The 143882-nt window shown below is 36.3% G+C and overlaps 13 protein-coding genes, 3 long non-coding RNA genes and 1 pseudogene across 17 annotated transcripts; 12 read left to right on the forward strand and 5 right to left on the reverse strand.

The window, feature by feature from the left end:
• Positions 1-28531: 28531 nt before the first annotated feature.
• On the forward strand, positions 28532-28913 carry LOC116127167. The gene is made up of 3 exons (XR_004127583.1): positions 28532-28583; positions 28676-28747; positions 28833-28913. It is a non-coding gene; the product is annotated as an uncharacterized LOC116127167 (long non-coding RNA).
• Positions 28914-37024: 8111 nt separating this feature from the next.
• On the forward strand, positions 37025-41403 carry LOC116127165 (putative leucine-rich repeat receptor-like protein kinase At2g19210). The gene is made up of 13 exons (XM_031412822.1): positions 37025-37265; positions 37366-37909; positions 37980-38449; positions 38658-38796; positions 38898-38969; positions 39066-39137; positions 39227-39307; positions 39539-39705; positions 39789-39991; positions 40060-40186; positions 40284-40346; positions 40446-40635; positions 40824-41403. The coding sequence occupies exons 1-13, from the start codon at positions 37181-37183 to the stop codon at positions 41233-41235; spliced, it is 2625 nt and encodes an 874-aa protein (XP_031268682.1). The 5' UTR covers positions 37025-37180; the 3' UTR covers positions 41236-41403.
• Positions 41404-43807: 2404 nt separating this feature from the next.
• Positions 43808-47908, forward strand: LOC116127100 (annotated as a pseudogene).
• A 1397-nt stretch (positions 47909-49305) lies between these two features.
• LOC116127169 lies at positions 49306-50722 on the forward strand. Its single transcript, XR_004127584.1, has 3 exons — positions 49306-49548; positions 49628-50158; positions 50272-50722. It is a non-coding gene; the product is annotated as an uncharacterized LOC116127169 (long non-coding RNA).
• A 7027-nt stretch (positions 50723-57749) lies between these two features.
• On the reverse strand, positions 57750-59799 carry LOC116127101 (transcription factor bHLH87). The gene is given in 11 exon segments (XM_031412770.1): positions 57750-57829; positions 57832-57909; positions 57912-58061; positions 58064-58409; positions 58412-58473; positions 58476-58576; positions 58630-58672; positions 58675-58701; positions 58847-59066; positions 59161-59288; positions 59483-59799. Coding segments are annotated over 9 exon segments (1056 nt in total). The 5' UTR covers positions 59016-59066; positions 59161-59288; positions 59483-59799.
• A 5045-nt stretch (positions 59800-64844) lies between these two features.
• Positions 64845-69710, forward strand: LOC116127092 (mediator of RNA polymerase II transcription subunit 6). Its single transcript, XM_031412764.1, has 5 exons — positions 64845-65146; positions 66679-66853; positions 67253-67322; positions 68714-68823; positions 69314-69710. The coding sequence occupies exons 1-5, from the start codon at positions 64911-64913 to the stop codon at positions 69473-69475; spliced, it is 753 nt and encodes a 250-aa protein (XP_031268624.1). The 5' UTR covers positions 64845-64910; the 3' UTR covers positions 69476-69710.
• Positions 69711-77744: 8034 nt separating this feature from the next.
• LOC116127088 (protein HEADING DATE 3B-like) lies at positions 77745-81764 on the forward strand. The gene is made up of 4 exons (XM_031412760.1): positions 77745-78399; positions 78806-79788; positions 80428-80479; positions 80588-81764. The coding sequence occupies exons 1-4, from the start codon at positions 78175-78177 to the stop codon at positions 81596-81598; spliced, it is 2271 nt and encodes a 756-aa protein (XP_031268620.1). The 5' UTR covers positions 77745-78174; the 3' UTR covers positions 81599-81764.
• A 574-nt stretch (positions 81765-82338) lies between these two features.
• Positions 82339-87319, reverse strand: LOC116127090 (uncharacterized RNA methyltransferase BT_0643). The gene is made up of 10 exons (XM_031412762.1): positions 86946-87319; positions 86052-86294; positions 85663-85821; positions 84786-84895; positions 84499-84607; positions 83834-83989; positions 83613-83728; positions 83320-83486; positions 82912-83042; positions 82339-82836 (listed from the first exon to the last, which is right to left on the reverse strand). The coding sequence occupies exons 1-10, from the start codon at positions 87297-87299 to the stop codon at positions 82729-82731; spliced, it is 1653 nt and encodes a 550-aa protein (XP_031268622.1). The 5' UTR covers positions 87300-87319; the 3' UTR covers positions 82339-82728.
• A 161-nt stretch (positions 87320-87480) lies between these two features.
• Positions 87481-89250, forward strand: LOC116127160 (40S ribosomal protein S30). Its single transcript, XM_031412818.1, has 3 exons — positions 87481-87602; positions 87697-87834; positions 88961-89250. The coding sequence occupies exons 1-3, from the start codon at positions 87599-87601 to the stop codon at positions 89005-89007; spliced, it is 189 nt and encodes a 62-aa protein (XP_031268678.1). The 5' UTR covers positions 87481-87598; the 3' UTR covers positions 89008-89250.
• Positions 89251-91694: 2444 nt separating this feature from the next.
• LOC116127103 (glycosyltransferase BC10) lies at positions 91695-93430 on the forward strand. Its single transcript, XM_031412771.1, has 2 exons — positions 91695-92207; positions 92496-93430. Exons 1-2 carry the CDS (start codon positions 91695-91697, stop codon positions 93132-93134), a joined length of 1152 nt encoding a protein of 383 aa, XP_031268631.1. The 3' UTR covers positions 93135-93430.
• Positions 93431-93754: 324 nt separating this feature from the next.
• LOC116127080 (IAA-amino acid hydrolase ILR1-like 4) lies at positions 93755-98329 on the reverse strand. Its single transcript, XM_031412751.1, has 5 exons — positions 97819-98329; positions 97149-97274; positions 96000-96314; positions 94900-95028; positions 93755-94469 (listed from the first exon to the last, which is right to left on the reverse strand). Exons 1-5 carry the CDS (start codon positions 98182-98184, stop codon positions 94062-94064), a joined length of 1344 nt encoding a protein of 447 aa, XP_031268611.1. The 5' UTR covers positions 98185-98329; the 3' UTR covers positions 93755-94061.
• Positions 98330-102012: 3683 nt separating this feature from the next.
• On the forward strand, positions 102013-105137 carry LOC116127104 (putative disease resistance protein RGA3). The gene is made up of 5 exons (XM_031412772.1): positions 102013-103239; positions 103324-103422; positions 104668-104749; positions 104865-104956; positions 105057-105137. The coding sequence occupies exons 1-5, from the start codon at positions 102013-102015 to the stop codon at positions 105135-105137; spliced, it is 1581 nt and encodes a 526-aa protein (XP_031268632.1).
• A 10228-nt stretch (positions 105138-115365) lies between these two features.
• On the forward strand, positions 115366-120477 carry LOC116127089 (tetracycline resistance protein, class A-like). The gene is made up of 14 exons (XM_031412761.1): positions 115366-115539; positions 116543-116654; positions 117733-117845; positions 117935-118060; positions 118152-118360; positions 118441-118516; positions 118603-118689; positions 118769-118849; positions 119069-119101; positions 119202-119255; positions 119342-119383; positions 119586-119664; positions 119751-119821; positions 119949-120477. The coding sequence occupies exons 1-14, from the start codon at positions 115375-115377 to the stop codon at positions 120036-120038; spliced, it is 1338 nt and encodes a 445-aa protein (XP_031268621.1). The 5' UTR covers positions 115366-115374; the 3' UTR covers positions 120039-120477.
• A 639-nt stretch (positions 120478-121116) lies between these two features.
• LOC116127091 (F-box protein At3g07870-like) lies at positions 121117-123542 on the reverse strand. The gene is made up of 2 exons (XM_031412763.1): positions 123388-123542; positions 121117-122622 (listed from the first exon to the last, which is right to left on the reverse strand). The coding sequence occupies exons 1-2, from the start codon at positions 123394-123396 to the stop codon at positions 121519-121521; spliced, it is 1113 nt and encodes a 370-aa protein (XP_031268623.1). The 5' UTR covers positions 123397-123542; the 3' UTR covers positions 121117-121518.
• A 7319-nt stretch (positions 123543-130861) lies between these two features.
• On the forward strand, positions 130862-131982 carry LOC116127105 (UDP-glycosyltransferase 92A1-like). The gene is made up of 2 exons (XM_031412773.1): positions 130862-131199; positions 131253-131982. Exons 1-2 carry the CDS (start codon positions 130862-130864, stop codon positions 131980-131982), a joined length of 1068 nt encoding a protein of 355 aa, XP_031268633.1.
• Positions 131983-132703: 721 nt separating this feature from the next.
• Positions 132704-136722, reverse strand: LOC116127083 (DDB1- and CUL4-associated factor 8). 2 transcript variants are annotated; one of them, XM_031412754.1, is made up of 5 exons: positions 136489-136718; positions 135834-136085; positions 135289-135432; positions 134114-134860; positions 132704-133072 (listed from the first exon to the last, which is right to left on the reverse strand). In XM_031412754.1, the coding sequence occupies exons 1-5, from the start codon at positions 136609-136611 to the stop codon at positions 132857-132859; spliced, it is 1482 nt and encodes a 493-aa protein (XP_031268614.1). In that variant the 5' UTR covers positions 136612-136718; the 3' UTR covers positions 132704-132856. The 2 variants fall into 2 exon arrangements, with proteins under 2 accessions (XP_031268614.1, XP_031268613.1); XM_031412753.1 differs by having other exon boundaries at positions 132936-133484; positions 136489-136722.
• Positions 136723-139840: 3118 nt separating this feature from the next.
• Positions 139841-141664, forward strand: LOC116127162. Its single transcript, XR_004127582.1, has 4 exons — positions 139841-140039; positions 140182-140253; positions 141184-141220; positions 141330-141664. It is a non-coding gene; the product is annotated as an uncharacterized LOC116127162 (long non-coding RNA).
• Positions 141665-143882: the final 2218 nt, after the last annotated feature.

A 143882-nucleotide genomic window follows, 5' to 3' on the forward strand; every position in this document is an offset into this window, starting at 1 on the left:
TATTATCACAGATTCGATCAAGACTATCAAGGTTTTGCAGTTGCAAATTATGGAAATCCAGGGCACCAATCCTATGTCAATCATACTAGAGCAAATCAACAAGTTTTGCGCACTATGCAACATACTTACTCAACTTCTCCAAATGAAACTCCTCAAGCCATTTATGCTGGAACTACTATACTAGTTTAGTACTACAATAATCATGCTAGACAGTTTCATGATTACTCAGCTATTGGAGCTCCAGCAATGCATCAACTTGATCCTAGTCCAACCTTCACCATGCAAGCTTCCCATCAATTTTCACAAAGCCCTTCTGGTTCTTCCACCAAACCAGATATTATCTTGCCTACAGGACATGCTGGTCACACACTTGCTACACCACAAATAGTGAAGGATCAGTCCTAGTACATGGACTCAGGAGCTTCCAAACATATGACTGCAGACACAAATACTATGTTGATGACATCAGGATACTCAGGGGGTTCTAAGGTGCAAGTTAGGAATGGTGAGTCCTTGCTAATAACTCACACAGGTATGGTAATGCTGCCTTCCTTTGATTGTCATAGGATTTTACATCTTAGGAATATTCTGTGTGTGCCTAAAATTGCAAAAAAATTATTAAGCATTTCTCAAATCACAAAAGATAATAATGTGAGTGTTGAATTCTATTCCGACCATTGTTTAGTAAAGGATAGAGGCAGCAAAGCTATACTGCTACAAGGGACTGTCAAGGATGGTCTTTATCGGCTAGATATTCCATTCGCTGCTGCTTGTTCTACAGTTGCTTCTGTTAATTCTACTATTGCTTCAAATAAGTCCACATCATTGATTTCATTCACCACCAGTGATCTCTTCAAGTTCATATAGAATGTTTAATAAGTTGTTAGCTGATTCACAATGCTTGAACAGTACTGTGGACAATAGTGTTTCTATTTGTAAAATAACATCTGCACTATCAAGTACATTCTCACTTTGGCATGCTAGATTAGGACACCCTAGCTAGTACCAAAGCACTTCATTATGTACTAAATAAGGTGAATGTGAAATTTGCTCTTGATGTTAATAAAAATACTGTATGTGAAGCTTGTGCCTATGGAAAATTGTCGTAATGCGACTTTCCCTCTTCTAATTAAAGAGCACATGGCCCTTTAGACTTGGTGTACTTTGATTTGTAGGGTCTTGCCCCTGTATTGTCCACTGAAGGGTTTAGATATTACATTATTTTTGTTGATAATTATAGCCAATACACATGGATATACCCTCTGAAATTGAAATCTGAAGCATATGGAGTGTTTGTCCAATTTCATAAGTTTGTAGAAAATCAATTGAGTACTCGTCTTAAGTGTTTGCAAACTGATTAGAGAGGAGAGTTTAGAGTTTTCTCCAAATACCTACAAGAGCATGGAATCATGTTTAGGCATCCTTGCCCTTACTTACATCAACAAAATGGTAGAGTGGAGAGAAGGCATAGTTCAATTACTAAATTTAGTCTTTCTCTATTGGCTCATGCTTCTATACTTTTGAAGTTTTGGTGGTCAACCTTCATGACAGGAACATATTTATTAAACAAACTGCCTTCTTCAATCTTAGAAAATTCCTCTCCTTTTCAGTTGTTGTTTAATCAAGAACCTCAATATAATGAGTTAAGGGTATTTGGGTGTGGTTGTTTTTGTTGGAGTAGGTGCCCTAGAGCCAATCAATTATTGTGGAATTGACTCTTTGTAATAATGTTCATTAATCAATAAAAGGCATTTTATTCTATATCGCGTAAATCATTATTATTGCAATATGTATTGATATATGTCCTTAGAATGGTAGAACCGTGATGAAGGTATCAAGTGTTTCAAATCTTGATAGTGAGAGCCCTATGAGCACATATAGTGGTCATTCTAGAAACGTTCGTAGCCCCAGTATTATTCTGAAGTAAAGGCACAGATAATACGGTAAGGCTATCATAGTGTTGAACGACCCTGTCGAAAGGCAGTGACTGATCTCACTTGTCAATGTTGTGTGGTGACAACCTGATGCAACACATGGGTGCTTGCTGTAGGCGATTACACCGCAGCAAGTTCACTGAACTGACCGACTAGAGGATTCCATATGGATGGTAACCCCAGTGTCTATGGAGCAAATCCTCTAACGAATGGTGGTGCATGTGATCCGTAGACTTGAGATCATCGGAGCGCCTTGTGCACTGATTGGTGTAGTTTGACACTAGCCTAACGCAGTTCTTTTCAGAGCTGTCAATACGGTGGTGATTGGCTGCATCAAGGAGTGTATCAAGACTATGGTGGATTGACAGAGAATTCATCACTCCCGGGTATAGGAGAAAGTTATCTCATGGTGCAATTCAGTATATGGCAATGACACTAAAACTGTGGCCACAGTGGGATTGAGTTGTTGCTCTATCCAGTTTATAATACGGGTCATTGGTCCAGAAACTGAATAAATAATATCAAGAGTAATCGAAGGTTGACACTATTTCTATGCCTTCATCTCGTCGAGATAACGGATGATGAAAGGATCGAATTGTACGGTAACCATATCGTTGATAGGTAGCTACTTTGTTGAATCCAAATCTATCGGGTGGCCATGATGTCTTGCTAGGGGCCAATCTTGGTCTGTGTACAGTGAGACGATTAATTGGTGTTAATCGCAATACTATACACTGCCGATATGATGAGGAGCCTATGGGTCACACACATAGAAGATAATTTAAGATCCAAGAAGAAAGAAGGGCGTTTTCGTCTTTTAAGGTGAAAGGGTATTTTGGTAATTTCACAGTGCAATTAAATTTGCTGAGGTCGTAGCCTTTATTTAATTTGTTAGAAAAATTAAATAAGTGAAATTACGTTTAAATGTGTGTTCGCACATATTTAAATATATTATCATTATTGTTAAATGTTAATATATATTTAAATATATATTAATTGATTTTAATTGAGATAATGATGGAAAATAAAATAAATCAAATTGGGAGTGTTTGGCAACATGGGGCGTTTGGGTTGGAGCCTAAGCCTATTCCATATGGGATTACGGAAACTTAATTAACTATAAAAGGAAAAGTGTGTGTTAATTAATTGAAGGAATTGATTTCTTTTGAAATTAAAACACACACAGCCCCTCTCTTTCTCTCCCACGGCAGCAACACCTTTTTGGCCTAAAAATCAATTCAATTGATTTGCTTTCTTCTTAATCTTGAAGTCAAAGAGGATCTAGCAAATCTCTCTTTGGTTCTTTTGAGATTGTCTTCGTGTAGACTACGTGGGTTCGATCCTACACTTGGATCAGTAGCAAAAAATTCATTGACAAATTTGGAGGAGCCTCCAACGTGCGTTTGTTTTCTTTAAACTCAGATTTATATTCTGCGGATTTTATTTTAATATGAATTGTAAAATTATACCCTTGATCTTGGCTCATGTAAACGATCTCTATATTATATTTGTTTTGTTTCCGCTGCGTATACGGGACCGTTTACTAACAGTTTTCCCTATCTCAGACCCTATCACAAGCACAAGCTTTCTTTCCACACTGAAAAATGTGTTTTCCTTGGCTATAACTTAACTCACAAAGGGTATAAGTGCATATCTTCATCCGATAGAATTTATATAGTCAAACAAGTTAGATTTTGTGAAGATAAGTTCTCTTTCAAATATGGTTTTCAACAGTAGCCTAACTGCTCTATGTCAGAAGTTTATCCATCACAGTCTCAAGAAACTTGTTCCTGGGTTATGCCTTCTTCATCTGTATCTCTTGTTCTCACTCCCCAAAATGGCAACCCTTATTTACAAAGCACTAATTTCTCACAGACTCACTCTGTCCCAGATATGGTTCAGCCTAAGGATAACACTGAGTCTGTAGAAACTCACTCTGACATTGCTGATACTTCAGCTCAGCTTCACCAACACATTCAATCTGAAGTCAAACCATCTTTTTCAACACCTAATGTTGACTGTTTAACTCAGCCTAACTAGCATCCTCCACTCATGGTTGATCAATTGCCAGTAGTACATCCTGAGTTGACTAAACCGAATACAAACTCTGAATCAGTCTCTACTTCACACCTGCCTTCTTCTCCTGGTATTCAACCGGAAGTGGTCCTGTTGTTAGCTCCTAGTATTCGACCTATTTATAGTTCCAACTCAACTCATAATGCTCACCCCATGCTTACATGATCAAAAACAGATTGCTTTAAAGTCAATCATAGATATTTTCCCCCAGCTCAAACCTTACTCTCCACTCATGTGATTCTTCAAGAGACAAAATGAAAAATGCTATGGAAGTAGAGTAGCAAGCTTTGCAAAATAATAAAACTTGGGAGATGGTACCTTATGAACATGGTATGCATGTGGTTGGTTGTAAATGGGTATTCAAAACCAAGCTCAATTCTAATGGAACTCTTCAAAAATACAAAGCTAGGTTAGTTGCCAAGGGTTTTCAACAAACCCCTAGCTTGGATTATTTTGATACCTTCTCTCTGGTTGTTAAAGCAACTACAATACGCATAATTTTGTCGTTAGTTGTTCAAAGAAATTGGCAAGTTCAACAACTTGATGTTAACAACGCTTTCTTAAATGGAAAGCTTACGGAGAAGGTTTACATGATGCCACCTGATGGTTTTTCAGATTATGCTAGTCCACAACAGGTTTGTAAGTTGAATAAGGCCCTGTATGGTTTTAACCAGGCCCGCTTGATAAGTTGAAAGGGGCACTTTTGGCATGGGGTTTCCTGAATTCCAGTTCTAATATCAGTCTCTTTTACTTCAAAAAAGGTGAGGATGTGATCTATATTTAAGTCTATGTAGATGATATTTTGGTGACCGATAATAATTCTCAACTTATTGCTCAAGTGGTTAGAGATCCTAATGATCAATTTGCTCTCAAAATTATGGGAGAAGTTAGCTATTTTTTGGGGTTTGAAGTTTGTAGGAATAATGCTAGTCTGTTACTTACACAAACAAAGTATGCTCAAGAGCTTTTAGATAAAGCTAATATGGGAGAGTGTAAACCATGTCTCACCCCTATGACTATTGGGACAAAATTGGTTAAAGAGGTTGAAAATTTATTTGAGCATCCAACACTCTATCACAGTATCATTGGCGGATTGCAATACCTTACAGTGTCCAGGCCCGATATTGCATTTATAGTCAACAAACTCAGGCAATTCCTTCAGAGTCCCTCGGCTATACATTGGACAGCTTGTAAAAGAGTGTTACAATATACTAAGGGCACTCTTCAGTATGGCCTTCTGTTTAAGAAACACTTCAATCTTGAAACCTATGCTAATGCTGATTAGGCTAGCGATGTTAATGATCATCGATCAACTAGTGGTTATGTAGTATTCCTTGGGGACAACCTGGTTCAATGGAGCTCAAAGAAGCAAAAAATGGTTTCTTTATCATCTACAGAAGCTGAGTATAGAGCCTTAAGTCAAGCTGCAACTGAAGTGATTTAGGTTCAACATCTTTTTAAGGAACTTAGGATTGAAGTTAAAAAGACTCCTATCATTTGGTGTGATAACATGAATGCTGGAGCCTTATCCTCAAATCCTGTCTTTCATGCTCGAACAAAGCATATAGAGATAGATGTACATTACGTTAGAGAGCTAGTTGCAGAGAAAGACTTGTTTCAGGAGAGAGAAAGCACATACATCATTTTTTGCTCTAGGATTTTTCGTTTTCAGCCATTCAACTCGGTAAATCCTTGCTCTTTTGCTTCTTTTCTTGGTTTTTTGTTATTTTTCATCAAAAAAGTGGGGAGTGAATTGTTTGGGGGCTTGTTTTGAGGGATTTCAGTTTATTTTTGAGTTTGGGTTTTGTGTTTTTGAAAAAAGGTGGTTCTGTGGAGTTTTAGGCTATTTTTTTGGAGGTGAGGTGGTTTTCCGATCCATTCTGGGAGAGGGATGAAGATAAAGAGTTTACTTTGGTTTTGGAGAAGATAAAGAGTGGTGGTGACGGGGATGAGCAGAGCTATCACGGAGTAGGGATGTCGGCAAAGAACCTGTCATGCCGGATTGAACCGATGGAGCTTACAAAGCTCAGGTATCTATACAAGATACCAACTTACATCGAGATGAGGGTGCCGACTAGGCATGAGACGGTGGATTGGTCCATGCTAGGTTGGATCAGTATCTATAAGCAGACTTTAGTAGAGGGGATACGTTTCCCCATTCCCCGATTGGTGCATGAGGTATTGACCCACTACGGTATCGCCCCAAGCCAATTGATGCCGAACGTGTGGCAATTGCTCATGTCTATCAAATGCCTATGTGCATGGCTCGATATTAGAATTCAGGGCTATGGATCTACTCTATTCATATTATCTGAAAGAGCATGATAAAAAGATAGGCCGATACCACTTTATGCTTCGGCATGGTCGGAGGAACTGGTAACCGAACTGAAGACCTATGACACAAAATGGAAGGATGGTTACTTTTTTGTTATGGACAAGTTGGTTTTCGAGGAAGGTGGGGCCAAGGGCATTCCTTTCTTTAGGCAAACGATAGATGAGGAAATTTAATTTTAGCTAAGTGTTAGAGTACTGAGTCTCAATGTTTCTTCTTTTGCAGATTTGAACTAAAACAAATCATTATCGGGACTTTGAGCCGAAAAGAAGAGCCAAGCAATCCTCGCTTTGTCAGAGGAGGAAAGAAATTATTGCTAAGTGTTGGACGAGGTGAACCTGCGCAGGAGTCCCTTGTCAAGCCACGTCACTAAGGTGCAACAAGGTATCTTGGTTCTGCTAAAAAACATGTTGTTGTACGTCTTACTAGTTCGGTACAACAACTTCGTCGCCTTTGGTAGATTTATATGTCATCCACTAACCATTGAGGAATTTTGCCTTGTAGAAGAGAGGATGTTGAGCGAATTCAAGGTTCCAACAATTAAGGAGATAAGGGAGAAGAATTAAACCAAATCGGCTAGGAAGCCGAAGAGGACCGAGCCAGGTGGAGGCTCCTCTACACCAATTGAGACGAATTCGGGCCATGTCTCTCCACCTGCTCAAAAGGTGATACTGGTCTCTATCGTCTGATGCCTCGACCTACTCTGATACATCCTTTGTTGGGGCCGTCTTGGAGTCATTTCCTCTTTCAGAAGATGAGCGCTAACTAGGGTGGCTTGGCATAACATAGGCAACCAAATGGATGATGGCTTGGTTCTTTCAGGTAATTGATCTTGTTTTCTCCCTTGTTGCTTACCTTTTCACTTAGCTTGTAATTTGTCACTTTTTCGTGATTGAGAGCTTTTTCCAGAGGCGCCCATCTTTAGAAGCTAGTTGCTTCGCAAGAGAGAAGGAACAAGAAGTTGAAGCAGCGTAACAAAGAGCTTACTGATACCACTTCTAAGCTGGAGAGTAGGCTTAGAGTTGGGCAAGAAAGAGAGAAGGAGCTGGAGAAAGACCATGTGGACCTTACTCAACAGTTGTAGAAAGCTCGAGCCGATGGGAGATTGAGACAACTTTCCTCCTTGATAGGCTGGAGACCATTGAAGCGATCTTAAAGACTCACTTAGAGCTCATGGAGGAATATAAGGTGGGGAAGCAAGGCAAATGGGAGCTGGATGAGGATATCGCAGAGTATAAAACTTTCCTTGTGGAGCAGAGGCTTGGACCTAAGCCGGATAGTCACAAAGTGGACTTGGTGCATATGAAACTCGAGATGGGGAGTCGGGCGATGGATTGAAGGAGCCAACTGAAGGAATTGTCATGTGTGATAGTCAATTAGCTGGGGACATTGTCGAGTTGAGCAGCTTGGTTATTGAAGATGTTTAGACTTTAACAATTTACTTAGTTTTTTTGTAAGTGCTAAGCGCACACTTCGTTTGTAAGTGCTGAGGGCACTGAACCTTGTGAAACTTAGCCCTTATGGCTTTTTATGATAGAAGTTCGGCTCCCTTTTTTTTTCTTTGTTATGATAAAATTTGCTAAGTGTTGTAGATCTTTGAATGTTTGAATGATTTTGAGAAGGGAATGTCCCTTATGGCCCTTGGGGCGGTTATATCAAATGCATTTAAAACATCTTTCTTGATTGAATGATACTTCTATTAATTGAATGGTGAGTGACAAAACTAAACTAAAGAAAAATCATCTAATTAAATTTAGGGGAAGTGGACAAGCCCACCTTGTCCCTTGTTGTAAAGAATCACTAGATGTTGATGGCGACCACGTTGAGTTGATTAGTTTCAGAAGTGGTAGGCTTTTGGATAGGTGGCGTTCCAACTCTTGGTGATGTTCTTGCCCTCTGGTGTTTGCAGCTGGTACACTTATTTCCCAACAACCTCGATGATTTTGTATGAGGCTTCTTATATGGGGCCGAGCTTGCCAGCTCCCAGTACTCTTGTGTTCTGGAACACTTGGTGTAAGACCCAATCGCCAACTTTGAAGACTCTGGCTTGGATATTCTTGTTATAATGTTGAGCCATCTTTTGCTCATATATGACATTGCGGATTAATGTTTGATCTCTTAGTTCGTCGGCGGTGTTAAGATTGTGGCAAAGTTGTTGCTCGTTGGTGTCTTCATTCATCTATTGGATTTGAGCCAAGGGAATCACTACTCCTGATGGGATGATAGCTTCTGAGCCATAGGCTAAGGAAAAGGGGGTTTCTCCTATAGACGACTGTGCCGTGGTGTGATAGGACCATAGTACCCTAAGGAGCTCATCCGCCCAAAGACCCTTTACTTTTTGTAATCTTTTCTTCAATGTCTGGAGAATGGTTTTGTTTGAGGACTCGACTTGTTCATTTGCTTGGGGGTAGCATTGCGTGGAGAAGCTTAACTTGATTCCCCACATTTTGTAGAAGTCTCAGAAGCCCGAATTGATAAATTAAGAGTAGTTGTCTATGACTATTTCCTTTGGCAGGCCAAACTGACAGATCACAATCTTCCACACAAATCTCTTTACTTCGCAATCTCTGACTTGAGCAAAGGCTTCTACTTCTATCCATTTGGTGAAGTAGTTGATGACCACGAGCATGTACACCCTTTGACCTGATGCGGTTGGTAAGTTTCCAATGATATGCATCCTCCACTTTATGAATGGCCAAGGTATGAGGATGGAGCTGAGTCATTCTAGAGGTAGATGTGACACTATGGCAAAGCGTCGACAATTGTCACACTTCTTGGCGTACTTGGTTGCATTGGTGCGCATGGTGGGCCAATAATAGCTGACTGTCAATGCTCTGTTGGCGAGGCTTCGTCCCCCAGCATGATTGCCATACTCACCTTTGTGGAGTTTCACGAGCATGTACTTAGCTTCCTTAGGGGTGATACACTTGAGGTATGGTCCTGAGAACGATCTCTTGAGTAGGTAGCTTTCATGTATGGTGAACCGTGCTACATTAGCTTTAAGTCGCTGCGCCTCATTCTTGTCTTTGGGGAGTTCATTTTTCTCCGAGTAATGTAGGATGACGATCATCCATGACTTGCCCAAGCTAACTAGAGCAACTTCAACCGAGCCGGAGGCAATTACTGATGTCTATAGGTGTACCAATGAGATCGTTGCTAGTTGACCATTCTTCAGAGTCGAACCGAAGTTCACGAGGGCGTCTACATAGGAGTTTTCGGTCCTTGGAACCTGGGTGATTTTGAATTCTTCAAAAAGTGATTGGAGCTATTTGGCTAAGTTTAGATGTGAGGTCATCTTGGCATCCTGTGCCTAATAAGAGCCTTGGAGTTGGTTCACAACCAGTATGAGTCGGATTACACTTTTATCTTTTTAATCCCTATTCCTTTAGCAAGTGAGAGCCCAACGATCATCGCTTTGTATTCGGCCTTATTGTTGGTTGCTTTAAAGCCACACCAGACAGCTTGTTGCAAAGTGTCTCCTTTTGGGGAGATAAGTACCAAATCCAATCCACTACCATTGACATTGCTTGAGTCATCCACTACTAGGATCCACTTGGAAGGTGCATGATTAGTCAAACATATAAGCTCTCTTTTCACCTAAACTAAAGTGCTAGGTGTGAAATCGGAAATGAAGTCAGCTAGCACTTGAGATTTGATCACAATACGGGGTTGGAAGAAGATATTGAACTGACTCAGATGAGCCGATCCGAGTGATCTGACTTGTGGAGTATCTTTTTCAATGGGTAGGAGGTCAAGCCTGTGATCGGGTGACATTGAAGGTATGGCCGCAGCTTCCGTGCAGCTGTGAATAATTGTACCAAGTCTTAATGTCAAGTAAGGACTTGCTAGTGTAGTAGACTGGTAGTTGCTTTCTTTCTTCCTCTCGGATCAGCATGGCCGATGTGGCAAATTCTAACACTACTAGATAAGTGAAGAGTCGTTCCCTTGTCTTCAGCTTGGAGAGCAGCAGAGGCAATGTTAAGTATCACTTCAGTTGAACCAATGCCTCTTCACATGCTTCAGTCTATTCAAACTTCTTTGACTTCCTGAGGGCGATGAAGAAGAGATGACATTTTTCCACCGACTTAGAGATGAATCGACTCAGGGCAGCTATCCTCTTTGTGAGATGTTATACCTCTTTTATGCTGGTTAGAGATGAGATGCCTAGGACACCCCTAATTTGATTTGGATTGGCCTCGATGCCACGTTGTGTCACCATATACCCTAGAAACTTGCCTGAAGATACACCGAACGAGCACTTGGCCAGATTTAACTTCATATTGTATTTTCGCAGCACCTTGAAGGCTTGTCAAAGGTGGTTGAGGTGCTACTTGGCGATTAGTGACTTTACCAGCATATCATCGATGTAAACCTCCATAGAATAGCTTAGCAGGTTGGAGAACAGTTTGTTCACGAGTCGTTGGTAGGTGGCTCCAACATTCTTCAGGCCAAACGACATCACTTTGTAGTAGTAGATGCCTCGTTCAATGATGAAGGCGATCTTTTCTTGGTCGTCTGAGTGCATCAACATTCGATTGTAGCTAGAGAAGGTGTCTATAAAGTTTGAGTAGTTCATGTCTAGCGATAGCATCCACTAGCATGTCTATGTGGGGTAGTGGGAAGGAATCCTTGGGATAAGCCTTGTTCAGTTCAGTGAAATCAATACAAACTCTCCACTTCTTGTTCTTCTTCTTCACTACCACCACATTCGCCAACCAGTCTGGGTAATGGACCTCTTGAATTGAGTCGTTGCTAAGTAGTTTCTCCACCTCCTCATTAATCACCTTGTTTCTCTCTTGGGTGAACCTTCTTCTCTTTTGTTTCATAGGAGGGTAGTCTGGGTCAGCATTTAGTCTGTGCATTATAGCTTCGGGGTTGATCCCCGGTCATGTCGAAGTGAGACCAATCAAAGCAATCTTGGTTCTCCTTCAGAAATACGATGAGTTTTCTTCATATATCAAGTAAGAGTTGAGCTCCTACTTGTGTCTTTCGGTCTAGATACTCTGGGCGCATTATCCAACTCCTTTATACTTGGTTGGTACAGCTCTACTCTTCCAGTTAGAGGTGACTATAATTGCTACATGGTGCCACGGTTTGTCTTGAAGGCATTTTGATAACAATCTCTAGAAGCCTTCTGATCTCCCTTAATCTCTTTGATGGCCAACTTGGTAGGGAACCTGATAGTCTAGTAGAAAGTTGAGGGAATAGTCTGCATGCTGTGAATCCACGACCAACTGAGGATCACATTATAGGGGGAAGGGGCATCTAATATCATGAAAGTGGTTTGATGGTTGATCCCTTCAACATAGACTAGCAGGGCAATCTCCCCGATGGTGTACGTTTGCTCCGTGCTTAATCTTACGAGGAGAGTTGGGCGATGGTTGATGCTAGACTCATCTAATCCCATCACCTTGAATGCTTCAAGGAACATGATGTTTGTTGAGGAGTTGGGGTTTATTAGGATTCTTCTAACAATGATGTTGGCAATCTGGATAGTGATTACGAGTGCATGAATTTTATGGTTAGGTTTGTAGCTCTCAACTGTGTCAGCCTCGAGTGTTAGAACTGTGGGTTAGCTGCGGCTCGAGCATGGCACTTTGCTGAGGAGTACCTTACCTTACTAACTTCTAATCCGCTAGAGATAACACTGCACATTCCATTTGTTGGGGGGGGGGGGGGGGGGGGGGGGGGGGGGGGGGGGGGCTTTTGGTGGATGAGTGATTTGGCGATCTCTATTTGTCACCGTGCTCTTCTCTTTGTCTGTCAAGAATTTGTAGAGATGTCCCCTTTTCAGCAACTTGGTAACTTCGAGGCGAAGTGCAATACAATCAACAATATTGTGGCTATGGTCTCCAAGAAATTCACAACATTTGGTGGTGTCCCGCTTAAATTCAGGGTGTTTCAATTTGGCTGGCCACCTGACCACGTTTACCATCTCCTTCATCACGACTACCACCTTTATCGGCTTGATGTTAAGTTTGTAATTGAAAGAATCAGCATGCATGAAGAGTGGTGGAGATGGAGAATGAAAGCATGAAAGCATGGATTCTAAAAAACGGTTTTCAAACAAAACTTGGAAAAGAGATTATACCTACTCCTTTGCTTTGGATTGATGAAGATCAGCCTCAAAGTAATGAGACCTCCACACTTTAACACCACCTTGGGAGGTTTAGAGAGTGGTCGTGGCTTTTAGAGAGAGTTTTGGTTTTGCTTTGAGTGAACAATGTGTGTTATGAACAAAAATGCAACCTTTTGCATTTATATATACTTGGGCAATTTTGCAATTATTTATTTTTCACTTCAAAGCCCAATAAAATCTTATTTTATAAAGGGACCCATGAATTTATTATGCTCCCTTTGAATAATCAATATTATTCAAGGGCCCATGTAAACTAAACTAGTTTACAATGACAACCCATAAAGTTACCCTTTACATTAAAAGGTTATTTTTGTTCATCTCATTAATCTTAACACTTTAAGATATAATAATTAATATAATTAATTATTGCTTGACCATTTTAATCCTTAAAATGTCACAAATAGTTTTCTATGTAACTATTACCTAGAAATCCCGTTATTACCCTCGGAAGGTGCTAGCCCTCTTTGGATTCATTTCTCTCTCCATCCTTCTCTAACTTCTCAAGGCTATTGTGTGACCATGTAGGTCCACCGTGGATTAGCCGTGGGCCAGTTCTAGATGAATCCGAAAACCTGTCCAGAGGCCCAACACTATGGTAACATCTAGCAATGTGCCAAGTCCCTAAACCACAAGAAGAAATACTTCATCGAACCCATTTCAGATCATACTACCATGCAGGTAAAGTCCCTCCATTGAGATATCCTAATCAGTATGGATTCATGGAACGTCAAAATCCTAAACTCGATCTTCTACCGAATTGTCGATCAATATTCCGAAACTTGTCACACAAACTTACTTTTGTATGCTATAATAATACTCTGGCCAAAGATTCAGTTTCTGACATTTATCGATGTTCATCTAGGAACTCAATCCGGATGGAGTCACGGTACTCCGATCCTATATTTCCAAGTCAATGGATCCCCTCTTGACCATCGTTTGTTTCCACATAGAACAACGCATGACCAAATAGGCTTTATTGTACGAAACATGATTAGTCTCGTACTTATACACCGTATGAACCATACGCATCCATATCGGATCCACTACAAAGGACTACATCGTGCACTGATACCAAACGATAAATCATTGACTACATCTTTTCCAAGTGATTTGTCGTTATTCGGTCACGTTCGAAAAACAGTTCACCAACCGTTAATCCATACCAATGCCCCAGTGACATGACTATCATCGTCATCCGTACTTATATCAACTCATGATATCTTTCGGAAGCATCCGGTATGCCTACTGTACAATATAGTTGCCCAAATTTATATTGCTTCCGTAGGGAACCCTTTTCGATAATTCATTTACCTATTAAATGAATCATCTGGACAATTCATATACATACTTTATCTTAAATGCATGACTGAATAAAGGACGCAATTTACATATATGAATTGAAGAACTCTTTCTTCTATTATTTATGATATATATAGATACAAGACAAAATGCTCTGAAACCGACGACACGAATGGTTTCTAGGGCATACACTAATATACACTAACAGTAATTAGGTAGCTTGTACTTGGGTGGTGTGTTGGGATCGCCGTGCCAAGCCGAGCCGAGCTAGAGGGCGATCTAGTTGGCGTCTATTGTCTCGTACAAAAACTCTCCTTACTGGATAGGGCTTTGTTGGTCTAGTGTCATGACATTTTTCAGGGTGCCAAGAGCGACGATCATCGTAGGCGTTTTGCTTGGCTCTATGAGCTTCATCTTCTTCCCACCTTATCTCAATCCAAGCACGGGCCAATACATTTTCTATGGTATTGCAATTAAACTTGGTGAGTTCCTTGTACAACTCTCCGTTTGGGAGTAGACCTGAAGGCATCAACTGTGGTCACGGTTGAAGCGTCCCACATAGTCTCGAAATGGTATGTGGTCGCTTGGTTGTAGTATGGCATTCAGACCTTTTCCTGAAAGCATCAACTGCGATCGCTTGGTTGTAGTACGGGATTAAGACCTTTTTGCGGTTAAAGCGTCCCACATAGTCTCGAAGTGGTATTGCAATTAAACTTGGTGAGTTCCTTGTATAGCTCCTAGTCTGGGAGTAGACTTTTCTTGAAGGCATCAATTGTTGTCTCTTGGTCGTAGTATGGGATTGAGACCTTTTCGCGGTTGAAGCATCCCACATAGTCTTGGAGGGGCTCATTGCAGTGCTACCGGATCCAGTAAAGGTCATTGGATAATTTCTCTAGTTTTTTGCTACTAGCAAATTGCTCCACAAAGGTATCTATGAGCTGGGTGAAGGAGGCAATTGAGTGATTGGGGAGGTTGGTGTACCACTAGAGTGTAGGTCCTATTAGGTTGGAGCCAAAGCTTTTGCACATGCATGCCTCTCAGAGATCTCTTGGTATGGCGGCGGCAAACATTCTTTGCTTATAGGAGGCTATATGGCCATTTGGGTCGGTGGTATCATCGTACAACTTTATGTTGGGGAAGGTGAATTTGCGGGGCATATCTAAAAGGGCTATGGCATCCACGAATGACAACTCAGCATAGCTCTGGGGTTGGTTCTTTTTGAAGGGTACTGACATTCTTGGGATGCTTAGATCATAGCTTCCATTTCAGCTAGCCGTTTGGTTAATGTTTGCTCAAGGGTGATTGGTGCAGGGGTGTTGAGGTTCTGGAGGAACTGAGAGAATACCCTTGGGTTGATGTGAATGGTCGTGCTGACCGGTATGGTCTAGGGAGTTGTGCCAGCTAGTGATTGCATAGGGTGTGTTTGTTGGAGTGTAAATGGAGTGTTTAATTGTTGGGATGGCATGGTTTGGGCGAGTGTTTCAGCGGTTGGATTAGAGAGGTGGACATTTTCTTTTTAGGTCGGCTCGGCCACAGCTGTGGTAGTGTTTGTGTAATATAATCTCTAGCTAGAAATTCTAAGGGGATTTATGATAAAAGCCAATAAATATTTACCTAATTTCTAATATATATGTGTGTGTGTGTGTGTGTGTGTGTGTGTGTGTGTGAGTATTTTATGAAACTATATAAATATATGTAATAAATAAAATTAGATTAAATATAATAAATCATTATAAATATTTGTAATATATATATTATACATAATATGTTAATGCTATGAAACAAAAGTTATACATTCGACATTATATATTATACATTATATATAGTATACATTTGACATTATACATTATACACAATATATGGTATAAATTTGACATTATGCATTATACATTGTATATTATATATGGTATATACTATATAAGTATAATGTATATAACATATATATCTTATACATTATAATTTATATATAATATGCTATTATCTATAATCTTATGTTAATACATAATATATATGTAATATATTATTTGTTGTTTTGATTGATTATAATGAATCAATAAATCACTATAGTTATTATTTTTTTTTTTTTGTCCCTCATTGAATCATTATTTCAATTATATTACCTAATTGTCTTATTATATTGTGATAGCTATTTATTTAGAATTTATTATAATATATATGGTAGTTATTTATTTAAAATTTATTATAATATATATGTATAATGTATCATATATAATACATTATATTATATATTAAAGAGACATTATATATGTATACTTATTACTTAATACAATAATACATAATATTATACTGTTAATATATAATATATTTATATATATGTATAATGTATTATAATTATCATTTTGATATTTGTATTCATTATAATCATTAATCAGNATTCTTATCACCGCCAGCAAAAGAATCCTGATCGTCACCGTGCGAAAGGGTCCCACACTTCGCGGGGTGGTTCTTACCACCGCGAAGGTCATGAAAATACCCCGCACCTTTCATCGCAATCACACGCCTCTAGCCAGCGTGTGTTAAGAGTGGTTGGAACCGCCGACTGAGGTGAAGAGGAACCCGACCTCTGGACATTCCTCAATCGTAACCGCGAATATCGAACTCGCATGGGTGAAAGCAACCAGCAAGTGGTTCCATTGCCGCAAATTGAGGAGCTGCAGCGAGCTCTAGACAGACTAAGGGCTCAACAAAATGAGCAGGGGCATGTCGCATCTGTGTCCCTCTTCTCTCCCAAAGTGTTAGCCGCTCCACTCTCACCAGGATTCAGGATGCCCGACATGCGAGTGTTTGATGGAAATTTCGATCCGCAAGATCATTTATATGAATTTAACAAACTGATGGAGCTTCACCAGATCTCAGATTTAGCAAAATGCCACTGTTTGGTAGTGACGTTGACCTCCCATGCCAAACGGTGGTTCAGGTCACTCCCAGCGGGATCAATTAGTTTGTCGCCTCAGATGAGCGCAACGTTCCTGAGGCATTTTCAAGCGAATCGAAAGTTTTCGATGCCTTTGAACTACCTCAGCAATATAAGGTAAGAAAGAGATGAATCCCTCCAGTCCTACATTGACCGTTTCCATAGAGAACTCAACAAGGTGGCTCATGCTCCCGAAAAGTCTGTTCGGACTCTCATCATAGCCAAAGTTCATCCACAAACCAACCTGTGGAAAGAATTACAGGCTGAGGACGATGTTTCCCTCACAGAATTCTATAACCTTACGGAGAAGTACCTCCGGATAGAAAATTTATTAGCGGCACTCCGCTTTCACGACCCTAGCGCTTCGGGCAGTACATCTAGTTGGGGCGAAAGTAGAAGAGCTGATCGCAGAGGGGACGCTGACGATCAACGAAAAGGGAAGAAACCTCGCTATGAGCACAAAAAGTCTTATGCTTCTGTTCCTCTTCCCGATCACGACAGAAACCAATATACTCCACTAAATGCGTCTGTATCGACCATTCTTGATAAATCCGAGGAAGCCAGTCTGCTCGGGGAGCCTGAGCCCGTGAAAACTCCTACGACAGCCAGAAATAATAAAAATACTATTGCTTGCATCGGGACAATGAGCATCACACCGATGAGTGTCGAGCTCTAAAACAAGCAATCGAAGAGCTCATCAAGAAAGGGCACTTCAAGGAGTATATTGACGACTCCGCTCTCGCGCAAGAGAAGAGCCAAGAGGAGCAAGGGAAAAAGCGTCGTGATCACAAAGGGTATAGTAGTGTTAACATAATCTTTGGAGGACCGCACCTCGCGGGAAACAAGCGAGATTCGCAAGAAAGATATGCTCGTGAAGCTCATCATGACCCAATCAGGGTGATGAACACGTCGCAGCGACCACAAAAGGTTCACAAGGAGGAGCCAATCACCTTCTACGAGAAGGAGACAGCCCGTTTGCATTATCCTCACGACGACGCCCTTGTGATCACGCCCCTCATAGGGCACCATAACATCCACAGAATGCTAGTGGACAACGGAAGCACTGTGAACATTATGTTCCAAACCGCTTTCGAAAGAATGAACTTGGACAAGGCTGACCTGAAGCCTGCCTCGATCCCTCTTTACGGCTTTACAGGGGACCACCTGATCCTAAAAGGAACGATCCAATTTCCAGTCATGCTGGGTGACTGTGACGAAGTGACTAAGGTTACTGAATTCTTGGTCGTGGATTGCCCATCTGCCTTCAATGGAATCTTGGGGCGACCTCTACTGAGAAGCTTCAAGGCAGTCACTTCCATATACCATCTCAAGATTAAGTTCCCCACCCCAAAGGGGATAGGGGAAGTAAGCAGATCGCAAAGCGCATCTCGCAACTGCTACATAAAAGTTGTGCAGATGGGGTGTAAAGGGAAAGGCATTTCGCGAGGTATTCCCAAACAGGCTATGGCGATCAGCCAGATCGAGCCACAGCCTGGCCCAGCAGAGGATAATATGGATCCTCGAATTCAAGAAAGCCCTTCCAACGGCCCAGTTGGGGATTTTTCCGAAGTGTCGGTCGACCTGAAGGAGCCGAGCCGAGCCGAGCCGAGTGTTAAGGATTGGGAGCAGTCTCAACCCCCAGCTCGCCTCCAAGCTGATCAGCTTCTTGAAAGAAAATATCAATGTGTTCGCCTGGTCGCACGCAGATATGGTCGGGATTAGCCCGGACATCATTTGCCATACGTTAAACATCGACAGTGAAGCCAAGCCAGTTTGCTAGAAAAGAAGAGTAATAGATCCGGAGTGATATGCCTATTAGAGTCATGAAAGTGACTCCATTTTGGTGATAAAAATACCCCATGTGTGATTAAATTGAAGTATATTGAGACAATTAAAGAATTTATGAATTTATTTACGAAAATAGCTTCCTAATATTTTTCTTATGAATTTAACATGTTTGGAATGATTTTGGAAAGTATATGAGTTGATATTAGGTTGTGGTTTATGGATTAAGGGTGATTTTGTCTCATTTATGCTGTTTAGGGGGTAAAATGTCATGTTTCAAGGGGTTGATTCTATCATGTTTCAATCATGCAGGGACCAAATGAAAATTTGCCAAATTTTGTATAAAACTCCAATGCAAGTTCACAGAAACGGTGGCTGCCGCCCACCAAAACTCTTCACCTTCTCCGATCAAGCTCTAACGACCCTCCATCTTTATTTTCGACGACGTTTCGGCTTCCCCTTACTCCGGTCACCATCACTCCGTCATCACCACCGTGATACATGCCTTTCACCGCAACGCTTCATCTTCCCACCGCAATGCTTCACATTCTCTGCTAGTTTTGGCTATTTTTCGGCGACGGTTGGACTCCCCAGGACTTGATCTCACTTCCCCATGATCGGATCTAGCATTTCCAAGCTTCAGCCGCCGCGAAAACCACCGGAATCCGTGATTTTGCCGTCGCGGCTCTTCATCTTCCAGCCCAAATCCTGCTCATTTCCAGCGACTTCTCACCTCCCAAGGACCTGATCTGAACTCCCCATCACCAGAGCTTTCTATCGGTACCTTCGGATCCCATTTCCGCCATCGTTTTCTGGAAGACCTGCCGAAAAATTAACCTTTTTCGGCGAACTGCGGCTGTTCGTATTCCGGGCTATCCGTTGGTCATTTTTGCCCCTTCTTTGCATCATATCGCTGTCGGTTACCTCCTCTCTGCCATGGTCAGCTTTGTTTCCACCGTTTCGGCCTTCGTCATCACCACCATGAGCGGCTAAGTTCCCGGTTGTCTGTTACGGCATAGGCGAGATCGGGATTGACTCCACGACTCTCCTCATCAGCTCTCAACTAGTTGGATGAGCCCGATTATAGGACATTTGGTAGTATTGTGCTTCGGATTATATTTGTTTTAATTTCATGATTGATTTCGATACTTTAATATGATTTGAGCATAACTTGTGATGAATATTGTTGTCCATTATGATTTAATGTTTTCATAGAACTTGCTGAATGATAAACGCTGGTTTGAAATAATTAAATGATGAATATTGCTTTTCATTACTTCGCATCGATTGTAATTGAGTTGTGTTCGGATTTAATTTAATTTCTACTATTGTTGCGTTTATTGTGAAGTTGATTGATTGGATATTACGTGTTGACAAATTGTATTTGTTAATCGCGTACCAACTAGTGGTATTGCCTTGTAGTGTTTATCGGCGTTCAATGATATTCTTTAACCAATCGAACTTGAGTGATCGGGTGAGACAGGATAGATTATACCTAGAGTGTCGGGAAGCCATTTCATTGATTTACCTTGCCTTGTAGGTTTAGGGGATCGTAGAGGGTGGAGGAGAATTGTGTGAGTCGGTCTTGAGTCAAACCGAACCCGTAGCGACAACGCTTTTAATATTGTGTTTTAATTAGCAATTTATTTAATGCTTTTAATTTCCTACAAGTAATTAGTTTCCTTAGTTTTAATCAATCATTTTGCCAATTTCTCTTTCATTAACTCAAATATACATTAGGTCGTTAATCTTGCTCTCTGTGGATTCGACCCTGCTTACCGCTAACTATGGTATTTAGGTTTAATTTTGTGATTGTGACGACTGGTCTAACAATACCGCCTTAAAATTAGAGGTGGATAACCTCCTCCGAAATGGGTCCATCCGAGAGGCACTGTACCCAACCCGGTTCTAGTAAAGAAGCCCAATGGCAAGTGGTGAACCTGTGTCAACTTCAGCGACCTCAACAAGGCCTGTCCTAAAGACAGATTCCTTCTGCCAAGAATTGACCAGCTCGTGGATGCAACCTTAAGGCACGAGCTGCTAAGTTTTATGGATGCGTACTAGGGATATAATCAAATTCTGATGTACGGGCTAGACAAATAGCATACATCTTTTATTACAGATCGGGGGATGTATTGCTACAAAGTTATGCCCTTCGGCCTCAAAAATGCTGGCGTGACCTACCAGCGATTGGTTAACCAGATGTTCTTCGACTAGATCGAAAAAACAATGGAAGTCTATGTGAATGACATGCTGGTCAAATCTCATGTCGCTTCAGATCACATAGCACATCTTGCTGAAATGTTCGATATCCTTCGATTGTACAGAATGAAACTGAATCCTCTCAAGTGTTTGTTCGGAGTATCGTCAGGTAAATTCCTAGGATACATGGTTAACCAGCAAGGAATAGAAATCAACCCTGAGAAAATTCAAGCTCTGCTCGATATGGAAAGCTCGACTAGCAAAAAATAGGTCATGAGTCTTAATGGGCGAATAGCGGCACTAAGTCGCTTCATATCGAGGCTAACGGATCGCTGCTTACCATTCTTCAATGTTCTAAAGGCCAACAAGAAGTTCGAGTGGGCTTCCGAGTGCAAACAGGCATTCAAAAGTATAAAAGAACACCTCAGGAAACCACCTCTCCTGTCCAAGCCTTTTCCGCAAGATATCCTGCTCCTGTATCTGTCCGTCTCTCAGTTCACGATCAGTGCAGCCCTAATTCGAGAAGAGGAAAAGGTACAATGGCCAGTATACTATGTGAGCAAGCGTCTAACGAATGCCGAGATGCAGTATCCGGAAATGGAGCGATTAGCCTATGCCCTACTGATCGCTTCTAGAAAGTTGTGACCTTACTTCCACGCCTATACTATCCATATGATGACTAATTACCCGCTCACGCAAGTCCTCCAGAAGCCAGAGGCATCGAGTAAATTGCTTAATTGAGTCAGTTCGATCTGAAGTACAAGCCAAGATCGACTATCAAAGGGCAGGCAGTTACTGACTTCATCTTAGAATTCTCCTATCTTCCAAGTGAATCAGAGCAACAGCCCAGCGAAGCCATCCAGGAAACTGCTCAGAATCTGTTGACCTAGAGCCTTTACGTCGACAGATCATCGAACAGAAAAAGGGCTGGTGCAGGTCTTCTCCTTCTGAGCCTATAAAGGGCTCGCATTCACGACGTTCTTCTATTTGGATTCAAAGCGACCAACAATGAGGCCGAGTATGAAGCTCTGCTCGCTGGATTGCGGTTGGCCAAAGAAATGGGTACAACCGCAATCAGCGTCCACAACGACTCCATGCTGCTCGTTAACCAGATTTTAGAGGAATACCAAGCCAAGAAAGAAAACATGGTCCATTATCTGAAAGAAGCTAAGGCCACACTCGAGCCGTTCAAGCAGTTCAAAATCACTCAGATTCCTAGAGATGGCAACTCTGTGGCAGATGCCCTGGCAAGAATAGCCTCATCGTTAGACTCAGAAGCACCGGATAGCATTTCTGTTTGATTCGTCGAGGCCCCAAGTATCAGCCCAATCGAACAGGCCATGAATGTAACACAATCAGATTCCTGGATGACTCGCATTTTCCAATACCTCAAGGATAGGATCTTGCCTGACAATAAGGTCGAGGCAAGGGTTTTGTGAACACGATCTGCTTGTTACACCCTTATCGAGGACCAGTTGTATAGGAGAGGATTTAGTGCCCCTCTCCTTCGATGTGTAACCAGCGAAGAAGCAAACTACATCATGAGGGAAATTCATGAAGGTATCTACGGTAATCACACCGCCGCACAATCTCTTGTAAACAAGGTTGTTCGTCAAGGGTACTATTGGCCCCAAATTCAAGATGACGCCTACAATTTTGTCAAGAGGTGTGATAAGTGTCAGCGGTTCGCAAGCATACTGCGAGCTTTCTCCCACGAACTGATAACTATGATTAGCCCTTAGCCTTTTTCCATGTGGGGGATCGATCTCATCGGCCCCATGCTAGTTGGGAAAGGGGGAGTCAAATATGTCGTGGTCACGGTAAATTACTTCACCAAATAGGTAGAAGCCGAACTGCTAACCGCGATCATGACCAGAAAGCTCAAAGACTTCGTTTTCAAGAATATTGTGTGCCGCTTTGGAATTCCTCATACCCTCATCTCGGATAATGGGAAACAGTTCGACAATGAGGAATTCAAACAGTTTTGCGACGAGCTGGGTATCCATAAAACATTTGCCTCAGTCGCAAGATGGCAAGCAAATGGCCAAGTTGAAGCTGTCAACAAAACCATCAAGCACGCTCTGAAGGCCAAACTTGGCGCAGCCAAAGGAAATTGGGCCGATGACCTCCCGAAGTCCTATGGGCGTACAGAACAACTCCAAGAACCTCCACCTCAGAAACACCTTTTTTGCTAGCATACGGATGTGAAGCGATAATCCTTGTAGAGGTAGGAACTGGTTCACTTCGGAGGGACTTGTACAACGATGCCAACAACGAAACCCTTATAAAAGCAAGCCTAGACCTTGTTGAAGAACATCGCAACAAGGCTTCGCTAAGGATAGTAGCCTATCAACAACGCGCGAAGAAGTTCTTCGATTCAAAGGTCAGACCAAGAGACTTCCAGGTCGGCGACCTTGTGTTAAAGGAAGTTCTTCTCGGTACCAGGGAACCAAGCGCGGGAGTTTTAAGACCGAACTGGGAAGGTCCATACCGCATTAACAAAGTAATTAGACCGGGGACTTATCATCTCAAAAGGCTGAACGGTTCCAAAGTACCCCGAGCTTCGAATGCTGAGCACCTTCGACCATACTATCAGTAATTTCGAACTCAGTTTTCCTTGTAAATTAATTTCTGATTTTTGTAAGTCATTTCCTTGTAAAGTGTTATTTTTTGCGTTTGTAACAATCTTCGCATGTGATCTTTTTCGTGTAAATATATTATGTTATCACACTTGTTCAATAAATGTAAGCAATTAGGAATTACTCATGTATAATAAAGCGAACAGAAATTGTAAAAGTCAAAATGTATTTCATTAATGAGGAGTACAGTAGGCAAAATGGCATGACTAAAAGCCCTAATCTGGCTCCTAAAGGAACGACCTCATCATCCTAGGGCTGGTCGGCTAAGGGTTTATCCGAGGCATGTCCCGAACCTCCTGCTTGGGAGGTCGCCGCTTCATTGTCCTCCTACGCCATAGACATAAGTGTATCCCGCCAGTCCTTCGGGAGGTCGGACATATCAAGTCACGGATTCTTTGGTCGCAAGGCATAGATAGACTCGATCGCCCATTCGACAGCCTCCTCCTCAACCTCCGCTGCCTGATTCTACATCTCCTCTGTCAAGGAAGAAACTTTTCCCTAACTTGCCTGAAGTTCAGCTTCGAGAGCTTGCCTTTGCTTCTCGGAAGCGTCTTTTTCTTGTTCTGTTCGCAAGGCCCGTAAAGAGGTCGCTTTGAGCTCCTGGTCCTTCTCCCTGGCCTCCTTGGAGAGTCTGGCTATGGTCCTTTATAGCTCATTTATTTCCTCTCCATGCTTCTCGAGCTGCGCTTTTTGGCAATCCACCATGTGAAAAGCCGCGTCCCTTTCATTTAGGTACTAGTTCGCTGACTCAGAAGAGAGGTTTCTCTCTATTTCGGTAGCTTCCAGGCTTCGCTTGAGTGTTGCATTCTCTTCCTTCAGAGCAACCTCCCCCTTTGCGGCTCCTAGTTGAACCTTCTCGAAAGACATTCACATGGAAAGAAGGACTGCAAACAAAGAAAGATAGAGTTAGCTAATCAAAGGGAGCAAAAGGTAGTCCTCACCGAGGACAGTTCGTTCACCTTGCTTAAGTGTTAGACCAATGTGGACATTAGGTCCACGTCGCTAGAATTTGTGAACTGCTCAAATGATTCCGAGAGTCCGCATTCCAATAAAGTATAGACCACTGGCTGCAGGTACTTCGGCAGGTTCCCCAATGAGTCTAACACTAGAGTATCCTTCTTCGTGCCTTCAGCAGTGGTCGTGTCGTCCATCGGTTCCTTACCCGACCTTCTTCCGATGTCCTTCTGCGACCTCTTGGGCTGCTCGCCCTCAGACTCGGTCTCTGACTCTTCGACCTAAATCTGCCTCCTCTTCTTTCGTTGAGCCATTGTCTTCATCCTGGGGCGAGCAGGCGACGGCTGGGAGACCTTCGTGGTCCGCATTGGCGCGTCTTCTAATGGCTGTGGCTGAGAAGTTCTGACAGGTCGCGCCAGTTAGCCTGATGTTGCGCCTTCAGCCGAGGGGATAGTCAGAGCAGCATCGGTCGCCTTGGCTTTTTTCGACCGAGGAAAATTGAGCAGCCTTCTTCGCGGCTGCTCTGACTCCTTCGGAGGCATGGTCGTTGCATGCAAAGCATCGTCAGCAAAGGTATTCCACCTCACGACCAGAAAAGAATCAGTTAGCAGGACTTACTCGATGGGGGCTCTAACGATGTGTTTGTGTTGAAGAAACCGTATTTTCTCAAATTTACGGTCGTCACGAGTTTCTTCGTGTCGCGCTTGTCCTCGGGTAGGGAACTGAAGTGCACGATCCTACTTCTATCGAAGAGCAACCCTCAGTCAATCGTCTTGTTAACTGTCAGAAAGGAATCAGGTCATTAGAAATAGCACACTTCAAATGTAATAAGTTTGTCATTAAAAAAAAAAAAAAAAAAAAAAAAAAAAAAAAACAAAGAGAAAGAGGCCCACTCGATTCCTGGAAGCGACAATGGCCATTATAGCGAAAGAAGAAAAACTTCGTTTCGTAGGCCCCCGTGTTGCTAGGATGACTGTGTATTCCCTTGGCGATAGTAGGTCGTCTGGACAAGTAATAAGAATCCTTGTCCTTGCTCTTTTTCAAAAAATATGAGCAGTCGATCTCCATCGCTGTCAGCTCACCTAGCCCGTTCTCCTGGCATGCGATGTACATTGCTACGGCAATGACATACGCGTTCAGAGTCAGCTGCATCGACGCGACCTCGAAGTGGTCCAAAAACGACTTGATAAAAGGGTGGAAGGGGATCAGTCCCCCACCCTTGATGATCTCCTTGGAGATCGCGGCCAAGCTACTTGACGGGTATCATGATGAGTGTTTCAGGTCATGGAAAACGTCCACCTCGATACCATACTATTTTATTACCCTCTCAAGCTCGTCCTCGGTAAGTACCGAGAAGACCTCGAGAGAGATACTTGGAGCACCCTGCAGGGACAAGCCGGTTCCCTACTCGGATCTAGTTGTTGAGGGGTCCATTTTGCCAGTCTGCAAAAGAGACAAGCAGAAGGGTCATTTAGCCGCCGTACGCTATTTCGTACGATGACGTGGGAGGAAACAAACTCCCCAAATCCCAAAGAAAACCCTAATAGCACGATTCGAGCCACCATTCATGGCTCGAACCCAACGTAAACGTCTCGTCTCCGATGGGTTACCGGAAGACTGACGCCATTTAACCATGAAAATAATGAAACAACGACCGAGAAGTTCTTACCTCTCGGAGTATGAGAACAGCTTCTGCTTGACATGCCGGAAAAATGCAGGTTTGGAAGACAAAGGTTCCAGGCTTGCGAAAATCTTTTGCTCTATGTGAAAAAAGCTCTGGTGACATTGCCTGAGAACGATTCGAGGTTTTTATAGCATGTCAATCGGCATTTGGATTTCTCAAAATCGAAACGGTGTTTGGGCGACAAAGATTTCTTATCGTTGATCACGGCCACGTGTCGCTCATCAGCGGGGAAGAGTGAGCGTCACGACTGGATAAATTCAAACCTTCATCTTTCCCGTTGAAAAGGTCAAACGACGGCCATATCTCTCTCAGAGCATTAATTGCATCTCAAATCCACATTTAATGCTCTGATAAGGGGTGTCGTTCCAACATATAACGCATTTAATGTTCTGATAAAGCGCATTGTGTCAGTATACAACACATTTAATGTGTTTGGCTGGCACTAATACACACAGGGCACATCTGTCAGCGTAGAGATTGCTTCATTAAATGCACCCATATCAAAAGAACAACAGGTGACGTCTGACGAAATCAGGTCGCTCGCAAACAATGAACATGCGAGGTCGTGTTCACAAAAGTGTCATCCCAACCTACTTTCAAACAGGCCAGAATTTCTAGAATTTCCAGGAATCATCCCGCTGCGACATGACTTGTAGTTTCCAAGGTTCAATCCTCGAACCTTAAAAACTAGAGGACTTCTGTTATGCCTAAAAAATAAGGGCTGACGTAAGAACCAGCCAGCCTGCAAGAGTCAGATCATGGGTACAACCACAGCCTGCTTCCGTCAGAATAGTGGGTACGCGTCAGGCCAGCCAGAAGCTGTGGTGATCTCATATGTTCAATCCCTGCTCTAAATTGCGCAAATCACTCTAGAAGGTGGGCAATGTGACATAAAGAAGGATTTGCATGGATAATCCCACCAACTTACATATTTAGTGATCATTGCCTCAATGCATCCCACTATAAATTGGGAGCTCCTCTCTCATTAAAGGGGATTCGCACATTTTACACTTGATTAACTACTCTCTCTCTCTCCNATTTTGAATCATCTCAATCGGAGCTCAGATGAGAGAGTTATGCCCAAAATACGAAACAATGTCAAAACTGTCCGAATTCACTTAATTAGTTCCGTTTTGCAATTAACGCTCCCATTTGCTTCCTAAGTCAAAATAGAATAAAAATCAGTACATTTTAGGCAGAAAATAGGTATAAAAGACTAGGCATTAAGGGGGGTAAATTTGACATTTTGCATTCTCATCACTTCCCTGGAGGATCAAGAAATTGTTACACCGTAAAACCTGAAGGTCATGACCATTCTAAGTTTTTGATCCGAGCAAGATTCATGTATGGAAATTATGATGGCCAAAGTATCCTGCCAAGTTTTAATCTATTTCTTGAATCCGATGTATGGGATTCAGTGGAATTCAAAGACGCCTCTACAACCGTTACTAAGGATATCATCCATATCCCTCAGAACAATTATATATATGTCTGTCTTCTAAACACGGGTTCTGGAACACCTTTCATTTCAGCATTAGAGGTAAGGCCATTGATAAATTCTAGTTATGGATCACCTTCCATATCAGGATCACTGGTACTCTATGGGAGGTTTGATGTTGGTTCAACAACCAACCGAACAATCTGGTAATGATTAGTAATTTTTACATCTTCTGAATTATATATGTTGGTCTTAATTGGTGACTGAATAAAATTATGTTTCAATAAATATAGGTGCAAGGATGATGTTTGCGATCGAATATGGTTGCCAATCAACTTTCCCTTCTGGACAATAATAAGCACAACGAAAACTGATCTTCTTGAGAACAAGTTCGATGATGACCAAATACCAACTTCAATCATGAGCACTGCCGTCACGCCTGTGAATGCTAGCGATCCGTTGAAATTTTTTTGGGAGGCCAATGAAACTAGATTGTATCATCTATTTCTGCACATTGCTGAAATTGAAGAATTACAAGACAACCAGACTAGAGAATTTAACATCTCTGCAAATGGAAAGGTTTTGTATTGGGAATTTCATCCCTTCTCCTTCTATACAAGATCAGCATATAACTTGTTTCCCTTCAGTGGAACAAGAATTGACATTTCAATGAACAAAACTGAGAATTCAACTCTGCCGCCTATTTTAAACGCCCTTGAGATATACTGGTTAAAAGAATTCTCACAATTGGTAACGGAGGAACAAGATGGTATGTTTTCTTTCCTTTTCTCTCCTGGGTTACAATCAATCACTATAGTTTTTTATTTAATCCTTACCAAAATTAATCTGTGTGTAAATATTAGTTGATGCTATTATGAATATCAAGACAAAGTACGGAGTGAAAATATCAAATTGGCAAGCAGATCCATGTATCCCTAAACTTTTCATCTGGGAAGGTCTTGACTGCAGCTATGATTCTGGACTCCCAAAGATCATATCCCTGTATGTATACACATTTAAATCAAAAGGCATCCTATTTCTTGACCTTGATCGAATATTGTTAACAAAAATTATTGATTGTGTCGCTCAAGCAGAAATTTATCTTCGAGTGGATTGTCCGGGGAGATAAGTCCTTATATACTCGGTCTCACATCGATTCAATCTTTGTAAGCGTCTCAGTCTCACATAAACTTGTAAGTTTGCAAATCTGTGAGTGATAAAAATCCAGTCACCTTAACATTTTCCATCACCATTCCAGGGACTTATCAAACAATAGTTTGACAGGATCAGTGCCTGAGTTTTTTACACAGCTACAATACTTGAGAGTGCTGTAAGTTACTGGACATATGACAGTAAGAAAGGCTAGCTTGTCATAGTTAATTATATAAAAGAGCATCACATTTTAACTGTTGCAGGAACTTGAAAGGAAACAATCTCGAAGGCTCAATTCCAGCTGGACTAAAAGAAAAAGTAGACAAGGGTTTGCTGTTATTAAGGTTTATTTTCAGTCCCAAAAAAAATGTTGAGGACTTAGTGCACAGCTGGTTTCTTATCATTTTGTTGATTAGTGTGGATGGAAATCAAATCCGTTCCTCCGGGTTCATGCAAAGAGCAAAACAAGTTAACATTGTGCCTGTGGTGGCATCAGTTGTTTCCGTTTTGGTAGTTTTAGCTGCAATATTGGCAATTTGTGGATCACAGAAGGAGAAAAGGTACCAAAAGTAACAATTCCTTAACATACAAAAAAAAAAAAATTATAGGATTCACTAGAAGTAAATATGACAGTTGTTTCTACTTTGCGTTTTAGATGAAATACCTATTTACTTACTGTGTATGTAGATGATAGGTACTAATAGTAAATCAAAGCCTGATCTGTGAGTTAAAGAGAAACTGAATGCAGAATTTGAAATGAAAGAACTAGGGGATGCTAGGAAGATTTTAGGCATGCAAATTGATAGAAACAGGAGTAAATGCAAACTGAAAATTCACCAGTGTTCATATCTGCATAAGTTAGTAGAACATTTGGAATGTCAGGGTCAAAACTGTCTCAATGCCTTTAGCAAACCACTTCACATTAAGCAAGGCCCAATGCCCAAATACTGATACTGAGTCAATTAGAATGGGGACCATTCTATGCTAATGTGATTGGATCCTTGATGTATGCTATGATTAGCACTAGGCCTGACCTATCATTTGTGATATCATTGTTGAGTAGATTCATGTTCAATCCTGGTATGGAACATTGGACAACCCTGAAGTGGATACTCAAATATGTTAGTGGGTCTTTAAATGTGGGACGGAATACTATAAAAGATCTGCCTCACTTGAGTTGGATGGTTTGTAGACTCTGATTTTGCAGGTGACAGGGACATTAGAAAGTCAACCACTGCATATTACTTTACCTGGGGGGCAAATGCATCAGCTGGAAGTCCAATTACAGCTATAGTTGCCATATCAACAACGAGGCTGAATATGTGGTTGTAGCGATGTATTTAAAGAGGCAATATGGCTCAAAGGGATCCTGAGTGAAGCAAAACTGACTGAACTGAGACCAACCATTTTTTCAGACAGGCAAAGTGCAATATATTTAGTAAGAATCCAATGTACCATGAGCGAACCAAACACATAGATGTGCTATCACTTTGTGAGAGATCTGATCACTAGAGGGGAGATAATACTCAATAAGGTTCCTACTGAGCACAATCCAGCAGACATGGGTATGAAGATTGTTACAATTGCGAAGTTCAAGCATTGCTTGAACCTACTGTCCATTCAGTAAGCAACAGTAACAAGAGAACAATGAAGGACTCACTAAAGGCAAGCTGCACTAGCACAGGGGCTGTTTTTCAACCCATCAAGGTGGAGATTGTTGGATGATGGCTTGAAACGCTGTCGTATTTGCACTTAAATGGAACGACGTCGCTTTGATCTAAACGACAGAAACAATCCTAATCATTGATGAAAAGAAGATCCAACGGCTGAAATTCAACCCTAATGTCAACCATATAAAAGCAGAATTATCTTGGCAGTTTATGCATTCGATTCATTTTTCATTTTATACAAGTCTCTCTCTTTTTCGTTAAACACCATCTTTGAGCCTTTAGGGTTTTCAATTTGGATTGAGTGGATCCTGTAACTTGTTTATTGAGTGACTGGGTCAGGTCATTCTGGGTGTATTGTATACGCTGTATTTAGGGATTCGAAGGGTGTAATCTCTAGGGTGAGTTACGGGTTGAAGAAGGGGGTTTTTGAGGGATTTGTGTTGCTGTGTGTGTAAACTGTAATCTTGACAGTATTAGTGCAGCGAGCTCGTGTGATTCTCGAGTTCAACGTGGACGTAGCTTGCTCAAATATAGAACAAGCGAACCACGGTAAATCTGGTTGTTCTTGTGTGTGTTTGGTGTGATTCTTGTTCTTGTGTGTGTTTGGTGTGATTCTTGTTCTTGATCTATTGCTATTTTGGTTGATTCTTTCTGTGAGTAGTTATAACAGTTTTAATGTTTACATGTGCAGGGTTTTAGATCTTCTTCCAGTTCGGTTATTGTGTACTTCAAGGAAGAAATAAAATTGAAAGAAACTGTACTCCTATTTTGCTTAATGCCTCAAATCATGTTTATTTTCTGTGATATCTAGTATATATGGGCGTCAGTGGATCTTTTCTATTTATTAAATCGTAAGATTAATAGTAGTATATAGCTGACACACAGATAAATGAAAGCACATATGATATTGGTTTAATCATACCATCAACTAGGAAACAAAAAATACGTATCGAACAGAACTGAAACTTTTATGTCAAGAAACAGAGAAGACAACAGAGGATGGTTCTGAAATCTGAATTTTTTTTTATTTTTTATTTTTTCCATCTTGAACACCATAATCAGTGTCTAATAGATGAATTTACAGTCAACGAGATCCTTTCTTGGTCATGAGTTTCAGTTTCATACAATCAAAGTGAACTCAAGCTCCACTATCCAACTTAAAACAACTGAAGTTGAAACTAATAACTATGAAACAGAACAGAGTACTCTGTGCTTAATGCCTGATAAAATACAAAACAAAGCAGAACAGACTACTCTGTGGTTACCGTTAAAAATCAACTCTGCCTCTCTCCAGTGGTATGGCGGTGGGCAATGTCCAGAATATTCTTCCTTGCTCACCACGCTCTTCATTCTTTAAGGCAAAGAAAATCTTATTGACATGGAGCAAAGATTTTCAGTGCAAGTGGGAGATCTCTCTGGACAGATCTAGAGTTGGTTCTTCAACGACTTAAGCAACTATAAATAGCCCCACACGGTTCTACTTTGAGCAAGTGGAAAACACAAGTGTCTAAGTGCTTGTGTATGGCGAGTGCAAGTGAGTCTAGTGTGTCTTCAAGTGTCTTGTTTATTGTGTGTAATAATACAAAGTTATTATTAATTACACGTGCTCAAATCTAACAGTTACATCGATAAATATTAATATACCTTACTTGGCTTCATTATAAACATTCAAATGTTTATATAATTGAAACAGAACTTGTAGCTAGATTAATGTTGCTATCACCAAATAATTGCATGTTTATTCATGTTCCACCAATTTTTTGGGTTGTTCCAATGACTTTAATCATCAACAGCTTGTTGGAAGTCACATTATACTTATACTGGTGTCCCTTTCACCTCATGAGTCATTTACCGGGGTTTATCTTCGTACAAATTGTCCACAACACTTCATGGAACTGAACGAGTCTTTAGCAATTGAGGTAGCTGGAAAGAAAATGAACAAGGATGCTGAATCAAAAGATTCTGTGTTATCGATGAACTTGAATCTCGATACTGAATTTTCTCCCATACTAAGGTAGTACTTTCACAAAAGATATCCCACTTCACTATGCATAATTCTCATGTACTTGGAAGAAAAACAAAGAGATGAAGCAGCCATGTTCTATTTTGTGTAACATACATTAGCATAAGAAAACAGGGCTGCTGCAGTTTTTGAAGCTGAGCAGAGAAGAATGCTGCATTATTTGGGTTTTGACATTTAACTTTTTCACTGATCACCAGCATTAGTTCGCCTTGAAATGCATACAAGGGCCATTTTCGTAACTGCACAATATACATATTCACAAGCAGGGATGCATGTATGAATACGTACGTACTTAAATTCTGTACACATGAAATAAATAACTATAGATATGTGTTTTTCTTCTCCAAGAATCTATATATGCAGTATGCTACCTAAAGGAAGTAAAAAAGTTCTAAACTCTAATGAAGCAAGAAAATGTTTCCTAACAATGGTATCACTAGTTTTTTATGAAGTAATTAGCCCACTTATCAAAATATAAAGATCTAAAATCTTTTCGTGGCTAATCTACGACAAGAAGGTATGATGGTCATAAAGAAAAATAAAAAATGGAGTAATATAAAATTGGCTTGGTATGACGATGCTTACATTACTGTTGAAATGCGCCAAAGTATGCTATTTACTCTCAACAAATTGCAGTGAGGTATAATATATGGCTTAAAAGTTCAACTGAAATTACCATGCATATTTTTTTCTCAGTCGACTCTTTGTTTCCAATTAGTGACATCAGCTGCTAAACTTTTCATCCTCTTAAATAAAATTTGATTAGTTTGGGGAACATTGAAAGAAGGAAACAAGGTTTGGACCATCCTCTTGCATCCTTTAATGGAGATTTTAACATGTTCATTCCCCATCTATCTGCAAACTGATTTTCAAAGGATAAAATATTTATTTAGCTTGTTGCAACAATACCATCAGTAAGAAAACAGAAAGACATATAGAACAGGACTGAAACTTTCTGTAGAGAAACAGAGAAGACAACAGAGGATGGTTCTCAAATCTGATTTTTCTTCCAAACACCAGAGTCAGTGTTTATAAACAGTACTGCAGCCAAGGAGAGGTTTCTTGCTCAATATTTTCAGTTCCAATCAATCTAAATAACCTAACACAAAATTATCTAACCTAAAACAACTGAACTGAAACTGAAACTGAAACTTAGAAAATACTTTGTACTTACAGCCTGACAAAATACAAACAGGACAAAACAAAACAGAGTACTCTGTTCTGGCAAACTATAAAGAATAATTACCTCTCTCATAACTTGCTCTTCTTGAGTTCATTCAACATTCCACCAACTTTTTTTTGTTTTCTCCATTGACTAGATAGTCAAAAGTTTGTAGTGAGTAAAATTATCCTGGCGTCCCTTTCACCTTAACGAGTCATTTTCTAGGGTTTTTCCTGAGAATAATTCATTTATAACACTTTGTTGGAACTTTCAACTTCTATATATTGTACTATAAGGTTGGATGTAATGTAATTACCTTGTAAATTATATATCTTTGCAAGTGGGCATGAATTGAATTAGTGATCAAAAGGACTAATTAACTGGACGTTAAGAAACTATTCACATCAGATTTTACTCATACTGGTATGAATTTCATACAAGAATTTTCTCACAATATGCCTAGTGGTGTCTCTGGGGCCTTCAATCAGTCCCCTGATACAGAATTTATATTCTTCAAAAATAACACCTATTTTGTTACTTCAATATTGTGTTATCACTTATGAATAAAAGTTTAAAAAAAATAAATAAATAAACATAAACTTGACTGGAGCTGATTACTTTGATTGTATTTAATGCCAATTGTTTTTTTATCAAATTGTTACGGACAAATTTCTTTCTGTTTCACATGATAGTGTTTGAAACTGAACAAGAGTTGTTGAAGATCAAGTCATGTTCACATGATAGTGTGAGAGGATTGATTTATATTTGTGAGCAATATAAAATAAACTCTTCCGTAACGTATGGGTTAAGGGAACCGTTGATTGAATAGTTTCCAACCAATGAAGTCGACCTCTAGTCAAAGTGATCAATGAAAAACCGTGGACTTAAAAGTCTTCTGCAGGACTTTCCCGTGTAACACAAGGTGACAATTGACTTTTCTTTCATATGAGCTATGCTCTTTTTCCACATTTATGTTAAACGAAAAATTGAGTAATTGACTGCCTTGTAAAATATACTATTCATTTATGGTTGTTCACATGACATGGCACTATAAATTTTACGATTATATCTGCTTTCTTCGACTTGAAGAAATCAAAGTAGCAAGGGCGATGTTCAACACAACAGTTCCTTCAACAGTTCAGAAGTAGACATGACTGAGACCGATGAATAAAAAAAAGTAGCACAAGCCTTTTTTCTTTGTCTATGTTTAAAAGTAATGAACTTAATTGCATTGAATTTGAAACCTACGATTGGCGTATCTCCATGGCCATCAACTAGGAAACAGAAAGTACAAAATGGAACAAAACTGAAAACTTTCCGTAGAGAAACAGATAAGACAACAGAGATGGTTCTCTAATATTAATTTTCTTTTGTCTTCGAACACCGCAATCTGTTTTTATAATGCATGTAATGAGATAATTCTCTCATCAGTTCTATACAAACCAAATAAGCTCACTCAACATTATCCAACTTAAAACAACTGAAGTTAAAACTGATCTACAGAAGAGGACAGAGAGAGTAGTCTGTACTTAAGCTTATTAAAATACAAACAGGACAAAGAACACAATACTCTGTGTTACAAAAGTCCTTCTGTAGTTGGAATGCTAATATTAACATACCTCCCCTCTAAAGTGCTTCTTTAAAATAAAGGCATTTCAAGCTGCTGGAAGTTTCTTTTTGAAAGTGACTCATGTTTTTTTTTTTTTTTTTTTTTTTTTTTTTTGGTCTAAGCTTATAAACATTTATGATCTTGTTTAGTTATTCAAGTTCCACCAACTTTTTTGTTTTTTTCCATTGACTTTAATAGTCAATAGCTTGATCAAAAAGACTCAGTGATTAGAGCTTGTAGAGCGGGAATAAAGAAGAAATAAAGAAAAAAGAAAATTCTCTTATGTAATGTATGGTCTTGATTACTTTACCAAAGTGATCAATGAAAAAGTCTATGAATTAAAAGTCTACTGTAGGAGTCTCCCATGCAAGTCAAAGTTGGCACTCGACTTTCCTTTCATATGATTTATGGTCTTTTTCTCACATTTATCATACAATTGAGTAATAAAGTCATATTATGATCTCAAACACTTAACACTTACATGGAAGATACTATATAAATTGTATGATAATATCTGCCTTCTTCTTGTAGAAGAAACCAAACTGAAACTGAAACTTACAAAATTCAAATACAAACAGGACAAAGTAAAATAGAGTACTCTGTTTTACAGCACTACTTTCTGCAGTTACACACTGCTTCTTTGAATTAAAGCCTTCTTTAAGCTGCTGGAACTTTCTTTTTGGCATTAATATTTTCTTTTCCTATGCTTATAAAAGTCCAAATAACTTACAGTTTCACCAGGCAAACCATCAAAAAATAGCTACCTTCCCTACACAACTTGCTCCTCATGAGTTATTCAAAGTTCCACCAACTTTTTGGTTTTTCTATTGACTTGATATTCAATAAATTTTTGTGGCTCACATTATACTGGTGTCCCTTTCATCTTCATGAGTCATTTTCTTGGACTACTCTTCACAAATTCATTTATAACACTTTGTCAAAAATTTCTACATCTATTGTCTAGGTTGGATACTTTAATATGCATGCACCAATATTTCAAGGGTGAAACGTTCAACCTTTGAATTTTATAAACATAATGAATAATTTTACATATAATTTCTTTTAAATATTAATGTTCTCCATTTACTTTAACATAAGCTATCAATAACCAAGGGCAACTGTAACATCCTACATCGCTTGGGAAGGAAATGTGAACGCGTGAGCTACTCAATTGTCAAGACGTGTTTTGGGTTGCAAAACCAAAAGCAAAACTGTCATAGATTGTGTCTAAAGCGGACAATATTTGTGGTAGTGGCTCGAGCTATTACAGGAATTCAAATTCTACCTTGGACTAGTGTTGGTTGAGCTATTATAGGAACTCAAATGAGTGGAGCTTTTGACACCCTACTAATGGACGAAGGAAGCTCCACTTCCTAGCAAATTTTATAATGACAAATTTGTCCTTGTATCAAATTATTAATATTATAACTTTAAGTTTTATTCTTTAGAAGTAATTTTGACACCCCATTATTATCTCATAAACCCTAATTTTTTTTATGACAATGAATAATAAAGATTGGATTTGAGATATGAGATTGTTTGTAGTCATATATAAATTTATTTATTTATTTATTTATTTATTTGGTCAAAATAAATTCTACATTGGACTAGTGCTGGCCTTTTCATAAATGCTTATCACATAGATGGTTTTGTCTTTAAATTAGCATACCCTTTTCAAATTCTTTGCATGTGGCTATGACTAAGAATTATTGATCGAAAAAACAAATTGACTAAGAATTATTGATCAAAAGAACAAATTGACTAAGAATTATTGATCAAAAAAACAAATTGACTTGACCTTCCAGAATTAGCATACCCTTTTTTTATCATATTGTATTCTTGAAAAATTCTTTCATTATGAATCTGGATACAGGTTTAATCACCTAATTGGATCTCAAGCATGAAAGTCTGCCTTAAAGTATTGTTAACAGAACCACCCTGATACTTTCTAACCAAATTAATGAATCAGACATCGACTAGAGTGATCAATGTACATAAAACCCCTTGACTTAAAAGTCTTCTGTGGGAGTCTCCCATAAAGTGGGTCAAAACAAGAATTAAATTTTAAATATACTTGGTTGTTCACATGGTATATCACTATATTTATGAAGATTATGTGTCTTCATCTAAAATAAGCTAAAGTAGCAATGGAGATTTTTAAACATTTCATCTTTGAATTCCTCTGCATAGTTGCTCTCACAACGCAGCTGGTTCATGTTCAGAGTCAATCAGGTTTTTATAACTCAATTTTAAGCATTCATTTCTATTTCTATTCACTAACTATATGCATTTATACTAACATTTTCGCTCTGTCCAACCATATTTTTCCCAGGCTTTATTAGCTTAGACTGTGGAATAACAGAAACATCTGGATATACTGACAAGTTGACAGGCATAAATTACACTTCCGATGCAGCTTTAATAGAGACAGGTGTTAGCAAAACTATATCACCAGAATACAACCATAAGACCCTGGAACAACAATTCCTGAAAGTTAGAAGCTTCCCCGAAGGAATGAAAAATTGCTACACTTTAGAACCTGAACCAGGCAACGTTAAGTTTCTGATTAGAGCAAGATTCATGTATGGAAATTATGATGGCCGCGGGAAAGTGCCAAGCTTTGATCTCATTCTTGAAGCTGATATCTGGGATTCAGTGCAAATGGAAGATGCATCCACTATAGTTACCAAGGAGATCATTCATATCCCCCAAAAAAGTTATGTATATGTCTGTCTTGTAAACACAGGCTCCGGAACACCTTTCATTTCAGCATTAGAATTAAGGCCCGTGACTAATTCCACTTACCAAACTCAATCAGGATCACTACTACTCTCCTGGCGATGGGATGTTGGTGCAACAGACAAGGGAACATTCAGGTAATTTGTTTTATATCATCAAAATTTGGTAATTAGAATCTTGATTTCTAAGTAAGGCTCTATGAAACAGGTACAGAGATGACCCTTTTGATCGCATATGGACGCCCTACAACAAACACAGCTGGGTACCAATAAGTAACTCGCGGTCTGTCGATTCCAGTGCAACCAGTTACAGGCCACCATCTACTGTCATGAGGACTGCAGTTATACCAGAAAATGGAAGCAGTCCCCTGCAGTTCAGTTGGGAGCGCCCAAATACCACATCCGGATTTTATGCCTACTTCTATTTTGCTGAAGTTCAAGAGCATCTAGCCAACCAGACCAGAGAACAGACCATCTATTTAAATGGAGATCTCTGGATCAAGCCTAATGTTTTCTACTTATCTACAACAATAATTTACTGCAATTCGCCCATAGGAACAGAAAATATTGATTTCTCAATCATCAAAACTGGGAATTCAACCCTACCACCCATCTTTAACGCTTTTGAGGTATATGAGGTAAAGGAATTCCCACAATTGCTGACAGACCAACAGGATGGTATGTTCTTCCAGACCATTTCTTTTTTTTTTTTTTTTTTTTTTTTTTTTTTTTTTTTTTTTTTTTTTTTTTTTTTTTTTTTTTTTTTTTTTTTTTTTTATATCAGTTGTGGAGGATATTGTCCAGCTGTTTCTTCATTATTTATTTTTACCATAGTCCCCCATGTTTAAATTCTTATTGTTTATATATGCGTATGGGCAACTACTAGTCAATGCTATCATAAAAATCAAGTCAATGTATGGAGTGAATACAAGTTGGCAAGGAGATCCATGTAGCCCTAAAAATTATTTGTGGCAAGGTCTTAATTGCAGCTACGATGACTATAGTGCCCCAAGGATCATATCCCTGTGAGTCTTCACCTTTAAACTAGCATCCTAGTTTTAATTTTGTTAACTTTGATCCATGCCACACTTCCATTTTTTAACAAAATTATTTGTCATGCAACCAGGAACTTATCATCTAGTGGAATATCCGGTGAGATATCTCCTTATATATCCAGTCTCGCATTAATACAATATCTGTAAGCATCTCTGTCTTGAATCAACTCGTAAGTACTCCAATTATTGATGATGGCAACCATTCCAAGTCAGCTTAATATTCTCAACCACTATTTCAGGGACTTATCGAATAACAACTTGATTGGACCCGTGCCTGAATTTCTGTCACAACTACCATTCCTGACGGTGCTGTAAGTTTTCTTCATCAGGATTATGATGGATAAGCACAGATACTTCATTGAAAAGAAAATTAGGGATCATCTTTACTGTTCTCTTGCAGAAACCTGAGTGGAAATAAACTCGAAGGTTCAGTTCCAGCTGTACTAGTGGAAAGAAAGCACAATGGTTTGCTATCACTAAGGTTTGATTTACATTCAAAGCTATAGCTAGATCGTTATGATCAAAATTCTCAAAGAGTATTACCCGAATTTTCTATTCCCGACACCAAAAAATCATCCATATAGACCATATTCCGTTAAATAATAGATCTACGGACTATTTGTAGCTATCAACACTAAATATTATTATTCAAGTGTTACATTGATAGTTCTCATTTTTTCAAGTGCTATATTAATAATTCTCATTTTTCTAGTGTGGAAGGAAATCCAGATCTTTGTCCTGAAGCTTCTTGCAAAGGCAGAGAGAAAAATAAGCTTACTGTTCCGGTAGCAGTTGTTCCAATAGTAGCAGTAGTAGTCTCAATATGTATCATCCTAACTGCAATCTCTATTTTGTGGAACTTCAAAACAAGAAGACAAGGTACAAAACACCGCAGATGAAATTATTAAAATTTTTAGAACATCAACTCAACTTATGTTATTGAATTTTATATTCTTTTCCAGTTGGGAAGAAGAATGAATCATTGGAATCGAAAACTCGACGGTATAAATACTCTAATTTAGTGAGATTTACCAATAACTTTGAAAGGACTATTGGGAAAGGAGGATTTGGAACAGTTTACCACGGATACTTGGATGACACTCAAGTAGCTGTGAAGATGCTCTCTCAATCATCAGTTCAAGGATATAAGCAGTTTAAAGCTGAGGTAATTTGCTTCAGAAAATTTCAACTTCCGTATATTAGACTGACTAAAATATGTCAGTTGCTTTACAGATTGAACTTCTTATGAGAGTTCACCATAAAAATTTGACGACACTTATTGGATACTGTGACGAGAGCACAAATATGGGATTAATCTATGAGTTTATGGCTAATGGAAACTTACAATCACATCTCCTAGGTTGGTTTTGCTCATTGGATAGGATCTTTATGAAGTTTAAGATGCTTCTATTGACTTCAGAAAAAAAGTCTTCATACAATTTTTTTTATGGATACAGAAAATGATGCAGATACGTTGAGTTGGGAAGGGAGACTTCGAATAGCAACAGAGGCAGCACAAGGTTACAAATACTTTGATTTGAAATATTCTCTTTTCAACATTTTCTACTTGTCTTTTCTATCTAAGAAGTGAACTATTGTGCATTGAATTTAAAATGTAGGATTGGAGTATCTCCACAGTGGTTGTAAGCCACCCATAGTCCACAGAGATGTGAAGTCCACAAACATCTTATTAAATGAAAAATTCCAGGCCAAATTAGCTGATTTTGGTCTTTCCAGAATCTTTTCAGTCGAAAGTGGAACTCATGTTTCCACGATTGTTGCTGGAACCCCCGGATATCTTGACCCTGAGTAAGTTGTAGATGTGACTGTTATAGTATTGTAATGCAAAAACTTCAACCGTTATACACTCTGCAATTTTAGAGGCATGAAGTTGCCTGGTAATGTCAAATTGCACAATCATTTTATGAAGGAAACCTAGTCTCATGATATAATGGAAATTAGACCAAACTGAGCCTGTTTTCTTTTTCCCCATGCAGGTACTATATATCAAACAGGTTAACTGAAAAGAGTGATGTGTATAGTTTTGGAGTAGTTCTCTTGGAGATAATAACAAGCAAACCTGTCATTGAAAATACGCTTGAGAAAACTCATATAAGTCAGTGGGTGAGTTTCATGCTTGCCAAAGGGGATATTGCAAATATTGTTGATCCAAGACTACATGGAGATTTTGAGACAAACTCTGCCTGGAAAGCTGTAGAAATAGCAATAGCTTGTGTTTCTCCAACTTCTGCCAAAAGGCCAACCATGAATCAGGTAGTGGTGGAACTGAATGAGTCTTTAGCAATGGAGGTAGCTCGTAAGAAGATGGGCAAGGATGCTGAACCAAAAGATTCTATGTTATCGATGAGTTTGAATCTCGATACTGAATTATTTCCCATACTAAGGTAGTACTTTTACAAAATGTATCCCACTTAACCATGCATAAATAAATTTCCGTACATGTAACAGGTCTTGGACCAATGTTCTTGTGTATTTGAAGAAACATAAAGAAATAAGGCTGCGATGTTCTTCTTTGTGTAACATACACTAGCATAATATATAAGCTCAAAATATCTTGAGGAGAAAATTCTGATAAACCCTTGGGAGTGTTTATATTATTGGTAACAGATGTCTGAAACATTTTATGATGGCTAAAATATGTAGAGAAAGGATTGTATAACACCACTCTTACTATAGCTTCTCGGCCTAGAATGGCTTACAGGCTCAGCCGGTGTCTGGCAAACCCATTTGAAAGAAAATTTGCTACCAAAGTATCAGTCTTTTATTTTTGTCCATTGACTTGAAGGTCAAGAAGTTAGACAAACACCAAGTTGCAATCCTTTCCACATTCAATGGTCGGTTCCCAATATTCTTTATGAGACAAATTCATCACAATCTCTTTGTGGATCCTCTATTGTACTATAATGTTGAATATTGCAATTGACACCCACATATCAACGGTGAAATTCAAACTTTTCAACCTCAATAACTTTACAAACCAATAAAGAACTGTAAAGTATACTGCTTTTTAAAAGTATATTTACCTTGAAAATACTGTTGTTTATTTATCAATAACTTGGGGAGAACTCAATATATTATGTCTAGTGGGAAATTTTTATTTTGACTAGATTTTATTTTACTAGTTGGGGAATCTTTTTTGGCAGGAACTTCATATTTAATTTCTCAAAATTGAAGCTTCCAAGAATTGAAGAGTCTCCCAGTAAGGACCAAACCCCTTGCCTTGCTTAACATGTGAACAATGTATAATACAAAATATGATTTGATGTTCAAATTTGAGCAAGTGGTTCATAATAACTAGACATTTCAGTCAATCAATAATATTATATTCTCCTGCTGGGAAATTTCTGACTCTTCACTTGACTGAAATCTTTAGTAAACTATTCAATGGCTTCCTTTTCATGACAGCATAAATTGTCCGATGATTTANAGATCTGGCCTTTTCCGACCAGATCTACAGTGGATCTGGCCGGAAAAGGCTAGATCGGCACACTACCGGTCAGATTCAGCCGGTAGTGCGCCATCCTACCAGATTCCAGCCATTTTTCGGTAGTGGTGGTCGGAATTTGGTAAATGTGGATTGTTGGGGTGTTTTTGTAATTTTAAAAAAAATATTTAGGGGTATTTAATTAAATTAACAAATTTAGAGGGTTTAAAAAAAATAAATAATATTGAAAATAGTATTCCCAAAAATGAGAAATTTTAGATATTTTACTGTTTAACTTTTTTAGAAATACCAAGAGTAGTATTCCCAATCTTGAACCAAATGGAGCCTTGGATTTTCTATTGACTTGATGGTCAATGAATTTTTGTGGGTCACATTATACTGGTGTCCCTTTCATCTTCATGAGTCATTTTCTTGGACTCTTCCTCACAAATACATTTATAACACTTTGTCAGAAATTTCTACATCTATTGTCTAGGTTGGATACTTTAATATGCATGCACCAATACTTCAAGGGTGAAACGTTCAACCTTTGAATTTTATAAACATAATGAATAATTTTACATATAATTTCTTTTTAATATTAATGTTCTCCATTTACTTTAACATAACCGATCAATAACTAGGGGAAACTGTAACATCCTACATCGCTTGGAAGGAAATGTGAATGCGTGAGGTCCTCAATTGTCAAGACGTGTTTTGGGTTGCAAAACCGTGATAGATTGTGTCCAAAGCGGACAATATTTGTGGTAGTGGCTTGGGCTATTACAAGAATTCAAATTCTACCTTGGACTAGTGTTGGTTGAGCTGTTATAGGAACTCAAATGAGTGAGCTTTTGACACCCGCTAATGGACAAAGGAAGCTCCACTTTTTGGTAAATTTTATAATGACAAATTTGTCCTTATATCAAATTATTAATATTATAACTTTAATTTTTATTCTTTAGAAGTACTTTTGACACCCCATTAATTTTTTTTATGAGAATGAATAATAAAGATAGGATTTGAAATATGAGATTGTTTGTAGTCATATATAAAATTTTTTTTCTTTTTTTCCTCAAAATAAATTCTACATTGGACTAGTGCTGGCCTTTTCATAAATGCTTATCACATAGATGGTTTTATCTTTAAATTAGCATACCATTTTCAAATTCTTTGCATATGGCTATGACTAAGAATTATTGATAGAAAAAACAAATTGACTTGACCTTCTAGAATTAGCATACCCTTTTTTTACATATTGTTTCCTTGAAAAAATATTTCATTATGAACCTGGATACTTGGATCTCAAGCATGAAAGTCTTTAATTGGATCTCAAGCATAAAATTCTTTAATTGGATCTCAAGCATGAAAGTCTGCCTTAAAACCCCTTGACTTAAAAGTCTTCTGTGGGAGTCTCCCATAAAGTGGGTCAAAACAAGAATTAAATATTCAATATTCTTGGTTGTTTACATGGTATGCCACTATATTTATGAAGATTATGTGTGCTTTCTTCAACTAAAATAAGCTAAAGTATCAATGGAGAATTTTAAACATTTCATCTTTGAATTCCTCTGCATAGTTGCTCTCACAAAGCAGCTGGTTCATGTTCAGAGTCAATCAGGTTCTTATAACTCAATTTTAAGAATTAATTTCTATTTTTATTCACTAACCAACATTTTTGAACCATATTTTTCGCAGGCTTTATTAGCATAGATTGTGGAATATCTGAAAAATCTGGATATACAGACAAGTTAACTGGCATAAATTACACTTCTGATGCAACTTTCATAGAGACAGGTGTCAGCAAAAATATATCACTAGAATACAACCATAAGACCCTGGAACAACAATTCCTGAATGTTAGAAGCTTCCCCCAAGGAATGAAAAATTGCTACACTTTAAAACCTGAACCGGGCCACATTAAGTTCCTGATTAGAGCAAGATTCATGTATGGAAATTATGATGGCCTAGGGAAAGTGCCGAGCTTTGATCTCATTCTTGAAGCTGATGTCTGGGATTCAGTGCAAATAGAAGATATATCCACTATTGTTACCAAGGAGATCATTCATATCCCCCAAAAAAGTTATATACATGTCTGTCTTGTAAACATAGGCTCCGGAACACCTTTTATTTCAGCATTAGAATTAAGGCCCCTCAGTAATTCCACTTACAAAACTCAATCAGGATCACTACTACTGTCTTGGCGTTGGGATCTTGGTTCAACAGATAATGGAACATTCAGGTGATTTATTTTATATCATCAAAATTTTGTAATTAGGATCTTGGTTTCTAAGTAAAGCTCTATGAAACAGGTACAGAGAAGACCCTTTTGATCGCATATGGACGCCCTACAACAACCACAGCTGGATAGCAATAAGTAACTCGCAGCCTGTCGATTCCAGTGGAACCATTTACAGGCCACCATCTACTGTCATGAGGACTGCAGTCGTACCTGCAAAAAGAAACGATTCCTTGCAGTTCAGTTGGAAGCGTTCGAATACCACATCCGGATATTATGCCTACTTCTACTTTGCTGAAGTTCAAGAGAATCTAGCCAACCAGACTAGGCAACAGACCATCTACTTAAATGGAGGGTTCTGGGTCAAACCTAACGTTACCAACTTATACGCAAAAACCAGTTACAAAACATCACGCATAGAAGCAGAAAATATCGATTTCTCAATCATCAAAACTAGGAATTCAACCCTGCCACCAATCCTTAACGCTTTAGAGGTATATGCAGTAAAGGAATTCCCACAATTGCTAACTGACCAACAGGATGGTACGTTCTTCCAGACAATAACTTTTTTTTATCAGTTGCGGATGATATTGTCCAGTTTTTCCCTTCATTATTTAACTTCACTTTAGTCCCCCATGTTTCAATTCTTACTCTTTATACATGCGTATGTGCAACTATTAGTCAATGCTGTCACGAAAATCAAGTACTCAATGTATGGAGTGAATAAAAGTTGGCAAGGAGATCCATGTGTCCCTAAAGATTATTTGTGGCAAGGTCTTAATTGCAGCTATGATGATTATAGTCCCCCAAGGATCATATCTCTGTGAGTCTTTGCCTTTAAACCAGCATCGTAGTTTCAATTTTGTTGACTTTGATCCATGCGACACTTCCATTTTCTAACAAAGTTATCGATCATGCAACCAGGGACTTATCATCCAGTGGATTATCTGGTGAGATATCTCCTTATATATCCAGTCTCGAACAAATAAAATATCTGTAAGCATCTCCATCTTGAATCAACCTGTAAGTGCTCAAATTGTTGATGATGGGAACCAAGTCAGCTTAATATTCTCAATCACCATTTCAGAGACTTATCGAATAACTACTTGATTGGACCAGTGCCTGAATTTCTGTCAAAGCTACCATTCCTAACAGTGCTGTAAGTTTCCTTCAACAAGATCATGATGGTTAGTTGGTTGCCAAAAAAAAAAAAGAATTAGGGATCATCTTTAGTATTCTCTTGCAGAAACTTGAGTGGAAATAAACTCGAAGGTTCAATTCCAGCGGTACTCGTGGAAAGAAAGCACAATGGTTTGCTATCTCTAAGGTTTGATTTACTTTCCAAGCTATAGCTAGATCTATATGATCAAGTTTCTCAAAGAGTACTGCATTTTCTTATCCCAAAACCAAAAAATCATCCATACGACCATATTCAGCTAAATAATAGATCTATAAATGGACTATTTGTAGCTGTCAGCACTACATATTATTATTCAAGTGTTACATTAACAATTCTCATTTTTTCAAGTATTATATTAATAATTCTCATTTTTCTAGTGTGGACGGAAATCCAGATCTTTGTCCTGAAGTTTCTTGCAAAGGCAGAGAGAAAAATAAGCTTACTGTTCCAGTAGCAGTTGTTCCAATAGTTGCAGTAGTAGTTTTAATATGTATCATCCTAACTGCAATTTCTATTTTCTGGAACTTCAAAACAAGAAAACAAGGTACAAAACACCGCAGATGAAATTATTAAAATTTTTAGAACATCAACTCAACTCATGTTATTGGATTTTATATTCTTTTCCAGTTGGGAAGAAGAATGAATCATTGGACTCGAAAACTCGACGGTATAAATACTCTGATTTAGTGAGATTTACCAATAACTTTGAGAGGACTATTGGGAAAGGAGGATTTGGAAAAGTTTACCATGGATACTTGGATGATACTCAAGTAGCTGTGAAGATGCTCTCTCAATCATCAGTTCAAGGATATAAGCAGTTTAAAGCAGAGGTAATTTACTTCAGAAAATTTCAACTTCCTCATATTAGACTGACTAAAATATGTCAGTTGCTTTACAGATTGAACTTCTTATGAGAGTCCACCATAAAAATTTGACGACACTTGTTGGATATTGTGACGAGAGCACAAATATGGGATTAATCTATGAGTTCATGGCTAATGGAAACTTACAATCACATCTCATAGGTTGGTTTTGGTCATTGGATTGGATCTTTATGAAGTTTAAGATGCTTATATTGACTCCGGGAAAAAAGTCTTCATACAATTATTTTTATGGATACAGAAAATGATGTAGATACGTTGAGTTGGGAAGGAAGACTTCGAATAGCAACAGAGGCAGCACAAGGTTACAAATACTTCGATTTGCAATATTCTCCTTTCAAAATTTTCTACTTCTCTTTTCTATCTAAGAAGTGAACTATTGTGTATTGAATTTAAAATGTAGGATTGGAGTATCTCCACAGTGGTTGTAAGCCACCCATAGTCCACAGAGATGTGAAGTCCACAAACATCTTATTAAATGAAAAATTTCAGGCCAAATTAGCCGATTTTGGTCTTTCTAGAATCTTTTCAGTCGAAAGTGGAACTCATGTGTCCACAATTGTTGCTGGAACCCCCGGATACCTTGATCCTGAGTAAGTTGTAGATGTGACTGTTTTAGTATTGTAATGCAGAAACTTCAAACGTTATATACATCTGCAATTTTAGAGGCTGGAAATTACCTTGTAATGTCAAATTGCACAATCATTGTATGAAGGAAACCTAGTCTCATGATATAATGGAAATTAGACCAAACTGAGCCTGTTTTCTTTTTCCCCATGCAGATACTATATATCAAACAGGTTAACTGAAAAGAGTGATGTGTATGGTTTTGGAGTGGTTCTCTTGGAGATAATAACAAGCAAACCTGTCATTGAAAATACGCTTGAGAAAACTCATATAAGTCAGTGGGTGAGTTTCATGCTTGCCAAAGGGGATATTGCGAATATTGTTGATCCAAGACTACATGGAGATTTTGAGACAAACTCTGCCTGGAAAGCTGCAGAAATAGCTGTGGCTTGTGTTTCGCCAACTTCTGCCAAAAGACCAACCATGACCCAGGTGGTGATGGAGTTGAACGAATCTTTAGTAATTGAGATAGCCCGTAAGAATGTGGGTCGAGAGGCAGAATCAAATGATTCTATTGTATCCATCAATTAAAATCTGGATACTGAGTTATCTCCCCAAATAAGGTAGTACCTTCGTGAAATATATCCTACCTCTGAATAGATGTAATGCCTAGTCATGTTCCGGATTTTAGGCCTTGTTGTACTAAAATTTGTGTCAAATTCAAGTGAAACAAAACAAAATCAATAATATTTCTGCTTTGATTAATATAATTTTTTTTCTGAAAAGAAGAATTGGTGTGTTAAACATGGGACTTTTTTCTGTTATTTTCATTTTCTTTGAGTGTCAAGTAATAATTTATTGATCATCAATCATCTTTGTTGGAAAATTAATTGTTTGGTAGACAATAAAGAATATGAACTAGAATGGTGCAGGTAATATTTTGCTATTCCACAAGCAGTTTCTCAGCTGACCGATACAATTACACCGATTCAAACCGGTTAGTCAATGCTGACGATATCTTCTAGACAATCTTCTTAGCTCAAGTTAATTTTACAGATTGTGTATGCAATCTGTATGCCAATTGTTGAGCTCTTCTACAACCAGAATATGTGCAACTGTTGTAAACTGTATATGTCTCTTGTAGCTTCTCTTCCAAAACATGGGGATTCTTCTCTTTTTCTCTACTTCTTTGGGCATTCTTCCCCTCAAGTTTGTGACATCAGGTCATTGAAAATCTTTGATTAGCCTCCATCTCTATAAATATGTTTTCTCTCTTTGATTTTTCTCTATATCTAAACACCTCTTTTGACCTCCATTTCACATCAAGTTAACGCTGGATCATCCCCCTCTGGCCCCATTTCGTGTTGAACTAGTTTCTACTTGTAAATGAAAACACACAAGACAGTAGAGCTGAACTTTCTATTACAAAACAGAGATGATTGCAGGGGAAAACCAGGCCGCAAAAAAAAAGTCACAACTTCGCTTGTATTGTTAGATATGGGGTGGACTTTCATGATAAAGCTATGTAAAATATTATTTTGTTGGAAAGATTTTAGTTCATTTATTTCGTGTTTGACCATTTCAGCTGAAGTCGTTAACTACTTATTTAATGGAGATTAGTTATTGTGAAATTAACCCACCTGCTTTTTTAAATTGACTCAAGGATTTTGACTTTGGCTTAGATAGACAATATTCTTGCAATAATAAATGAATTTCACAATTGATATGCTTAATGAACTTCAAATTCTTTGCTAAATTTTGAAGAATTGGCAAAGCATGCATGTTCTGCACAACGGTGATGCTGGAAGAAATTGATGATGGTAATTTGATGCAGACATTTCAGTTGAATGAAGTTCACACTGCCATGTTAAATCAATAATGTTGACAAGGTCTCAGTTATAGAAATAGTCTCAACATATTCTCCATTTGTCCCCCTTTAGAAATTTCAAAGACATTTCACATACCTTTGAACAATTCAATTATAAACAATTTTCTTTCCTGAAAAAATTCCTAAGAGCAGTTTTCATGCTTGTCAAATGTCAACATTATGAATGTTTACAGTCCCATACAGCCATGTGTAGCATGCTGGTGAATGAGCACAACATTTAACATTGCTATCAAGAAAGTTTCCTGCTAATTACAAATTTTAACACTTTCGGACTAAGAAACTGCCCGTAATGGACCGGTTCATCAACCTAATTGGCTGGTAAACTATTGACTACTTTGCTAAGACATTTCAATTTAATTTTGTTAACTTGCAACAAGAGGACACCATTTATGAGTTAAAAATCTGAGTGAAGCCATTGGAATCAGAAGATCAAGATGAAAAGAATGGCTAACAGTCTTTTCCTTGCAATACTGCATGGTGCCTCTGCTCTCGTTGTTCTAGTTCTTGCACAGGATCAATCAGGTTCGAAAATCTCAACTTTATACCACCAACATCATTTAAGATTCCCATATCAATTATCTCCTCTTCCCTTTTGTATCAGGTTTCATAAGCATAGACTGCGGGATACCAGAAGAGTCAAGCTACAAAGATGGCACAACAGTGCATTGATTAGTTTCTGATGCAAACTCATAGACACTGGTGAAAATAAGAGTATATCCCTTCAATATAGGAGTTCCCTTACACGGCAGTTCTTGACTGTCAGGAGCTTCCCTGAAGGAACCAAAAATTGTACACCCTACGGCCCAGAAGGGCAAAATGAAAACTATTTGATCCGAGCGCAGTTCATGTATGGAAACTATGATACCAATGGCCAACCGCCAGAATTTGACTTGTATCTTGGCGTTGACAGATGAATTCGGTGAAATTGGAGGATGCATCCTCTATCATTACCATGGAGATGAACATGTTCCCTCATCAGATTATATATATTTTTGTCTTGTAACACATCTGGGACACCTTTCATATCAGCATTAGAGCTAAGGCTTCTGAACAATATACTTATGAACTAAATCCGGATCACTTGAACTATATGACCGAGTAGATTTTGGTTCAACCAAAATGGAGAAGTCAGGTGAGATATTTTCAATCACGTTCTATCAAATTATGCTCGTAAAATACCTTTTCAATTTCACTTCAAATATTATGGATAAAATGTCTCACTTTTTCTTCAAATACCTCAATTAGGTTCCCTGATGATGTTTACGACCGAATCTGGAACCCATTTAGTTCCAAGTTCTGGGATGTTTGAATACTAGTTCAAAGATAGACTCTGATGTTCACAATGGCTACCAACCAGCATCAACTGTCATGAGCACTGCAGTGACCACACAAAATGGTAGTGATGTCCTCACATTCATTGGAAACTAATGATCTTAACTCCCAATTTTATATCTACATGCACTTTGCTGAAGTCCAAGATCTTCAACCAAATATAAGAATTTGATATTTATCTGAATGGACAATTATGGTTTGACCCCTTGTTCCCCTTACTTGATTACAACAACAATATACAGCTAGGAGCCATGAATGGGAGAAGTTTCAACGTCTCCATCAATCCGACAAAAAATTCCACTCTTCCCCCGATTATCAATGCATTGCCTATATACAGTAAAAGATCTACGATCACAATCGAACCAACAGGACGGTAGGCTCTCACCTCTTATCACACATGTGACTGCCTCTTTACAATTTTTGCTGCATTTAACTTCTCATCTTCTTCATTGTTTAATAGTTGATGCTATGTTGAACATCAAGACAATGTATAGAGTGAAGAGAAATTGGCAAGGAGATCCATTGTTGCCTAAAGATTCTTTTGGGATGTCTTAATTGCAGCTATGATTCTAATCAACCCCCCAGAATCACATCCTTGTAAGCATATGCTTCATTGAAGCATACTGATTTTCATATTAGTTTCACTATCCTCTAATTCCAATTTTCAAAAACTTTCCATCAGGAACCTGTCATCAAGTGGATTATCTGGGAGAGAGCCCTATATATCCAATCTTAAAATGTTACAAAATCTGTAAGTATCCATTACTGATGAAATACATATTTCAGAACTTCACCTAATCTATCAACATCTTTTCTAATGAAATTATGTCAAATGATTGTGGGATTTATCAAACAACAGCTTAAATGGACAGTGCCAAACTTTTTGTCACAACTGGAATTCTTGAAATTGTTTGAAGTTTTTTAAATTTGGCAACTAATATTTGTAGTTGATTCCTTGTTTAAGAATACTGAGGACCTATCAGTTCTGCTTTGTCGAAACCTCGAAGGAACAATCTCTCTGGCTCACTTCCACCAGAACTCCTGGAAAAATCAGAGAATGGATCACTATTTGAGGTGTATAACTTGTCCTTAGATTCATACTATTTACGATTATTATAATTTCATTTTTCACACTTTTCATGCAATGATTACTGTTACAGTAGCTATATTCAACAATAAAACGTGAAATTGCTGCAAGCATTTCTTCATATTTAAAATGGTGGGAAATGGTTTGGATTGTTTCATTATGTTAATAAATAACTTCAGTTCTTAATGATGCAAGTGCGGATAAGAATCCATCTTTGTCAACGAGCTTCTGGCACAGTGGAGAAAAAAGTTTAAGTTCCTTGTTCCTGTAGTAGCATCAGTTGTGGATTTGTGTTCTTTTAGTAATAGGGGCCATGTTTTGGATCCTTAAAAGGAGAAACAAGGTAGAGTAATTGTGTGATTCTCAAAGCTTGAAATCATTGACCATAGAAAGTAAAATTTTTAAAAGGATATTGAATGAAAATATGATCTTTGAACTTGTAATGATCATACAGGCAGGATACCGCAGCCACCACCACCAGGAGTTGAAAATCGAATCAAACCAAAAAGATGAGACATCGAATTCAACAGGACAGTTTCGTACTCTGGATTCTCAGATTACCAACAACTTTGAAAGGCAGTTGGAAAGAGGATTTGGAACAGTTTACCATGTTACTGGGGGACACTGAAGTGCTGTGAAGATGCTCTCTCAGTCATCAGTTCAGGGTACAAAGAATTTCAAGCTGAGGTGATTGATTACTCCTGGAATTAATTTATCATATAGCATTCAATCTCAAAATTCATTCTTAGAAACTTGTATTCAATTACCATCAACAAGATTGACTCAAATTACAGGCCAAAACTCTGATGAGAACTCATCATAAAACTTGACCTCTCTGTTGGATATTCAATGAAGGCACCCCTTGGGCTATATCTTGAGTTTGGGAAATGGAAACTTGGAAAAGATTCTATCAGGTGACAATCTTATTGAAATCCTATATGATTTATGAACTGCATTTTACTTCCATTAACAACTTGCTTATTACTTCTCATGGCAACAGAAGAAATCCGAATTTCTTAAGTTGGGAAGAGAGACTTAGAATAGCATGGGATACAGCACAAGGTCAGCAAGTAGATGTAGTTTTGTTATGACTTAATAAATCACTTTTGCAGCACTGATTATGCGAGTGTTTGAAATTTGACTTGCAGGATTGGAGTATCTACACAATGGTTGTAAGCCACCAGTTATCCACAGAGTGTGAAATCTACAACATTTTATTGAATGAAATTATCAGGCAAAACTGGCTGATTTTGGAATGTCCAGATTTTTCCAAGTTGAGTGCACTACTCATGTGTCAACTGTAGTTGCTGCACTCCAGGTTACCTTGATCCTGATAAGTGTTTTCCCTTTAACCTAGCTGAGTTCAAATCAAATACCACAAATTGACTGTCTACTAAGGAACTCCTTTTTTATACCAGTTGTCAAATCCACCTCAGGATTTGTTTTTTAACTTCAGGGTTATTCACCCAAAACGCATCTACTTAGTCATGGGGATCCAAGCTTTATATTAGTTAACATGATATCTAAGTTGAATCCTCAACATGTCGAAACAGCTGCTAACTGCTACTGACATGACTTGCTTGTTGTTGCAGTGTACTTTATCTCAATAGATTGACTGAGAAGTGATGTGTTTAGCTATGGTGTAGTGCTCAGAAATAATCACAAGCAGCCAGCAATAGCAAAAAACCCTGAAAGAACTCTTGTGGCTGAATGGGTAGTTTCATGCTAGCCAAGGGGGATATAAAGAACATTGTTGACCCAAGATTACAAGAGATTATGGCATGAACTCTTTATGGAAGGTGTTAGAGTTAGCAATGGCTTGTGTGTCACCACTTCCACTGAAGGCCACCATGAGTCATGTGGTGATGGAATTAACCAGTGCCTGAAGATGGAGATGGCTCGTAAAAATGACAGAGTGAGACTGAATCAGAAGATGTAGTTAAATTGTTTTGCCATGAATGTAAATCCTTGATGGGTCCCAGAGCAAGGTAGTGAAGCGTGCAAAAGTTATTAGTATGACATTGAAGCTTGTAGTATTACTTGTATATTTGTCTCCAAATTTTAGAAAGTGATCAAATAATTTGTAAAGTCATCTCGGATATAAAACATTGATGTTATATTTTGTAAAAGTCTCAGTAGAGTATTAGTTACCTATATAAATTTAATAAAAATTCATTATATATGTTTTTGTTTTATACATAATCCTATAATCATATGTATTGTCAAGTATAAAAAATTTAAAATATTAATAATATTTAAAAAAAAAAAAAAAAAAGATAGCGACATACTATACTTACAACTCAATCTTACAATTTCTCTTACAACCTCGACGTAACAACTCGCAATGAGTCCTGCTTGCCTAATAATGGTCTCCTACCCAACTGCGGCTGCAATTGCGAGTTTGTTATGTCAAGGTTGTAAAAAAAAGTTTGTAGATTAAGTTATGATGTCGATCTTTATTATTTTTTTAAGATTTATAAATGATATATTTTGCATACACAAAAATCTTTTAGTGCCATGACGTTATCATTTCATCTAATCATAGCACAAATATCATGTATAATAATATACTACACTACAACATTCTCATATACACTTTTATGAAAAAGATGATTGAGTGAAAGTTTAATTTAATTTAAATCATCAGTCATATTTGTCACATAATTTTTATGAGAAATTGTATATGTTAATATTACTCTATCTATACTATGATCGAACGGATGCACATATACGAATTCTTCAAACAATTTTTTTTTTTTTTTTTAACTTTTTGAATGTTTGAATATTAAACTTGGAATTAAACTGGGAAAAAAAATTATTTGATAGCGATTTGGGCTGGGTCAGAAAGAGCAAAGGGCCTAATTCATTCCTGAGCCCACCCACGGAGCCCAAATTACCGAACAGGCTGAATTGGGCTTAGTGTAATTGAGAATACATTATTGATCCAAACTTAAAAGACTTTTTCATTAGAGAAACTCAAATTTGCTACTTCTCTTGCTGACACCGAGCAAAATTGGAGTCAAAATAATACTGCCGATTAAATATAGACAGTTAGTTATTGCTTTTTAGAAGAAATTTAGGGCATCGTTTCACAACCACACTAACAGAAGCCCTGCAAATTGTGTAAATAAATGACCAAATTCATCATACTCTACATTGCTATTACGCAATAAATCTTCTTGAACAACAAAATCCCAATTTCAACGGCAGCACACATGAATTTGTCAAACACATAATTGAATTATTCATGTGTTGTTGACTTCAAGAAAAAAAAAAAACAAACAAACTATTCTTTTATTCTCTATAAATTATTTGATGTAAAAGATGTATATAAAATCAGTTATAAACTCAAGCGTCATAGATTTGACTTATGTTAGAGGTGCAAAAACACTTCTTTTTTTAACTAAGGTGTCTGAGCTGGCTTACACGCATCTCGACTAATCCTTGTGAGAGATTAATACATTAACCCATAGTCACGACTCTCCACTGAAACCATGTAATAATCCACACTATCTCCAATTCGTCTAAATCATCTGGGATACGCACAGATGAGTAAGGTGCATAGACACTTAACTATAAGCTATATAAGTATGGTTTATACATCACATTTCCAGAAACTATAAGCTATATAAGTATGGTTTATACATCACATTTCCAGAAAATCATAAGAACAAGAGTAACTTTTGCATGAGAATAAACTAATCCTCATATCAAATCCTAACTACTGGGTATGATACAATCCCTGAGGACTTGAAGATCCACAGCAATAATATTGAGTTTGAGAAGTCAGCAATTTCTGCTGTAACGTTTGGTTTATGATTGAGAGCCAATGGTGTGAAGGCAACCTGTAAATTATATAATATATGCTTTGAAAACTATACAATACTTNCATTTTATGACAAAAGATAATCAGGTGAAAGTTTAATTTTAATTTAAAATCAGTCAATCATATTTTGCCACATAATGTTATATGAGAAATATTGTATAAAAATATTGTATATGTAGTATTACTCTATACATCTATACTATGATCGAACGGATGCACATATACGAATTCTTCAAACAATTTTTTTTTTTTTTTTAACTTTTTGAATGTTTGAATATTAAACTTGGAAAAAAAAAAATTATTTGATAGCGATTTGGGCTGGGTCAGAACGAGCAAAGGGCCCTAATTCATTCCTGAGCCCACCCAAGGAGCCCAAATTACCCAACAGGCTGAATTGGGCTTAGTGTAATTGAGAAGCCATTATTGATGCAAACTTAAAAGGCTTTTTCATTAGAGAAACTCAAATTTGCTACTTCTCTTGCTGACACAGAGCAAAATTGCAGTCAAATAATTCTGCCGATTAAATATAGACAGTTAGTTATTGCTTTTTAGAAGAAATTTAGGGCATCTTTACACCGCCAAACTTACAGAAGCCCTGCAAATTGTGTAAATAAATGACCAAATTCATCATACTCCACATTGCTATTACGCAATAAATCTTCTTGAACAACAAAATCCCAATTTCAACGGCAGCACACATGAATTTGTCAAACACATAACTGAATTATTCATGTATTGTTGACTTCAAGAAAAAAAAAAACAAACAAACTATTCTTTTATTCTCGATAAATTATTTGACATAAAAGATGTATATAAAATCAGTTATAAACTAAAGCGTCATAGATTTGACTTATGTTAGAGGTGCAAAAACACTTCTTTTTTTAATCAAGGTGTTTGAGCCGGCTTACACACATCTCGACTAATCCTTGTAGGAGATTAATACAACCACCCATCGCCATGACCCTCCACTAAGACCATGTAGGTATCCACACTATCTCCAATTCTTCTAAATCATCTGGGATATGCACGGATGGGTGAGGTGCATAAACACTTAACTATAAGCTATATAAGTATGGTTTATACATCACATTTCCAGAAAATTATAAGAACAAGAGTACCTTTTGCATGAGAATAAACTAATCCTCATATCAAATCCTAACTACTGGATATGATACAATCCCTGAGGACTTGAAGATCCATAGCAACAATATTGAGTTTGAGAAGTCAGCAATTTCTGCTGTAACGTTTGGTTTATGATTGAGAGCCAATGGTGTGAAGGCAACTTGTAAATTATATAATATATGCTTTGAAAACTATAAATATTTCTAGAAGAAAATGACAAGTTCGTTCCTTTATTTGGTTATCTAATAGTCAGTTGATCATCTTAAAGAAAAGTAGCTGTCCACAGCAATAATACAAGAAATAGATGTATGGTTTGATCTCATTCACATGAACCGTTCAATAATTTAAAGTCAATATGAGAAGTTTTCTGCACGCAATGCAGATTGATTACATATAGAGTTAGAGACCACCCTTTAAAGCCATCTTGAATGAGCTAGCTAGAAATTAATGTAAAAACAAAAGCCCTGAAGAGAGATCTGGGTTCCTTTCACAACAGAATAATGTCTATATTTAGCAGATAGCCCCCACCCGTCTTTGCTCCAATCATATCATGCTTTACAATCCAACCCAAATGTACCCAATTGCATCACCATTTTATTATATATATATATATAATTAGGTTTAAGAATGTATTGGGTTAGGGAATATATAAGTGTGATTTGATCAAGTAAAACAGGAAGTCACCTGCCAAAAAAGAAGCATAAACATGTGCTAAGCAATGAGATTGGGGAGAGTTTCAAGAGCACGCTTTGGATTGATTTAAGGAGACAGGACCACTGACTAAGGCTCACGGTTCTTAAGAGAATGTCTCTCTCTCTCTCTTTGCATTGGTTAGATAACAAAGAACATTAAAATAACACCCCATAAAGATCTCCAAGAAAGTGATGATCAGCTAAGTACAGTTCATTAATTTAACACAAACTGATTAAAATATAAGCTCACTTTCTATCCCATTGATCTTAATCATAAGTGCTATAATTGCTAAACCTTTCCACTCCATTGAAAATTAGATAAAATTTGACAGAAACAAAAGCTCTTGGGAGGTGGGTTTCATGATGGCGGTAATTGGAAAACTATGATTAGTGAAATAATCATGAACATAATCATAAAGGATCTTGGATATCTTCAGGTTTTTGTACTTGTTTTTAGGCTAAAATGATGGGGGTTTTGCATGTTAATCTTTCATCATGAAGTGAATGATTAAGGAACATGGTTAGAAATCTTTTTTTTTCTTTTTCCTTTTTTTCTTTTTTATGGGCATTTTGGATTAGGGTTCTGAAGAGAGAAAGGGGTTTGCATGGGAAAAGGCTGGTTGAATAATGGTAAAGAAGAGAAAGCAAGGTTTGGAGGTGGACCTTATTCACTACTGACGACTCGGGTTTCTGGCTCAGGTTTTCTAGTCTTTAACTTGTGATCTAAGGAATTTAGATAGTTTCAGCTTCATCAAGCATGGAAGCAGTGTCCATTTTGCTTCCACCAGCTAGCCTTTGAAGAACCCTAATTCTTTCGCTTATTCCCTCCTTCTTTGCCTGGCAGCCACTGTTTGTGGATCAGTTGATATTCTAACATTCTTTCTCTTAGGCTTTTCCACCACTTCCAGGCCTAGGTTCACCGGCCTGAATGCCGCTGCTCGGTATATCATCTCTTTCATGTGAGCAATGGCCTCAGATCAGGCTCCTCTATTGAAGAAGATACTGAAGAACTTGGCTGTTGAAAGTTAATGTTTGATGATACTTGGACGCTTCTCTGATCTCGGTTTCTTCGCTTCGGAGGGTTCTCGGAAATAAGCCTAAATCCACCTTCTGCAAGTGAAGAATGATCAGTACTTTGAAGAAGATAAGTGGAGTATATTAGATCATTTCTTCTCTTTAAAGTTGAATCTGCAGGCTTTTTCTCTTGACATTGGCCATTGGGACATATTGTGATGATCCGAGGAACTTGGAGAGACTGTTTCTTCAATCTCATTGACTGACAATTGAACTCCTTGTTATTTCGCATGGATGAGGCATTGTTCTCGACTCGCCTGATGAAACTGTGCTATTGGTACCAGTTCCATAATTTCTTCTGCAATCAGAGAAATGATGGAGATCCCATCATCTTCAACTGATGTATCAGTGTTGCTATTACTAGCTGAGAGCAAACAACAAGAACTCAAGAGAGCATGTTGTTGAAACACCTGCAGCCTTTCACTTTGCAACCCATTATCAATAATTGTGACTGATCAGCCATGCCAAACCCAATATTAGCCACCAAATTGCTCATTGAAGTTGTGCCATAAGCCTGTTCATAAAAGGAGAAGAACACAATTCTGCCACCTTGTTATAGCTCCTAAGCCTCTACCTTCTTGAAGCTGCAAAAAATTGAGCATATCTATGTACATGAGAAAATCAATATTGTATTGAACCTAACATCATATAGTTGTTGAACAACTGTTTCACTTACTTTTTGAGGACTTGAATTTATAAGCGAAGCTTGAGCTTTCTGAATCACATGAATTGGATGGAAGATATCTTCTGTTTGATCTATCTTGCCACCATAGCCATAACAATTTGAGTTATTAGAAACCATGAAGCTTTCTTCATCTTGTTGGTTGGTCCAGCCATGCCATCCCACACTATCCATGGATAAAAGAATTCCCCCTAAAGAAACAGTAAGATTCTGATTCTTTTATACCTGTAAATCCAGTAACACAAAATATCATCAGAAACATATCGAAGAAAACTAGAACTTAAAAAAAAAAAGGTTAAATCTCAGTCATAGGACTAACCAATATCAGATCCAGAAGAAAGAATATTTTGTTGAAAGAATTGGATCAAAACCTCAGCTTGATATCACCTTCTTTATCAGTCTGGTACTACCACACTAACCAACTTCTTTAATTCTATATCACGAAAACTGTGACCAGAAAGAAAAAAACAAGAACTACTAACGTCAGTTTTGGCAACTAAACTCTTTCCACCAATGTAAAGAGACAACCCAAAACAGAACTCAAGAAAACTGGTACAAAAATCCATGCAATAAAACAACAACACATAGCCACTACAAGAAAGCTATAGAAATATAAGATGGGGAAGTGCTAATTCTCCTACCTTGATCTGAGTAATTTTGAAACAGTAGAGTTTTAGTCGGTTATAGGCATGCTTATATAGATAGGAAGTACAGAAGGGTTGAATTTAAAATTTGTAGAAAGTACTTAAAAGAATGAGGAAATTAGAAAGAGGGTGAATAAAAAAATAATATCAGCAGTTGAAGGGAGATGTAATGGGGTTTGAAAAGATAAGGCTTTTTGATCAGTTTGGTGGAGGGTGTAAGAGTATATTTCTGCAGATGGGGAGCATGAGATTTCAGAGCAGCATTTTTAATCTTAACTAATTAATAAATCAATTATTTATAAACTTAATATATGATATTTTTTTTGTTTTCTCTAAGTGGGGAAAGCTCTGACTCCCCTTTTGGTTGCTCATGCGCACTGTAAAGTTTGAGTTAAAAATTGCAGAGATAATGTGCATCTCTTTTTACTGTACTACTCTCCCCACTCTCTTTCTAAAAGCTTTCCATTAATCATAGTTATAATCATAACTACAATTAGTACTACTGCTTTCACTTTCTGCTACAGGCCATTCTTTTAATTAGTTCCTGGCTATTCATCATACATCTTAATTCAATAATCCAACTTGCACATATGTGTTTTAACTCGAAAATACATAACCAAATTTCTTGCCTTTAAGAATCTGTAAAATTCTGTCTTTTAGTACATTTATGTCGCATCCTCGCGATGTTCACATTTATGATATCATTGCTTACGTGATAAATGTCAATGGTAAACTTGTAGGAAGGGAAAAGGGAAGTGTAAAAATCGATGTATAGGATATGTGTAAAAAGATGAAAACCTGAAAAGGAAGTGTTGCAGGTACATGAATTCATAGGATTATCATTTTGAACATAAAACTAGGTAGTGGGGATGGTAGAACATGAAAGATATTGGCAGGCAAGGAAAGGCAGAGGCAGAGAGGCAGAGAAGATTGCATATAAGGAAGTGATTAGAGAAATGCAGCTAATAGAATTTTGTCACAAATAATTTGAATATTTTGTATGAGTTTATTAAATATTGAGATAGTTGTACTTGTGAGAAGAGAAATAGATAGAAAGAAAGAGAAAGAGAGAGAGGCTTCTGTTCTGGGTTCTGAATCGTACCCACATGCCACCCATGAATACAGCTCAGTGAATGGGTTCCCATAGCATTTGTTGCTTTCTTCATTTTGCCACCCAGCTTTAACATCTCTCTCTTTATCAACTCTCATGTTTTTCTTCACCATCTCTGCAGATCAACCAATATTAATTATATATATTTATTAAACTACATTTTTTTCAATCAAAACTATCATCCAACATATATACAATCTCCCAAAAAAAAAAAAATACCCACTTGAAAGTTAAAACCCTAATTCTTAATCACATCCTAATGTATTTTTACATATATATATATATAACTGAGGTCAATTAAATCCCAGGAGGAGCTATCACACAGTAACTTACCGTCATGGCCCCCCAAGTAAATCATAGATAAAAGTATTATCTTCGCGCCCAATGAGAGAATCGAATCTAAGACTGTGGATTAAACCATTTATAGCTCCTTTGGTTTGTCCTTATCGTTGGGCTATCCATGGGTGGGTCACATCCTAATATTCATAAATCTTGAATTGGTAAAATAACTATAGTTTATAAGTCTTTAATTGTCTCAGCGAGTTATTATAAAAATAATTCGGTGATTTATAATCTCAAGAATTAATGTTACAGGAGGCAAAAGAAAAAAAAAAAAGTAATTTAATATAAATTCTAGGAAAATTAAATTAATGGGATTGTAAATAAAAATATAAACACATATACAGGCTAGTTAAAACAAAAAACTCTACATAAGTTTTTTTTTTTTTTTTTTTTTTAGAGTGGAATGACCAGCCCCCACTGGGCAGTGACTAGGTCCGGCCATGTTTATTACATCTTGTATTGTTAGTGAAAAACAAATTTGTGAAAGTGAAGTGGTAAAACTTAAGGTCAAAGTTATCTTTTAATGAATGATGCCAAATTGAGCCAACTGATTTGGGTGTTTTTTTATTGATAAAATTAGGTGTACTGCCAGAGTCAACAATAATGTGATTGTAATGAAATTACCTGTCCCTCTTTCTGTTAGCATTTCAAAGGCAAAATGGCACCTCATCAAACGGTGGTCTACTGCTTTTCTTTGTCCTTACTCCTTTGCTGATAATGATCTTTCAACTTGCCAATAATTCCAATCTTGACACATCACTTTGATCATTTTTATGGTTGATTTTTTTGAAATGTTATTATTCTCAACAATTAGATTTACTCCTAAAAATTAGTATGAAGAAAAATGTCTATCATTATATACATTCTAACAGTCTATTAAATTAATAAAATGGACAAATATAAATTCAACAAAAAAAAATTGATATAATTAATTTTAAAGTTGAACCTACATATCTACAAAATTATAGTTGTTCAGGTTTTATGGTTGATTTTGAAATGTTATATATCTATCCAGTTAGAACTAACTCCCAAAAGTTAGTTTAATTAAGAAAGAAGTATATATAATATACAAATTAGTGATGTGGGACAAATTAATTTCGTAAACATAATCAATATAATTGACTTTAAAGTTAGACTTCTTGATCTCTCTATAAAACAACGATAATTGTTTAAGTGAAAGTGTAATAATCTACTTTGATATCACACAAACGTGTAATCTAACCTATGTTAAGAGAGATAAAATGGTATTTGAATATATACTTTATAATCCAAATTATTCAAATCTCATCGTGAACAGTGAACATTATCTGACAAAAGAATATTGTCTCACTTCTCAAATATAATGAAATCCTAAAATTGTAGGTTCAACCAGGGTTCGAGTTTGGGGAATTTTTGAATTATCGAATAAATGCATTTTTTTTTTTTTTTTTTGTACTTCTTTTTTTTGTCAGAAGTACAAAATAGTAGAATATAAGTTTTACTATTCAAACAATCATTTAGTAGGTCGGCAATCAATTAATCAAGTGGGCTTAATCAAAACCTTGATGGGCCCCCACATTGGGCCCATGGTTGTAACTTTGTTGCCGCGTGGTCCACCACACAGTGATACACAATGTCAAAATGGCAATTAATGCAATTTGGTACTCCTCCCGCGTTATTTCTGCTAACTTTCTCCTAGCTATCCTATCATAACCGTTAGTGAGCAGTAGGCTGAAACGGCTCGGCTCAGCTCGGCCTAGCAGCTGGCGGCTCTGGTCCCGCGTGGGGTAGGCCTCACTATTCTAGCTCCTTCTATTATTACCTTCTCACACGTGAACGCAACTATCTTGTGCATACGTGGATTCCGGTGATTGGAGGTGAGGTGAGGAGATAGCCGTCTCCATGTGAGGAAATCACAACAGTGTAGAGCTGTAACTGGGACCATCTGATTGATCACCGAATCTCCCTTAAAATTTAACATTATCTTCTGGAGTTTTCATCAACGTCCATATCATACCTGATGTAGATGTGTTGTACCCTATCTCTGTCCTTTTTTTTTTTTTTTTTTCAAATTCTAATTATCTCTTAAAAAAATATTAGAAAGTTTCCTGTATACAAACTTACAGAACGAACTCATTAGTGTTTAGTGAAATGGTCAGATTTGTGATTAATACTCAGAAGGTTTAGCTTCGAGTTATCTTTTAAATATTTATATAAATTAATGATTATAACTTCTCCTTTTTGACACAATTTTGAACTTGGGTTTACTTGATTTTTAATATCGTCTCAAATACTAAACAATACAAATTGTATTGTACAATCATACTGTTAAACTCTTGATATAAACATCAATGATGGTCGGCAAATTGCATATACATAGATAAGAATATGACTGATGTGACCACCACCACCACCGTAGCCGCTCGTCGAGTAAGAATCACCTGCAATGGTGACGGCGACAAGTCACGGTGGATAAAAGGGCGTGAGTTGACAACAAAGTAGATGGTAAAGAATTAGATGTGCATACATGAACAAGAAGGTTTGTCTTTGTCACATTCAATGGCCCGAAGGTGAAGAAGAACCCAAAAGGGCCAAAAGCCCATGGACGTGTGGGGGCCCAATTATCTCTTGGCAAAGGAGAAGTCATTTTCTAGAACTGGCAGTTGTAGAAGTAATCCTAGAATAACCCAAGCTGGATTGAATGGTGGGTGAGGATGCTGATCTTGACGTGCATATCCAGAAGACATTTTTGTTGCCCTACATATCCAGATTTTGATGCTACAACTTTCCAATAATTTTCTGACACAGTCTTTGTTTTCAAGTCTTGAAGGTGATTTCCACACTTGTCTTCCTCTTTTGGGTAAATTTGGGGTGTGATTTTGATGTTTGTAAGGTTTAAAATTCAAGATGTTTGAATTACCGATCTCATCCTACTAAGAAAATTAGTAAAAATAGAGGTGAGATCGATAGGTAACAAAAGATTATATGTAACATCCTCCAACCACATCCTTTAATAGGATACAAAAAATTACGATCATCACGTATTGTCTTTACTCACTTCATTCAATAGGATTTAAATTTATCTCTTACCCATCTCAAAACTCAAAACATATTCAGTTTAACTTAAATCGATGATATTTACCATGGAAATGAGTGAAGTGACCCTATCAGATAAAAACAATACATAATTATTGTAATTCTTCAAACTCACACTGGAAACTGTGTAAAGACACTATGTCTCTTATCCATCTTACTCAAAGTGTGTCTCCCTTGACTCGAACTTAGAATATCATCCATAAATTTGTCATGTAATCGTTCATCATATAAATCAGTTTTTAATTAGAAAGAAGAAGAATAAGAAAAACAAAAAAAAGCTAAGAAAGTATGCAAGATTTGAAATATATGTTAGTCATGATCTTCCCATATTTTCCAGCTGAACTATTTTGCTTCCCTCAACAGTACTTTTCCTTTGATTGAGATATAGCTAGAGCCTAGAGACTTGCATTTTTATTAGTTTTCTAAGAATATTAATTTGAATAATGATCGATAATCAAATAAATTAGTCTTATGTATTGAAGATATTGTGCTAATCATTTATAGAGATTAATTAAGATACGCACAAATTTATCCAAATATTCTATTTAAAAAAAGATATATATTATTAGATTAAACTTTCTTGAGTGTGTTGAAATTCTATAAGGCATCTTAAATATGTTTTTAATTATGGAGCAAACATTATATTCTAAGTTTTTATAAGGTTTATTTTTCTCTTTTGATTTTAATATTTGAATATTTTTCAAAAAATAAATACATGTTTATTTCTCAAAAACGTAATCGTTTTCTTTAGAAAATGAACTTTAATAACATATAATTGAAAAAAAAAAATTGAATTTAATACTTAAAACTTAATATTTAGATTAAATAAAGCCTTTCTTAATACTAGAAAGCCCCGCGACTCAAAACGCACAGCATCATTTGAAACACTTGAACAACATGGCCACGCCACCGCCCGGAGCGATCTTCGAGGGGGCGCCACCGGTGGCGCCACAACCTCCGGGCACGGACATGACGGGGATCTGCTTTAGGGACCAACTGTGGTTGAACTCGTACCCACTTGATCGCAACATGGTCTTTGATTACTTCGCTTTGTCGCCGTTTTACGATTGGACTTGCAACAACGAGCAGCTCAGAATGCGCTCCATTCACCCGCTTGATATTTCTCAGCTCTCGTAAGTTCTTTGCAGTTGAGAACCCACTTGGGGTTTTTGCTTGTTTTGTGTTTTAGTTGGTCAAGTTGAGAGCTTTGTGCTAGTGTTGTGTATTGTGTGTTGGTTTAGTTTTTGTTGAATTGAGACTTGTTGAAGTTTTATTAGATGAAATGATGAATTGGGTTGGAGGAAAGTTTGGGTTTTGGTGATTATTTTGTTTTAAAGCTGAGATTTTTTGAGTTTACTTGAGTCGAGTGTAAAAGAACATTTCATTTTTTTAATGTATATGTTTATTTTGTAAATTGATATAATGAATGTGCGTTTAGTTTTGGTTAAATTGGGAAATTTTAGCTCGATTAGATGAATTGGGTTGAAGGAAATTATCATTTTTCCCCCTTTTTGTTCTATATTGTTTTAGCTTGTTCTAAGTTAGTAATGCTTTGCATTAAGTTAAATTTTGACTTTTGAGCCAGGTTGGGTAGATTGGACTCTCTTTGTCTTTTGGGGTCTAAGTGAGAGTGACAATTCCTGATATTAAAAGGTTAAAAGTTAATTTCTGGAAAATTAATTGGTTAGTGTACAAGCATAGTTTGTAATTTTCTTAACATCTTGTGAGCAATCTTAGTTTTATAGTTAAAAAGCGTTTGAATTTCGATTATTGGCAATTTGTAGGAGCATATGGGAAGAAAGTTAACTTTTTCAATCATACATCTTCTTTGGTTGCTGAGAAAGGTAACAAAGAAATAAATTTTGGACTCGCAACAATGAGACATTTTATTTTGAAACCAGATTAAAAGATGTATGTAATGACTAGAAAGGGGAGAGACTTGGAATTTTCTCATTTCCTCATGAACTGGCTGAATGCCCACAAGTTTATGAATTAGATAAAAACTTCCCTGAGACTACATTTTGCGAACTATAGTTGAACCCTGGTTCCCAAAATATTTTTTCACTCAAATTATCTTTGTATACTATCAACTGGCTATGTAAGACTTATCATCAGCCAATACATATCGCATCATGTAGAGTTCCAAATTTCAATTTGTAATCCTTGATGTTCATTGAATGGATGAGGATATATTATGATACTTGTGCTTTGATTATAAAAGAAAATATGTTCTGAGACAAAATTTATGGTTTAAGTTTCCACAAATATGAACACCCAAGAAGTAGAATGATCTTTGTGACATATCAACCAATGGAAGCAACGACATCAGTATTCATAGATTTTGATTCATGAGCGATTCTAAGCACATGATCATTTCATTAATTTTTCCTTTCGTAATTAATATCTAGCTATTTACACAAGCTCATATATGTCACATGTCAAAACTAAGGCTGTTGATAAGAGTACTTATATTTGACGGATTGATGGTCAAATCACTTGGTATACTTTCTCATGTTTCTTTTTTCCTTGATAAATACATGCTTTTCATGTTTCTACTGAAGATATTGCATTTCCTGGACATAAAGAGCTGACAGAAATCATGTTTCCTGCTTGAGATGGTTGGGTTAAAATACTAAAAAGGGCATCATATGTTTTTGTTCTACAGGAAAATGACAGGCATGGAATACATCCTGAACGACGTTATGGAGCCCCACCTCTTTGTTATTCGTAAGCAAAAGAGAGATAGTCCTGAGAAAGTCACCCCGATGCTTACTTATTATATATTGGATGGTTCAATATACCAATCACCACAGCTTTGCAATGTCTTCGCAGCTAGAATTGTGAGTACTGCTTATGTTCTTCCTGTAATTGTTTTACACATGCACAACAAAGTTTTTGATGAAGAAATAAGTTTAACCTTGTGCCAGAATTATATTGTAATGGACTGCTTAATTGATAAAGAAGACTGAATAAGAAAGTTAATAGAATGGAAGAATGATTCTGTATAGAAGATGTGGTTTGATGTTACTTCTTTAATCGAAAAAGTGGAGACCGTTTGCTGTACATGCTGAAACATATGATAGAGCAATATGTTAATGCATAGATAGTACCAATGGGACAATCAAACCACCAAAAGGCGTGAATAGATTTTGCCAAAAGGATTGTATGATGTCTGTGTTTCATCTATGGATCATAAGCTTTATGACTTTGTCTGATCTTATTGTATATCCATGTGACAGGGAAGGGCTCTCTATTATATAGAGAAGGCTTTTACTACTGCTGCCTCAAAGTTGGAGAAGATTGGATATGGTATCAAAGTGTTACTTGCCTTTGCTCCATTTCTCTTATATCATCAATAAAATGCTGATTTTCATTAATGATTCAATTTGTTGAGAAATAAGGGTATATCTTGTTTGTTTGTATTATGGCAGTAGAGCAGAGGTTTTTAGTTCTTTTGTCTTTTGATTGGTTTCTCAACTCTTTGTGCGCATATATTGTTTCTTTTGACTTTTGTTCCATGTGAACAAATGTTTGATCATATTCAATGAAGAAAGGCTACTTTTGATTTTGTAAGGATGATATCTTGAACTAATTTCCCAAGTTCTTTTAAAATCAATCATGGATGTGATATTCGCATGTTTGCAGTAGTTGGTCTGTGGCTACTACTGGTTCCTGTTAGTTGATTTGCATGACTTTTGATGCCGTTTAGCTTCAAGAAATTATCTAATGGGGCTTCTAAATTCCATGGGAAATTGAACTAAATCTCTGAATCTTCAGTGTTATTCAAATTGATTTTTCTGTTCGTGAAGGTATTTAAATATTTCTATTTGTGTTCCTTTAACACATTGTTCAATACTAGGATTCATATATTTGTAAACAATCTCACTTGTTGGTCTTGATTCTTGATTATAGCTCCTCCAAGTGTCTGATCCAATTTAAACGCCTCATGAAGCACAAGGGATTTATTTAATGACATCTATGTGCCTGAAAAGCAATTGAACTCTAGGAGGCACCGTGATAAGGCTGAATACAAATTGCACTTATAATTTAAGTTGTGTGAAATTAGGATAGCTATAAGCCAAATTTCATCTAAACTCCATGACTATTTGCTTTTGGTCATTTTAAAGCAGTTTATGGGCATCGTGTCTTATGAGACATCAATCCCATGTTTTTTTTTTTTTTTTTTTAATAATTATGCTGTTTAAAGCTGCTCTTATATTGCATCTATTTCTTAAATGCATTGGATGTTACTGCACGGTGATCTTATGTAATAATCAAGATTGGTTCAATGCATGTGAAATTTTCTTTGTTTGTTTATTTAACACAATATAATTCTTTTATATGATCTGATTGACTATTTGACCTGAACTTTTGTGTGATGCCATCATAACGCTTTTCAACTCTGATAGGAACCCACTCTAATAACTCAATAATTTGGGTTGGGCCATGGGTCTTTTATGGGCTTGGGTAGAACTCTCCTTGGAAAACCGGCTTGCCAAGGGAGGGTGCCCAAGCCTTTATAACCCACATGCACACCCTTTTCCCTTTCAATGTGGGATCCCAACAAACTCATTCAGAGGTTCCTTGCGAGTGTATTTAGTAGAACTTCTGTTAGACATCAGTAAATAATCTTGAATGACATTCAGTTTATCCCTGGCTTTCTTTCTCTGATCATGTAATTCTTACTTCATTCATTGCAGTTGATAATGAAAATGAGGGTGCATCTTTGGACTCCAAGGCTGGTAAAGAGACGATTGACTTTAAAGAAGTCAAGCGAGTAGATCATATTCTTGCCAACTTACAGCGAAAGGTAACTTTGAATTGTGAACAATCTCTCATGTCTCTTTAGAAAGAAGAGCTTCTATAACATGATCATCACATGAATTTTATAGATTCCGGCATCAAAATTTTGTTAGAAACAGTGTTTGTTTTCATGGATGACGTATGATTTTGATTCCATTTCATTACTATTCTAAATTTGAGATACTTGTAAATGCAATATGCAGGCAATACTTTTGGGTACAGATCATTATTCTTCTTTCTTTTTGCTGTATGGTAGAAATCACTACTTACAGTAGTAAATAGGAATGCCACAATATTTTGTAATGGATTTTGTTATGCTCACACTTTCCGTCTTGCTTGACAAACAATCAATTTATTATGAGAGCTTTCGTTTGAAATAAGAACACAGATGGTAAGGTTACATGTTGATTGCAGTGATGAAACTGGTAGATTCCCTTATGTTTTTTAAGATTATTTGCGCCACAAAAGTTCATAACTAAAATATTCTGTTTTCGCAGTTACAACCAGCGCCTCCACCTCCACCATTCCCTGATGGTTATGCTCCACCTGCAACGGCAGAAGCCGAGAAGGGTCCTGAAACCCAGCAAACAGGAGAAACACAACTTCCTGCTGTTGATCCCATCATTGATCAAGGTCCAGCTAAAAGAATGAAATTTTGAGGTAAAGCAGCCTTTCCTTCATTTTAGTGGAGTATTCGGAAACATGTACAATCTTACAGTCAATAACATAACGAGAAAGTTTCACTTAACACTCAGCTAATCTCCATTTTTCCTTGTAACTCTATGACGATTCTGTTAATTTTCTCTCAGTATATGTAAAAATATATCCATTAATCCGCCACTAGAATGTAATTTATTTCTGTGCAAGAATATGCGTTTAAAATATGATAATTAGTAACTTTCTTGACGTTTCGATTAGATGAAAATGTGTTTAATAACATATGAGAAATTTCAGATGCATATCCATTTCCATCAGCTTGATATGCATTCATCTAATTGCCATTTTTAGACTGTCCGATCGCATGCCATCATGTGTGATTATGGCAAGGCACTAGGAATAACTTGATGCAACAACTATTAGGAGAATGTTAAAGGCGTTTGATTGATTATGTGATTGCCACTTCCAAAGGACTCTTGAAACACGTAACTTGAACGCTCTGCATCTTACTGAGAAGAGTTTGGTAATTGGCAGGTGCTGAATTGCTTTGTCTACTTGGAAATTCTGGTAATTGGCACGTTTTACAAATGAAATATCTGATGCACCTCCGTTTTGGTTCTTAATTCATGCCGGAAAAATCTGGAAGAATATTTCTTTCAATGTCTTCGATGTTGATTATGTTAACAATATGGTAACCTTACCAAATAAAATCCGATAACATATATATAATTTCAGGAAGAGTAAATGATATATTTCCAAGTTGATATCCTCGATTGTATTTATTGTAGATTTTTACCCTTAAATTAATACGGTAATACTGTTAGTTATTGTTGGAGGTGGTCGGAAACGGTGAGTGATGTCGGCAAGTGAAGGTATGAGTTTTGTAGAAGAGATTGTAGAGAGTCTAACGGTGGTCTCGGAAGTGATTTTAGACTTTGGAATTGGCCGAAAAAAGTCAAAAACCGCGGCTCTGACATTGTTAATGTGAGCCATTTTTTTTTGCTAACATGAATCCATCTTTTGCTAAATAAAGTACTAATGCATTTTAGTGTTTTAATGTGCGCTAGGTTTAGGGGTGCATACGAGCCCAGTAGTGGTTGACTCGAGCTCAGCTTGGATATATTGGTAGGAGGCTTGAGCTCGACGAGCTCGAGCTCGGCTCGTTTAAGAAAACGAATGGCTTGAGCTCGGCTCGGCTCAGTTATTTATTACACGAGTCGAGCTGTATTCGAGCCAATATATAAAAAATAAATAAATAAAAATTCAGCATGCAGTATCCCTTCTGCCTTCTGATCAGATTAAATTGAATCCACCAAAATCGCATGATTCAAAGCTGAAAAGCAAAAAAAATTCAACTTCAATTGAATCAACTTCACCTAAATCTCAGAATTCAAACATGAGAAAATGAAACCTTCATCCAAAAATCAACATTCAAAGTAAAAAATAAGCTCTAAATTCAACAAACATTCATCTAAATAACATCCAAAGCAAAACACAAACTATAAATTTAACGATCCTTAATCCAAAAACAACATTCAAAGCAAAGCACAAAATAAAAGCAAATATTAGACGTATGGAATTCAGTCCACGGGAAACAAAAGCATCCTATTTCTTCAGCCGAATCATATCAACAACAAGACCAACAACTTCTCTTCTCTTGCATCCACTTGACCCATGAAGCTTCTCTTTTCTTGCACCAACAACAAAACCAGCAGCCAAAGAATGGGAAGGATATCCAGTAACTCTGGTGGACCCTCTCAGCGAATTCGATTGATAAAGATGCCATGAAGATCTTTCAGCAGGCCCATCTACAAAATCAAAGGAGCAAATAATGATAATGAGCTTCCATCTGAAAGGACTAATTTAGCTGATGCAATCCATATTAAATGCAAGATAATCCAACAACAATGAAGAAGGATCACTATTTAACTATCTAATGGCTATTTGAGAAAAAAACTTTTAAATCAATGCTAACTAGTTTCAAGCTTCCTCACTAAAAAAAAAAAAAAAATACAGTTAGCGACTCTGATGCACAAATACCATCCATGCTAACATCCCATTGTTTTCCAATTCGCTTGATAACAACAAAAACACATGCATGTGATGCAAAGACTTTACATATATCGGCCATATCAAAAGTGGTGAGTCCAGCATTTGCATAATGAAGCATATAATCAACTGCATTGTCTGTATCAATTCTACCCCATCCGCCACTTGTCTGCCGCATCCCATTCACAACCTTACATATATCTAAGATATCTTTCCCACTCTTTGGCTGCTGGTTTTGTTGCATCCACCTGACCCAGTGAATACAATTTTTGACTTTCCCCAGTTTGGCAGCAGCAAACCAAGCAATGGGAAGATGGAATGGACCCATATTAAAACTTTAATGCTGGTTGAGATTCCTTTAAGTTTTTACATCACTTTAAGCAGCAAACTTATTTTCACAAAAAACATTCTCGGTATTCTTTGAAGACTAAACAAATCTGATGTAAAAATAAAGTACACCACTTCATCCAATCATCTATAGAAGCTCCTAAGAGCTGACATTCACAATAAAAAGAATAATAATTAATTGTAGCAAAACTAATCAAAATGATCTCTCCTGCATCAGTTTTCTTTCTTTCTTTTTTTCTTTTCAATCCATCTCTTCACTCACCAGACTCCAACAATTGCATGCAACCAATATTAACTAGAGCTAAAAATAGGATAATGAGACAGCAGCTAAATGTAAACAATTTAAACAAGACAGCTAGATAGGGCCCAGGGGCAGCCAAATATGTAAATCAATTAGACAAAAACCAAATAACTTGAGAAGTATAACATTTACTGTCACTAACTTGTCACAATTCCACCAAAACTTCATAGGACTGAAACTGCTTATTTGTCTTCTCTTTCTAAACAACAAAGAAGAAAACCAATTGTTTTAGTTTGAATAATGCTAATAAAGGACCAAATAATGCCATAATTTTAATAACTTGAACTATGAAAGTATGAAACTTACTTTGTAACTTTTCTTGACTCCATAGAGATTGTGACACTAATCACCATCACAGAGTAGCAATTGCACCGTATTGGGAGACAACGATGATTGATAAGTATCAATAACTCAACTCCCAGCATTGAAAGTTGCCTCCGAAGCAACCGTGGCGATTGGAATGACAAGTATTTCACGAGCCATCGTAGATAGAATGCGATAGTTCATTTGATTTACTTTCCACCACTGTAACGCATCAAATGAGGTATCATCCTCATCCCATAACAAACAGTTCTCTCTAGATAACGATCTAACTCAGATTTCTCATGTTGCACCGTTTGAGTTGTCCTAACAAACTGATAGAACCATGAACTAGTACGTTTAGGGCGTTGTACATTGTCTTGCTGAACTTTACCGATTTCTACAGGTGGTTCACTGTTGGAAGATTGACTTTCCGCTACATATTCCTCATAAATCTCATACAAGGCATCTTGCACTTCATCAATTTTGTCTTGTGCTTCTTCATCAGGATACATTTGTGGGTAGGAAAATTGCAGCATCCTCATTTTCATCCTCGGATCCAATACAGTTGCAATTTCCATTATGAAATTGCATTCCCCCCAAAACTTATCAAACTTTTCTTTCATCTTTCCCACCATTGATCGAATGAAATCATCATCATCAGAACACTTTTCATCTAGCAACTCTTTTATGTCTACAATTTCTTGCAAAAATAAGTTAGAAGTGGGGTACTCACTCCCCGATATGACATTAGTTTTCGAGTTGAAGGCTTCCAAAATCTCACACACTTTCTCAAGTTTTTCCCAATCTTCATCTATTGGGGCACAAGTAAAGTTATTATCCAATTGAACTAACATTGGAAACATATCTCTGTATTGAATTGCAAATGCCAACATCTTATAAGTAGAATTCCACTTCGTTTTGCAATCGACTATGAGTTTCCGCTTGGGCAACTGCAACATCTGAACAATCTCTAAAAACATAATTACTCTGCTCTCTGATTGTTTGACATACAAAATACAGTCACATATGTCTTAAATGATGGGCTTAATTTGGGAAAGCCCATCCTGAACCATAAGATTCAATATGTGTGCCGCGCACCGCACATGAAACAACCTCCCACCACACATTAGCTTCTTGTTTCTTCCTAAATTCTCACTCAAAATCTTGATTGCCGCGTCATTACTTGAAGCATTGTCAACGGAGATACTGAACAGGTTCTCAATTCCCTATTCAATTAGACACTTATGAATAGCAGCAATCTCAACACCAGGTCAAGGAGCCGGTATATGAACAAAATTGAGCACACGTTTCTGCAACTTCCAATCATTATAAATAAAATATCTGGTGAGAACCATGTACTCAAGCTTCTGATTAGAAGAATTCTATAGATCAGTTGTCAAACTAATCTTGTTAATACTCTTAAGCAAATTAACCAACTTCTTCTTTTGTATCTCATGCATAGTCACACAATGTTGTTTCAAAGCAGTATGTGTTATCTTTTCCCATTGTGGCTTACCACATCTTTGCATCATGTTAAAACCCTCCTCCTCCACAAATGTAAATGGATGCTCGTGCATGAGCACCCAGTTAGCAGCTAGTTCTCACATCTTGCTCATATTAAACTTGGCATCTGAAAATACAAGTGTAGATTGCATTGAGATTTCATCTGTTAAACTAGCTGGCCGAAAAAACAACTGTGTTTGCCTTTGACTACCTATTCGCTTCAAACATGATTTCAAATGTCTTGCAAATTGAGTTATGCTCTTAGTCTCTGTTATTGCGAGCTTTGTCTTACAATGAATACACTCTCCCTTTATAGAACCGTCCGGTAGAACTACCTCTTTAAATTCATTCCAAACCACTGATGTCTTTGGTCTCTTTTTCCTCTGAAAATGATTAACTTGCTCCTCGTCAGTACGAGGGGTAGAAGCATCAACACCATCACGGGGTGTGGCTGTGGGTGTGGCATCATCATCAAACTAGGTTTCAAAGATATCTTCTACTGGTTGCATTCGTGAAGTGGAAGGGTGTGTTCGATTGGGGGTGAATGATAGATGCTCCATTGGAATAAACAAATCCCTCTGCAAAAAGAATATAAAGTCAGAAACATTAAGACAAAAACCATTCTAGCAAACTACAGAACTATAGATGACTGAAACCACAGGTGTCCTAATTTTGTACACACACCATATGATTAACTGAAACCAAAAAAAAATTAGCTGAAACTAAGCAACATAAGATAAATATAAAGGAACAAATTTAGTATCAGAGGATACAAGAAGAAAATACAATTAGACAACAAAACTAAACTGACATATATGTAACTAGGGGTGCAGTTGAACCAAGTCGCTTGTGAGCTACTTGAGATCGACTTGTGACGAACTCAGGCAAACCATAAATCGAAATACATTGACAACCAATCATTTCAAGGAGTTTATATATATTAATCCGAAGGGAAAAGTTTCAAACAAAATTCATTCGATTTTAAGAGGTGTTTGATGAATTTAAAAATCACATGTAAAATCCAAATGCATACAGTTCATAGTTCAATATCTATATTTCATAATTAAGCAGCACTGCCATAAATAAACAACCGAAGTAAAACAGTGAGAAACATAGGACAACTAAATAAATCATAAAAATGGATTAGAGGAGAGAAGTTACATAAGGGAAGCAACGAACACCAAGGCTCTTGGGAGGAGGTGTAATTTCGATGACTTTATAAGGGTGAATGTTATGATCTCTACTTCTCTCTTTCCTTCTGCAAATCACATGAACTGCTTGTGTCTGCTAATCAATAAATAATGAAACAAACATCCAACATCATTCACAATAATAACTAACCATTAATCATTTCATGGTAACAGAAGTTTTCTACCTTTTGATACGTGTGACACCTTGAGGCTGTAACTCAGACAAAGTAATAGAATAATTAACATGATTGAGAGGCAACAAAAACACAAATTTATGTTTACATAACCACCTTACTCTGTAAAAAATTAGAATAGATATCTTTTGTCCTCAGGCTGATGTGGTTTAGAAGTGAAGAAGGGAAAACGACGGTGGTTGATGTTGCGGTGTGAAGAAGTGAAGATAATGGTGGTGGAGGCGGAGGAGAGATAAGGTTGAAGGGAAAATGTCTCTGTTTTAGGGATTTTACAACGTGCAGGTGAAATAAATTTAAAGGGTAAATGAAGGCTAGTCGCTGGACAATAGTAGCTAAATGAAGGCTAGACAACGGTGGCGTCTCAGATCTTGCAGTGTGATTTGGCGGAGGTGAAATATGGTTGAAGGGAAAATGTCTACGTTTTAGGGATTTTAGGGATTTTACGATTGAATGTCTTTGCTTCAGATTTTAAGGCAAATTTGAATAGGCGAGCTAAAACAAATCGATTGATCTCACGAGCTCTCCTACTCGAATGACGTCTCGAGTTTCTTAGAAGTTCGTGAGCAGTTCGAATCGAGTCTGAAAAGCTCGTGTGGTGACGTGGCTCCTGATTTGCCACGGTTGAAGTCAGCATAAGTGTTCAAGTCAAACTTCCATTATGCGACGTCGTTTTTGGCCAACCTAAAGACTTATCTAATTAGGTCTTCTCATTTTCACGCAGCCCCCTTTCTCTCACATTTCTGTTTGGCTCGACAACCTGTTTGGCAGGACAGCTCCTCACCTTGAAGAAAGTTCTAGAATTGATCCAGCAAGCTTTCAGTTATGGAGAATCAAGGACAGATGGCTGATGATCTAGGAGTAAAGCATGCGTATTTAACACATGCTTGTCCAGAGAGAAAGGGCAGAGTTTTGGGCAGAGCTAGTTAGGGTTTTCTCTAATCGGTGTGTTCTTTCCTTGTTTGATGATTTACCTTATGTTCTGATGAAAACTTTATCACTGTACATTCTTGATTGATAATAAAATCCCTAATGTGAGCCTTGGAGAGCGGATGTAGGCTGTAAAGCCGAACCACTATAATCTTGCTGTGTCTTGTTCTCTACTTGTCTCTATTTTATCTGTCATGAGTTTGATTGTTGATCTGTTACTAAGTTTTCATCACTGAATCAGTTATTCATTAACCCTAGAATCCTAATAGCTCGACATTTTTCATGAGCTTGAAGATGAGCTCGAACTCATGAACTACTTGATTTTCAACGAGTCGAGCTTGAGTTCGTCACGAGTCGATCCCAAGTAGCTCACGAGCTACTCAGTTCGACTGTACCCCAATCACGTTACAATATAAATGCAATTAGGAATATCAACTTGAAATTACGTTTGTTACTTCAAAAATAAAAATCTTGAATAAATGCAATTAAGAGTATCAACTTAAAATTATGTTAAACCAGGATGGGAATACGTCCTTTACTCTTTCATAAACCTCACAAATCAAATATGTGGATTGAGTCCATTGTTTTTCTATTTATTATTTTAACATCTAAAATTTATAGATAAATATTTTTTTCTTATTTCAGAAGACTCACAAACTTCGGGATTAAGGCCATTTGATTCTGTATTTTAATAAATAAGTTGGATTTGATTGGTTAGCTTGATTTAATCCGTCTTAAATTGGGGCAACACTTGCGTACCTACTTTAATTAACCACGTGTTATGAATGCTAAAATTAACTCAAACGCAATCTTAGTTTCCAAAACTAGTTAAAACTAAGCTCAAACGCCACGGCATCCTCGTACCACGCGCCACCACAGTCCGTTCCCAAAACCCCACCTTCAAAACCTCCACAATCTCACCCCAACACCCCCACCTGCGCGTGGACCTTGTCCCCATCGTACTTTCAAGTAAGAAAAGTAAAAACAATCACTTTGGTCCTCAAAGACAGAACCTCATTATCGGAATTTGCGTTAAAAGATTGGCCATAATTTTAACATAATTAACATGTGGTTAATTTTAACTCCCAGGTTTTACTCAGACTCAGTCGCTTCTGTCTATTTCCTTTAATCCTTGTACTGAACAACCAATTGGGTGTCGACACGTCGGATCATAATCCGCTAATGTCGTTCCTTAATGAAAGTATTGTACATGCAAGTACTGTAGAGGATAAAGAGAAGAGAAAGTTTCTTCAGACTCAGCTGTGTGATTCTATCCACTTAATTGGGTCCTACATTGCCCACACCTCTTTGTTAGCTCTTGTTTTGTTTTTTTATTATTATTATTATTTTATTATTTTATTTTTTTTGGGTTCTTTTATTATCTTTTTGATGTCGTGGAATTCCAAAGCAACCCTCTTGTAGCTAGTAGAATCTAATCTTTTTATATGAGCCAATATCTATCTATCTATCTCACTTTAGTGCTTTTGTTTATTTTGTTTTCTTACCTGACATTACATTCTATGTTGCCACCACCTCCATTCAATCCATATTTGCTGTTTGTTGATGGATTCTTGATTATGGGTGATTCTCTGAGACGGGTTCTGAACTTTTTGGCCTGAGGATTTGATTTCATCAACTAGGTTGGTTTGTGTTGTTGGTGTGCTTGTTCATGTGTTCTTGTTGTTGGTTTATGGTTTTAAGCCACAGGATTTGTTTCTTTGAGGTGTGTTGATCTTTGAGTGCTGTGAATTTGGCAAACTTTGTTGGGTTTTTTATGGGATTATGTTGTGATTTTGGTGGAAGAAATTGTGGTTTTAGTGAGTTGAATTTGTGGTGAAGGACTAGAAGAGGAGAGGAGAGGAGAGGAGAGGAGAGGAGTGGAGAGAATGAGAGGAGGAAAAGATGAGATGAAGGTGACTAGTCCTATGTTTCCAAGGCTTCATGTGAACGATACAGAAAAAGGGGGGCCAAGGGCGCCTCCAAGGAACAAAATGGCTCTCTATGAACAGCTAAGTATTCCATCTCAAAGGTTAGGTTCTGGCTCAGCATCCATGTTGCCTCTTCCATCTAGCAGTGGCAGTAGCTTGGTTCCTTCAATGTCATCCAGCAATGTGAGTTTGAATATCTATGGTTGTTTTTTGTAAAAATCCTTAAGTTCATATCTGTAATTGTTTCCATTACTTGTAGTTTGTACTTGTGATCATGAACTTTCAGTTCTGATTGAGTTGTGATGCCACGAACAAGTTTTGGTTTATACGTTTTGGATTCTTATTCATTTAATTACGCAATGTGATTGTAGATGTGATCTCAGAACACCCTTTATATTGTTTTGACCCTTTCAGGGTGCTTTTTTTCTCCTTAGTCGAAAATTTATTTGATTTTCAGAAGAAGCGCTTTTCTGATTTGTGTGGTAATTGTTGATGGAAGGTCTTAACTTATGTTGATTTTATTAGTAACTTGCTGTGTGATTTTAAGTACTGCGCAATTTTGATGGTTTGATTATATTCATCATTGAAGGGTGGTGATCATGAAAGGAGTGTGTTTAGCCAATTCTGCAACTCCCCTGCACCTCCTTTTTTGCCTGAGAAAATTCATTCTTATGGGTCCAGTGGTATCAAGCGGGACACTGTGATGACAAATCAACAATGGAAAACCATGACACCTACAAATTACCAGAGTCTGAATACTGGAGGACCATTGTCATCAACTGCTAAAAGCACTTCATTTAAACAAGGTAACTTCTCCAACTTCAGGAATTTTGCGTTGAAGAAATTTGGAGATGAGAATGATTTTAGAGTTTCCAGCTCTGGCCAGTTAGGAATAGCCCCACAGTGTAGCAATAGACAACACAGCAAAGATCGAGAATACAAGCTGAAGAAAGGATCTGGCCCTAGAGATCTGAATTCTAAATCTCATTTGAAGAACCAAAATGAAGAGAATGTAAAATTTTCTCAGACAAGTCAGGACCCTGAGGGAAAGTCTACGCCAATCCCATTGGGTAGAGTCAGGAATTTAGCAGACGTGTCTTCTAGACTAGTACCTAAAGTTAAGCATTCAGAATCATTAAAGAAAGCACATTCATCTTTGAACCAAGAAAATAGAAGGAGTTCGATTGATATTTTAAATGGTTTACATGGGACTAATGCTCGCTTACATCTAGAGAGTGAGGCTTTGAGGGACGAGATGGCCCTTAGAGATGGCATTTTGATGGAAACCACGAGGGACATGAATAAGGAAAATTCTTATAAGGTGAGAAATGAATCATGTTTGAGACTGTCACCCGGAGATAATAATAGTAGTCCTCATGAACTTGAAAATGGCAGTGAGTGCCTTGAAGAGCAAAATGGCCGATCCGTGCAAGTGAGAGAGGTAGACAGACGTGATGATGTTTCTAATACCTCAATGGTGGATTCGTCATCAGCTTTGGGTATTTCCCCTGATGATGTTGTAGGAGTCATTGGTGAGCAGGAATTCTGGGAAGCGAGAAGAGCTATCATCAAGTAAGTATCTCCATCTGGCTGTTTCAATGAACACATCTACTTCTTATCATCCGTATAAAAGATTAGTTCATTGTTTTTAATTTATGAATGGTTATCTTTGTAATTTTTTCTAGCCAAGCAAGTTATATGGTCCTTTTCAGATGTCTGCAGTATTTGTATTGTACGTAGTATCTTCAGCCCTGACCTAGACATTGTAACTAGGTGCCCATAAGCTTGTGCAACAGGTTCAACATCCATGGATGATAATCTCAATATTGTCTTTCAATGAGTTTCCTCAGGGGCAGTAAGGGCTTATGATCTGTGCTTGATTTGGACTGATTAATCTTGGATTGATTTAGGTTTTTATCACTGAAATGGGGGAAGGCGGAATGATAAGAGTCATGCAGGGCAACTCCAAATCGAATTGTTCTAGTGCTTTTAGATCAGATATTGCTTGATGCAAAGTCTATTAGATTTTGTATTATGTTGTCAGACCTGCTTCCTGGATACAGTCATATATTGCTTGTGGTTGAATAATTTGATCGATAATTTTTTGAAAATCATATGATCCTAATCTGGTTATAATTTTTAACTTTTTGCAATGCATGATATTAATTATTATTTAGTGATCTTGATAAACTTTTATGCTGCTTCTTTCAGCCAACAAAGAGTCTTTGCGGTTCAAGTATTTGAGTTGCATAGACTTATGAAGGTAAGCTGATAATTTTCTAAAACTAACGCTCATTCATGCTTTCTTGGGTTTCTGATCGAAATCTGTGAAAGGAAAACAAAATTTAATGGGATTTTTTAATTGAAACAGGTACAAAAATTGATTGCCAAATCACCACATTTGTTGTTTGAAGATAATCTCTATGTAGACAAACCTTCATTAAATGTACCTCAAGTGAAGAGATTGCGAGCTGAGTATGATCTACAAACAACACCCCGTATTGTGAAGGCTAAAGATCAGTCTGAGAACCCAGATCTCAATGCTGAATGTGCAGATGAGAATGCAGTTGCTAATTTTGCTCATTCTTCTGTCAACACTGACACCAGCAAAGGACTTGTTAACCAACGATCAAATTATTTGGTAAATGAACCACCGGCAGCTCCAACAAGGAACATCAAACCATCTCCGTGGTGTTTCCCACCCCCTGGAAATCAGTGGTTAGTTTCCGTAATGTCACCTTCAGAAGGACTTGTTTATAAGCCCTACACAGGCCCATGCCCCCCAACGGCAGGCTTTGTGGCACCATTTTATGGCAGCTGTGGTCCTATGAGCTTAAATCCTTCTAGTGGAGACTTCTTGAACACAGCTTATGGTATTCCAGCATCTCACCACCAAGGGCTTGGAATTCTTCTGGGATCGACTCCTTTCGGTCAGACCTACTTTCCACCATACGGCATGCCGGTAATGAATCCATCTGTTTCAGGTTCAGTGGATGAGCAGATGAGTCCGTTTCCTGGAGCCCGGTCAAAGGACGATCATTTCTCAATGGTGGACACTAACTTCATGATGCCTCATCAAAATTCACAGAACATGTCAAGTCAGATGAGTCGAGCAATCTCTCGTTGTTTTGGAAAATTTCAGGCTTCAAAAGAAAGTGAGATACAGGGAAGTACAGCAAGTAGTCCCTCTGAAAGAGCCACTGGGGATGCACTTCCTCTCTTCCCCATGGAACCAATAGTTCAAGCATCAGATATTAATGCTCAGACCAGTGAGGAGCAGAGTCGGGTGATTAAAGTTGTACCGCATAACAGTAGATTAGCAACAGAATCAGCTGCTCGGATTTTCCAGTCCATACAAGAAGAAAGAAAACACTATGATTAATGTATCTTGCAATTCGCTTCATATTTGGTTCTTATAAGACATTATGAAGGGAAACAGATTAAGTTATCAAATATTCAATACTTCTGTATCAGTAATCATATGTTTACAACTTACTTTCGAAAGATGTACATTTACTCAATGATTGAAAAGGATTCATTTTTCCTTGTGAAGTTGCTTCCTTTCCAAGTTAGTTTTCTACTGTTTACAGATAGTAGATTTTTTAAATGAAACAGCACTGAACTCCTTGCCTATGGTTGAAAGCTTCGGCTTAAACCAAAAGAATATAGCCACAAGTGAATCTGCAGAGACTTTTCTGGTATTTCTGCTCTAGTATTATTCAGTAATGTATTCAGCAACAACTTTGCTTTAGAATTGGCACTTATTTGAGTATCCAGGATTGTCTGCAACATGCGAATTATAGCAGGAACTTTTTCTAAATTTTCTTTATCAGAAACTATTGATCTTTTACTGATAGTGAGATGAAATTACAATTTCCTGGAAGGTTGTCACATTAGGTACAATATTTTCTGGATCAATTCCTCATAGTGTCACAGACATCAAATGTACAGAAACCGTGAAAATAACATGCTCATCAGTAAAGTATAATATGATATAATCTTAAATACGAAATAAAAGTTTCAGGTAAAGTTGTTACAGAAATGGAATTTGGGGCTCGCGAATAAAATTTTTGGTGCAATAATCATTTCTGAGAGTCTAAAGATATGATCAAGTTAACCAGACTTCAAACTTAGATTTTATTTGAAACTTCTCTCACAGTACATGAATAAAGTTACAAAAGTTGAATAACAAAGAAGGTCCAAATGGGGCATAAATTTGGATTTTGGACTAACCATATGGAACTCGAGCTATTTATTTAACATTAATCAACAAACTCCATCAACCAACAATGATCAAGTTCTTTATCCTGGTAACTATAAACACTGAAACTAAAATTAACGACATAGCTGAAAATCACGCCACCAGATATTTTCCCACAATGATCTATCAGCTGCCAAGTTTGCGAGCAACCGAGCAGCTAGGATGAATATGCAAGGAGAATTGCTTGAGAGATTGACAATGAATCAAAATCTAGGCTCGAAAGGTTGGCACATGATAATTGCGGCCAAAGGTCAAGATAGTTCCAGTAGGCAAACACATTCGATATGCGGAGTGTGAGGGAACATGTCCACTGGCTGTAGGCTTTTGAGTTTGTAACATCCTTTAATATTTTGCTCTGTCTGCAGAAAGGATTTCTAGAGTTATGACTGCAGAGAGCTTGAAAGACAACAAGAGTTATTGGTAAACATACATACCACACCATGACAAAGGTAATCAAGGTCACGTGCACATGTGGCTGGATTACACGATACGTAAACAATGCGTGGTGCCTTAAGCTTTAGCAGGAACTTAATCAATTTCATATGCATACCAGGGCGGTTTGGATCTGCATGATTTGTGACATTAAACCAAAAAAGTTGAAAAAATAGACTGAACAGAAAGAAAGAAAATAGTATTGGGTGCAATCTCTAACTGAAGTAAATATCAAATAATGAAGATTATAAATTTCATTTCATTCAACTTCCCTGCCTGACCAGAACAATGTAAAAGAAACTGTATCACAGTGTAGTCTGTATCTAATTGGCTTAGGCTTATCAATTATCAGTAAAGAACAAAATCATGTCTTATAATCAAATTATTCTATAGTTGATAGAGAAGACGACCTGAAATGACAATGTCGGGCTTTGGAAACTCATTGCCAAAATTTTCACCAATTTTGTTGAGGTCCCCTTGGACAAAATTAGCATTAGAAATACCATTCAATGTGGCATTTCTATGTGCATCTGATATAGCTTGAGGAACTACTTCATAGCCATAAACATGTTTAACCCTGCCAACAAGGAATGACAATGGCAGACGATGATTTTAGATACTCTTAAGCTTAAAAACCAATTTAACAGAAATAATAGACTGGGAAGACTCAACAAGTAAAACCTAATGAAGTGAGGAGATATACTTTCTTGCAAGGGTCAAGCCAATGGTGCCAGTTCCACAAAATAGGTCAAGCACAATTTCTGAGCCATCTCCTCTGAGACCAGCACAATCTTCAATAAGTTTATATAGAACCTCTGCCTAAACAATGTAGATCTTTGCATTTACAGTTAACCCACGAAACTATACGGTAAATTTAAGCAAGAGATAGAGGATACTAGTTGGAGCAAGCATGGGCTGGCATACCTGGTGAGTATTTGTTTGGAAGAAAGAGTTGGCTGAGATTTGAAACGTAAGCCCTCTTAAGGTCTCAGTGATGGTAGATTTCCCATATAAAGTGTGCTCCTCCTCCCCAACAGATGTGTTACCAACAGAAGAATTGACATTATTCATAATACTAACCTATCAATCATCAGAAATTTTTTTTAGAAAGAAACATGGATAAATGAAAACGTAAAAAGGCAATGAACATAGGACCAGGTAATTCAAAAATAGATGAACAAATATACAGAAGTAAAAGACAGAAAAGACATCAACCAGTGCAAGTCAAAGGATTACTGAATAATTCATGGGCACAATATCTTTTGGTCATACGCACATAGTTATGTTTTCGCTTTCTGCTTTAGGCTATCAAATCAATGTTGAACCAACCAACTATGTGCATTACCCTAAAAAATCAATGTTGATCCAACCAACTAGGACCTGACCCTATCCAGTATTTTGATTACAAAGAACTGATCTTAATAGGCTGGAACCAGTTTGGTGGTCAAATTTATTCAACCTGCAGTCCTATCAACAAAATTATTTCAACCAAAGCATCTGAGTCACACAAATTCTAGTTCACTATAACAAGGAAAATCACAAAAAGCTTGCTTTCAAACATATTGAAATTTGAAATTTCCTGTACAAACCACTTCAGGAATTGAAGATATTTTCTCAACCAGCGGCTTCAGCAGGTCTGGTTCGTAAGAAGATGTTACGAAATTGACCATGAGTTCAGGCAGACCAGTCTTCACATCCCTGGAGAGTAATATAGCAATTAAATCTAAGGGGATATAGCTTTCTACAACAACTATAGCCCCATGAACTCAGAGAGTGCAAAATATGCTAAAAGCCATCACGTAATCAAATGAAATATCCAAAGTATATACTGAATGTAAGCAATTGAAGACGATATGATCTACAGTAATCAAAGTACCTTCCAGATCTTAGCATTAAATGCTTGAGGAATCCTGCATGAGAGTGGACATCATAAGGAGACAGACCTAATTGTGAGTCTCTCCAACAATCTTGGACAGCAGCAAGGACCTATGTAATAAAATGAGATCAAAGAGCAGTCAAAAGTCAATTTCTCCCACACATTCAAAAATAATTTAATCAATAAATAATGGTTTAATCATAACTTAAAAGCTGCAGAAATTAAACAGCAGGATAAAGCAATGTTCTTTAATCCATATGAACCCACTAACTTTACAATGTTGAGTTTTAGAAGTGGCAAATCTTAGCATGCATAATACAAGCAACCAAAGAACATGAAGATGCTTTGATTAGCATGAAAATATCATTGACATTTATATATCACAAGCTTTTGCAGATTATTCTCATTTATTCCTCACCAACTTCAGAATCATCTACAACCATCTAAAATAGACCTGCCCTGATCTAGCTTATCCTGCCAAATGTGATGGCTACTTCAAACCCTTCCAAAGAATATTTCACCAAGTTGCATATCCTGAAGTACACTCATGCTTTATTGGAGTTTACTGTTACCACTCTGCAGCCTGCTGAGTGCATGCAGCTTAGACTCAGCAAACATCTCAAAGCTCATTACGTACACTATAAAGATTCTTACACCTTTAGTGTATTTTTCTCCTAATTTATTAATGAATGTGGAATTCTATATGATATTATTGGTGCCACTATCAGCATAGAAGACATGTATAAATGAGAGATCTCTGATTTTATCTACACATGTTAAGTAAACTTATCCTGGAAATTTAAAGGCAAAAGCTAATATATAGCATATGCACATAAGAATAAAGAACTTCAATTGTAAAAATAAAAACACAGCATACCACATTGGCAGGCTCACTTTGCAATAAGCATTTGTCAACGTTCAAAACCTTATCAAAAAAGCCAGGAGCATGTAATCCTAGTGCATAATTCACTTCACCATCCCCTTTCTCAAATGATTCTTTAGGCAACCATCTTTTAGAACCAAATGAGAACTCCATCTGCAGAATCAAGAAATTAGAAGCTGAGAATTTCTGCTTAGTTCATTCATTAAGTTATTTACATTTATGCAGAAACTGATAAAATATAAGTGCTCTCTCTGTAATTTCACACCAATAGTAGGTTCAGTATTTGATATAAAGATTACCAAAAGCTGAAGAAAAAAAATAAGACACAGAGAAACAATGGCTTTTTTAACTAAGCCAAATTGGACATAGTTTATTACACTAACCTTATTTCTATAATTAAATTGAATACCACAGGGAACAATGGGCTTCATAACGCAAGAGTTTTCTGGGTCTTTATCAGAAAATCTTCCAACATGTACCACCAGATCACGGACTTGTTGTTCCTTTTCTCTAAGTTGAGCCTCATAAGACAGGTTTTGCGTCTTACAACCTCCACAGTATGAAGCATACTCACAAGGGGCATCCACAGCATCCCAATGAGGAGATATTGTCTTTATCTTGGTCACCTGCAATTTCAAGAGAGCAAATTAACATTACAAAGATGGGCAGCATAATGGTCCTCCCCCTGTATCATAATTAGGCCAGTAAAAACAAGGAAAAAATGGAAACAATTACCAATTACCCACTTTATTATACTAAAATGATGTGTATAATCCACAATTTCTTACCACATTGACTTTGCATATAACTAATAAGATGCTAGGCACTACCACAATACCGTTACAAAAACCATTTATGTTATACCCTAACATTTTCCACATAAAAAGAAATCAAACATTCCCATTTCTTTTCTTCCTATGCCCCTCAAATTTACTCATTAATCAAACAGAACCAACAAACATTTTCATGACTTGTTACTTTTAGAAAAGTAAAAGCCTTAGCATAATATTTACCGATTGGACAGTCACTGAAATGAGGTCTAAAATCCATATTTACCACAAATTTTCTCATCAAACAGAACCAAACTAACCAAAACTTCAAGACTTCTTTACTTAAACAAAGTAAAAACCTGAGCACAAATAAACAAAAAAAAAAAAAAAACAAAGACCCAATTTTGCAAATACTCTCAGCAACCAAAAAAACCCCACAACAATGTTGTGAATTATAAACACAACAACAATTAAGCTTGAAACTTTAAACTACAAACATCAACAAACCTCAGCGTAATTTCCTTTCTTGCGTGTAACTCGGCCAACAAACTTCTCACCAGGGAGTACACGGTCACACAGAACAATGAAGCCAGTGTCTGCCACCTTGCACAGTCCTTTCCCTTTAAAAGCTAAGCTCTCACATACCAGCTCAAGTTCTTGCCCCCTCTTTGGAAAGTATGAACCACCCTTGTTGCTGTTACTTTTGCTCTTGTTGTTGTTGTTTATGCTGTATTGGGTTTGTTCTTGTTGCTGTTCTGGTTGTGGGTGCTGAGTGAAAGAGAGAGAGGCAATAGTGCATGAAGCAGAGCGGAATTTTAGAAGCCATGGACATGTTAGATGTTTCAAGGTGTGGCTTTGCATTTTGGGTGTTGGTTCTTTTTTTTTTTTGAGGAGGGAAAGGGCGGAGCAGGAGAGGGAGCGGTTGGGTTTTTGTGATATAGGGCATTTTCGTGATTATGCAAATGCGCGGAGGGTACTTTTGTCTACCTATTTAGGATATGAAAACTACGACGTCGTTTTTGTTTGCATCAACCAGCTGATCCCAGCCATTGGATCTACGCAAACAACCCAAATAAATATCGCCTCTTCAAAAACCCTAACCCTAAATCGTGCAACCTTTCTCTTTCTCCGAGACGAAGAAGATACAGTGACAATCAGCCATGGGTAACTGCAATCCCCCTCGCTTGTTCACGAAGTCCAGCGATTTAGATTGGTTCGCTGTCTTTGAATTTCTTATGACTGCTTTAATTTTGTGTAGGTAAGGTGCACGGATCGCTGGCACGTGCCGGAAAGGTGAGAGGTCAGACACCGAAGGTGGCCAAGCAAGACAAGAAGAAGAAGCCACGTGGACGTGCCCACAAGCGCATGCAGTACAATCGCCGTTTTGTCACTGCTGGTCAGTAATCAATCCTCACTGCTTATGTCTTTCGGGTTTTTTTTTAATTTTATTTTTTATTTATGTTTATGGATAGTATTGGTTCGATGTTGTGTTTGTGTTTATTTGATTTGAGAATTGCTTTTGAGATAAGTGCTTTTTTAAAGCACTTAAAATCACCTTCTAACAAATCCTTTTTGATGTTCTGTATATGTTTATTTGATTTGGTAAGTGCTTTCACGAAGTACATCTAGAAAAAAAAATCTAGTTTAGTGTATGTCCAACCGAAAATTGTTTTTGTTCCTGGAAAGCAATTGTGTCTTATTTTAATGAACATTAAAGAGTAAATATTGAAGCAAATTTGGCAGTGCTCAGCGCTCCCAAATGCAGTTGAGGAATGATGGTATTCTGTTTGGTTCTCTGGAAAATGGTGAACGGAAATGGGGAAGGAAAGTGCAGTAAATATTGCAGTAAAAACTGATCTCATAACGATAGTCAAACCAGGACGAAATGCATAGGATAAATTGCAATGATGCATTCAATTTGTGGGGATCATTCCAAATGGCCCTCGCTGACCTGTGAAACTTGAATGCACCCACTGCGAGTGTGTTTATGCTGTTTTGAGATCACCATTTTTTTCTTTAGCTTCATTATTACTAATGATGGCTACGTTTAGTTCATTTTTTTTCCTTTGTGATAATGTGGTATTGGATTTCACATGGTCTTTCTGATCCATTAAAACATAGATTCAATACCTTTCTAAGCCATTATTCTTCTATGTTGCAGTTATCATGATTTGTATCCTTTGTTTTGTAATGGGCATATTCTGTGTTAGGTTATTGTTTTTGATGTCCTACACTTGAACTTTGAAAGGGTGGCATATAGGGCATCAATGATAAAATTTCATTTCTCGAAAACCTTTCTTGAGTAATCTCCTGTCTATTTATCAAACCGAGGGAATCTGTAGTTAGACCAAACCGCAGCGAATACCATTATAGGTATAGTCATTTGGAATAACAATTCCACATACTCACAGATGCAATTTTGACCCGCATTAGTAATGATGTTTTCAAACCATGCTTGCAGTATGTTATCATGCATTTGTTTGTGATTAAATTCTTAATACTAGAGCTTTTCATTTCTGCAGTTGTTGGCTTCGGAAAGAAGCGTGGACCCAACTCTTCAGAGAAGTAAACTCAAAGTTACTGTGCAGTTTTGGATTAGCCTTATGGAGTTTCATGCGAAAGAGAAAAACACTTCTATTTTATTCAACTTCTTTAGCCCTACTACTTCTTAGTTATCCTTCTTTATGAACTGAAATTTGTTTTTTTGAAACAATTTTGTTTGGTTTAGGATGGAAATTTGATATCAGTTCATGTGGATATCAAGCATTGTATTCTGTTGTTTAAACTAATTTCAGCATGAATCAAATTCATTTTGAATCAAACTGGAAGACGACACAAGAATCAGATGCCGCAAAATTTATTTTAAAACATAACAACAGGGATCTTATTCTGCAAAACTTTAAAAAGGAACCCAGAAAAGAGAAGTATGAGTAAGATACTATTTTATATCCAAATAAAGGGTTGAAATATTATTTTACTATCTAAATATAATTTTTATTTTTAATTCTACCATTATTGTGACCTAACATCATATCATATCATATTCTCTTTTTTTATCATTATTCATCAAAACCCTTCTAACCTTATTTTCGTTACATTCGTTATAATAATATTATGTTTACTCACGATCTTATTAACCATTTTACTATCATGTATAAATATAAAGTGTAGTACTAATACCATACGCATAGTATGGGTACCATATGTAATTTTAACAAAGGATAATAAGATGGTTAGTAAGGTCGTGAGTAAGCATAACATTACTCTTTTCGTTAATCGTCGACAATCAAGCGATTAGAATTTGTGTAACTGTCTCTCCCAAGGCAAATTTTAATCAATTATAATCATCAAAATTCAACATTTCACCACCAAAAGACTCGTTAACTTTCTCTCTTTAAAAGCCCCAACAGTCTAGATCAAATTTATTTTTTATTTGCTGTCGGAATATAAATTTGGACAGTAAAATGGTATTTTAAAAGTTTGTAGGTGAGAAAATGTCATTAAGCCATTATTTGGATGAGAAAAAATCGTTAACTCAAAAAAGCATCATATTCTTTATGTTTCTGGTACTTGCTATAATATCCTTATGCCTTTGGTTTAAGAAGTAAAGTTTTAGTTAATTCCTTATGATAAGATAATCAATTCAAATCTAAGTGGACTTTTGCAAGTCAAAAAGCCACAGCAAATCTACAATAAAGCTCAATATCTTTTGGATTGTGATTCAGAAATGAATTATTCAAGAAAATAAGAATTTAGTTTAATAATTTTTGGTAGACATTAGCAATCTTTTTAACATGCAAAAGTACTTTTGAGTTCTAAATTTAAGAAAATTATGAAACATGCCTGCTAATCTAATCACCCCATACAATTATGTTACTTAATGTTAGTTATCAATCTAATCACCCTTATTAGTGTTTGGAATGAATACTCAAATTCAATAGCTCATGAAACTCTTTTAACTCTTTTACCATCAAGTCATCCAGTAATGGTTATACTATGTGACTTTAATCATTCCAAAAATTAATACAAATATTAAAAAAAATGTGATTACATGTTTCTAATTGACATAAAAGATTAACGCATTAGATAATACGATTCAATCTCGACATTACACGTTAATCAAATATATGTTATTTGAAATGAGAAAATTGTTTCATTGTCACAATCATAACACATTACTGAAATTCGTTATATGTATAAGAAAGTCCACTTCTAATTAATATAATGTTTGAATAAAAAGTCATTTGTATTTTTCAAACCAATATCGTCCAAATTCATAATGAAAAAAATAATAATAAATAAATAAATAAATTCAACCTCTCATATATGTTGATATTGAAACACTTATATTTAAACATACCGAGTCTAAGTTTATTTATTTATTTCTAAAAATGGTTCGAGTTTGATAATATTGTAATATCACAGCCTTAAACATAATGCTTAATGGAGGTAATAAGATTTCATTTGATTAAAGGTGACAATTTCAATACTCACCGTTATTTCCGATGAACCTTATTTTTATCAGTCAGTTTAGTGTTGATGCCTACAACATCGCCACACATAAAAATACAAAAACAAAATCAGATTGTAATAAGTTTCTCCGAACTGAACACTTGTCCTTTCTCTCTTTCTTCAATAAGGACAATATGTTTAAAGCTTTAATTTGACCAACCTGAAAGTTTTAAAACACCCCACGTTGAGAGAACTCATTGACAACTCCTCCCATGAAAGTTTCAAAGCTTCTTTGTTGCAGATCATTTATTGTTTTCAATTATTTTCAAGAATTAATGCAAAAGTCTTAACCAAATTTCAATCTCTTGTTTCTTAAAACGTTTTCAACCTTTCATAACAGCATTAAAAACATTATTGGAAAATGGTAACTGTTGTGTCTCATCTTCTTTCTCATAATAATCATGTTACATGCTGTAGCTGCATTTGTCAAGACGCTAGGATGAAAATTTTGTTGTTTCTTTGAAACTTTGTACCTCTAGTGGTTAAAGATTCTTTTCTGGGTAAGTACCCATTTGTCAAGGAATGATTTTGTATGCTTGTTTGTGGTGATCTTTGAATTTGATGTATGTAAGATTTTGATGATATTGTGTGATATGATGATCCTAGAAATGCAAAACTTAAATACCCTTATGGCAAAACTCAAACTTTTTGCAATTTTTTCATTATAAGAAGATTTTGGATTCCAGTTTTTAGAAAATTTGATAACCAGAAAGCGTTTGAGGTGAAGATATGCAGTCGAGATTGATGGGGTCAATAGAAGAGGGTAAGGCTCCTATTAGACCAAGCCCAACCCCAGCCCCAGCTAGGCCTTTGCCATTGAGACTTGTTCAAGTTATCTTGATGTGTTTTGTCGTGGGGCTTGGAATTTCGATCATTAGTATGCATGCTATGAAATTTTTGTCAATGAAATATATTGCTCCTATAGCTCCCTCCATTATTCAGGCTTGTTTTCAAGATGCACTTAGTATAGAATCCTTGGTTAGGCCTCCAGCAGAATTGTCACATTCAATGAATGACACAGAGTTGTTATGGAGGGCTTCATTTGATCCTAGAATGAAGGAATATCCATTCAAAAGAGTTCCCAAGGTTGCCTTCATGTTCTTGACAAAGGGGCCATTGCCCCTGGCACCTTTCTGGGAAAAGTTCTTCGAGGGCGGCCCTTCGGAGCATTATTCCATCTATGTTCATTCACATCCAGCTTATGTTGCCAATTTTACACCTTCTTCTGTGTTTTACAAGAGACAAATCCCAAGTCAGGTATTCACCATCTTTCTCTTTGCATAATTGTTTCTTTTTCTTGAATTGATTGAAGGTTTTATGTGAGATTCAGTGTGAAAGAGTTGGATCCCTGTGTCTCTGAATGCTAGGTTTTTATCATTTTGATTTCTTTAAAGAAATTTTTTAAAAGAATGAATGGACTAATTTAATAAGAACATTTGCTTAATGGGAATTGATCTCTTATTTCTTCTTCTATGTTGATTTGCTTGCTCTTTCTTGAGTTTCTATACAGATATGATTATTCATGAATCCTTCCATTCTTTGCAGCCAGCTGAATGGGGAATGATGAGTATGTGTGAAGCCGAGAGAAGACTCCTAGGGAATGCATTGCTTGATTTTTCGAATGAATGGTTTGTTCTTCTGTCTGAGGCATGCATTCCTCTCCAGAATTTCACCGTTGTTTATTACTACTTATCAAGATCCAATTATAGTTTTATGAGTTCATATGATGATCCTGGACCCTATGGAAGAGGGCGGTATGATGGGAACATGGCACCTGTGGTCACACTCAATCAGTGGCGAAAAGGGTCTCAGTGGTTTGAAGTCAATCGGATGCTGGCAATCAACATTGTTGGAGACATCACCTACTATCCTAAGTTCAGAGATTTCTGCGTTCCAGGATGTTATGTTGATGAACACTACTTCCCTACAATGCTGACCATTCAAACACCACATCTTCTGGCTAACCGGACCCTTACCTGGACAGATTGGTCGAGAGGCGGTGCTCACCCTGCTACGTTTGGGAAACAAGACATAACTGAGGAATTTTTGAAGAAGATTCTTGAAAGTGAAACTTGCACTTACAATGACCAGCAAGTCTCACTTTGTTTCCTTTTTGCAAGAAAGTTTGCTCCTAGTGCTCTGGAACCTCTATTAGATTTGGCACCCAAAGTTTTAGGATTTTGATCAACGCTTGGTCACTGAGATGCACAACTGGGGAAGAGTTTCGGACAATGATAGTTTAGTCACGCGCTATCCCAGTCTACATTAGGAGGTATTTCATGACTTTGTGCCTTGAGTTTACAGGTTATTTAACCATTAATCTTCAAAGAATTTTGATAGTACAGACAATTAGATTCTACATTAAGCTTCTTAGAAAAGCTCCTTAAACAATAATATGCTATGTTATCTGCTATCAGCCCATCAAATGTAATGTTACTGTAACATACATTAAAAGAAATATTCAATCTCCAATTTGGCAACATATATATATATATATATATATATATATAAGAATGATTCTGCATGTTGAGATGTTTGGCTGTAACTGAGATTGACATTAAACTACTCGATAAAGGGACTCTGGACATTTTCTGGATTTCGACAGTTACGCACTTAAAGATGGCTTCGGCATAAACGGAGCAAGCTGGGTTTGTTATGCTGTATCTCTGATACTGCAATTTAGTTTATGATTACATAAGACAATCTTTCGTTTGGGGCGTCAGTTCTAGTTAAGAAAAAAGGGATCACGTACAGAGAGATTATGTCTGTTGCAAACTTGCAATTAGTAAAGAAGACAGAAAATCTGGTAGAAACATGATTTGAAATAGATGAACGACTAAAACTCTAAAAGAGATTATTTTGATTTGATACTGACAATTGCATACGTTCTTCCTTGCCTAGCCAAAACCAATACCAACAGCGTAAAAATATTTTCTGGGAAGCAAACCTGTAATTCTGATGATAAGATTTGACTAAAACTGGCATAATAATTCATATTTACGAGCGAAAACGGTATAAGAATATATTAATCTCACTTCCATATGTGAAAGAATTTAAGCCAATGCCGGGTATTAGACTCGTTAGGATTTAGGAAGACAGTCCATCAGCAACTCACAGTTCATCATGATGTTTTCCCTCTGGCGAAGAAATTTTTGGTTGGAAATCAAGAAGATACCTTAAAGCCAGTGATGCATGAAGTGCAGCGCCATATGGAAGTGCATCTTCATTGACTGTGAAGTAGGGTGTGTGCACAGATTCAAGCTTCCCAAGTGTCTCATTCTTCATCCCGAGAAAGAAAAAGTATCCAGGCATCACCTCTTGGTAGAATGAAAAATCTTCAGAACCCATTAATGGCTGCATAATACTAACTTTTTGGTTTCCAATCATGTCTCCAGCAACAAGCTGGAAGTACTCATGCAAGTCTTTGTCATTCACAGTTGGAGGAAAGAAAGCTTTACCGTTTTCTTGGAAGGTAACAGTTGCGCTGCACCTCTGCACGGCAGCTTGTCCTGTGATAACCTGTAACAGAAATGAATCAGTCTTTCCAGATGATAAAAATAGCAAATCCTATTGAAGAAAACCCTTTAAAATATTTTAAATAATTTTTTCCAGTCTTAGATAATACTCGAATACTCCAACCCAAGTGAGATTAAACCCACGATTGCATCATCTAGCCCATCTAATGGGAAAGAGATGCCATTAGATTGGGCCACTAGCTAAAATGTTGACAATCCATCTATAATTCAGAGAACTATCCTGATAAAAAGATCATTTAGGTGGGAAAAGTAAAGTAAGAACCTCTCGAACTTAATAGGTTAAAAATCAAGAACTATATGTGTTATATGTGCAATTATGAACACTGTGTGCTTTCTGGTATTTAATCAAATTACGAATTATTGAACAATATGCAGTGATGTTTACTACAAGCTGAAGCTATTCAACTGCTAACCTCCTCAATCCTTTTTTTCAATTGCATGAAGCTCTCCTTTGAAAACGCACGGAAGGTGCCACCAATAGTGACTGAATCTGGAATGACATTGAATGCACCACCCCCTTGAAACTTAGCAACTGTCACTACCTGCAAGTGAATAACTTAATGTTTAAAACACTGGATTCAGAATAGTGCAGCCATTCTAAGATGCTTTATAAATTAATGAGCCATGAGCCATGCTTCTTAGAAACATACTATCAGAAGCAGCAATAAATCATGAATATATTAACTAAAAAGTCTATAGGAGATGCATTTAATCAAAGTCAAACCACTATCTGTATCATGATATTTCTCTCCTTAAAGAAGGCATATAAGATTGTCAGGTACTTCACAAGAGCTTAAATTACTATTGATCTTGTAATGGCATTTTTGGAGAGTCCCTAAACAAATGAGTTGTTCTTGGCTGCCACTTGGATACTGAGATCATGTTCTATTTCTCATTCTCATCAATCCCTAGAGGAACAACTTCTTAAATAAATGATCAGATGACAATAGAATGAACTTGGTGGTCGAACCCACCCAAAGTGTACTTACTGTAACATCCAGAAATTCTAGAGGACCAAATTTATGTAAATTAGAGATGACCTTCACAATGTATTAACAGATTAAATATCTGCTTATTTGCCAGAATTCTGCTTTGTACATCTGAGCTTATAAACATGATAAATCTGTAGTCTGCTGTCTAAAAAGTAATGCAATAGCAACTTCTTGCCAGTAAAAAACAGTTTGCCACGACATATTACAATACATTGTCACAACCACTTTGAGAAGAACCTGGATAGATATATCTAAAACACTATATGCTTCAGAGAGTATAAGCAGTGGTTTCCACTGTGAGATGATGTTGTGTAATTAGGAGAACCAAACATCTAAGGTACCAAATCCAAACTAGGCATCAACAACAGCCTAGAGCAGATTAAAAAGGCTGATGCAGGCCATACAAAGACGAAACATCATCCTATATAATTATAGGTGCACGTGTATCATAAGAAAAAAAATTTCTAAAAGAAGCTAACACGTTGCATAAATATAAGAGACTTTGGAGGTGAAGAAATTACCTGTGAGTCAAGTGGATCAGCTTCACGTGAAATCAGATGTTGCAAACTTACAATCACATTAGAAGCTGCCAATATTGGGTCTATTGAATGCTGGGGGATGGCTGCATGACCTCCTTTTCCACTAATTACTGCTTCAAAGAAGCCACTCCCAGCTAACAGAGGACCGGGCCTGGAGGCCACTTGACCTACAGGTATATCAGGTGAAACATGCAACCCAAAGATAGCCTTAACATTCTCTAATACCCCAGCGTCGATAATTCTCATTGCCCCTCCACCTCCTTCTTCAGCAGGTTGGAAAACAAGAACAACAGTACCCTAGTGAAAAAACAAAATGGTTCAAAATCAGGTATCTATAAAAGTGAGAACAAGGAAGCTTCAATACTTCAAACTTTTAAAGAGAAACATTGTTCATCACATTAATTGATACTATTTTGTATTTCTGAAACAAATAACTAAAAAGTTTGAAATTATCACTTCTGAAGAGGAAGGAGGAAATTAAACTTGGAAGCTTTCACCAGTAAAACTCAAAATTTTAATAGAAGTAATGTGCCACTTTGTAATGTCCAACATTACCCAGTTCATGACCTGATCAATATTGAATTAGAATCAGAAAGATAAACATTCAACTGATGCATCCCAATTCAAAAACCTTTTAAGAAATGAAAGAAAGAAATTTCCATATCAAAATCCCTCTGTCTCTCGCTTTCTTTCAACATGAAATGGATAAAAAGACAAGGGTGAAAATATAAAAAGCTGACAGTGTTGGGCTAGAAATTCTACTTTCTGCGGAAATCAGAGGCAATTTTTGCAACAATGATGTCCAGGGTATGCATTTTTGCATTTCATACATGGTAATAAAGTCACAAAATGACTATCTGAAAGGGAACAGAACAACAAAAAATAATCCTAATCAGAAATTGAGGGCTTAATCACTTTTAGCTCCTAAATACTGTTCTTGGAATATTCCACTTTTAAAGGCATTACACAGTGAAAATTAGACTTCTGCATCAAAAGCCGATCATCATGAAAGAAACACGTAAGTAAAATCAGTTATCTATCCTATATTCCAGTTTCAGAGTCACAATCAAAGAAATAGTATCTTAGTCCAGAAAGAAGTAGAGCTTAACAGGCAACAATAAAGCAACCGACCTTTAACTTTTCAAGGTGCTCCTTAAGGATCTTTGCAGCACCAAGAAGCATAGTGACATGGGCATCATGACCACAAGCATGCATTTTCCCCGGAACTTTGCTCTTGTGCTCCCACTCCACCATTTCCTATCAAAAACATCAGTCCCATCAGTCCAGTTCTCAATAACTTCCTTTCTTCAACCAAAGAAAAAGTTTCCAAATGAAAGGCAAGAGGCCACACAATCATCATCGTGTAATACATAAAAATGTAAAGTGACTCTGTAGTCATCTAAAATCAATAAAAAAAAAAAAAATGAACTCAAATTTCAACAAAAATATCCATTTCCAAATTTCATCTTATTTCACAAAATATTAGCCAATTACTCAAATGAAACTATCACAGCAAAAGCATCTTGTCATCAAACAACATCATTGTAAATACAAAAAATCTAACAAAATCACTAAATTTAAGCATTTTAACTTAATTAAAATAAGTTATGAAAATACAACCAAAATCATCCATTTTCAGAACTCATCTCATTTGACAATATCAGCCTAATGGTTAAACTAAACCAAACGTACATACGAAATTAAAACAACATAAAACATCTTGCAATCAAACAACAGCATTAAAAAAAAAAAAAAATCTCTTTGAGTCAACAAAAAGTAAACTATGAGAATTGAACCAAACCTGCATGGGAAGAGCATCCATATCAGCTCTAATTGCAACAAAAGGAGGTTCACCAGTCCCAATGAAACCGACAACACCAGTAACTGCAACTGGGTATTTATATTTAATACCCATTTTATCCAACTCTTCTCTAATGAGCTTACTAGTCTCAAATTCCTCATAACCCAGTTCAGGATTCTCATGTATCTTCCTCCTAACACCAACCATCCAATCCACAAGCTCCTGCCTTTTGGCATAATCCAACAGCTTTTTGGGAATATCTGAGAACCCATTTGAGCTCAAAGCGCCATAAGAAAATCTAACAAAACTTGGACTAACAAAAAGCAGAGTAGTAACAAACAAAAGAATCCACTTTGAGATACCCATGATTAACAAAAAGAAGGAAAACAAAGGTCAGAAATTTTGAGTTTTACAAACAAAAAGAGAAAATTTATAGGAGAAAACTGATTGGAGTTTCATGTCACGTGAGCTAAATCCAAAGTTTTGGTTTGTCTTTTGAGGATCTTAAGAAGCGGGTCTCAGCATCCTACCAGATATTTTATTAATTAATAATTAATATAGAATATCTTTTAACATTATTATTACTGCATTATATGAAATTTTGGTAAAATATAAAGAATATTTTTTAACAGTAACCCAATCTTGCAACTTGATTTGATGATGGTTACACTCAATACCCACAAGTAACATAATAATAATAGCACAATGATGCTATGGTCACAAACTTTTTTCACAAACTTTCACTCATAAACACAACGGATTAATTTATAATTGATCAACTCACAATTGATCTTGTCTACCAATAATGAATCTTACTTAACCAAATTCCAACGATCAAGTCAACGTTTGTCAACACACTTTTATTATAATAATGGCAAATTTCAACTATAATAATGACAAATTCCATAATTAATTGAAAATACAGAATTGAAAGTGGGCCTAAAAGTAACAATTAAGTGATGAAAGATGGGGCCATAAGAATATTATGAGTCATGACATACATGTGTTTGTTGTAAGTGTGTTTTTTGTGGGTGATAGGTGATTTGCTTTCAAGAGATCTTCCAAAAGGAGAAGAGTATCCAATTACCAAACCCACCAAATCTCCTCATTTTTCACATGTTTTGCATTTCTAAACTAAATTATTGCACATGTTTTGCATTTCTTATCTAAATTATTGCACATGTTTCCATAACTAGTTCATATCCACCTGCCTAGATATTTTACAAATGTTACGAGACAGTTGTATAACAATTACGTACTTGTTAGGTTGATTAAACTTAAATTTTATAGCGATCAACAGTTTAGGATTTGATGAGATGACACAAAAAATAGTTTAAACATTTGGCTTATAATTTCAACATTAGTTGTTAGTTATAGTTATCAATCTATTACCATAAACCGTTTAAAATTTGTTGAAGTGACATAGAAAAGCACTTAAATGTTTGTATTGTACTTTCAACTAATAAATCTCTAGTCAGGATGTCCTCAAATTAATTTTGTCTTAATTATGTTTCAATACAATTAGATTCATTTGTAAAATATTAATTCAGTCCGGTGATGATGAATCAAACCTTATTTAAGTATTATCAAGTTTCATAAGTATTATCAAGTTTCATACTTTCGACACAAGCTTTTAATTATTATTCTATTGCAATTAATGGTTTAGCAGTGTTTTAAAACCTGGTCGATTGAACTGGGACCTAAGGCCTTCACCAGATCAGGTTACAAATTTTCTTATTTATTGAAACACTAGAAATTAAGACATTAATATATGAACAATTAAATGTTGAAATGTTAGGGCTTTTGAAGATGAATAGTCGGTGAGTGCAATGGTGGGGACGACGACGATTTTCGATGAGTAAAACGATCGAAAATCGCAAAATTATGTCCCCAGAAAAAGCCCTATGTTGCTGACGATTGGGGAGGCAAACAGGGGAGAGGTGTGATGAGTTTTGGTCAAGAGACTAAGGGAAGTGTTTTCGTAGTAATGAGGAGTGTTGCCGTTGCGGGAAACATGCCCTATTTGTCGAAACAAATGGTGGTGTTCGAGGTGTTTTTGCAAGATTTCGAAACCTATGTGGACTTACCGAATCTTTAAGGGTATTTTTATTAGATTTCAAACCTTTGAACATCAGTTTGACCTACAGGTCAAACTGGTCAACCCAAGACTAGATCATTTTGATGGGTTTCAACCCCAAGTTGGATTTTAAAACACTATGGTTTAGAGTTCTTGAAGTGGCACAGAAAATAATTACTTTCAATTTCTCTCTCACATCCATATAATTATAATATATTTTATAATGGATAATTCACATCCTAATTTAAGTAAGGATGTTTATGAAACACATTTGTAAAACTTTGTAATTGAGTTAATAATAATAATAATAATGATAATAATAATAATAAAGGCAATGAAAAATAAAGGAAATAATTGTTTTAAAAATTTTTAAGAACGTGAGATTGGTGGTCTAGAAATATGACATTGATATTTGGTATTCATATTTGTCCTCATTGTAACATAAAGTATGTGTGAATAATATATTATAAGTGAAGTCTTATTCATATTGGTGTCACATTCTAAATGAGTTGGTTAAATTGACTTTACAGTATATTGTGTCACATCAATTAGTGGCAGTACCAAACTTTGAATTGGACAAGCTTTTTTATTATATAGTTTTTTTTTTTTTTTTTTTTGATAAAGTAGGGATGTGACATCACATTGTTTATATATAATATGTAAATGATGATATTATTGACTTACTTTTATCCTAAAATTAAATAATCTAAAGCTTTATAATGGCCCAATGCATGTTACATCAAAGAAAAATTATTAATTTATTTATCATTTTCAGTTGATTCCATGCATTTACTTGTAGGGAATTTAGTTGAATTTGGGGTTGGTTCTAGAATTGAAGTTAGGTTAGATTGTATTTGAGAATATTCGTAAAACTGATAAGAATTTTTGTGTGATTATTTTGTAGTATTGCTCTAAAATTCGTAAAAAAACATTTTCTAAAACTAAAATTGATTAGAGAATTTTGATATAATATGAAGATATATGAAATTTCTCTTATTCGTTTTTGTGTATCTTTTGGGCCATGCTCGACTGCCTTTAACCCAATAGTTTGTGTTTGAGCCCGATCCATAACTTTAAAGCCCATCTATGTTGTTTGCTAAGCAAACATAATATATATGATTGTATTTGTTTTAATATTCTCAAAATTCAATCATACTTTATTCAACTCAAAACATTAACAATTAATTACTTTTCTCGTAAAACTACTCAACTCAACTTAACTTTACTTTTTTCAAAATACTATTCTAAAAAGCATCAGAATAATAAACCAAATGGTGCCATATATTTCTTAATTATTTCTCAGTTACATGAATGTTTATTTATCATCTAGCAACGGTGAAACTTGATAGAGGTTATGTTAATGCTTATATGATTATAATATAATCACTAAGTTTCAAACCAGAATCATATATTCTACTAAGATCTTGACAACAAATTTTAACTGTTTTAACCATAAAAGAGAATTTGTAAAAAAATATTTTAAGTCCAAAAGTTATTATTAAACTAATTTACAAGCTTTATAATGCAAAATCTGTTTGAAACAACATTGTTTTCATATAGTAATTCATCAATGCCATATTTTTCTAGTCTCAGAACAGAGGAAAATTATGAATTTTGCAGAATTTTTGCTTTTTAAGATTCACATAATATCCTAGTCTCAAAATTTTGCTGAAACGGTACTTTCATCTCAAGTTATAGTAAAGCTAAAAGTGTAAAGGAAACTTAATTATTCTTTGAGTAAAGATCATCTTCTCCCAACAAAAATCATTCAAATTCTTTCTTTCTTTCTTCAAGAGTAGCTCGTTGAAAGTTTAATCCTTAAAATCAATTGAATTATTTTAACTATTCTTGTATCATTATCATAATTCATAGCTTGTAGATTGAAGAGGCTTCGTATTTGACAATAAAATATGCTCAAAGAAAAGAATGAAGGAATTGCTTGGACAACACTTAATACTTTAACTAGTATCAAAGCAAAACTTTGGTTTGGATTTATTCCTTGGTCTTTTTCATACACTATAAAAGTTGAATGAAAGTTGCAGCATTATCACAACATAAGCAAACCAAATATTTCGATTTCTGATCAATCTTTGTTTAATCACTTACCATCATTCAATATGGCTGAAGCTCTTGTTTCCATGGCCTTGGAACAGCTGGCTCCATTCATTCGTCAACAAACGAGAGAAGGGATAAGCCTAATTGTGGGTGCTAAACAAGAAGCTCGGAAGCTTCAAAGCAATTTTCGGGCAACTCAAGCTGTGCTGGTTGATGCTGAGAACCGCCAAGTGAAGGACAATGTTGTGAGAGATTGGTTAGACAAGCTCAAAGACGTGTCCTACGACATAGACGATGTGTTGGACGAGTGGAACACAAAGCTTCAGATTTTAAGAATTAAGAAAGTTGAAAATGCTTCTAAGCCTATGAAAAAGGTATGTTCCCTCATTCTTTACTATCTAAATTGTAGGTCATTGGTTTTGCGTTATGATATTGCTGTCAAGATAAAAGATCTTGAAAGAAAATTAGATATTATTGCTACTGAGAAAGAGAGATTCCAATTTAGATCAATCATTGAGAGTAGCAAAGATGTAGAAAGACCAATGACAACCTCTGTTATTGATTTAACAGAGATTTATGGAAGAGATGACGATAAGAATACAATAATAGATTTTTTGCTTAGTCAGAATAGTCATGCTCATGTACAAGACCTCTGCATTATCTCTATAGTAGGGATGGGAGGCATTGGTAAGACTACTCTTGCTCAATTGGCTTTTAATGATGATCAGGTGAACACCCATTTTGAAAAAAAAATATGGGTGTGTGTTTCTGAGCCTTTTGATGAGCTTAGGATTGCTAAGGCAATCCTTGAATCTCTTACAAATAGTGCACCAAACTTAAACGAGTTAGAAACTGTGGTACAAAACATACACCAACTTATTGGCGGAAGGAAGTTTCTTCTTGTCTTAGATGACATATGGACTGAAAATCTCAAAAATTGGGATCAATTGAAGCGATCTCTTAAGTGTGGTTCTCTAGAAAGTAGAATTTTGGTGACCACACGTAAGGAGAATGCTGCAAAAGCCATAGGAACCACCAAAATAATCCCCTTAGGGACACTATCTGAGGAAAAATGTTGGTCATTGTTTAGTAAAGTTGTATTTTCAAGAAAAAGCAAAGAAGAATATAATGAATTGGTAGAAATTGGTAGGAAAATTGTTCAAAAGTGCAAGGGTTTGCCACTTGCAGTAAGGACTTTAGCGAGTCTTTTGTGTTTTAAAAGAAAATTTGTGGAGTGGAAAAATATCTTAGAGAGTGAAATTTGGGAATTAGAAGAGGTAGAACAAGAGGTTTTTCGACCTCTACTATTAAGTTATTATGATTTACCCCCTACTTTGAAAAAATGTTTCTCATATTGTGCTATTTTTCCAAAGGATTATGAGATAAAGAGAGAACAATTGATTAGGTTATGGATGGCTCAGGGTTATATAATGTCAAAACCAAAGAGCACTGCTATCTGCACTAATGAGAGTGTACAAATCCTAAGTACTAACTGATGTGGCAAATGACTCATCATCTGCCACATCAATTTCCTTAAAATTATATATATATTTTTTTTTCAAATTTCACTTCCTAAATCTCAGGCTCCTTAAATCAAATTCATTCACTGCAACGCAAATCCCCTCGTTCTCTACCTCTCATCTCATAGTTAATCTCTCAAAATTTCCCTAAATTTTCTCAGATCTCATCCCCAATTCATTACACGTCGTGACGCTGACAAACCAAACCCGAATCTTCTTTTCCATGTCTCGCCAAACGCTGCCGTGCCGCGCCACGCCTCGCCAGATGCCGCGACGCCTTACCAGATGCCGACAAACCAGAGACTTCCCCTTCCCGTCGTTTCCACGCCTCGCCGGAAGCCGCCGCTTCTCGCCAAACCAACTGCAATCGTTGTTTCCACGCCCGCCAGATGCCGCCACGCCATGCCTCGCCTCGCCAGACTCCGCCATACTCGCGTCGCCAGTTGATATATTTTTGATTGACTTGTTCATTGTATAACGGAAGGGAAATCTCTGGTTTTAGATGTGGTGAGACGAGCAGAGCACTCTTAGTGAATGACCAGTGAGCAACTGAATATTTTTTTACTATTTGTATTTTGTCATGATCTCGGTGATAATTGATTTTTGTTGGTCAATGTGTCTTTCAGGTCACGGGTCAAAGAGTATCTTCCCATTGTTTGGACTTGCAATTTTAATAAATTGAGTGCAAAGCTCATTTTTTGTTGCTGACAGGTATCAAAACTTTGTTACATAGTTGGCTTCACGGTATAGTGGTTAGGACATATATGAATAGGAATAGGGATGTAATTTTTTTTGTATATAGTACATTTATTTGAGAGGATACAAAATCAATGCAGGACATGATATCTGCTTTATGAATTGTGTTTATATGGTGCATGTAGTGCAGCCGATATTTTGTATATCTTACATATTCCAAAACCTACCATGATTTTTCATTGTGTGTTACATTATGCAGACTGCTCTCTAGCTCTGTTTAATTAGCTGGTCTTATACTGCTCTTCTAGAAGGTGGAATTATTCATTTTACCACCAGCCCCAAATCCATTCAGTGTCTCAGAACAGAGGGAACAACATAGGAATTCTGCAGAGCTTTTTTGCTTTTAGCTTTTACAAGCCATTTAATATATGGTTTGCTTGTTTGATTGGTTGTTGTCTAAACTCCAGCTCTAGCTAAACTGCATTTTTGCAATTTTTGCAGGTTCCAGAACAGTGTGTGTTTGCTGATGGAGTTTTCTGCAGTTTGTGGGACTTTTGGTTGTTGGTTACAGGATTGTGGGTGGGTAATGCAGTGTGTGCAATTTCTAGAAGGTTGTTGCAGTTTGTATAGGCTGTCCAGTGTGTGTTTGCTGTTGGGAGTTTTTTGCAGTTTGTGCAGCTTTTGGTTGTTGGTTACAGGATTTGTGCGGGTAATCAGTATTTTGGAGGATTATGTTGTAATTGGTTGTTGCCGAGGAAGTGCTATAGCTTGTCAAAATGCAGCAGTTTCTGTTTGCTCTTTCCTGGAGATTTTGTAACTGGTGTAGCTTGTGCATGTGTGAGTTTTTGAAGCTTGTTGCAATTGTTCTCTGCCTTTGGTGCTGTGTGCAGTCTTCGGTGTCTGTTACAGCTTGTGTGTCCATGTTGTTGTGTGCATTTTTTGTTTTTGAGATTTCCTTCCAGCTTGTATAGCTTTTGTAATTTTGCCCCTTGGGAATGCCCAAGGTTCTTGGTTCTAAAGGGAGTCCCTTTCCCAGATTGTAATTCTTTTATTCTTGTATAAATTATTAGGTTACCCAAAAAAAAATAAAAGTAACTTATTATGAATATAATTATGTGTATATACATATATTGAATATTTTGTTGCTTACAAATATGGATTAGTATTTACATATCACAAAAAGATTGTAAGATCATCTATGTAAAGAGTATGCCCCAAAAACACTGCACTAATAGCCAGCAAAATGCAGCATTGAAGTTGAAACTCCAGAACACACTGCATAAACAGCCAATCTTCTTACAAAACACTGCACTGCACAACTCCAACTTACTTTTGGGAACTGCAAAAATGCAGTTTTCTGCTGCTCATCTCCAAACAAAACTCTCCAGAATCCTTTGTTTGGCTATGCACCAACGTCACCCCCCACAACAACAACCACAACATACCCAAATACTGCAAAGAACAAAACAAAGCTGTAGCACCAGCACACCTCAAGAGCAGATCCAGTCGCAGATCCAACACACAAAAACGAAGCTATAGCCTAGAAATCCTGCACCACCCCAATATGTCTCCCCTGAAATTAATGCTGGTGTTGGAGACCTGCCACACACAAAAAATAAAATAATATATATATATTATAAATATAAATATAATATTATATATATATATATATAATATTATATATATTATATATATATTATATATATATTCAGCTAATAAACATCTAATACATATTAAAAGTTAATTCTAGTGCTCCGATCAGACATGCATGCATCATTTATCAATGGACCATCCATGATCACTCATTCACATCACTAACATATGCAGGCACCAATCTTAACCTACCACATTAGAGAGCAAAAATATGGCAAGCAACAATGAACACCACACCAAGCAGTTAAATACATACACAATCATTTTGATACATGATTTTTATAAGAAAACTAAAGAATCATAAGCACCTGGAGTTGCTGCCCTTCAGCTGGTGAACATGAGCATCCAACTCTTGAGACTTAAGTTCTTTTGATCCCTGTGCAACATACAACAAAGACCTCAACCACATGTTATTCTAAAATAACATTCTTGGGCTGCATACATTTCTACAATTCACATGTAAACACAACTTAGACAAAGAAACATAAATGAATTACATACCTGAATTTCTTGATTAAATCCAAGTGTGAGACCAGATTCAAACCTAGTACAACTTCTTCTTGTCGTAATTTCTTCCCTTTTACTTTGCGAACATTTTTTTCAACCTTTGATTGTTTCTTTTGAATGGGGACGACCTTTGCTGCGAATGCCCGTGGAGTAAGATATTACTGCTCCCTCTTTTCAAAGTATCATCACCAACTCACAAATCATTCTATTATTACCTGACATGTGTGTTCTTTTATCAATCCCGACACTTTTATTTGACATCAATTTATTCTTCATATCATTGATCATTTCTTTCACTATGTTACAATCATCCTCATTGCTTGATGCCAATCTGCTACAACGTTGATAAATTAGACAACTCATCAAATCGTTGTCCGTCAAGATTGGTGCTCCAACTATTATAACTTATTTTAACCTTGGTATGGTGTCTGTTTATATTTTTCCTCCATCGTCTTAAAACGTACTTTTCTGGTACATGAGAAACTTGCTTACGAATCAATACCACAATTGCATGTCGACATAAAATTCCTCAAACTCAACAATCGACATTGCAACGAACATCACAACTTGCTTCATCAAAGCAACCACAAAGGAACCCGACGGTGAGTCTCTCCAACCAAAACATCTTCTTCTATTATGATTCCATATAGGAACCAATCTCTTTGAAAGAAGATAAATCACATAGACCTTGGCAGCTAACTCTTGTTGAAACTCTTTGAATTTTTGCAGTGGATATGCATCTTGGAATGTTTCTCCATAGCATAGTGGTTGATGCAAGGGATCCATGATTTGAAGATTAAAATCACCTCCTTTTCTTTTTCCACTTTATCACGCAATCATTCTCATATTGTTCCACAAACTGTTTTAAAGTGGTTTTTGAATTAACATATCCATCAAAGAATGCATGCATACTTTCACTGCGTTGAGTAGTAAACATACCTGCCCAAAAAGTATCTTTTACAAAAGCCGCACCCAACGTCGTCTCATTATACAATCCAAGCAACCATTATTGTCGTGAAGGTTGTATTTATCATTGTACCTATTCCAACGTTCTTCAAACTCCTCACATGTCAATGATCATAACACGCATTTTGCAAAGAAAATTAATCTGTTCATATTGACTATAACCTCTAAGTTTTTCAGGCATTTCTTTCATTATATGCCACACACCATCTATGTCGTGTACCAGGGAACACAATCTCAATTGCATTTGTGCATTGCCTTATCTTGATCAGTGATTATTGCTTTAGGAGCGCAATTCAACATACATGCAAGCCAAGATTGAAAAAGCCATACAAATGTCTTTGTGTCCTCGTTGGAGATTAACCCACAACCTAACAGTATCGAATGACCATGATGATCAACACCAACAAAGCACCAAACGGCATATCATACTTGTTGGTCAAATATGTAGTGTCGAATGTCACAACATCACCGAACTCTTTAAATGCAGCCCTACTTCTGCATCCACCCATAAAACATTCTTTAATCGACCTTCTTCATCTAAATCCATTATGTAGAAGAAATTGATTCTCTTTTTGCATTTTCAAAAAATATTTTGGATTGCAGAAGCATCCCACCACCAAGTCGTAACCTCCTAACTTTTTCAATGTAGTTCCTACAATCTTTCTGTAGGAAAGGCAAATTCTCAGCACCGCCTGCTTCAACTAACATGGATTTGAAATTTTTATTTGGCCTAATCCCACCCTATCATTCACTTCAAGCTTTCTTTTTACATATGGTGTATAATTCGATTGCTTCTGAAATATCTACTTTTGTAGGACACTGAGTTCATGGTTATGATCAAACACAACTGAACATATTTTCCATTTGCTCAGAACGTACAGCTGCACCAATTCGAGCTTCAATCAGTTTTTTTTACTGGATCCATTTTAAAAGCATTTACGGGGTTACTGCGTGACTTCCCATACAAGAACAAGCTAGTGTCGCGTTGTCACCTCTCCATCATACCTTCTTTGAAGATCGTATAATAACTTCGAAACCCATTTTATTCCCATAGCTTTTGTAGTTTGGACAAGATTACAAGCGAATCAAAATCATTCCAGCTTAGGCTCCCATTCCTCCTCTGCACTTCTTGTATCTTCCATTTTCTTCAAATGATTATCTAATTTATTGATATTTAATAGTCATAATTAATATAATAATACAACAAAAGGATAGGAACAATACCATAAAAATGTAAAATCATATTAATGAATAAAAAGAGATTACCAACAAAATATTACCTCCACAACATGAAATGAGAAGAAGAGTTGTCTGGATTTTTTTCACTACACTCTTCCATCTTTGGAACTTGATAAACACACAAGACCAAGTTCAAAAAAGCACAACCTGCATAAAAAGAAATAAATTGACAAATAAACTATTTTGCAATGAAATAGTCTAACAATTGTCAAACCACAACATAAGCAACGGATGTTAGCAAGTACAGCATTATTTTATAGCTTTTATCATGACTCTCAAGCTTCTATATTGTTCTTAGATGATGTTTTAAAACTATAGAAATAATACCATGAAGCAAAAGATGGTTCAATCTTATGGTTTCTATTTTGAAGCAATTTTTTTATAAATCCAGCAGATGAAAATGACGGTGTTGGCGGAGATGATGGTCGGCTGGTGGTGGACGACGCGCCCGACGCTAGTGGTGGAAGACTGCAGGCCACGTTGGTGGTGGTAGAGGATACACTACCATCAGTGGCGGGTCTCTGTTTTTCGTTTCAAGTGGCGGGTTTCTGTTTTTGTTTGAAAGAGTTATTCATTTTGAATTTTTTTTTTTTTTTTTTTTTTTTAAGGCTTTGGAGGGAACTGACGTGGCTATTAGCCACATCAGTTAGTACTGAATTTGTACACTCTCATTAGTGCAGGTAGCTTTATTGCAAAACCAAATAAGGATATGGAGTTAGTTGGTGAAGAGTATTTTGAAACTTTGTCAATGCGTTCTTTCTTTCAAGATTTTAAACAACATGAACACGAAATTGGTATACATTCTTGCAAGATGCATGATATAGTGCATGATTTTGCTCAATTTCTTACCAAAAATGAATGTTCTACGATAGAGGTTGATGGTACAGGAGAAATTGAATTAGAATCTTCTTATGATAAAGTTAGACATACAACGATAAGAATGCAAGAAGGGGCCTCATTTCCTAGCTCTTTTTATAGTAGAAATACTTTTCTACGTAGCCTTGTGGTTCATTGTAGCTCTACTGACTCTAAGATAGTTTTATCCAAATTAGTTGATCAGTCTACATGTCTAAGGTCATTATCCTTGCATAAGTGCTTAATTAAAGAAATTCCTGTAGAAATAAAAAAATTAATACACTTGAGGTACCTTGATTTGTCTTCGAATGAAAACATAAAAAAATTTCCTGAGTCATTGTGTAGGTTATATAATTTACAAACCTTAGACATCACTTTGTGTGGAAATCTCACAAAACTACCACAAGAGATGGGAATTTAATCAACTTGAGACATTTGTTAAATCAGAGGACTTCTATAAGTTACATGCCAAAAAGTTTGGAGAGATTAACTGGTCTACGAACATTAGAAATATTTGTTATAAGTGAGGACAATTATGGTAGTGAAGCATGTTCTGTTGAATGTCTAAAAAGCTTCAATCACCTTCAACAAATTGGCATAAAAGGGCTGGGAAATTTGAGAGATATGGATGAGGTTAAGGGAATAGAATTAAACAATAAAAAAAACTTATCTCATTTGTATGTAGACTTTAAGGGGAGGATGAATGTGGAGCAAAATCAACAACTTCTTGAGGAGTTGCAACCACATCCAGATTTAGAGACTTTAATGCTAAGAAATTATAGTGGCAACACTATTTTCCCTAATTGGATGATGTCATTGACCAATTTGAGAAAGTTAATTGTTTGGGATTGTATAAACTGTAAGCATCTACCTCCTTTGGGTAAGTTATTATCCCTTGAAATTCTTATTATATGGGGAATGAAGAGTGTGAAAAGAGTGGGTAATGAATTTTTGGGAATAAAGAGTGATGCAACATCATCATCTACATCAATTATTGCGTTTCCCAAACTGAAATTTCTACGCTTCAGGGGGATGAAAGAATGGGAAGAGTGGAATTACGAGATTACAAAGAGAGGAGATGAAGATATTACAGTCATGCCATCTCTTCAGACCTTGCAACTTAATTTATGCCCCAAATTAAAGTCTCTACCAAACCACCTTCATCAGATGACAACGTTGAAGATAAAAATTAAAGGTTGTTGTCTTCTTAGAACAGATAACAGATAATCTGGTCATCTTCATCTGATATTGATTAAGTTGTATGAAATTATCAACTTCAACACTGATTTTCCTTCAAACGAAAGGTAATTTCCTCTCTTTTCCCTTTTAATTATTTGTTTTATTACATTCTTTATCATTATTTTTTTTGGGGGAAAAACTCACATCTTTTAATATTTAATACCCTAATTATCAATCACCATTTTTGTACTCTCCTCCAGTTTTGAGTGACAGCTCATCATCATCTCCCCCAGTTTTGACCAACATCTATCAAGTCTTAATTTCAACTTTGATTCTGAAAAGGGACAACCTTTGAATTCTCAAAATGCTACAACCGTGATCAATCTACAGGTAATTTCTTCTCTCATTACCAGTTAGCTTCATTTTTATGATGAATAAATTTTAGATGAGATTATTTAGTGTTAATGCTTGTGAACAGGCAACATTTTATAACTTCTTGAATAAATAATTAAAGCATTAATTAGTATATTACTACGTGGGTAATTAGCTTCTCTGTTTTGGAGAAATTGATACTCTAGCAGTGCTTGTTACTTTGCTTAAATTATTAAACATATCGCAGTTATTAACATATTAGTCTTGTGTTTTTGCAATAGGATTTGAAACATTGCAAGGTCTTCTCAATTAAACTGAAAAATAGAAAAGAAAATAAAAAATTGTGTTTCATGGTAAGATCCCTAACTTCTAGCTTATTTGCCTTCATATAACATTGCAAGATTTTCTCATATTTAGATCTTAAAATTACATTCAGAGACAAAAACATTGAAATATCAGATTTTTTTTTTTTTTTTTTTTTTTTTAAGTTAAAACATCAATTTTCTATAGTTCTCTCAATTTTTTTATTATTTAAACCAATGTTTTAAAACCCAACCTAGGGTGAACCGGCAAAGCTTCCGGGTCCTGGGTTGACCGGTTTAACGGTCAAACTGGTTGACAAATTTTTTTAAAATTCAGCAAATATACCCCTGAAAATTATGTTAACTCCTTATATGTTCAAAATTTATCAAATACACCCCAAATGCAAATCGACCGGCGACTGATTGGCGGTGGCGACACCTCAGATGCAACCCCAATCGTCCCTTGAGCCCATTTCCATCAAAATATACCCAAGATCTAGCCAAAATAGGTTCGATTTCGGCTAGATCTCACTAACATCGACGTTAGCATTCCAGGCCAGATCTTATCAATGCCGACGTTGACAACCCTCCCCATCACCCATGAATTACTCCCCTTTTCCTACAGACCAAAACCCACCTCACCCCACCCCCGTTAGCCTCGCCAATCGCCGGCAAAATCTCATTGTTGCCGCTGCCAGTTTTGTTTGATTTCCGGTAGATTTACTCACCGGAAATCAATCTGTCACCACCATTGCATTCACTGACACTTTCTCTTCAAAAGCCCTAACATTCCGGCCATCAATTGTTCACCGATCATCCTCACAAATCCTAGGGTTTTGGGTGAATAGGAAAAATATAAACCCGGCCCGTTAAAGCTTCTGGGTCTCGGTTGAACTGGTTCAACCGACTGGGCTGGGCCGGGTTTTAAAACATTGATTTGAACTCCATTTACTATATTGCTGCATATTAACATACTAGTCTTCTATTTGTGCTATAGGATTTGGAACATTGTAGAGTGATTAACAGAACATGGTCATCCCTTCTAGAACCAGAAATTGTTTCATGGTAAAGATTCCTAACCGTTAGCTTATTTGTCTTAACAGAATAACATACATAGCATTGCAAGGTTTTCTTATATTTAGATCTAAAGTCATGTTCAGACTCGAGAATTTTTGTAGTACTGTATAATGGATTATTCAGCTACATCATGATTCTGGTTCTTTGTGGAAGTATTGTAATGTTTAACCCCACAATTTATTAATTACTTTCCAGATTTTGCAAATGCAACTCAGTCTCAATCAGCATCTTATCTGTTGATGTTACCATCACTTTTTTTTTTTTCATTTCATCTCTTAGTTGAAGCAATAATCTCTCCAACTTCTGCTACTTATCTTAGTCAATAGTTTTTCCACATTATTATACGTTTAACTTTGCCAGAGACTGATTTTCTATTAGCTTTGTTAGACAGATTGTATCATTGTACTGTTTTGATTTATAGTGAAAATTCTCTGTCATACTATGACCGTGGACGTAGCCCAAATGGGTGAACCACGTAAATCATTGTGCCTCGTTTATTTTTATTNAAAAAAAAAAAAAAAATTCCCAAATAGGTGGATGAAAAAAATTGATCTTTCTTCCTTTCTTTGCCCAGTATTTCACCATCTCTTTGAGTTTCACTTCTGGGTTTTCTAGATTTTTTTCCCAAAAACCCACTGAATTAGCCAAAGAACCGAAATGGGTATCACAAAAATTTGATTTTTTGAGCTCAATTTTCATCATCTTTTTTATTTTTCACTTCTGGGAATCCTTAAAAAATCAATCTTTGTGTGTAAAGAAAGCTCAGATTTTGTGGGTTTGTTTTGGTGGTAGGTATGGAGAAGGGAGAGAGGAACCAGAGAGAAAATCCAGTTTTCGCGGGTGACCCGCGGGTCCACCCGTACCCGTACGAGCGGGTAGGGTGATGCACACTTTTAACCCGTTTTGCCCGTACCCGGCCGGCCCACCCGTTTGCCAGGCCTACTAATTGTCTGTAACTTAGGCATGCATAATATCAGTCTAAAGATTTGGGAGCCGGTCGCATGAACATAGCAGCCACCACTGAAACAGTGCTTCTGATCTAGAATTTTCTTCCTGAAAATTAAGTAATTATCAATCAAATATGGATCGCACAGTTCGGCTCACCAGGTTTGATTTAGTGAAGGCCTTGGGGGCAGCCCTCATGTACATTTCTCATCAAGAATTGAGATTTATGTGCCCTTTCTCTTTTGGTTTACAGTGTTTGCATTAGGAACATGCATATATATTGCATCTATGATTGATTGATTTATCGGCCTTTTTCATTTGGTTTATTAATATTTGAAAATGCTATCCTTACAAGGATAATACAAAAAGGGTTACAAAATGACATCAACAAGAATGAAAAAAAAAGTAGAAAAAACGGAAAAAGAGGGAGAGGGAGAGAAATCATGAAGATAAAGAGTGTTAATTGTCTTTATATGGTCCCTTTTGTTTTTGTTTTCATAAGACTAGCATTGCTCTTAGTCTTTCATGTTAATTTGAGGGTAATTGATCAGCATATTAAACAAAGAAGAGTAAACCATTTTTCCCACCCAAGGTTTACCTTAATGACACTTTCCCACCCAAAAATTTTAAATATCATTTTTTCACCCAAAGTTAATATTTTGTTACTACCCAAAGCTAATTTCGATGGTGAAAATTATATTTGTCACAACCATTTGAATCTTCGGTCTTCTCTCTACAAAACCCCTTTCACTCCGGCAATTGATTTTTCACCAACTGACCACCGTAAAGCTAGGGCTTCCTTTTCTTAGTTGATTTCCGATTGATTCCAATGACAAACATTCAAACGATCACCACTATTCCATCCATCAAGCTTCACGTTACAAAACCCTTTTTACCCTGGCTCCAAGTAACATATCGAACGTCCGCTGAGAAAGTAAAATGTATTTTGAGTATTAACAAAATATAAATTTTTAGTGGAAAAATGGTATTTTGAAACTTTTTGGATTGAAAAGTGTCGTTAAGGCAAACCTCGGGTAGGAAAAAGTTGTTTACTCATTAAACAAATTAGTACTCAAAATCATTTACTTTTAATTTATATTTTATTATCCACTCAAATTAACAACAATTATGTATTCAAATATTGTCAATAAATGTCTATTCTCGCTTTTCTTTGCTTATAATCATGGAAATTGTTGAAAGATACATGATAGCGAATATTGCTCTTAAAGTCATTATCATTCTTTGATTGACTTATTGTGTGTTCAACAAGCATAAATCAGCTCTCAAACAGCTCTCTGAAACAAAATATCCTATTATTAACTATTTCGATTTATCTCTAAATATTTGAAAACTATATTAAGTATTGAGTGAAAGTCTGAAATTAAACGGACATACAGTACTCATGTAAAATTATTTGATGTAACATCCTCATTCAATATAAATAAATAAATAAATTTATTCGTGTGAAGTTAATGGTGGAAAACTATCTTTGAGTGTCGAGTAGTTTAATAAAGACTTTTAGATGTATTACTTAAGAGGTACTGGGTTTAAATTCATTCTCAGTTGCTAATAAGACTAGCTACTAAAACTTTTATTTGACTGATAGTTTCAATGTTATTGGTGAAAGTTAGTCAAATTGAAAGAAACATAAATGCATTGTATTGGATGAAAGAGTTTTTACTAATAATAAGAAGAGCAGCTGATGGTGCAGGTACATCAACTTTATTAATCATCTCTTAAATTAAGAACTTGACTAGATTCAACAAGCTATATTTATAGTTCCCTTTATTTCTTTTCACTTTACTTTGCCAAAGAAAGTCCAGAAGATTGACAAAAGAGAAAAAAACATTAAGGATCAAATGTCATTGTTTTCTATCTTTAATTTTCTTTCTCTTGCGTATACATAAAAGTAAAAGCAAATCAAAGCAAAAAATTAATTGAAATGACCCATACGGAGGCAGTTACTTTTACTTAATTTTTTTTTTCTCTTTTTCTTCTCCCTATAAAGTGTGTTAAATATATTCAACGTGTGTAGTGAGTATGCGTGAGAACTGAGAATTGCTTCAACTTCCAGTAACTAACAAGAGAATTGAGAGAGATCTAGAGAGAAATTATGGAGAAGTTAACAAGTTTGAGCCACCTCTTTGTGACAGTCTTCCTCTCAAGATTCGCTAGCTTCATGGTGATTCCAGCCATTACCGATGTCACCATGTTCGCTCTTTGCCCTGGTCAGGATGAGTGCTCCCTCGCCATTTACCTCACCGGATTCCAGCAGGCGGTACGTTTGTTTCTTTAATTTCCTTTCATATAATTTTACTTTTGACAATTAAACCTCGACAGAAGGGGGAGAAATTTTGATGAAATCAACAAATAAGAAAATAATTCCTCTCAATTAATATGCATGAGTTACATTCCACTGATTATGCATGATTTTCTGTCTAACTTTGAGGTATTATTGCATCCATCAAGACCCCTTTTTTTTTTTTTTTTTCTTTGGTTATCTCTTTTTGCTTGGTTATGGTAATTTTTCTCCAAAGGAGGAAGAGGAGATGCTTCATTATTTTACAATAATGGTAGGCCGGAATCAACCTTTTTCTCTCTCTTCGTCACCGACACTACCAACCTGCAATTAATAAAAAATAAAAAACATGAACACCATTAATGGTTTCCACTTTCCAAAAAGGATGTAAGGATATGGACCCTCGTGTTAATTAATTCTGAGAAATTAACACTCCATCAGGCTTATACAGTATATTGTTCAGTAAATTCATTCAACAAGTAGTTCATCTTTTGTGAATTGTGATAGAAGTTAGAAAATATCAAAGGAAATTAATAAAATAATTATTTTTTTCTTTTTTGAACTTGCTGCTATTTTTAATTCATTTTCTTATGTGATGTACTGTGCATGAATATCTTATCTGGGTAGTATATATTAAGGTTTGAAACATGCACACGTGGTTAAATATGAAGCTAGCAAAGCCCTAATTGTCTTTATTTTTCTCACCAACATTTCAAACCTACCATTTTTGTGTATGTGTTTTGCAACCCTCCATATTTATCAATATCATCAGCTGTTACTTCAAGGAGAATTTTAATGAAACGAAAAGAAACATATAAAGAAACAAATTATGCTTTTAATGAAACGAAAAGGAAAGGAGGAGAAACTTAGAGATATGTACATTTTTAATTAATTATCATTAGAATATCTGTATTTAAGAATTTTGGTGTATATATATAGCTATATACATCAACTGATTATAATATTGATACGATGAATACAGATAATAGGATTAGGAACGATGGTGATGATGCCAGTAATTGGGAATCTATCAGACCAATACGGGAGGAAAGCCATGCTCACATTGCCCATGACAGTATCCATCATTCCTTTAGGTAAATTAATAAACACTACTCTCCATGTGGGTGCTTCTTCCTTTTTCGTTTGGTTCTTTTTTTTTTTTTTTTTCGTCTCTAAGTGCTCTTGTGGTCTGCATGCTCTTGTAAGCTTTTTGTTTTTGCATATACGACATATAATTCCACCTAACTAATGTGGCCCATTTGTGCGCATGCTGATGCTATCTCACTTTGTGTGGCTTGGATTCTAATTAAAATATCAATCCTACTCGTATCATTTGTCACTGTCTCGGTGTCTTCCTCCCTCGTCTAGACTTTCTGCAGCGGGGTTTTGAAATAAGGGGTCTCTTCACATCATCAATTGATTCATCACGTCTTCCCAATTCACATAATGACCCAATTCAAGCCAATACGTATACAAACAAACAATGCACAGATCATCTGTGTTCGTTTCTGTTCATACTGTCACTGAGATATTTCTTTTCTTTGTTTGAATTGGCTATTTTTATTTTAAAATATGAACTCAAACGAAAATAAGAAGTTTGATTTTATATTCTTAAAATTTGACAATGAGTTTACTATGTTTTCTGAAAACAGTTTTGAAAATTGGAAATGAAATATTGCACATTTTTCAATATAATACAAACAATAAAAATGGAAAAAAATTAAAAAATGAAAACATTAATGAATAGGCCATTTAACCACCGCTAGATGGTTCAGCGGTCAACTAAGACTCTTTGGTGTATTATTCAAGTAATCATGAGTTCAATCCATCTAGGTTGTTAATAGGGATGGCCAGTGAGAGGATTTATCCGTTAACTTCAAGGTCCTAAGGAATTAGTTGAGGTATGTACAAACTAGGTCAGACACCCAGGTCATCCAAAAAAAAAAAAAAAAAAAAGAATAGGCCATTTAAGTGTCGAAAGTGCTTAATTTATTTACCATATGTTCTATGAACATGCCATGGTTCTATATGAGAATTCTCCTCTGTTTTTTGGGCAAACCGCAAAGAAGATTAAAGTAGCTGATCCATGATCTTCAAGTTTCAGTACTATTCATACATATAAATGATGAAATGGGAATTATTCCAAGCTCAATTTTCATGATGTTTTTGTAGCTATTTTGGCATATAGCAGGACCACCAGCTTCTTTTATGCCTATTACGTTATCAGGACTCTCACTGCCATGGTTGGTGAAATCAGCATCAATTGCCTAGCTCTTGCTTACGTGGTAATTAATCACATTATAATCATCTTAATCTTTTCTAATTAATTAGGATAATATTTCATACATAACTAGTTGTCATGTTAATTTCTCAGGCAGATAACATCCCAGAAGGACAACGGGCATCAGCATTCGGAATTTTATCTGGTGTAGGTACCGGCGCCTCCTTTGTCTGTGGAACCTTGGCCACTCGTTTCCTCTCCACAACTTCCACATTCCGGGTTGCTACATACATTATTTGGAATTTATATTTGCTGCCTCTGTTATATTTTATTGCATGGTTTTGACATATATTTTGTGTTTCCTTTGCAGGTTGCTACATTATTCTCCATGATTGCAGCTGTGTACATGAGAGTTTTTCTCAAGGAGAGTTTACGCCCTGATGAGGATGGTTTAACGCAGCCAATTATCAAAGGAGGACCGGATGATAATCAAAATGAGAGGGCTGATTCTCCAAGGAAGATATGGGAATTCAAGAACATCCCATCAGTAAGGGATGTTACTTGTTTACTCAAGACTAGGTAATGCTTTCTAAAAGGTTTTGATTGATTGAATTAATTTAAAATTTAATCAGAAAACTTGAATCTAAACTTGTTTGCAGCGTTACCTTTTCGCAAGCGGCGGTTGTTTCATTTTTCAGCAGTCTAGCAGATGGAGGAATACAAGCTTCATTACTGGTATACCTTTTAATGCATAATTTTCTATATGAATGTACACCAAATTCTATTATAATTACTAACTTTTAAGATCTTATCTCATGTAGTACTTCTTAAAGGCTCAATTTCACTTCAACAAAAACCAGTTTGCTGATCTGATGCTAATTCTTGGGGTTGCAGGAATGGTTTCACAGGCATGTCTTATCTAACTCTGTGTCCCCATGCATATTCTGTATTTCATTTACTAAATTCGAATTCTTTGGAATCCTGCAGCTCCTTTTCATGCCCTTTTTAGCACCTATTATTGGAGAAAGAAAACTGCTTTCGATAGGGCTTTTTGCGGGTTGTATAAATGTAAGTTTCAACATCTTGCTCTGTTAATTATTTTCCATATCAATATGTGATGGAAGTTATTGGGAGTTTTTATCAACTCTTGATGTCATGAGTTATTCTTGCATGGATGAACTGAGATATAGATTTTAAGTGTACAGTTTATGTTCACATCTGAGAATTTCTGATACAACCCAGTACATGTGGCTCAAAACTACTGATATTTTCTTTGTTATCATGCAGATGTTAGTTTCCAGCATCGCCTGGGCAACTTGGGTAATTGATTTCTTCAACAAAGTTTCAATAAAGTAGCTTCTTCCTTTCTTCTGCTTGTTCTGTTGCATATATTTCTTTAAACATATTTTTATTACTGCAGGTTCCATATGCAACCACTGCTTTTGGTGTTTTCGCTGCCTTCGGAGCTCCATCGGTAAGTTATGTTGTCTAGTTTTTATTGCTTAAGGCTAGCTTAACTGATAGAAATAGTACGCTTACTGATTAAATTTTCTATCACAGTTACGCAGCATTGCATCGAAACAAGTTGGGCCACATGAGCAGGTAATCCCATCATCCAATATTGCTTTTCATTGTTATGACTTGTTAGATTTCTCATCAACTGCGAATGTTCTGATTTCTCTAAAATCGGGACTTAAAACTCTTGATAGAAGGAAAAGTCTGATTAAGATATCTACGCCTGAGAAAATTCATTTATTGTTTCATCTTCATGTGTGCTAACTTATGTTCTAACTCTTCATAACAGGGAAAAGCTCAAGGATGTATATCAGGCATAAGTTCCCTTGCCACCATTATTTCTCCATTTATATTTAGTCCTCTGACAGGTAAGTGAAAGAATTGAAAACTTTCTAGTTTTACAAGGCAGGAGATTAATTAATTAATTAATTAAATTCTGGTTTTGTCCATCCAGCTCTGTTCCTTTCTGATGGGGCACCATTTTATTACCCGGGGTTCAGTATTATGGGCATTGGACTCGCATTGGTATGAACTCTCTTTATGGATTAATAGAACTCAATCTGACACATTGTTAGCCTCCATGTTATTCTTATGTTGAAACTGTTTTTTCTTTCTCGTGGAGCTAATACCAGAAAACCTGTGTTTTACTCAGATGATTGCATTCATTCAAAGTCTTATGATAAGGGATGCTCCTTCAACTTCCAAGTCACAAAATCAGTACTGCATAGTGGCCGAGGCCTAGTTCTCTGAAGCTTATGATCTACTCTAATGTAAAAGGTGATTCTCGTTAGTCTTTAAGCTGCTGGAGCAATGTTACTGTATCGGTACGCAAGGAGAAATCTAAGAAAGATCTTGCTGGAGTTACTGTGAATTCAAGCTCAGCTAATGACAGAAGGGTTTATCCTTTGATTTATAGGTTGCTTCCATTAGGAAGAAGAAAAAGTTAAGTAAATACAAATTATACAGTCATGAGAGTAGTCAGTATTCGATAAGACAACTCTCCATACTCTCTTGTATTAGGTCCACAGAATGTAATATCTTCATCTCGTTAGCTTAGACTCTGGGAATTTATCAGAGCTTCTATATTGTAAATTGCTCAAATACACATAGCATTTTGTTTATGAAGTGACTCAACAAGTGTTGCTTGAAGACTAACAATAATAAACTTAATTACATTGCTTCCTGCATATTCCTACTTCCAACAGCCAACACTAACCTAGAAATTTGATGAAGAGATGATCAAGTCAAGCACTAGTGCAATTTAAAAGATTTTGGCTACCTGGCTCCAAGAACTGGGAAATCTACAATAAGTTGCTAAAACTCTCAGCCTTCCATCTAAAAATGGGACCATCTTGTTCTATTGTACACTCGTGTCCGAAACCTTAACAAGTAAAGAGAGTTGTTATACAACACTTCCTCACTAGGAAACCTAAGAACATGCCAGGGATCTAAAAGCTTAAGTGCAGGTTATGAATGCATATTGGCCTTCTCAAATGGGTTAAGAGTACCAAGCAATAATAATCATATAAAGTTACTCATTACTGCTCAAAACCCATCAACTATATGAGCAGAATTTAGGAAGTTCAATTTTCAGACTAAGAACAACAGCATGATTATTGCTTTCTGTATGACCTAACTCCAAGGGTCAAAAATCAATTCTAAAACTAAGGGGAATAGAACATATCAACATAATGCAATCAATCGTAAATTCAGAAAGATATCAAAATCAAAAGCTGAAGCACTATATTGCAAAAAATAGAGAGAGTTGTTTTGCTGCAGAGAGCCATAACAATTATGACTATCAGAAGTTTTGAGTCAGAACAAATTGACATCCAAGTCAAATATTGAATGATATTGTGGTACATTATGGTCTAAAGGTAATGCTAGCGCAATAACCTTGGCAAATATAAAATGCCAGTACACGAGATACATGGACAGTGCCATCCTATTTCAGGTGGAAAATATACAATGTACTTAACAAAGGACAGAAGCAATATGCTTTGAGAAACAGAATTTTATCGAGCAATGATACAGATAAATATCAAATTTACCAACAATAATCCAAAACACTATTAAAGGGACTGAATAGTGCAAGGATGAAATAAGTTTTATCTATAGCAAAGGTAAAAAACAGATAATGGAGGACGATTCCCCTTCTGTGCCGCAGTTGATGTCAGTTGCTCAAACCCTACTGGAAGGAGCTCCAAAAATAAAATCAGCTTCTAGCCTTTAATCACAGATCGAGGTACAGGTGTGATTATGCTATCCACAAATGTCAACACTTGAATTGAAAAACAAGGAAGGTGAATATCGAGGCACTCAAATATCTCTGTATTTGGATCGTATGACAGTAAAGAATTGCCACAATGTTCACAATCCCCTCGTACAAAAATTTTTCCCTTTCTTGTGAATCCTATTGGCCACCAAAAAATCTGATCCTTTTCAATTATGCATCGCCTAGTCCATGACTCAATTACACCATACTCCTTCATTACCCATAACTCATAAGCACGAAAAGAATTACGAACAGTACCAGCAAAAACACAAAGGCATCCATCCAAAACGTTCAAGTACTTGGCATCATCATCAATGGACATGTCCTCCGGCAACATAATCGTGTGGAAAACACCCTTGGAAAAGTCAAATGAGACTATGAGCCAAGTGCACTGACTATCAAGATAACAGCTATAGCGAGCACACCAATGCACAGATCCCTTGACAAAAACAGGACAATTAATATGACTACCATATATCTCAATACTTCGAAGAAAACCATCATCAATAATTTTCCATGAATTTGTCCTCAAACTGTAGACCTCAGCATTTGCATTGGCAGAGATAGTTACAACTTTGAAGTCATCGAGATGGCCACTCATTGAATTGACACCAAAACCTAGGTAACGAGGGTTATATGTGGGTTTGGGAAGGGTTATGTACTTGTTATTCGAAGGATTCCACATATAGATAAGCGAATGGTCAGCAGTGCTGCAGAAACAGAGAACGCCGTTACATGAACCTAACAAATCTAAATCTACAAGTCTTGAAGCAAATGGAGGATCATGAAGATTCTCAAACCGCTGACGTTTTGGGGGATAGAAGCCCAAATATGAAGGGCTGACACCATACCTAAAGAAAAGGAGACGAGGTTTTCTGCTGGATTTACTAAGATGGAATCCAACAAATGACTCGCTGGTTATTAAGTCATTCCATGATTTACACACACACCGCAGTCGAGCTAGATTCTTGATTGACAGTCGCAGAAAGATATCCACCACAACATCATCTGGAAGTCCTAAAGAGTTCCTCATCTCTCTCTCTTCACAACTCTGACAAATTTTAAAACAGTAAATATCATCAATAAAAATTTTGCACAATAGGTGATCACTCTTGTTCACAATATAATTTCACCACATACTTAAACTTCATGATATGTATATAAAAAACAGTAATACTACACCTCTAAGAAACAGATCAAATTTTTCATGCCATTTTATGGGCACCAACACGTCATTTAACACTTTAGCAAATCATACACATGTAACATGTTAGTGTAGCATGGGAAAACAAAAACTTGAATAAGAAATTTGTGATATTACTTGGACGTGAAGTATTATTTATTACAAACCACTACTAGAATCTAGTAACTTTGTTAAGCACAGAAATAAGAGCAACAACCCTGCTGACAAACTTCAAGAAAAAAAAAAAATTAAAGAAAATACGTGAGTAAATAAATTACATCAATCTCAAAAAAAATAAAAATAAAAATTGTGGAACGTATAGTAATAAAAACAAGAACCAGGCAAGACTGTACAACTTAAATTAATCAACAGAACTAATCAGTTGGGAAATTTTACCACCATGCTAAGGTAACCAATTAATCCCTTTGCATTCAATAATAATAATAATAATAATAATAATAATAATAATGAACTTTTGGTCGTGGGGGTCAAAGAACAAAGATACTGTTGATATACAAGCTAAGAACAAGCATTAAAGTTAGTTCTGTAAAAAGTATTCTAAAACATGCATAGCAACTGGGAAAAGAAAAGAAAGAAAAGAATTTGGAAGCTCAAGGGATGAAAAAACTTTACCTTCTTCATATGGGCTGAGATGTTTGAGATTGCCTTGAATTGTGCGATGTTTCTTCAAGATTCCAAGTGGGGTTTTAGAGAAAGCTGAGGGTAGGGGTTTTAGAGAAACTCCCCAGAGAGAAAACGAGAGAGAAACTGCTACTTTGTTGAAGATAATAATAATTTGTTGGCAGAAACGACATCGCTTTTTGAGTGCGATTCGATTTTAGTCAACTCAACTGTGGTCTGGTCTGGTCTGGTCTGGTCAGTTTGTGAGTATGGTTTATTGGTTTGTCCGTCGACTAACTTCCAAACGACAACCCGTAGTATAACGACTGGTCTTAACGACATGCCGTGCAATGATTAATAAAATGAATGACAAGACACTCACCGGTTTTTTACAAGGGAATCAGATACCTGCCATCAAATTATTAATTTATTATTATCTGACGTCTAACAATAACATGAAATGATAGTTCCTCATTTTTTTTTTTTTTTAAGTCGTTTTAAGGGTTTAGTAGTTTTTCAAATTAAAAATCGTTGCTTATGGAAATGAGTGAGGGATGACAGAATAAAAAAATAGCATAAGACAAATGTAAATTATTTAAATATGTAACGAAAAAGTTTTCCGCTGCAAAATTAGGGGAAAGATTTGGGTAAGAAAGACAAAATTTTTTTTATTAAAAACCGTGTACACCCTTAAAACAACTTTTAAACAAAATATGAGGGAGTACAACATTATTATTTCATTATTCTATATATAATTCATATTGTCTATTTTACTTTCATTTTTCAATTTATTTTGTGACATTTCAATTTATACAAATCGTTTCTAGTATTATTTCAACAATATTAAACACATTCCAGGTAGGGCAATATAGACTTTTGAGTATATTACTCAAGAGGTCTTGAGTTCGGTTCCTCTTTATTACTAATAGAGATGGTTATTAGAGGGTTTACTCTGCCTTTAACTTTAAACTCCAAAAGATTAGTTGAAGTACGCACAAACTAACATAAACACTCTCTTTATAAAATAATTAAATAAATAATATATATAGCGCGTTCTAAAATAAGTAAATAATTAAAACCTAACAGCCAACACCTATCATTTTAGACTTAATTAAATTATTAAAATTCCAAATAAATCAACCACTCTATTCTAGAAAAGTCATTGTTAAAATAACACACTTTGACAAAGACTACTAAAATTAATTGTATATTATTCAATAAATTAAATGTGATCGACTAAATTTGACAAGTGACTCAAACAATAAATGGAAGAGAAAAAGGTAGATTAGATGCATAATTACTACTCTTGTAAATAACACATGCTAGATTTATCATGCAATATGACAAGTCGCATATTGTTAGATAAAGAAAACGACATGTCGTAGATTACGGGCATTGCTCGCGGAGTACTCACCCAAAAACTTGAAGTGATAAAATTACATATAGACTTTTGGAACATGGCCTGTGACTACTGCTCCTATTACAACTCCTAACTATCAAACCCCATACGTTACTATATGGTGACTGCTTCTATTGAATACTTATTGTTCTAGTTAAGGGTTCATTCTCCCATAGATTTTAAGTTAGGCTAACCAGATTTGAGATATACATTGAGCTAGAAAAGGAATATAAAATAAACGACCTCTCCCTTTGTGGTTAAATGACAAACTCTTTAGTCATTAATGTTAGTTATACCTAGGGGTAAAATCGAGTCGAGTATCTAGTAAATCAAACTCGACTGGATCGCTACAGTAACGAGTTCGATCGAGTTCAAGTCTGATCGAGCTTGAGAAATCAAGTTCGAACTCGAACTCGGTACTTGAAATTGGAAATCAAGTTCGTATAATTGAGTTTTATTCGAATTTCAATCGAGTTCGAACTTGATTTTGAGCTCATCTAACAGGAGTGGATTTGCAAATTTTATAACTTTTAAATTACATATGAGCCCTATTACTTAAAAAACTATCAACTTAACCATTGATCTTGAAAATATTCACAAACGTATTGAGTTGAGTTCTATTGTGATCGAACTCGACTTGATTAACTACTCGAACTCGACTCAACTAATGTTGAGCCGAGTTCAAGCCAACATCGAGTCGAGTTTGAGTAGCTAGCAGGCGGCACGACTCGATTTTCACCCCTAGCCATACCTAAGGGGTCTTATGTTCGAGTCGTATGAGAGATGCTTACCACATTTGTGCAATTACCTTGGTCTATTGGGCTTGTAAGGTGTTATGCGGCCTTGAAGATTAGGCAGACTTCAATATAGGCTTGTAATTGTGTTTGAGTCACAAAAGAGGTATCAATCATATTTGTGCAATTGCCTTGGTCCATTGGTTTTGTATGGTGTTCCGTGAATTATATTCAAGTCGCAGAAGAGGTATCAATCACATTTATGCAGTTATCTTGGTCCATTGGGCTTGTATAGTGTTCTATGGCCTTACATTTGTGCAATTACCTTGGTCCATTAGGCTTGTATGGTGTTCTGTAAATTGTGTTCGAGTCACATAAGAGATATCAATCACATTTGTGCAATTACCTTGATCCATTAGGCTTGTATGGTGCTTCGTGACCCTCACATTTGTGCAGTTACCTTGATCCATTGGGCTTGTATGATGTTCCATGGCCCTGAGGATTAGGTAGGCTCCAATGTAGGCCTGAATACCTCATATACATGAAAAAACAAATTAGAACATATGCTTTTATACAAATACAGTAGAGCATCTCTATAGTGATACTCTATATAGGAATAACCTTCATGTAGTCATAAAAAAATTTGATCTCAACTTGGGCCAATTATAAATAAAAATAAATTTCACGTTGTAATAAGTTATAGTTTTTCTAAGTCTCGTCTTAAGGAATTTGTCTCTACATAGCAATAATTGTATTTATATTTTAAAAAAAAATATGTTATGTCACATTAAATATTTAAGATGAAATAAAATATCAATCTAAAATTGTTTGAGACAATGATTTATACTTTAAAGTTGTTATCATATCTTTTATCTTGCAGGTACATAATAAGTCGTCAACATGGATACCTGTTTTGAACCCAAATATTTCTAATCGCATGTTTGGAGCTTCTTGGCATGAAACTTTTGGTATTTTCGTACTATATTTATCTTCATAATTATTTCATTCCTCTTCTTATTTAATTCTAGTAATGATTTCTTATTTAGTTAAAACATACACGACTCGTTGCTCATTTGGATGATTAATAAATATATTAATATCCATTTGATTAGTGTAGTGAAGTTGTCGAATCTGATTACTCAATTTTCTAATTACTATTTGATATTCATTTCCATACTATTCTAATGCTACTAAAACAATGAATTGAAATCATAATATTACTAAAAGTTATAAAATAAGAAATCAAAACAATAATTTTTTAATCAAAATAACAATTCTTGTAACTACACCTCTATTAAGTTATAATCTCCTTATAATAATAAATTTAGTTAGTTCCAACATTATGACTATAGAGAGGTTCCACTGGATATGAAAACTTATTAATTATATTTGTTACATATTTCCTTATGCCTCTGTGTTTGTTGGTTTTTCCAAAGTGGGGATTACTCAAATTAGACCCAAAGATTTCCAATTATGTTATTGCCCGGTTGTATCTAGTTTGAATCACGTCTTCGAAAAGAAATCTTAAGGTGGGTATACTACATTTGCATATTTGCTATATAAATCTTGTCATGTATGTATCATTATAATTAATAATTAAATGCATGCATGAGAAGAATTTATGGATGCACAACACACTCTATATAAATTATCATATATGCAAATGCTTGCAAACAAGACTCTGCATATCTAGATAATAATAATTTGTTGGCAGAAACGACATCGCTTTTTGAGTGCAATTCGATTTTAGTCAACTCAACTGTGGTCTGGTCTGGTCTGGTCTGGTCAGTTTGTGAGTATGGTTTATTGGTTTGTCCGTCGACTAACTTCCAAACGACAACCCGTAGTATAACGAGTGGTCTTAACGACATGCCGTGCAATGATTAATAAAATGAATGACAAGACACTCACCGGTTTTTTACAAGGGAATCAGATACCTGCCATCAAATTATTAATTTATTATTATATTACATCTAACAATAACATGAAGTATACAAAATGATATAACATTATTATTTCATTATTCTATATATAATTCATATGGAAAATAATATAGCCACCGACGGTAGTGCATCGAATGACGTGATAAAATATTGACTGTTGATTAATTTTGATTTAATATTAATCAATTGTCAGGATTTTACCACGTCATTCGGTGCACTATCGTCGGTGACTGTAGCATTACTCAATTCATATTGTTTATTTTACTTTCATTTTTCAATTTATTTTGTGACATTTCAATTTATACAAACAATTTCTAGTATTATTTCAACAATATTAAGCACATTCAAGGTAGGGTAATATAGACTTTTGGGTGTATTACTTAAGAGGTTTTAAGTTCAATTCCTCTTGATTACTAATAGAAGTAGTATTTAAAGGGTTTACCCTACCCTTAACTTTAAACTCCAAATGATTAGTTGAAGTACACGCAAATCGGCCTGAACACCCTTCTTATAAAATAATTAAATATATATATATATATATATATATATATAGCACATTCTAAAATAAGTAAATAATTAAAACCTAACAGCCAACACCATATCAATTTAGACTTAATTAAATTATTAAAATTCCAAATAAATCAACCACTCTATTCTAGAAAAGTCATTGTTAAAATAACACACTTTGACAAAGACTACTAAAATTAATTGTATATTATTTAATAAATTAAATGTGATCAACTAAATTTGACAAATGACTCAAACAATAAATGGAAGAGAAAAAGGTAGATTAGATTGCATAATTACTACTCTTGTAAATAACACATGCTAGATTTATCATGTAATATGACAAGTCGCATAAAACGACATATCGTAGGTTACGGGCATTGCTCGCCGACTAATCACCCAAAAACTTGAAGTGCTAAAATTACATATAGATTTTTGGAACATGGCATGTGACTACTGCTCCTATTACAACTCCTAACAATCAAACCCCATACGTTACTATATGGTGACTACTTCTATTGAATACTTACTGTTCTAGTTAAGGGTTCATTCTCCCATAGATTTTAAGGTAGGCTAACCAGAATTGAGATATACATTGAACTAGAAAAGGAATATAGAATAAACGACTTCTCCCCTTGTGGTTGAATGACAAATTCTTTAGTCATTATGGTTAATTATACATAGGGTAAAATCGAGTCGAGTATCTAGTAAATCAAACTTGGCTTGATCGCTACAGTAACGAGTTCGATCGAGTTTTAGCCTGATCAAGCCTCAGAAATCAAGTTCGAACTTGAACTCGATACTTCAAATTGGAAATCGAGTTCATATAATTGAGTTTTATTCAAGTTTCAATCGAGTTCGAACTTGATTTTGAGCTCATCTAACAAGAGTGGATTTGCAAATTTTACAGCTTTTAAATTACATATAACCCCTATTACTTTAAAAACTATCAACTTAACCATAGATCTTAAAAATACTCGCGAACATATCGAGTTGAGTTCTATTGTGATCGAACTTGACTCGATTAACTACTTGAACTCGACTCAACTAATGTTGAGCCGAGTTCTAGCCAACATCGAGTCGAGTTTGATTAGCTAGCAGGCGGCACGACTCGATTTTCACCTCTAGCTATACCTAAGGGGGTCTTGTGTTCGAGTCGTAGGAGATGTACTTACCACATTTGTGCAATTACCTTGGTCCATTGGGCTTGTAAGGTGTTTTGTGGCCTTGAAGATTAGGTAGGCTTCAATATAGGCTTGTAACTGTGTTTGAGTCGCAGAAGAGGTACCAATCACATTTGTGCAATTACTTTGGTCTATTGGGCTTGTACGATGTTTCATGAATTGTGTTCAAGTCGCAAAAGAGGTATCAATCACATTTATGCAATTATCTTGGTCCATTGGGCATGTATAGTGTTGCATGGCCCTCACATTTGTGCAATTACCTTGGTCTATTGGGCTTGTATAGTTTTCTGTAAATTGTGTTCGAGTCACAGAAGAGATATCAATCACATTTGTGTAATTACCTTGATCTATTGGGTTTGTATGGTGCTTCGTGACCCTCACATTTGTGCAATTATCTTGGTCCATTGGGCTTGTATGATGTTCCATGGCCCTAAGGATTAGGTAGGCTCCAATGTAGGCCTAAATACCTCATATACGTGAACAAACAAATTAGAACGTATGCTTTTTATACAAATATAGTAGAACATCTCTATAGTGATACTCCATATAGGAATAACCTTCATGTAGTCATAAAAAATTTTGGTCCCAACTTGGGCCAATTGTACATAAAAATAAATTCTACATTGTAATAAGTTATAGTTTTTCTAAGTCTCAACTTCAGGAAGTTGCCTATACATAGTAATAATTGTAAGTATATTATTAAAAAAAAAATATATGTTATGTCGCTTTAAATGTTTAAGATGAAATAAAATATCTATCTAAAGTTGTTTGAGACAATGATTTATGCTTTAAAATTGTTATCATATCTTTTATTTTGCACGTACGTAATAAGTCGCTAACATGGACACCTTTTTTGAAGCCAAAATATTTATAACTACATGTTTGGAACTTATTGGCACGAAACTTTTGGTATTTCCGTACTATATTCATCCTCAGAATTATTTTCTTCATCTTCTTATCTAATTCTAGTAATAATTTCTTCTTCAGTTAAAGCATACACGACTTGTTGCTCAATTGGATGATTAAGAAATATATTAATATCCATTTGATTAGTATAGTGAAGTTGTCGAATCTGATTACTCAATTTTGTAATGACTATTTAATATTCATTTCCATACTATTCTTACTACTAAAACAATGAATTGAAATCATAAGACTACTAAAACATGAATTATAAAATAAGAAATCCAAACAATAATTTTTTAATCAAAACAACAATTCTTATAACTACACATCTATTAAGTTATAACCTCCTTATAATAATAAATTTAGTTGGTCCCAATATTATGACTATAGAGATATTCCACTGCATATGGAAACTCATTAATTGTATTTATTACATACTTCCTTTTGCCTCAATGTGTTTGTTGGTTTTTCCAAAGTGGGGATTACTCAAATTAGACCCAAATATTTCCAATTATGTTATTGTCCAGTTGTATCTAGTTTGAATCACGTATTCGAAAAGAAATCTTAAAGGTGGGTATACTACATTTGCATATTTGCTATATAAATCTTGTCATGTATGTATCATTATAATTAATAATTAAATGCATGCATGAGAAGAATTTATGGATGCACAGCACAGTCTATATATACATTATCATATATGCAAATGCTTGCAAACAAGACTCTGTCAATTGCCAACCTAGCTAGCTCTCTCTGATAATCAAAGCTATGGCTTAAGGCAAAACACAAAAGAAGATTGTGATGTTCCCATTCATGGCTTATGGTCATCTCAATCCTTTCATGGCTTTGGCAAGACAAATAGAAAGAAGAAAAGCCTATACAATCACCATTATCAACACCCCTCTTAACATTCAGAAACTTAAATCTTCACTCCCTCCAAATAATACCAACATAACCCTTGTTGAAATCCCCTTCAATGTTGGACCTCTCCAAGGCCTCCCACCTAATGTAGAAAACACTGACACTCTCTCCTATCAAGAAATTGTTCCCTTCATGCTTGCCTCTGCAGACCTTCAAGCTCCCTTTAGGAATCTCCTCGTCGACATGACGAAAAAAGATGGCTGCCCTCCTCTCTGTATCATCTCTGACATGTTCTTTGGCTGGACTGTTGAGGTTGCTAATTAATTTGGAATTTTCCATTCAGTGTTCATTGCGGGGCTGGTTACAGCATGGCTGCATATTTCTCCATTTCTCTAAACATACACAGATTTGAAGCTGATGATGGGGATGAGTTCTTTCTCCCGGACTTTCCTGAAGCGTCTCAAATTCAGTTTTCACAACTTGGGAATGATCTCAAGTACACTGATGCTGTTAAAGCCTGGTGGGCTTTCCGCGAGCGCCAGTTCTCGTTGTGCTTTCGTTCTGATTCAGTTTTGTTGAATACCATTAAAGGGCTAGAAGAGATTGGTGTTAAATATTTTAGCAGGAAACTGGGAGCTGGGAAGTCTGTATGGATGATAGGACCAGCCTGCTCTAGTGTAAAGAAAGATTATGACTTACACTCTAATGATCTTTCTTCATGGCTTGATGTTCATCCACCAGGGTCAGTTTTGTATGCGTCTTTTGGCTCACAGAATGCCTTATTGCCTTCACAAATGAGAGAGTTAGCCCTTGGCTTGGAAGCAAGTGGGAAACCTTTCATTTGGGTCATCAGGCCACCCATAGGTTTCTGTGCAACAAAAGAACCAAAGGGTGAAAGGTTTCCTGATGGATTTGAGGAAAGAATCAGGACAAAGAATCAGGGTATCTTAATCTTCAAATGGGCACCACAACTGGAAATTTTGTCTCACAAATCAACTGGTGCATTTCTAAGCCACTGTGGCTGGAACTCAGAGCTGGAAAGTTTGTGTCAAGGGGTGCCAATCATCGGGTGACCATTGGTTGCCGAGCAGATGTTTAACTCCAAGATGCTGGAGGAAGCCCGCGTCTGTATAGAGGTGGCAAGAGGAATAGATTCTGAGGATGTTAAGCGCGATCATATTGCAGAAGTAATCAAGATGGTATTGGGAAGAGTTAATAAAGGCGAGGAGATACGCAGGAAGGCTTGGGAAGTTAAAGTGAAATTGGAAGAAGCCATAAAAGAAGGTGAAGGATCTAAGGGATCTTCTGTCAAAGCCATGGATAAGTTCATCAAGAAACGAAGGGAATGTAAATGTCCCCTACGTTTAAGTAGAGAATAAATGCAATTTTTAAACATAATCAAAGGGGAAATATAATAAAAATCAATTAAATAAAAGAACACTCGATCCAAATATAACAACAGCAAAGCTGAGTCCATTTTTGGTTTCTTTTTCAAAATAGCAGCAGCTGCCAATGAAGATCAGTGCAATATCATACTATCATTTGCTAGGTACTTACCGAAATTATATGAACCAAAATAGACTACCATCACTCTTATCTGTAACAATTCTCCCAAACACATATTTCTAATTGGAGTTGGAGCTGAGAGATTTCAGCAGGTCGACCGAAACCGGAAGCAATACCAGCTAATATATATCCCAACTTTATACATAGAAAAGCATACTAATACTTTAGACCTAAAATGATAGCTGACATAATGTATTTAAAAAGAATAAGCATTAGGAGAAAACAATCATAGATCAACCTGGAAGAACTTGAATAATGAATAAACAGTTGACAAAAAATTGTTCTACTCAAAACAGTTTTATAAACCATGCTATGTACAGTTACTATCATTTTTTTCCTAGTCCAGAACAATGTCACAGCCTCGTTCAATAAACCAAATCTTCATGGCTCAGGCTCATGCTCTCCATCGTCTGAAGATCCACCACTGTTGGCACTGAACGTCAATATAAGTTCCAGAAGTTCCTGACCTGCAGCTGAGTTTTCACCAACACGCTCTGGATCTGGATCGGTCCTTCGCCTTTGCAGTGAAAATAACTGCATCATCAGGTCCTCCGGTGAAGATACATGGTGCATCCAGCCCCTAGCCTTCGGTTTGAACTGGACACAAAGTGCAAAATCACAAATGGTCATTATTAGCATTATCATAACCTCCAGCAAAATTATCAGAATCTTTATTGCCATCATCAACTTTAGTGCTTCCGTCATCATCGTCATCACACCAATCATCATCATCATCTACATCATTGACATATTCCAAGCTGTAATCATCATCGTCATTATCATAATCATCATCACCATTATCCCCATCATCGTCTTCATCCTCCTCATCATCATCATCTCCAACATCGTCGTCGTCGTCGTCATCGTCATCGTCATCGTCATTGTCATCGTCATCGTCATCGTCATCGTCATCGTCATCGTCATCGTCATCGTCATCATCAATATCATAAAAATAATAATCATCGTCATCACCAAGTGCAATCCAATGAATGCGACCAGGTAGCGGAACCTTTTCCAAACAAGAACAGCAGAGAAATTAGTTCCTCTGCTGCAGATATAGTATGCAGTATTGCAGCCCATTTCATATATACTCATTCATAAACAGCATATAACCAGCTTAAATGAACCATTCAGGCCCTATAGTCTATTAGCTTTCCACCTCTCCACCAATTCCTAGTAATGTAGAGTTTTTTTCCAACAATGGGGATATGAGTTGAACAGACAGGATCAAATGTTCTAAATATCTAAGATCTAAAGCACTAAAAGCTAAGGCTTCAGCTCAAGTTCTAAACAGCCGATGAGATCATTTTTTAATCCTACCAAATGTCAAAACTTTGAACTTTAACAAGTTAAACAACAAAACTGATAATTTTATACTTAGTTAATGTCATTTGCCAGCTTCAAAGCAATTAATCCCTATTTGTTTTGGTAATTACACTTATGGCAGGGAGAGGAAAGAATGAACAAGAATATGCATTAAATTCTCCAATCTTAAGGATTCAATGTCAGGAATATGAGCCCTATAGATTCAATTTCTTGAAATGCCTTTAACCATTTTAGTTAAACCCTCAAACAAGTATAATGAAAATGTTATTGAAATTTTGGCATGCAATAATTAGTTTTATAGACAAAGCATACCTGTTCGATCTTTGTGGGCAAAGTAGCTCTCTCACTAGCCTCTGGGGTCCATATCTTGACGTCACTTTCAATTCCACTGCTAGCAAGCACTGTAGAGTGAGGATGAGGCTCAATACAGTTTACCACTTCCTTATCTGCTTCCATGACACGAATGAGCTCTCCACCCTTTTTCTTCCAAATAAATATCCGCCCACAATCTGACCCACTGACCACATATTCACATTTCGGCCCACAGAAGTTCACTCCTTTTACCGTGACACAATTTCTGTGCCCCTTGTAAACTTGGGGAATAACTATATCACCAACATCCATAGTAGATGGAGATGAGGGATGACCAGGTGCCATTTCACTAGCGTCACTCCCAGTAGATAATGAAGAGGAAGGCACCAGGTTAGGCCCCAATCCCATATCCTGAGTAAATAAATAGATAAATTCATCATTGTATGAAACCAAAAGCTCACTCTGATCCGAGAAGGCCAAGCCAGTTATTCCAACTTGGTCACCACCAATCAAATTTGGAGGGCAAAAGTAATCAGCAGGTTGACCAAAATCTGTAGAACCATCCCACTTATATTTGCGAATATCATAAAGTCGAGTATACTCATCCGATCCAGCAACTGCAAAGAGATTTGGGTTTCTTGGATCAATTGCAATTGTATTTAGATTTACTACTGGCATGTAACTTCTTCTATCAGCAATTGGACGGCAAGTGAAAAGTTCAGTAGCAACCCGAGTTCTCAAATCAATCTGAAACATCATTAACAAGTATTATATCAGCACAAAACTAAGCAACACTAAAATCCACAGTAGAAATCCAACAATTAAAGGAAACATCAGCATTTGCCACTCAAAGCTGATTAACAGGGGATTTTCTGACTACATCTTTTCACTTAAAGATGATCAAGGTAGAAATCAAGCAGCTAGTTAACATGAGAATTGGTACGGGAAAAAGAGAAAATCAAGGAAGAATCGATTTTTTATTTTTATTATTTATTTTTGCATGGATTCTGATTCAATACTAAAGCCTTTAAATGCATCAAGTCAATAGGACCCTCATAAGAATTTAACAGTTTTTTCACCATGGCCATATGTTCAGTCTAGACTATGCCTCCAACTGAACTTGGATTATCTGGTGGAAGAAACTATACAATTAACAAAGAGGAATCACAACTTACATGTTGCACTAGTCCATCTTCACCACAAGTATAAAGTACATGGGGGCTTCCAGGCTCAATAGCCAATTTATGTGCCCGTCGTTGATGTTTGGCAAGCAAAGTAGTCTCCACTCCACCGCCTTCCAGAATTTGAGCAAGACGAATCTAAGAGCAATCAAAAAGTTATTCAAACTATAAAGGCACAACTCTATATGGTAAAATCTTGAGGACAAAACAAACGAAAAAAAGTATTCTTTTCAACAGGATGAATAATTTAAAATTTTGACAGGCTACGACAAATAAGCAACATTATCAAGAATATCAAAAATCTTTAAGACAAAGATAAACTTGTCCATGTAATTTGAAAACACATAACTCTTCATCTCCTCAAAGTATGGTGATCTTTAGGATATTAAGAGGAACTCTAGTCTGCATAATCAATGGTCTAAAGAAGCATGGAAATTGTTTAACTAAAATTTATTATAACACTACTGAATCATGGAAACCAGAGTATTTGACGAATCCTACAAAAACTAAAGTACAATGCTTTCGAAAAAAGTAATTACCTGCCCATCGGCAGCACAGGTAACAGTGCTGCGATCATCCGCAAACGGCAAGATCTTTGCCTGGAAAACATTGTTATTATGTCCAGAATGGAATGACAATTTGACACGCCCAGTTACCCAATCCCAAAGTATAACCCGCCTGTCATCAGAGCCTGACACCAGAATATCACCTTCTGCATTGAAGCTTACTGTGTTCACACAACCTCGATGTTTATCAAGCTTCTTGTAAATATCAAGTCGAAGGATAAGATCCTAAAACATAAATATAGTAATACAATAGTATCAGCAAAATATCTCTTATATTATTCACATTGAAAACAAATCTTTCAAAAAAAATTTTTCAAAACTATTTGCAACATAACTTCCTCACCGACCCATTCAAAGCATTAAACTTTAAGCGCATAAAAATAACTGAAAATTGTCGAAAAAACATGCATAATTAATCATTAAGATCATCGTATACAAATACACTTCTAGTTAGAACAACAACAGTGCTAAGAATCTCACCCACAGTTTGTTTCCCGGGAAAATTAATAAAAAAATTAACGAAATCGTTGTAATTTCAGAATGATAAGATACAAAACCTCAAAAACAGAACATATATAAATTCAATAAAAACAGGAATAAGAGTTTCCAGTGACAAGAATAAGAAGACCTCAGAAGCACGACGGCGGTACACGAAATTCCGGTTGGAGAGAAGGCCGAGTTCGCGTTGCCAAACATCGGCCACTGTAGCTTCTGTGTCTAGGATACTTCTAGGTCTCTTGTTCTTGCTCATTCTCAAAAGAACCAGAAAAAAAAAAAAATGTAAATTTATTCTTTGAATTGTGATTCTATTATGAATCAGTCGGGACGGACGGGTGGCAGCGAGTCGGTGAGCGGGTCAATTGGGATTATGAAATTAATTAATTTATGTCGAGGTGTCACTTAAAGGAGACAAAATCCTGTTCTAAAGCGCTTGTAACTTTGTATTACGATGGGTGTGCTGTTATTTTCTGACACGTGGCAGGATAAGGAATTTTGCTCCTTAATTTATATAAATCTATTAAACATATATAATCTCCAGAGGTAAATAATATTATCTAGAATAAAGGTATTGGGATATTTTATTAGATAATTAATATTAATAGTTGTGCAGTGGGCTTTTCGACGTCCAGATATAAGGATTTAACGATTAAGCTCAACTCACGTGTCGTTCACACAGGCAATAAATGACGTAAGATTATCAGTCTTAAGGGTGTTTAATCATACGCATAGGTGTGCTTGACTCAGCTTCGGGTTACAAGGGATTATACCTGTAATCCATCCCATAGAAACCACTATCCGACAGTGTATAAAAGGAAGAGATTACCTCCGTTTGGAGGGATTGACCATTCACACAAAAATAAAGGACCTATTTAGAAAGAGTTTATTCTCATTTTTAGGTATTTGACTATTTTCTCTATAATTAGTCCGAGTATAAAGCACATACAAAACAATAGCGTAACCGTGGATGTAGTTTAATTCTAATTTATTGAATCACTTTAAAAATTATTTTTTTTTAATCTTTCCATTATCTATTCTTAACTAGTTATTCATAATCATGCACACAACCTAGTCGATTGAGTATCTCTTATTATTGCGTTTTCAAGCAACACCATTAATAGTTAAACTTCTTATTGATTTAAAAAAAAAAAAAAAACCATTTTCAAATTTTAAACCAAATACATGAATTATCCTTGAATATTAAAATATAGCTATTTCCAAATTTTATTTTAAAATCTAAATCAAATAGATAAATTATGAATTATCCTAATATTAAAATTAAATTAAATAACTTTCCTCTGTTAGTAAATAATGCCTCAATCAAAGCATGGAGAGAACGTATTGACTGTGACTGGAGTTACATTTGTTTGACGCAATGGTGATTTTTAGTCAGGTGAGATGATAAAAAGTCTTAAGTATAATACTTAAGAGGTATTGAATTTGATTCTCCTCAGTTACTAATAGGAGTGACCATTGGAGAGTTTATGCGATTGTTAACTTCAAGGTGGGTTAACTTCAAGGTCCCAAAGAATTGGTTGAGATGTGTACAAACTGGTCAAATACTCTGTCACCAAAAAAAAAGAAAAAAAAAAAAAAAGTGATAATATGCATATCTGAAATGTTAGTGTTTGGACAAACAGGGATCATTGTGCCGGAGGTTTTGAATGCAGAATGTGACAATGCTTCAAAAGATGACAACCCAAAAGAACAAACACGAGATCAAAACTTAGAATTGTATTGACAAAATGAGAATTCATCATTCTTGTTTCTTACTTTGTTTCCAAAAATGGGAATGTTCCTGTAAAGATCCTAATTACTCTTCCCAAATTCTGAAATGTCAAATGGGCTCATAACAGTATTGTTGTCTTCTATTTTCATCATAATGTCACAATTATGGGGTGTTCAAAAAAATGAAAACACTACAACAAAATGGCTTACGATAATACATACTATTTATGATAACACTTACGGGGCGTTTGGTTCAGAAATGTTAGATTACTGAAAATGTTGGATTACTGGAAAGATAGATTACCTTGAAAGATTACTGGGAATTTTTAAGAAAATGTGTTTGGTTAGTTGGTGGATATGTTATATTAATATGGTTGGTTATGGGGAATAAATTGGTGGGTATATTATTTAAATTACCAAATTATCCCCTTCACAAATATTAATATAATATTATTTTTATTATTAATTTTTGAATAATATCTTTTAACCCCCAATATTTCAGATTTAGTTAAAACACCCCTGCTTATATAAAACTTTAATTTATTACGAAATCACCCCCACCTCCTGCCGCCGCCTGCCGCCACCATAGACCACCGCCGGAAGTCTCCGAAATTCCCCATCAGCAACTCACCGTGACTAAGAGGCTTCGATATGGCCGTTTTCGACCATATTGATGGCCGAAAACGGCCATATCAGACCAGATCTGGCCATTAATGGCCAAAACCCTGGCCATTATCGGCCAGATCTAGGTGAGATCTGGCCGTTAACGGCCAGGTCCGTGGCCGTTAACTGCCAGATCTCGCCTAGATCTGGCTACTAATGGCCGAGGATCTGGATTGATGACTCCCGGAGCCTCCCACTGAAACTCGTTCTTTTTTAGGGACTCTGATGAGTTTTCCGAGGCGGTCCGTGGTGGTTGGCCGCTATAGGCGGTGGTGGCTGGGTGGCAATGGTGGTGGCGACTGAGTGGCAGTGGTGGTGGTGGTGACTAAGTGGCAGTGGTCTGTAAATTGTTTTAAATACAAGGACATTATTGTCCAAAATTTTAGTTAAATAAGGGTAAAATTGAAATAGGATATTAATGTAAATTTATTTTAAAATGAGGGCATTATTGTCCAAAATTTTCATTAATAAGGGATAAAATTGTAACAAAAAAGGATAACCCTGGTAATCTCAGGATACCTAAGAAAATGGAGGTAATCAGATTACTTCCAATATTACCAATAGTAACTACTATTGATATTTGAAGATTACTGAAATCTTATATTACTTGACGTCCAAATGTGGTAATCAAGTAATATCAGATGACATTACCCCAATAATCTGACATTACCGCCAACTAAACGCCCCCTTAATGTTAAAATGTTATCATAACAATTTTTATGTGTAACACTTTAACTTTTTATAACACATTTATATCAATGGTAACTTTTTTTTAAAAAAAATATTATTAATATATATCTACAGTAGCATTTTTAAAGTTTTACAATAGATAGTAGCTTTTTTATAGTGTTACCATATAGTCAAAATACAATAACATTTTAAAAGTGTTACGTAAACCCAATTATTTACCAAGAAAGAAAATACTATTCCAGCCAATATGAAATGAGGTTCATTTTGTCTCATTTTTATTGTTTAAGGTCAATTATATTATTTGGGGTTTACTTTGTCACTTTTCATTCATGTAGGGACCAAATTTTTCTTACATATACCCAATCATTAACAGGGTAAATGACACCGAATTCCTGCCAACCCAAAATTTCCTAATACCCTCGTTCACTCGTTTTCAACTCTTTTAGCATACTATCTCAAACAAAATACCTTAATGTCTTCACTTAATCATCTTCATTCAGAAAAATCTATTGAAAATCATTGGCTTCATCCAATCTTTAGCTTAAAATCTCCGATACCCATAATCTATTAACCCTAAATCAAAGCCCTGGTCTTTGAGAGGTAAATTAGCGAAATACTCTTCCTAATTGGTTAAGCACTCTTCCAAATCCATGAAGATTAGTGAATTTTTTATTCACTTTGTTTTGTGTTTTGTTTTTTCATTGGTTTTCGACCTTCACCGTTATGGTTATTACTTCCGCAGGAAAGTTTATGCAATATCAATTATTGGGCATTTCCCAGTTGTTGTTACCAATTTGTTGGAATTAACAAGACTGTAAGTTTTTCCTATGCCATTTTGATTCGTTTAAGTTTTTTCTTCTGAATGAGCTCTAGAGTGTATCGCGTTTAATCTAGGTGTCTTTGAGTTGTGTTCACAATGTGGTTGTGAAATTCTTGATATCGTATTTGGAGATGTTCCAAAGAACTTGAATGGATTTAATTTCATATTTGTTGCCTCCGTCTCTGTTAAGCATAGGCAATGTTAGATGCACATTTATTTCTGAACTGTATGGCTGTTTGTGAGTGTTCCTGATCTGTTAGTCATGTAGAGAAGGCCAGCTATTTTTGAGCAAATGAGCTTAATGTCCTGAGACAACTTGGCAGTTTTACTAATATCCCAATCTTTCTTTTTTACCTAAAGAAAAAGTCCATTTATCTAGTGTTCTGTCTTGTGCATGTATACGCTTTACCACATGTTTTAAAATTGGTTCTTTTAGCTCAGGTATCTGGGAAATTGTTGCCTGAATTGACTAGGTAATAAGTTAATTGGCGTGTGTTCTGTTCGTTATAATATTGTATCATGGCTAGGTATTCTGCTGTTAATTACAATTGTAAATGATGTTATTTGCAGCTAAGCATGTAGTTGCTGTTGATTCTCTTCAAGTTATAAGTAAATTCCATTTGAGTCATGTGAGAGTGTTGTAACACTTGGAGAACTCCGTCTTAATGATTAATAGTCGTACAAAAATGGAAGATTACCCTTTTTGACATGTGAAGTAAAAAGACTAAAGTGGAAATCCTTTTGAATATTTGGCTGATTATAATAGTTTTAAAACTTATTGAAATGCTATAGAGCACATTGGATTATTTGAATCTCCAAAGTTGTTTACAAGTTCATCCTCGTTGTTATTGGCAAATTATGAAGTAATCATTTCAATTTACAAGCAACAAGAACTTAGCTGAATTCTAAGTTCTTTTTGTGCAGATGAAAATGGTGTCTTTCTAGCCCTTGAGTCATCAAGGTAGCTTCAACAATTCAATAAAATTTCATGTTTATCAATTGTTTAATGTGAGATTTTATTTTTCCTAAAATTTCTAAGTATGTTGTTTTTCTTTCTTTCCCTTCTGCAGAGCATGTTACTAATGTTGATTTTGATGTCGGAAATGGGAGCGCTCAGGAGTTACTTTCATATTTGAAATTCAGTTTCAGCGAGTCAGATTTCGCTAAAGCTGAGTCTATTTTGATGGCAAAAGAAGCCAAACTGAAGCTTGAAATCGAAATTACACAAGCCCATGAATGGCTCATGGAAAAATTGGTGCGTGAAGGAATGGAAAAACACAGAATCCAACAGTTTTGGGAACTACAAAAATTAAATTTTGAACTTACTCAGGAGAAAAATATTGTTTTTTTAGCAACAGAGAAAGGCTGAGAAGGAAGCAAGAGTTGGAGGAACAAATATATGCAGTTGGAGTCTTGGATTTTGTAATATTCTCTCTAGCTAGTAATTCTTTGAGAAATATATAACAAAATCCACTAAATAACTTTTGTAAACATATATGTATATAGATATATAATGTAAAATATGAAAGTTCTAATTTTAATTCATGTAAATATGTACACAAAATAACTGATATACTTTAATAAGTACAAGATAGTCTTGGATAATGTCGTCAAACCCCTCCACTTTCGGACGTCCCACCCAACCGTAAATCATCTAGTACCTGCAAAACAGTAAAATAACGGAGTGAGTACTAATTGCTCAGTAAGCAAACCAAATTGAGCTACTGTTTTTCCTCTGTCACTCATATTTCGACTTTCCTTTTCTCACTTTAATTTTTTATAATATTCTTCATTCTTTTCTGATATTTTGCATTCTTTTATGATACTCTAATTTGCTACTTATCAACGTGCAAAAATAATAAATATAACTATACATCATCGAGCACATAAGAAATACTGAATCATGTAATTAGCATAATACATATGCAGAATAATAAACTTTCTTAAGAAAATAACTTTCTTTTCTTTTCTGTTTACTGTCTCTTATGTTGTATCTCTTTCTTTTCTTTTCTATTTCTCTTTCTTATTCTGTTTCTCTTCTGGTTTGCTGATCGGACTAGGTTGAGGCATGAATTTGGAACCCTGGCCATGTGAGTGGGTACAGTCCTCATCTACATGCACTGCTGACGGACTATACAACTATTGTATCTCTCTATTGTGGCCGCTCACTGATGGTGGCCGCTTATTGATTGTGGCATGCATGTAGGTATTCTTTGATGGGTACAGTCCTCATCCACATACACTGCTAACGGATTGTACAAATACTGTATCTCTTTACTGAGGTCGCTCACTGATGACGGCATGCAAATGACATCTCTGTCCCTTACGGGTTCCCCATTGCAATAACCTTATATCATAACATGTTGTAGAAAGAGAATAAAAAGAGATACTATACACGCTTACTAGGGCATTTTTTAGCTTATCAAACCAAGCTCTTGGAGCTTGTTTGAGCCCATACAAGGCCTTATGTAGCTGACAGGCCTGCTTAGCTTGAGAGAAATCAGAAAATCCTTTTGGTGGCATCATATAAACCTTTTCGGTCAACTCTCCATTAAAGAATGCATTGTTTACGTCTAATTGCTACACTTCCCACTGATGATACATGACTATAGACAAAATAACTCTAATGGTTGCTACCTTGGCTACTGGAGAAAAGGTCTCAAAGTAGTCAAGCAAACGCCCTGGCCACAAGTTGAGCCTTGTACTTGGAAAGGGAACCATCAGAATTCAACTTAGTTTTACATACCCACTTGCTACCAACTACATTCATCCCATCAACACAAGGAACTAAATCCCAGGTTTGATTCTTTAAAAGGGCTTGATATTCAGCCTCCATGGTTGCTTTCCATTCTGGAATATTCAACATTGTAGCAACAGATGGTGGTTTAGGCTGAATAGTTTTGGTGGAAAGAAGGGCCTGAGGTATAGTATTTGAGACACCAGCTTTGGATCCCTTAGACCTAGTGATCATTGGATGAATATTGGCAGTTCTACTTACAACAATACACTTATGAAGAGCTATGGGAAGAACCACCTCAAGTTGAATACCATAATTTGATTGTGTTGAAGTGGACATGACAGAATCATCTGCAAGAGAAGGTACCTCAGGTTGAATCTCAAGACTAACAATAGAGGGTTCTGCTTATGTAGTAGATGCTGCTGGGAGAGAAGATAAAGAGAAGCCCTTTGTAGAACTTGCAGTGGGATTTACTGAAATTATGGCTACATTTGTGAATGATTTAGGTGGTAAAACTGAAGACTTGGATTGTGGCAATGTCCAGGCCTTTGAATTCTCACACACATCAGGTAAAGTATTAGAGGATAATGCATTTTGGAAACCAGACTTGAATGGAAAATCTTTCTCATTAAATCATACTTGTTTAACAATATACACCTGCCTGAAAAGTTCATGCACCTATAGCCTTCATAAGCAAGGCTGTTGTTAGACCGATCGTCACGGTCTAAAAATTAAACCTAAATACCATAGTAGCGGTAAGCAGGATCGAATCCACAAGGAGCAAGACTAACAACCTAATGTATTTTAAGTAGCGGAAATGAAATTGGCAATGGATTAATGAAACTAAATAGGCTAAATGCAAATAATGAAATAGTGAAATTAAAAC

The sequence above is a fragment of the Pistacia vera genome, unplaced genomic scaffold, assembly GCF_008641045.1.
Source record: "Pistacia vera cultivar Batoury unplaced genomic scaffold, PisVer_v2 Contig189, whole genome shotgun sequence".
In the NCBI taxonomy this organism is placed as follows: Eukaryota; Viridiplantae; Streptophyta; class Magnoliopsida; order Sapindales; family Anacardiaceae; genus Pistacia; species Pistacia vera.

Bases quoted from the DNA above. Each gene is read 5' to 3' on its own strand.
- LOC116127088 (XM_031412760.1), top strand. From the start codon at position 78,175: ATGAGAGGAGGAAAAGATGAGATGAAGGTGACTAGTCCTATGTTTCCA. The intron at 78,400-78,805 runs GTGAGTTTGAAT...TCATCATTGAAG, and splicing joins CTTCAATGTCATCCAGCAAT to GGTGGTGATCATGAAAGGAG. The intron at 79,789-80,427 runs GTAAGTATCTCC...TGCTTCTTTCAG, and splicing joins GCGAGAAGAGCTATCATCAA to CCAACAAAGAGTCTTTGCGG.
- LOC116127103 (XM_031412771.1), top strand. From the start codon at position 91,695: ATGGGGTCAATAGAAGAGGGTAAGGCTCCTATTAGACCAAGCCCAACC. The intron at 92,208-92,495 runs GTATTCACCATC...CATTCTTTGCAG, and splicing joins AGAGACAAATCCCAAGTCAG to CCAGCTGAATGGGGAATGAT.
- LOC116127089 (XM_031412761.1), top strand. From the start codon at position 115,375: ATGGAGAAGTTAACAAGTTTGAGCCACCTCTTTGTGACAGTCTTCCTC. The intron at 118,690-118,768 runs GCATGTCTTATC...GGAATCCTGCAG, and splicing joins TTGCAGGAATGGTTTCACAG to CTCCTTTTCATGCCCTTTTT. The intron at 119,256-119,341 runs GTAAGTTATGTT...TTTCTATCACAG, and splicing joins CTGCCTTCGGAGCTCCATCG to TTACGCAGCATTGCATCGAA.
- LOC116127092 (XM_031412764.1), top strand. From the start codon at position 64,911: ATGGCCACGCCACCGCCCGGAGCGATCTTCGAGGGGGCGCCACCGGTG. The intron at 67,323-68,713 runs GTATCAAAGTGT...CATTCATTGCAG, and splicing joins GTTGGAGAAGATTGGATATG to TTGATAATGAAAATGAGGGT. The intron at 68,824-69,313 runs GTAACTTTGAAT...CTGTTTTCGCAG, and splicing joins TTGCCAACTTACAGCGAAAG to TTACAACCAGCGCCTCCACC.
- LOC116127160 (XM_031412818.1), top strand. The intron at 87,835-88,960 runs GTCAGTAATCAA...TCATTTCTGCAG, and splicing joins TCGCCGTTTTGTCACTGCTG to TTGTTGGCTTCGGAAAGAAG.
- LOC116127165 (XM_031412822.1), top strand. From the start codon at position 37,181: ATGGAGATTTTTAAACATTTCATCTTTGAATTCCTCTGCATAGTTGCT. The intron at 39,706-39,788 runs GTACAAAACACC...ATTCTTTTCCAG, and splicing joins CTTCAAAACAAGAAGACAAG to TTGGGAAGAAGAATGAATCA. The intron at 40,347-40,445 runs GTTACAAATACT...TTTAAAATGTAG, and splicing joins AGCAACAGAGGCAGCACAAG to GATTGGAGTATCTCCACAGT.
- LOC116127105 (XM_031412773.1), top strand. From the start codon at position 130,862: ATGGCTTATGGTCATCTCAATCCTTTCATGGCTTTGGCAAGACAAATA. The intron at 131,200-131,252 runs GTTCTTTGGCTG...TTTTCCATTCAG, and splicing joins CTCTGTATCATCTCTGACAT to TGTTCATTGCGGGGCTGGTT.
- LOC116127090 (XM_031412762.1), bottom strand. From the start codon at position 87,299: ATGCAAAGCCACACCTTGAAACATCTAACATGTCCATGGCTTCTAAAA. The intron at 84,896-85,662 runs GTATGCTGTGTT...TTTATTACATAG, and splicing joins AAAGTGAGCCTGCCAATGTG to GTCCTTGCTGCTGTCCAAGA. The intron at 83,487-83,612 runs GTATATCTCCTC...CCTTGTTGGCAG, and splicing joins GGCTTGACCCTTGCAAGAAA to GGTTAAACATGTTTATGGCT.
- LOC116127080 (XM_031412751.1), bottom strand. From the start codon at position 98,184: ATGGGTATCTCAAAGTGGATTCTTTTGTTTGTTACTACTCTGCTTTTT. The intron at 97,275-97,818 runs GTTTGGTTCAAT...TGTTTTTGATAG, and splicing joins TGGATGCTCTTCCCATGCAG to GAAATGGTGGAGTGGGAGCA. The intron at 94,470-94,899 runs GTTAGCAGTTGA...TTTCTGTTACAG, and splicing joins TGAAAAAAAGGATTGAGGAG to GTTATCACAGGACAAGCTGC.
- LOC116127104 (XM_031412772.1), top strand. From the start codon at position 102,013: ATGGCTGAAGCTCTTGTTTCCATGGCCTTGGAACAGCTGGCTCCATTC. The intron at 103,423-104,667 runs GTACAAATCCTA...CAATTTTTGCAG, and splicing joins CTATCTGCACTAATGAGAGT to GTTCCAGAACAGTGTGTGTT. The intron at 104,750-104,864 runs GTAATGCAGTGT...TGTTGGTTACAG, and splicing joins GGTTACAGGATTGTGGGTGG to GATTTGTGCGGGTAATCAGT.
- LOC116127083 (XM_031412753.1), bottom strand. From the start codon at position 136,611: ATGAGCAAGAACAAGAGACCTAGAAGTATCCTAGACACAGAAGCTACA. The intron at 134,861-135,288 runs GTAAGTTGTGAT...ATGATGTTTCAG, and splicing joins AAGATGGACTAGTGCAACAT to ATTGATTTGAGAACTCGGGT. The intron at 133,485-134,113 runs GTATGCTTTGTC...TGTTTGGAAAAG, and splicing joins TGCCCACAAAGATCGAACAG to GTTCCGCTACCTGGTCGCAT.